We start from the raw sequence: 137,273 nt of genomic DNA, 5'->3' as shown, positions 1-137,273 counted from the left end.
AGGAGCCACGGGATGGCTGGGTTTGGGCACGTCTCCCCTCTGCCCTGGGACCGCGGTTTGCTGTAAAGCCCAGTCTGAGATCCGGACTGTAACGAATGGGTTGGTTTTGGCTGGGCCCCAGCTGGAAATCTGCCTGCACCATGAAACCAGCCTGTCTGCGGAAACGTGGTGGTCAGCCCGGCGCAGGGACCTCCGGCATGGAACCACCCCCTGCCCACGCACCTCCGGGGATGGCATGGGGTGATTTTGGCAGGATGGGGAGGCCTGGCTGGGATTAGCCCAGCTGGGACCCTTCCTTCTAACTCAAGAGGGTTTCTGGTGCTCCTGAGGGAGGTGCGAGGACTCTATGCACGGGCAACGTGTCCGCACAGGCGAAACGACCCCTCTCCATGTGCCCTGGGACATCTCTGCACATTTGAACTCCAGGTGAACGAGTTTTGGGTGTCTGCATTTCAGTGATGGGGAATATGCCCGGGCACATCCCCACAGTGGGAGAGCGCGAGGAAGAAGCGCCGTTCCCCAACCGCCCTTTGCCATGCTGCATCTCGGCGCTGCGGGACGGGATGGCAGGTGGATGCAGGGGCACCTGCGGCACTGGGACGGTCTGTCCCGGACCCATGCTGGGGAGGTGGGTGTTTGCAAAGCTCACAGCCGCTGCTCTGCAAGGGGAACTTCATCTGCTGGCTGCAGCAGCGGTGAGGAGCAATCATAATTAACGTGGCCCCGGAGGCCAAATTCCTTTCCTGGCTCTGGTGGGTGGGAGTTGGGTGGGAGTCAAGCCAGGGGGGCTGCCCAGCTCAGCAGCAGTGCCTGGAGCAGGCGGGAGTCCTTGCACAAGGCACCCCAAAATCGATCTGCTGTGCCATGGCTGGGCTTGAAGTCTGGAGTTATTTGACATCCAACAGACTGAAAGGGCCCAGGAGATGCTCTCTGTTTTTTATCTCCAGTGTAATCAGGTAATTAACAAAGCAAATGAACTTCGGTTTCTGTTTTCAGAGTTGGATCTGGCATCACATTTGCCTTCATTTCGGGGCTCTGTGAGGAGCATGGGGTGAATGAGGGTGTGCATACACTCCCAGCTGTCCCTGTCGTCCCTCTGACAACTCCCTGCACTGCAGCAGGCACTGCCTGTGGCTGGGGGTGAGCCCTGGCTGGGGTGTGCAGGGCTGCAGAGCAGCTCAGCATTCACTGAAAGGCCCTGATTTTCCATGAGGTCTTTGCTCGCAGCATGCTGGCTGCAGGAGGGACAGGTCCTTGGGACAGGGCAGGGTATCCAGCAAGCCTATGTGCCCTGGGACTCGGCGGTTTCTCAGGTCATCAAGGCTTCTAGCACAGAGCCTTTGAACCATTTGATCCTGTGCCTTGGGAGGCAGGAGCTCCTCTGGCTCTGCCGCAGTGGCGTCTGCAAAAATGCATGCCTGGAATCTTTTGCAAACTTGGCTCTGTATTCCTACAGAACAGAGTTTTTGCCTCCCTGCTCAGTCCCTCTTGCCTTGGCCTGTGTGGAAGGGGAGAGGTGGGAAGTGGAGCCTTGTGCCCTCCTGAGTCCATCACTGATGGAGATTTTGGGGAGGGACAGGATCTTTCTTGCCAAACCACTTTGCATCAACAGTCAGCCTAGACTGCTTTTGCTTCAGGGACTGGCAAAGGGAGAGGCTGCGGAACAAAGGAGGAACTTCTCCACACATACTACACACAAATATTTGCCATAGCAGCAGGAAAAAAGAGCAAATTAGCAGCAAACGAGGTGATCCTGTGCTTGGCCCAAGTTACCTGGGTAGGAAAGTCCCACTTCAACGTTGCATGGGGCAGGTGAAACGTACCGTTGGAGCAGCTCCAGCCATGCCAGCGCAGCTGACACCAGGTCAATGTATTCCTCCCTGCAGCTTCCTTCCCCAACGGCCGCTCGTCCTCCAGCTCAGAAGAAAGGCAGGAGGGGAGGGAGGCAGCCCCCAATGCGGGCAGGAGCTTGGCTGTGCTGAGCGGTGCTCAGGCGGCAGCAGGCACGGAGGGGCAGCCGCTGGCTGGTGTTGGCAGGGAGATGCCATGGTAACCTGCCGGCGTGATGCTGAGCACCTCGCGTCCTCCCCACGCTGGGGCTCGGGGAAGAAAAGGGGACAATGGGGCCGGAGAGGCAAAGCTGCCTCCCCAAGCTGTCCTACTTTGCCCCATCTGTGAGCTGTCAGGCACCCGCTCGGCTTCGCCCTCCGGCTGCTTTTCCAGCGGGGCTGGACACACACAGCCCCCCCGCCACAGGCAGCATGTTGCAGGGGGGGTGCAGCTGCCCTGGGGGTGCCCCACACAGTAAAAGGCAGAGAGTCTGCAGGGATGCTCAGGGAAGGCATCTCTGATAAGTGTGGATGGCCTTGCAGCCGTCGTATGGGCGTGCAAACAGCCTGCAACGAGCCAAGGTGTCTTCCTGGGACTGATATTTCTCTTTTATTTCTTTTTAAGCAGGGACAGGGACATGCAGCCACGTGTGTGGCCGGCTGGGTGGGTGCCAACCCAGGTGGAAAACCCCAGAAGGAAAAGGCACCTCCAACCAGCCTCCCAGACACCAGCCCTCAAGAGCCAGGAAGACAAAGATTTTCCCATCGCGGGTCCCTGCGTTGCCACGCGTGAGCAGATGTGGCGTGGCTCCCACCTGCTCCCTGCACTGCGCCACGTCTCGGTGTTTGGCGTGGGCCCGGGGACCCGCCATCTCGGTGGGGTTTCTCCGACCGCCGCCCCCAAGGTGTGTGGGTGTGGGGTGCTCCCCCGAGCAGGAGGAGGGAGCCGGGTGCTCGGGGAGGCTTGCACGCCCCGGCAGGAGCCGCTTGGGGTGCAGGAGCATGCCCAAATCAAAGGGAGAATTTAATTAAGATTTCCGACGGAGCGAGATAGTGAAATAAGCAGATCTGGGCCCTCACCGACAGAGACGGGGCGACTCCCTCTGTCTGCATAGGCATGCCAGGGATCATTTGCATTTTTAAACAGAGTGGTTTTTAATTGATATTGTGCTTGGATAACATGAGGAAGGAAAACCAAGGAGGCCTTTTCATGTCTGAGCCCCAGCTCTCCTGCAGAGCCCCGGGTCCCCGGGGAAGCCTGGATCTTGGGTGCTGCCAGGGTCGGGGTGCCGGGGTGGGCAGGGTGTGACCCCGCTGCCTGCAGGGACGGAGTGGGGCTTTGCTGTGCCTCTCCCTCTGCATGCCCAGAGCCTGGCATCGCACAAGGGGAGGATGTGGGGAGGTTTGCACAGCACATTTTTTAAGTACTTATGGCTCAGCGTGAGCCTCCGGAGCAGGTCTTAGCAGCAGTTCACTCCTTGCACACACACCCCGCCGAAGATCTTCCCTGAGTGCTGGCAAACTGTTTGCCCTTGCACTTGGCCTCTCCCCAAAAATGCTCAGGTGTCCCCTTCCCCAGCCATGCTCGGGGGGATCCCGCAGAGCTGGGTGCTCCGTCCGCTCTGGAGGGAGCCTCACCCGCTGCTGCTCCACGAGCACTCGGGCTGCGCCAGCGGTGGGAAGGGGGAGAGGTGGTATGGACACGCTTGCCGGGAAAGCCATTTGAGGAAACGACACCAAATAAATCAGGCAGATTCATTCAGATCCAATTCTGCCCTGGAGAAAGGGGCGCCTTTGTGGGAGCGAGGCGGCCGAGCCAGCCATCCACCTGCCCCGCAGCCCGCGCCGCCGGCTCCGGCGCCAGCAGCAGCAGCTGGCCCGGCCGCCCGCCCCGGCGCCTGCCAAGGGTGCCAGCACGGCCCTAAATGCTCCCTTTGACAGTGATCACCAAGGGCCAGGACGAGGCACGGGGCTCAGGGCTGCCGGCCATGCAGTGCTCCCAAGCAGGGCATGGCGGGGTTTGTGGGGTGCTGGTGAGGGTGCAGGGTGTTGCGCCCCAATCCACCTCGGCTCAGCCATCTGCTGCTGACCGACTTTGAGCCAGGCACTGCTGGTCACGGGGCAGATGCTCCCGACCCCTCCAGAGCTCTTTCTCCCCATTACTATTTTTAACTGCTCTGCTAAGGGCAGGGGGACGCAGCCCCCCACCATTTGCTCTGATTCTTGGGATGCTCCGCATGCCGCAGAGCCCTGACCCTAGTGGGTACACCCCGGGGGGGGCTGGGAGAGGGGCTCCCGGGCCTTTGATCCACCCCACATCTCCCCCAGTTGCCAGCCTGGATTACAGCCCCGGCTTGCCTGCACCCATGCACAGCTGAGCCCGCAGGCGCCACTGTGGCCCCGCCACCCCTGTGGCCGCATCCTTCCTGGGCGGCAAGTGGCTGGGGCGTAGAAGAGAGGAGCCGCTGCTCATTTTCCTTCATTGTCTGGCTGCTCCCAATGTTCTTCTCACAGTTTGGGGACCTGGAGAGGTCGGGGAGCTGGGACGTGCCGGGGAGGGAGCCTGCCCCTCCGCCCCGCCAGCTGTGACACCCGGGAGCATGCGCCGTTTCCGGAGAGGAAAATGACATAATTCATACCCAGAATAATTCCCTCCTCAGAGCAAACCCGGCCCTATCTCCTGACTGGCAGCGAGGCCCCAAGCCCCCTTCTTGTTCCCTAATCTCCAGCTCAAGCCGTGAGAGACGGCGGGAGGCAGAGGAGAGGTCCGGGACGGTGGTATTTAAGACATGGGTATTGCAAATCTGTGCTGGGCAGGGGGCAATGGCTCCAAAGACGGCAGACTCCCTGATTACATATGCTTAGCCAAGATTTTTGGCAACAGCATCAGAAAGGGGCTAAAGCTGCCTAATTCCTCCTTACCCCCAAAACAGCCCCAAACAGACATGGCTGAGGTGGGGATTTGGTCCGGAGCTGCCCCGGGGGCAGCAGCTGCGGGGGTGGCCTTGCTGGGGGGCCCTGCAGCCCTCATGCAGCCCATCTCCATGTCACACCGGCTCCGAGGCCAGTGGGATGGTGGGTTTTGGTGCCAGAGCCCCCTGCCCCCCCCTGCAGCTGCCCAGCTGCAGCGGGACATTTCCCACCGGGGCTGGGCCAGGGCTCACAGCCGTGGAGGGGCTGCGCCTGGTTATCTCCCCAACGAGGGGCCTGGAGCCATCAAGATCTGCTCCAAACAATCGCTTCCTTTCCCAGGCACCTTCTGAAAAAAAAAAAAAAAAAAGAACAAAAAACCCCAACAATAATAAAAGAAAAAAAAAAAAAAAGAGCAGACTTTTCCCAGTGCTGCCGCATTTCCCTGCCTTGTGTTTTCCTGCCCCCACACATCTTCCTTGCCCAGGGATTGTCCCCAGCTGGCTTGAGCGGGGCTCTCTGCTGCTCCAGGCTGATCCTTGGGGCTGGCGGGGATTTATCCTGCTGTAAGCCAGCACGGGAGCATCCCTGCTCAGACCTGTGGGACCGGGCGAGTAAAACCCTGATGGGCCGCTCTGGCACTGTGATAGGGATGAATCCTGGATGGTGGGGATGAATCCTGCATAGTGGGATGGGGCTGTGCCTTTCCGCTGTTGGTGTTTTGGGACCCTTTGTGCAGCTCTGTTTTCACCTCACCCCATGCCTCCCCCAAGCGGAGCCCAGCTTTTGGGTGACTTTAATAACGACATCTCTTTCACAGATGTTTTCCCGGTAAAAAGGGAAAGGCTGATGGATTTATGGGGTGGATTGCCCTTTCCTAGCTGCAGGATTCCCAGGGGCTCCGGTGGGAGCACAAGCAGCTCCGGGCTGGATCTGCAGTGCTGCACGGCCGCTGCGCTTCACCGCAGAGTGTGAAAGTGGGGCTGCCAGGGCAGAGGCAGAGGATGCAGGTCCCACCCTGGGCTGGCTGCGCTCCTCCCTCCGAAGTGGTGGTTCCCAGGACTGGCCATCCCCGGGGAGCCCTGGGGAGGCAGATGCTGGGGCTGAACCCAAGCAATGCCTTCTGCCACGGGGACCGGCCGCGTCAGCCGTGGAGAGGTGGTCATAATTCACAGCAGCCCGACCTGAGCTGCTGGCGAGTGTTCCCAGGGCTGGGTTTGTCACTGGGGACGACACCCGCACCCGGCCCCTACCCCATCCCGGCCCCTCGACTTCATGACCTGCAGAAGGCAGGGCTTGACCCGAGCGCTGGCCTCTCGCCTGCCGCGAGCGATGTCCCAAGGTGTGCACACATGCCTGCTCTTGCACGCACAACCGTGCCTGCACACGCGCACGCTCACACACCCACAACACCGCTTTTCTCTTTTCTTGGCTTGGGCAGCAGCAGGGGAGATTCAGGCATTGCTCTGCTCAGCACCCTGAGATCTTTTTGTGACTTTGGGGCCAAACTCTCTTCACAGTGGGATGCGAGGCACCTGCACCGGGTGTTTATGGTATTCTGGCAGTGATTTGCTGGCTCCCAAATCACTTGGCTTTGCAGCACACCTGAGAAGCGTGGCTATGGGTACATTTCACCATGGTTTTAAGGGAAGCTCAGAGGCTGCCCAGACTCCCAGCTATGCTGCAGTGCTGGCTCACAGGCACCTTCCGTCCAGGCCCAGCCTGGAGGAGGTTGCATGAAACCAAAATGAGATGGGGCCACCAGTGCTCCTCCTTTCTGGGGGCTAATACCAGCCTGGGAGAAACATCCCTTCACCTTGTCCATGCACACACCATGCTTTGCTCCAGCAGGCTGGGGCTCTCCTGATCTATCACTATGCTGGCGCTAATCAAGCTAATTGGTGCCAGGCAAGGAGATGAGCTATGGGCCAGAGGGGCTCTGGGGCTGGTGAACTGCAGCTTTCCCTCGCTGGTGCGGGGCGGAGGGCTATGTGCTGCCCGCAGGAAGGGAGGGCGATATCTCCCCTTGGCTACTGTCTTTCTCTCTCGCACTCACAGTTTCCCCTGCGCAGAGCAGGTGGGGTGGCTCTGTGTGACAGGGCCAGGGCAAACCAGGGGGAAAATACTCCATTTCCCAGCTTGGGGGCTTTGTGTGTGTGTGTGTGTGTGTGCATGTGTGTGCGGACCCCTCTGCACCTGGGTGCTGGGCTGGACCCTGTCCCTCTCCCCATGCTTGGAGGCATCGGGGGCTGCATGGGCTCTGTGCACCTTTGGGGGCATCCCTCTGGCTCAGGTCTGCTTCACATTCCATCCTTGGCGCTCAGGGATGAGTCCTTGGGCTGTAAAGTCCCTTCTGCCCCCCCACATTGGCTCATGACCCCCAATAAGCATCCTGGGATGTAGCAATGCCTGGCACAAGGGCTGTGCCCAGCTCCGGGGTCCCCCACTGGAGAAGATTCATCTCCCAGTGATTCATCTTGCCTCGTGTGGGAGCTGGGACTCGTTTCGGTAGCGTGTGTTCCTGTTTGGTTGTGGCTTTGGTGCTCTTCGGTTGTTTTTTCTGCAGCGGCAGAAGCTCCCTTCCCCTCGCGGGCACTGGGAGGATGTTTATTTCAGAAGATGGGCTGGGTGAGCAGCTGAGGGACCCAGCGCTGGGGCAGAACCTCCAATTATATCAGTTTCTCCACAGTAACAACTAGACCTTGGTGGGAACAGAAGAAAAGCCTTTTCTGGCACTCAGTCAGGGCAGCCCAGGCTGTCCCTGACACATGGGGAGGTGACCGAGCAGGGACAGCCACCGCTGCGCTGCATCCACCAGGAAGCGTGGGCAAGGCTTTGCGTAGGAGCTTTTTTCCCCTGTCTGCTGTGCACAGGATTGCACGAACGAATGTGTTTCCCCTTCGGGCTTTTGCCGCCAGCTAATTTAAGCAGGGTTCTCCCAGCTCCCCAAGGGTGCAGCATGGGGCAGGGTGGCTGCTGGCTCTCCCCAGGCTGGGCAGCCCCTCGCCTTCCTTGCTGCGGTGAGCCAGGCTCCCAGGGACCACAACAAGGCTTTTCCTATGTTTTTGGGGATCCTCAGGGAGTGGGACTGTGGCTGTGCCAGGGAAAAGGGCGTTTGTCCACCTGCAACAGGCTGGGATGGACCCATCGAGCTGAGCCGGGGCAAAGGGCTCACCTACATCATGAGGGGTCTGGGGATGCTCCCAGCTACCCACAGTGGCAGCTGGTGCTTTCCAAGGATATGGGGCCAGGATCGGCCTCCTCCAACCCACCACCTCATTTGTCAGTAATAAAAATCAGCATTTTGAATCTGCAGCATGGGGTGGGGAGGAAGGGTTTTTCTGAGCCCCCAGGCCAGGGCCGGGTGCCAGCGTGGGAGTGGGAGCATGGCTGGGAGTCTGCCGGGGGCAGCCCCGCGGTGCCCGCTGCTCCCCCAGTGTCTGCCCTGCTCCTCGGCAAGGGAAACTGAGGCACAGGCTGCCCTCCCTGCCAACATGGTGGTGAAATCAGAGCCAGGCGCTCACCCCCACTGCAAGCCTGATAACTTAAGAGTTTTTTTTTTTTCCCTTACAAATTGTTTTTTTTTTTGCGTGTTCCAAAACCCCCGCTGTTTTGCAAGCTGAGAGTCTTTCATAAGAGGAGGGAGGGGGAAGTTTTGCAAGTGCAGCAAACCTGCACGTGCCTTTTGAAACCAAGCCTGACCTTGGGGCCTGGTGACTGTGCCTTTCGCTGCTGCCTTCCCTTTTCTGCCTGGAAAGCTGAGGCTGAAGTGTTACTCAGGCTGGCCTGGCGGTAGCAAGGGCCACCCCTGCCATGAGTTTGCTTGGGCTTAGCTGAGCTCGGGCAGGAAGGGGAAATACAGCCACCTGGGAGCATCACAACAGGGAGCTGGGTTGTCGTGGGGTGGTGAATGCAAAATCCCAGCGCTTTGTACCATTCCCCTTTGCTCTGCGGGAGCCCCTTTGCGCTCCTGGGCTGGGCAGGGAGTGTGTGATGGATGCAATGGTGCTACTGACCCATCTGAGCCTCCCTGGCTTGCAGCCGGAGCCAAAAATCTCTTATCTCCTATGGCCATGGCTCTTGCAGAACCACCGCCTCCCCTGGGGAGGTCTCTGGAGCTGTGCTTGGATCCAGTTTGAGTCTCAGCTCAGCAGGATCTGGCCATGTCTGCTGACCTGCAGCGGTGGGAGGCAGCAAGCGTGCACCCTCGTGGGCGCTGATGTGCACCTCGCAGGCATGAGGCTGGTTCCCGCACGGAGCTCCCTGTCCCACATCCCATCCTCCTCCCACCGGGGAGATGAGGGATCTGGAAGGACTCAGTTACCTAATAGGAAGGGGTGGGAGTGGGTGTGGGTGTGATAAATACGCGCAGATAATTTTACTTGAGGGTAAGTCAATAAATTACTAAAAAGCCTTTGATTGTGCTCTCAGTGGTACATGTTGATTCAAAAACCTAAGATATTTAGCCTCAATTATGTCTATTTGTGTGTCTTTCCTGCCTCGCTTCTCCGTGGCGCAGGGGAAATAACCCTGCCTTGTCTGCGTTCCCACACCTCTCCCACCTCGGCCCCGCTCCAGATTTCGCTCCTATCCTGATAACCCTTCCAGCAGTGAGTGGGAGAGGATCAGCTCTTGGCATGAATTCTCTCTGGCTTTGGCCAGCTTTCTGTGCTCGCTTTGACCAAAAGGACAAGGAGCAAATGCTTCCTGTGCATGAGGCTGGATGCGGCCGGCCTGATGGGTGGCAGCCGGGGCAGTGGGATGTTTCAGGGCTGGCCAGGGTTGTGGTTTCCCCTGTCCCCGTTCTGGCATGGTTCTGGGATGATGGGGAGCCAGCCTTGCTCTGCAAAAACAGCTCCATGCTGCAGAGTGCAAACTGCATTTCCCCATGCCTGTGTGGGGGAGACCCTGGCCAGGCAAAGGGCTCTAGAGGCGGTTCCCTTCTGCACCTCCAGCGTGGCCAGCAATGCTCCCCATGGGCTCTGGCACGGCACCGCTCACCCCATGCAGCCTCTCAGCTGCATGTGCTGGGACCGAGCCCCCGCGGGGGTGGACTGAAGTGATGCTCAGACCACACAGGTCCCTTCAGCTGCCGAGGATTCGGCTTTAAATACAAGTTGGCACTGGCGCTGCTGCTGCGTGTGCTCGGTGGCTCGGCTGGGGACGTGTAGCCACGCGAGGGAACAGCTTGCTGTGCGTGAGGGCTGGTGCTATCAAAGGAGTGAGTGTGCCTGGGATCAGCTCTGCTCTGCTCTGGGGTGATGTTCACTGAGCTGATCCGTTTCCCAGGGCTGCCCCAGGACCATGCTCCTCCGCCCACCCCAGGACAGGACCGGCAGCTGGAGGAATTGCCTCGCAGGGGCATCGCTGCTTTTCCTAAATCAGGAACGCAAGGTCAGCCTCCAGAGTGGGAGTTCATGGTCAAAGCCCCTTTTGCAATGGATGGCGTGAGCTGTCAGGGCCGTGTCGTTAGAAACGAGCTCCTTCCATTGGAAAGACGCTTCTTTCTGGGAAATCTCAGCAGAGGGTCATTAATGACCAGGCAGGCCAGAGCTGTCTGCTCCACGATGGGGCACGGGATTAGCACACACGCTGACGGTGGATTTGCCATGCTGCTGTCACCGAGTGCTCTGGGCCAGCTTGGGAAACCAGGTGGGTGCTGCTCCATGGGTGTGCAAACCAGGTATGCAATAGGAAGCGGGGATTGCTCTGGAAACCAGAGGGCATCATTTCTGTTTCTGGACTGACTACATGCATGTTTGCACATGCAAATTTGACAGTGGCTTTTCAAGTGCAAATCTCCTGTGAAGACAAAAAGGAGTCCTGAAACTGGAGCACATGTTGCATTGAATTAAGTTGTTCTGGCAATATCTACCCAGAAGCTGTGTTGAGATCCTCCTTCCCCTGTGCCCTGTGCCTGCAGAGGTGCACCCAGCACCTTGTTTCTTTATGCTCTGCCATCTATTTTTAGTTTGCAGAGGGGAAGCACGTATTACCCTGCAGTAACTACTCACCCTCGACAGACACTTCTGCTCAGCAGAGTTGACACACAACTTGGTTGAGTGTGCCTGACTGCTCTGGGCTTTGCATCAGTGAAGGTTGTTACCTGATGGGATTAGACAGAGGAAGGGAACAGCATGGGGACGCGGCAAGGACGTGCTGCAGTGCTGCGCCGGCACGAAGCGTCTGGCCCCCCTCCAGTCCCAGCCTGTGGGCAGGGAGGGGCAGGGCTGCTGGGGTGCAGCCTTTTACATGGGAGATAAAACGTAATCCCTAAACGTTCCCAACAGCCCACCTGGCTTCTCCCAGGTGCTCGGTGCTGCGGTGCCTTCTCCCGGCAGGGTGCAAGGCTCCTTGGAAAGCAGCCCCCATCCCACGGGTGCCCCTGGACAGGCTCTGCCGGCTGCTGGGAGCTGTCAAAAGCCAAACACAGCGACGTGGCCATACTCAGGGCTGAGCAACCATTTCAGCTCCTGCAGGACAAGCAGAAACCTGCAATGGGGCATCAGCTCGAGAGAGTCGCGTTGCGGCTGGAGCACCCCATCATGCAAACTGCCCCAGCTCAGCACGGCTCGACGCCCCGGCACCTCGCCGCATGGCTGATCGGTGGGGCAGAGCAGGTTCCTGACGTGTCTGCAGGACAGGACCACACAGCACGGGTGACACAGGGCTGCGGCAGCATCACCAGCCTGCAGCGTGTCCACAGCCTCAGGGCTCTGTACACCAGAAGCCGCTGAGTCACTACGCAGGGCTATTTTTACCCCCTGGGGCAGGCTTGCTGGGTCATTCCCAGTTCCTAATTGCCTTGATCAGACCTTCATAAATCTCACCCGAAAGAGGAAGTCTGGGAAATAGAAGCTTCCCGCTGTGAGCGAGGCGGGCTGAGCTGCAGCCAGGCACCAGCGGACTGCTTTTGCCGGAGGAGGGCGAGAGGGATGGAAAGTGCCGAGCCCTGACTTGCTGCTGTCCAGACCTGGCATTTCAGAGCTCCCCACAGGGATGTTCTGGCTGACATTTTACTAAGGCCACCTCCAGGACAGCCTTCTCCCACCTCCTCCTCCATTCCCAGCCTCTGCCTCCTTGTCGTAGTGCTCCCAAGCTCCCTGGCAGAGCCAAGCCGAGCCAAGCCGAGCCAAGCCAGTGCAGGGGAGCAGTGCCGGATGGAAAAAGCCAATCCCTCATCTCTTGCCCAAAAGTCGCACCACACCCAAGCATCTGAAAAGGCTTTATTGAACAGTTTGTTGGCTATTTTTGTCATCGCCTCTGCCCTTCCTGGCCAGGGCTGAGACCAGAAACAGTAACGCCACAACAGAGAGGATGAGACTGCTGTGTCCTGGGCATGGATGGAGGTGAAACGCTGGGAGATCTTGCTAGCAGGGTGCTGGAGATGTTAGGGCATGTTAGTGTCATTGGACCTTGATGCTTTGGCCTTTCTGGTTTGGGTCCTGGTTGGACCCCATGGAGGGGTCCTGCTGGTGCTGCTGGGGTCTGGTAGCAGGCTGTTGGGCTGAAAAGGAGAGATCTGCGGAGATATGCAGAGCACAGAAACATTGCCATCTGCTGACACGTCTGGGCACGCAGCGTTGGACCCTGCCATGCCGCTGGTCACCATTTGCAGTCGGCCCGGGTCGGGGGTGCCAGCTGCCGCCCTCGCTGGGCTGTCGTCTCCTTGGCCGGCGGCAGGGCAGGAGCGCAGTGGGATGGCCCTGCCAAGGCACGGCTGCGGGAGGGCCAGGCGGTTGGCACCGATGTGCAGCACGTCAAGTCATGGCTGCAGCGGTGGAGGCCGAGCTCCCACTGCTGTGCTGCAGGGGCTTTCACTGCTCACGAGCCAGGAGACGATGGAGGTCGCCCTGTTGATCCCAAAAGATTTAATGAACCTTTACCCGGCTGCAAAGAGCGACTTCAAAGTGTCGGGGCAGCATCCAACACGGCAGCCGCGTGCAGACAGAGAGGGCAAGTCTTGGTAATTACAGCCTCTGATGCAAGAGCTGCAAAGGATTTGGGAAAATGTGCACTTGGCTGCAAAAAAGTTTTTTGATTCCCCTTGTCTTTTCTCCCCCTGAGCTCCCCCTGGCACCCTCCAGCTACAGAGCTTGGAGATGTGTGTCTCAGACTGGATTTGCTTTGTTTCAAGTTCCCTGGGAATCTGGCATTGGTGTTACCCAGAGGAAGGGTGCTTCCAGCTTCCCAAGCACCCAGGCTTTGCCACGGCGGGCAGAGACCTGGGTGCTCCCTGATGCTTTGGCCTGGGTCTGCTGCGCAGGGTGAGAGCAACCACCAGCCCTGAGAGTCGAGATGCAACCCCTCAGCCTCACTGGGGGCCAGCTGGCAGCCCTGCACCCCCCAGACTGCAAATTTATCCTTGCACAGATCAGGCACCCCCACGCAAGGCACTGGCAGGAATGCAGGAGCAAACTGCTGCTTGTGGGCAGCGGGACGTGTGCTTCACCTGTCCCCGGGGGATGCAAGCACCCAGCGCTGGCAGCAGCAGGCAGGAGTCAGGGAGGCTGGTACACCTCCCAGTTTCTTGCAGAAGGAGACACCGTCTCAGGCAGGCGTGCAGGGGCATGCCGGGGCTGCTCGCAGCCTCCCACTGGCACCTGTCTCGCAGGAGGATTCAGCCTGGGTGGGGAGATGGTGTCAGATGGGTGCCCAGTGGGCCCATCCTCCCCATGCCCTGGCACCCTGGCCCAAGGACCAAGAGATGAGTTTACCTGGTCTCTTCCCCCAGCTTGTCCTTGCTCCAGCCTCCTCCCTCCCAGTCAGAGGATGCTGCTTCCCCAGCCCGCCCCTGCCTTCCCCCCGCAGTGCAGCCGCTCACCCCCCCCCGGGGCCAGGGGCAGGTGCACGCACCTCTGCTTTCCCACCGCCCAGCGTGGGCCCCCCGGCTGGGCTGCTGCCAGCAAGGGACGGGGGGGTAGGATGGGCTGGGGATGGTGTGTCAGGGCCGTGAGCTGCCTCAAAGGCTCCCTGCAAAGAGGCTGCTGCAGAGCTGGAGGGGCAAACTGAGGCTGGGGGAGAAACTCAGTTTCCCTGCCTAATGTGCATGCATCAAAACCCCGAGCTGAGCTTTTTCACCCATGGGTCTTGCTGAGGTTGTCTGCAGATTGCCACCCTAGTCTAGGGCAGAAGTGGGTCTGGGCATGGCTCAGTGCTCGGGCTCCTCAAACCCCAGGGGTCCTGGGCTGTGCCTTCCTCATCCCCTGTCCCACAGGGAAACCCGCTTTGCAGAGGGACCTGTGCCCTGTGCCAGGCTGGGCACCGGTGGTACCTCTGGACAGGGGGACTGAGGTGGCTACAGGGGTCTCTGCAGAGCTGTGACCACCTTGGGGGTCCCTCCAAATCTGTGACCACCACGGGGATCCCTGCAAAGCCATGATGGGCCAAAGCTCCCTGATCTGAGCTCCCTGCTCAACACAGCAGCAAGGGAGGGCATGACAGCGCTGCTTTTGCTGGGTTTTCCCTTCCCTGTGAGAATGCCTGGGCTGCAGCAGCCCCCCGGGACCACGTGGGACGTGGTGCTGGTGCAGTGGGGCTGGAGCAGCCACTCCAAGCTCGGAGCAATCCTGGCCAGGTGGAGCATCCCAGGGACACATGCAAACCCGAACACGTCCCAGCCTCTCCTCCAGCAAAAGCAGCACATTTCCCATTCTGAGCTTGGCCGCTGACCTGGCAGCAAAGGCAGTGTTTCACTCCTGTGTCAACATTTGGAAGAAAAGGGGGGGAAATAGACATTTCTGTCAAACCCTGGGAATGTGGATGCCCCCAAAACAAACAGAAGCTCTGTTTCTTCAGTGAAAGGCCGTTGTAAATCTGGTTGGCTGCCAAAAAGTGATAAAAATGATTGCTGTTCCAGCACTAGAGAAGAGTTTTGTCGGAAATGTCACCCCCCCATGCAAACCCCCCCCCCAAATCTCAGTTTTATGAAAACACCATTTTTTATCAGTAGGCTGGCGGGCAGATGCTTGGCCCGGGTCCCCATCAGAGGCCAGATGCAGCCAAATTGCCATTCCCAGCTCCTTTTACGTCATCTGTTGATTGACAGCTGTCAGTCATCACTTGTAGGGGCTGAGTGTCCTCTGGAGACCAGACTTCTCCCTGCCAAAAAGCTTTCCCAGTGGCTTTAGTTACGGTATTTCCCAGGGAAGGGTCACTGTTCTGGGGTACCACTCCCCACCACGCAGCGTGCGTAGCACCCGGCACGGGGGGGTGTGGGATGGGCAATGTGGCCATGCGGGGGGGTCAGGCCACAAGTGTCACAGCTTTGCTGGGATGAGCTGTGGCCAGTCCCCAGGAAAAAGCACCGTTCCCAGCCAGTGGGGCAGCTGCCTGCCAGGGGAGATCCCTCGCCCTGCAGAGCGCAGGTGGGACGATGCTCTCCGTCCGCGCTTACAGGGCTTTTTAAAGGGCACGGGGAAGAGAGAGCGGTTGTGTCACCGGAGCTACGAGCCAGACTTGTCAGGGCTTGTCCCTATTTATTTATGAACGGTGGCAGGTTTCCAGTGAGCTGTTTGTCTGGTGTAATGTTAAACTCCCAACCTTTTGTTCCAAGGCATCGCCCTGGCTCGGGTACATCAGCCCCAGCCCCACGCTGCTCCCCATTTCAGCCAGGGTGGCACTGAGCTCTTTTCAGCAGGACAGGGCGGGAGCAGGCGATGGATTGGCGGGATGCAAGTGTGTGAGGGAAGCTCTCAGCATCCCCTCTGCTCGTCCTGGCTCGGCTGGCTGGGGCTTTCCGGGTGAACTCATGAGTCCGGTGCTGCCTGACAGGCCTCCTCGCCCCGGGCCAGTGCAGCAGTGGCAGGGACGGGGGGGGGGGGACGGACCTGCCAAGCCCTGCAGCCATGGGGCTGGGCACTGCAGGCATCACTTGCAAGGAGGATGTGGACAGGCTGTTGCAGTCATGTTACCTGCAGATCAGTTCTCTGACAACTGTGTGGTTTAAAGGCTGGGTATAAATATTTCCTCTGCTCCAGTCCCACTGTGGGTCTTTGCAGGGTCATACCCCTCATGGACAGCTTTTGGACCTGCAAGAAAACAGCCTGAGGGCTGTAGAGAGACCAGAGCAGGGTTAAACCACGGCTGTGCAGATGCATGAGGGCAGTGTAACGGGCTGGCCTGCCCTGCCTGGGCTCTGAGCCTCACGCCTGGGCAGAACCTCCCCTCCACCATCGCTGTGCATACAGCCCCCATCCCTCAAGGTCCCGCTTGAGGAGCGCAAGAGGAAAGGACTGAGTTGGGATCAGTGGTTGGGGTGAGCTCACGGCCATGGAGGTGTGTGTCCCCAGTGCCTGGGGGAGCCGAGTGCTGCCTGCTGCAGGGACATGCCTGGGCACAGCCGCTTCCCCGTGCCGCTGCTCTGAAGGATGAGAAATCCCACGGTGCAGAGCCTCCTCCCCCACAGGGAGTGGCGGAGGGGAGCTGGCAGGTGGAGCACCCGGGGGCACAATTCCCGATCAAAAAACCACACGTGTCCCGGCTCCGATAAGGAGGCGAGAGCAAACCTCCAGGACCTGAGCGGAAACACATTTGCTGGGAGCGCTAGAGGCAAGAAGTGCGTACCCTGCTTCCAAGATGCGTGGTTGTTGCTTTTGCACCCTCAGACATAAATGACGATAGGAACCACGTGCAGGTCCCCAATTAATTGATAAAGCACCCAATTACTCAGGTAGATTTACCTCCCCCTTTTCTGGAGCACCTGCATGTGATGCAGAAGGGCTGCCAGAGGCACTGCTGGAGTTGGGGCTGCCTGTCTGAAGGCTCTCCTTGCCCCTGCTCTGCAAGGACATTGATTTTGAAGCAGGCTGTACTTTTTCATTTCAATTCCTGCTGTCTGTGGCTCAGCCTCATCTTCACTTAGGAAAAACTCCCTTTCTGCAATTACAGCCTCACTTGGGGAAGGCGCATAGGTCCAGGAAGGAGCGGACCCTTCTCCAGTCGGCTACATCTGCTCCTGACCCATGTCTCAGTTACAAGCACTGGCAAGATGCTCCAGGATGTCTAAACTTTGGATCAAGCCTGCATCCTTTGGAGCATATGCCTTTTAACGTCTCTCCCTTCCTGAATTTTGGGTGGTGATCAGGCAGGCTAGTAACACAGAGCAGGAGAGTGGCTGGTTTTGGAGGGCTTGGGACCCTATAAAATCTGTGTTCACTGGGGAGCGCCAACACACGATTGCTTGGAAATGTGGCCCTTCTGCAGGCAGGATGGGCAATTTCACACGAGTCAAGGACCTCACACTGCAGCCCTGCCTGCCCCGCAGCATGCTCCTGCACCAGGCAGAGCTCCCAGCTGCAGCCCAGAGCAGGGCACAGCAGTGGGGGCAGAGCTGGACCCGGTGGGGGGACACTGGGGGAAGCTGAGAGCAGGCAAGAGAGAGTGCAGGGAGAGAGCTGTGCTCCTTTGGCCTTTATTCTAATGATAATCAGGCTGAATTCCTCTAGCCTACCTCAAGGGATGCAGCACTGAATAGCAGCCAGGGAGCTTTCCCAGAGAGCTGAGCTTGCTCTTTGTGTTTTTCCCTCTCCCAAGGGAGCGTGGAGGGGCACAGGGCCCTGCTGGGGACCTGTCCCGGAGCTCCTGCCCACACCAGATCCCCTGCATGCAGGCAGCATCTCTGGAGCACGCAGCGGCTCACCGACTGCAGCAGGGAGCTGGCTTATGCCCGGACATGTCGCACAACCTGCTGGGAGACGAGGGTTGCGCTCCCCGGGCTGGGTTCTGTCTTAGCGGTATGAAGGGAGCACTGGTGAAATTTGCTGAATGCCATGTCCTAGAGCATCTCGAGAAGAGGCTCGTCCTCCCCAGCCAGCTGGGAGACACCATCCCCTAGGATTCAATCTCTCACCTGGTGCTAGAGCTGCTGTAAATGCAGACAGCCAAAGCGAGGTGGGGGGAGTGAGGCTGCCCTGGGACCCTCTGATCCCCATGGCATCATTACCTGGAGCTGAGTGGAAAGGTTATTTCACTGCCTGTTTAAGAGGCTACAAGTTGTCTCTGCTGCTTCTTTAACCAGAGCCCGCTCCCATGGCTGGTCCCCAGAGCCGGCTGCACCATGGGCAGGGAGGTGGCAGCTCCCTGCTCCCGGCAGGCACCTGGCCCAGGGGTTCCTGGCCATGGAGATGGAGAGAAACCCATGGATGACTTGTGCTTTTGGTGCTTTGCTTGATTTACTTTCAAACTCGCTAGTTTTGAATGTCCATCCTAAGCAGCCTGTGGACTCAAGCAGGGACACTGGTGCTGAGTGGGGGAGGGGGCCCAGGGCTGTCGAGCTGTGCGTGGAGCTGTGCATGGCCTCAGCGGGCGCCTGCACCCAGCTGTGGGCGGGGGGGGAGAAGTCGGGGTGCAGCCCAGCCCCTGGCATGTCACTGAGGGCCCGTGGGCAGCACTGTGCCGAACACGTGTATGCAAGCCTGAGCCTAGGAACCTGCCACACGGAGGGATGGAGGAACCCAAAAATCCCAACTTCACCATAAAAATATCAATCATCTCTAGACATCCGTGCGACGCTGATCCTTCCCTTCATGCCTGGTATTTTCTCACGCTCTGAAGCTGGCAGGAGGCACTGGGAAGCAGTGTTGGAACTTGTCCTGCCGTCCCATCAAGGCCGTTTATCTCCACCATCGAGCCCTAGAGCTGGAAGAGCTGCAAGTAGGGGCAAGGCACGCTCCTGCTTGCTGCTTTCCATTGCGTCACTTCGACACGGGCTGAGCGAATGCCCAAGGGCCAGATCCCACACACACCACCTTGTCTGGTCCTGCAAAGCACAGCAGCGTCCTGGCAGCCCGGTGCTACGCGGCTGATTGACAGGACACAGGGACTCTGATGATACCCCTGAGCATCACTGGGTACCCTCCCTTGCCCTCCGTTCCCAACAGCCTGCAAGGAACCAGTGCCTGACTGCTCCGGGCCTCCCTCAAAAGTCATTGTGTCGAAGGGCTGCACACCAAGGGTGACCCCAGATGTGACCCTTGCTGTCTGACAGGGACAGGGAAGCTGCCTGGGAGATGCCTTCAGAGCAGAGCATGCCCCAGGCCTGGCTGGATGCTCCTGCTGGGACTGTGCAGACAGGAGGGGATGGTGACAGTGCTGGGGCACTGCCTGGATAGGGGATGATGAGGCACCTGCCCTCGACATGGATGACACAGCCCCTAACGCGGCGTGCTCAGTGTGGGAGCCTGCTCGGAGCGAGCCTGGTTAATTAACGCAATTACAAGGCAGGCTGCTCCCTTACCCCTCCCTCGCTGGCTCCTTCATGAACGAAGGGTTTTGAAAACTCGGCCAGCCTGCTCTGCACTCTCCTGCTGCCACGGCGCTCCCGGCCCCAGCTGCTGATGGCTTTGAACACAAGCAGCTGAGATTCTTCCTCCGAGCCTCGGCGAGCGCCGGCCTGCAGAGCCCCAGCCCTCCGCCTCCTTGGGGGTCCTCGCTTGCACCAGGGCTTGGCCAGCGTGGCACGGCGGGGCTTGGCCAGCGTGGCATGGCGTGGCTTGGCCACCATGGCATGGCACGGCTTGGCCACCATGGCATGGCACGGCTTGGCCACCATGGTATGGCGTGGCTTGGCCACCATGCTATGGCGTGGCTTGGCCACCATGCTATGGCGTGGCTTGGCCAGCTGTGTGGCACAGCATGACATGGCACTGCTTGATGTGTCATGGCTTGGCATGGCACAGCGTGGTACAGCATGGGATGGCACGGCATGGCATGGCAACACCCAGCTTCAGGTATGAGAAGGGACAGGGCAGCCCTGAGGATGGGGACGCCATGGGCTTGCCTGCCCCGTCCCAGTCCAGACTGAGGCATTTGGCGCCCAGAGCAGGTTTTCTGCCTGGACCATGTTGTCACCAGCATGGTAGTCGGTGCCACCAGGACAATAAATCCAATTAATCTGATCCTTCTCATCTCTTGATATTCCAAAGACAAGGATATGTCCCATCCCTCAGTTCCCAGGGAAGCTTGTGCCTCCATCCTGGGGCCTGGAGCCTTGTAGCTTCGTGGCAGGGGGTGCCTGCCAGACAGATTCCCCTTTTCATGGAGAACCTGGCCCTGGGCACTGGCCGAGAGCATGCTCTTACCCATAGGGGAAGCAAGGGTTCAGCAAAGCATTGTGTGATGCTGTGGCGATTCCTGGCGGAGCCGCACAGCCATCCATGGGCACCGCAGCGGGGGCAGCTGCTGGTGCCCCTTCGCCGGCTGCTGGTGCCCCTCGGCAGGGCAGAGCTGCCGTGAGCCCCGTGGGACTGCCAGCATGGATGGAGCTGGGGCTCACGGCATGAAGCACAGCGCCGGGGGCAGCAGAGCCGAGACAGGAAACCAGCCTGGTTTCCTACACACTTATCACTCAGAGCATTTCTTGTGTGTGGGTGCTCTGCTGTCTAATAAGAAGGCTGAGCTCCCCGTGCAGTCTCTTTCTCTGAGGTGACACTAGCAGCGACACCAATAGGGCCTCTCTGATCTCTTATTCCACCACCTACGTGCATGAAACTTGCTGGCAGCAAACAGCTTTGAGATTGTCACTCCTGGGTCAGAGGAGGCTGGCTTTAGCCACATGTGCTCCTGCGCAGATGGAGCTGCGTTGGGCACAAGGCGGGAGCAGCTCGAGGGCTGGTGGTGTGGCCAAGGAGGCTGTGCCAGCAAGCCGGGAGGGCAGGAGGAGGCTTGTTTGGCTTGTGCAAAACCCACACGGCCAGAGAAAGCTTCTCTTCACAAAGCCAAACATTAAGACGTGTTCTTTTGGGACCAATGAAACAATTTTTGGGATGATTTCAAGTTAACTTAAAAAACTAGCAACCCCACATTTAAGGAGCGTTGCAAGGTGGGAAGCTCTTGTTAAATAGAAAGGCACAGATGGCTGGTGCTGAAAGCGTTAAAAGCAAACACTCAAAATATTTGTCTTTGGCCAGCCGAGTATTTGTTTTTCTAACAGAAAAAGTAGTTTTATTTCAAAATCATCAGAATCCTCTTGCTCCCCTGGGCCTGGTTGTCCCAGCGGGTTAGCTCCGGGGCGGGCTTTCCCACCCGTGGAAACATCTGAGCCCTTTCAAAAAAAAAACCCCTCTAAGCAGTAAGAAAATAGGCAAAGCTGCAAAAGCTTGTTGACTACATTAATTTCCCGTTTTGGTCATTTCCCGGCTCGCCCGGGTGGGAGTCGGTGTGAGCGGCATCCCATCTGCGCAGGGCAGATCGCAGGGCTCTGCTCCGAAGCTGCAGCCGGCAGGGCTGGCTCAGGGCTGCCCTGACCCAGCATCCACACACTGCGTTGGCCACCTTGCCTTGGGACTGCTGGATACGGGGAGCTGGGATTTGATGGGCAGGAAGAAGGAAAAAAGAAAAACAACCTCAAACCGTGCTGTTTTGATGGCAAGAAACCAAATGTCCATCTGCACCCTGACCTTCTTTGTGTGGGGAAGGAGGGAGCTACTGAGAAAATGTGATAAGGATTGCCAGCAGCGCCCGGGGTCGACACCGACGCTGGGTTTGCGCCGTGCGTGCCAGCGCGTGTAGCGAGCTTGCCCGTGCTTGGCGGCAGGGGATCTGCGAGTGCCCGGCAGCGGGCAGCTGAGGACTCCAGCGCTGGAGCCAGCAGGACTGCGGCATGGAGAGAGGCTGGAGGAGGAAGGCTCCCGCCTGGCTGGTGCCCCAGAAGCAGATGTGGTACCCAAAGAAAACAGACCTTGCTGGAGGAGTCTGGGTGGGGGGAAGGTACTGCTTTGGGGGAAGTCTGCATCGGCTCTTCCCTGTCCCCAGACTGGGGGTGCCTGGGCAGGACAGGGTGGGTAATCACCCCCCAGGGGCTTCTCACATGGAACCCTGCCTCATCCCTGCTCATGGAGTGCGGTGCCAGCTTGGGTGGGGGGCAGACCCACTCACATCACCGGGGCCGGTAGGGAGCAGGGGGCCAGGAACCCTTGCCCCCCAGGAGGTCGGAGGGGGATGGCATGCTGTGCCACCGCCTGCTCCAGCATGACAAACGGCGCAATTAGGACTGAGGCTTAACTGAGTGCGCTAATTTGACATCTGGCGATTTGATCGGGCTAAAGAAACTGTTTACATTCACCTTCCACTATGTTTGGTTTGTGATAGGAGCAGAACAGAAGGCGATGCAGCGGGTGTCCTGTTCTCAGTGGTTTTATGGGGGTTTTCTATGAGAAAAGCAGCGATAGGGCTGAGCCCTGGCAGCCACCCATCCAGACCTTCTTTCCCTGATCTTTTTTCCCTATGTTTAGCCTTTACCTCATCTCAAATAAAAAGAGTGATTTAAAACTCTTCGCAATAAAACAATTCAAACAGAAGTCAGTCTACAGCACTGTACAAGGGGGGAGAGGGCTCACGTTATTTGCTTAATTACAGGGTTTTGTTTGTCGAGTACTTGTGGGTGAATTGTTTGCAAATAACAGGTGAGTTTATTCTCTCTCAGAACCCTGAGCCCTGAGATTAGAGCTGGGCTGGAAGATAGGAGGCTGGAGGGTGCTCAGAGCTGTGGGTGACCTCTGGAAAGTCCCTCTGGTCTGGTCCTGTGGGGCTCGAGGGACCTGGGATCAGGGTGCTGGGTCCTTGGGGGAGCTGACTGCAGAGGGCTGCAGGGATGCTGATGCTATTTTGTTGGAGCTGGGTGCCTTGGACAGTATGGTCTTAATCATTTGCAGTTTATCATTTTATGAACTGCAGATAAGGATTAACTACTTTATGGAGTCACTGTGTAAAATGTAGTCCATTAATAGGAGTGGATGGAGGCTGCCTCGTCTTTGGGAAGCCTGGATTCAGTGTGTCAGTCTGGGCCACTCACTCCCAGGTGGTTCCTGACCTCCTGTATGTCTGCAGGAGATTAACACCTCTCCTTAGGATTTCTTCCCCACTTTATGGTGCAGATAAGGGCATTTTGAGATGTTGGAAGAAATCAAGAGAAGAGGAGAGCAGAAGTCCAGGTGTTCAGATGGAAAAGTGTTCCCAAAGCTTCAACAGCAAGTGAACAGATCCCATTGTTTGCAGCCTCCACACCAGCGAAGAGGCGCACCTAAAATTGTAACCGCGTTTCTAGGGCTGTGTCAGGATTCTGAAACGGAGATTGAGGTTGAAGTGATGAAGAATACATGAAAGGGCAGCAGTCACAATGCTACCTCCTGCCCTGCTCATCTGGCATCTGCCCCGACCCTGCTTGGTCAAGCCCATGTGAGCCCCGCAGTGGCAACCGATGTGGGAGCAAAGGGGTAAGAAGCAGCCGCCTGCCTGCCTTGTGCTGGGTGCAGGTGTTGAACCGGGATCAGAGGGGAGGCTGAGCTGGCGCAGCCATGACTCAGGGCCAAGTCACGCAGCACCCACTTCACCCCGCCAACTCTCTTCAATTGCTGCTTTGCCTAAGTCTACGCTTGCACATTGTGCTGGGGGTGATACGAAGCCGGCACGGAGCCACGGGTGATTCCTAGCCATGATCTGGAGTGTGGGAAAAGCGCAATCACTGCAAACAATCAGAGGCAAAGCCGGCAGCAGCACGCAGCAAGCCAGCAAGGAATTCAGAGGCACATTCCAGTGGGGATGACAGAGGAGGGGCCGGGAGCTGGGCCGGGAGTGCAAAAAAAACATGCTCCGATTTGTTTTGGTTTTTCTCCCTCTCCGCAGAGCCGTCATGTCCCACTTGGCTTTCGAGTAAAGCTGCTGTGTGCTTCAAGCGGGTGGCACGGCAGGGAGCTAGGACATGACAAGCCGCAGCTGGGCACAGGGCTGCCCTGCTGCCAGCGGGGACCTGCCGCCAGCGGGGTCAAGGGCAGCTCTGCCTTCCCCCCCCATGCCTCAGCTGCACTTTCTGAGACCAGGACTTGGGACACTGGGACCCAGCTCCACCAGCCACATGTGGCCGTAGTCTTCTGTCACCAGCTGCTGCCCGGATGGTGCTAAGGGCCATGGCCAATAACCCATATGCCAGGAGCCACCCATGTGGCTCAGCACCCATCCACCAGCAGGCACAGCAGCACCGGCATGTTCTCCTCCTACCAAGGCCCCTGACTTTGGGCAAGCTTCTTCCCCACTCTGTGCCTCAGTTTCTCCTTCAGTGTAATGAAAAAACAAGCCTTTCAGACGACCTTGGAGACCGACAAGGCTTTGCCTTGGAAGGGGTCAGCTTTGTGTACAGGGACATGTCTGTATGCATCCCGCGCCCACTGCAGGCAGTGCAGGCAGGACTGCTGGCACACAGGAGCCGTGGTGGTCGCCAGCCTGGCATCACCACTGGCTGGGGGAGCACATCTCCTGCACGCACTGCTGAGGGGCTGCAGCACAGCCTGCGACCTTGCAGCTCCCTCCCTCTCCTCCCAGCGGCTCCTCCCAGCTCTTCCTGACCCACTTTCTACATCACACAATTAAAGCAAAGCAAAATGGAGTGGGAGGAGGGAACACTGGCCCGGCCACTGGCACACTGTGCGGTGACCAGCAGCGCAGCCCACGGGCAGCTGCTGCGTGGTGTGGGGCAGGGCATGGTCATGGGGCAGGAGAGTGGGTGGTGCTGGGTGCTGCTCAGGCTCAGAGACCTAGGGCTGTAGGGTGCTCTCTTGCCCACTGCCCTATGTGGGACATATTCGGGGCTGTGGCTGCCCCAGAAAGCCCTGCACACTGGTGGTCACCGACAGCCCCACTCATGTTGTTGGTGTCCACTCACCCTCCCGGGGAGGGAAGGTGTGGGGCAGAGCTGGAGGGGGGACAGGGTTTTGGAGGGAGCTCTCAGCCCTTCCAGCTCACAAATTCACCGCTACATCAGCATCTTCGGTGCCCGTCTTCATCCCACCCCACCAGTGTCCTCCTCCCTTGCATGGGTGCCTGGTGGGCAGAGGCTCCTTCAGAGGCACAAGTGAGGGATAATTGCTAGAGTGTGCGGGGTGCCCTGCGCCATATTTCACTCATTGCTTCAGGCAGAGCAGCCATCCGGGAGCTAAAAGCATTCAATTGTTCACTGATGCTTTTCTTTGAAGCCCTCATTCATCCTCGAAGGTCTGTATTGATTGGGGACTCCAGGAAAGCATCTGCCCTTCTCTGCCTTCATCAATGACTTTCCCACATTAATCCACCTCTTCCCTTGATAACCACACTAATTACTCTCAGCTAAGTTGACTCTGGCAGGTCACTGGAGGCTGGGAAGAGCAACCTGCTCCACGGCCTGGCTGTGCCTTAAAGCTGCAGCTCTGTCTGGTAATGGGCTCCAGTGCTGGAGGGGACTGGCCATGCTGGGATGTCTGCTGCTGAGACAGGTGTTTGCTTTCCTTTTTTGAGGCTTGTGTACCTCCTGGAGAATTGCTGATGATTTCAAATAGATGGGGACCCCAGACCCTGCCTCGGTGGGGTGCACACCCACGCTCCCCGCCTGCAACCGCCCAGGCTTGGGGGTTCAGCACTGTGAAGAGATTTCCTCTGCTGTGCTGCAGAGTCTTTTAGACCACTGTGGGAGGTTCACACCCTTCAACTCGGGGTGGTCTAGGCATGAAATGGGATCTTTTCCACTCCTCCACCTGGGTTTCCTGGTGGAAGTTTCCTGGTGGGGAACAGGACGGATGCAGTTCTCTGACCTCTCTGCTCCCAGCCATGGTGAGGCTGTGCTGTGGCTCAGAAGCAGCCTGGTAGGAAAGAGCTGTGCAAAGGGAAGCCTGATGGGCTTTGAGGGGCTGATGGCCATGGGGCATGTGCTGAATGTCCTGCTGGAGGGCTTCCCTGCTCACCCTGCTCACAGGAGGGTGAGAGCTGTCTCACTGTCACTGCTGTATTGCATAGGCAGATCCCAGAGGCTTCCAGAAGACAAGGGAGGTGCAGAGAAAAAATGCATGGAAGAGATGATCCTAGTTAAGTGATGCAGAGCCTGCTGTCATCGTGAATTAATGCAGGAGGGAATGTTTCAACCCATGAACCCAGAGCAGCAGAGGTCAGAAGAATGCCAAAGTGACCTGCTTAAAGGAATGTGAAAGCCTGAGGGCAGGAAATGGCTCAACAGCTGGTAAAATGGGAAGGACTGGGACAAACAAAACTTAGGCACCTCAAGGGAGGGACAGGTTTAGCCCTGACTCATCTGGGATCAGCTTGGCAGCTGTGGGACAACTGCATACCACTCTTCAGGGTTATGTCACATACCCACTGGCTTTCCGAGGCAGGTTGACTTCAGTTTCTACAACATTTTGCTTGTTTAAAATGTAGCGAATTAAAAAATATGTCAGTTTGGCAAGGGAAGGGAGGTGTTTTATCCTGCCAAGTGAGTCTGCTTCTGACCCAGAAGATACTGGCTTTCTGCTTTAGGGCTCCCTCAGGAAGATCATTCTTCTAACTCAAAGACTGTCTTTCTGTCTCTCTCAACTGAGTGTATTTTGCTTGCAACTTTAATGAACATCATGGGCAGCTCAGGGGCTGGCAGACGAGCATGGCCTGTGCTGGTAAGTGCAGTTATACGAATTCCCTGGGATTTCTCTAATGAATTTGTGCTGCTTCTACCTGGGAGCAAAAGTAGCCCTTCGGGCTGCAAGACACTCGACTGAAAGTAAAGTTTACAGGAGGGAAGGAGACTCTGCACATGTGAGGAGTGTGCTGGATCAGTCCTGAAAACAATGTGGCTGCTGAGGTCTTGACCAGCAGGAACAGCCCTGTAAGGTGAGGCTGCAGCGAGCAGAAAAAGAAAAGCCTCCAGCTTCAGTAGGTGTGGTATATCACGTCTTTATTTACTCACGGGTGATTGCAACGTGGGCTCCCCTTCCCCATCCCTGCGTGCCATCTGCTGTTCTGGGTGATGGCAGTAACACCCTATACCTGGGTAAATACCCATGGGTAGGGTCTCACGCAGGTGGATGAGTGGTCCCAGACCGCTGGGTCCCATGGGCACCCTGCTGACCTGCTTTGTCCCCCACAGGGCTGCAGGGGCCAGGGGACCCGTGCCAGCTCAGCATGCCCCAGCCATTCCTAGTGAGGGTAATGGTGGCCGCCAACACCCCAGCCAGTTGCAACCACCCCATTGTCTCCCCAGCAAGACGGTGTTGGCAAGACCCCCTCGCTCCTGGCTCTGTCCAGGTGGTTGCGGGGCTGCGGAGCAGCGGCAGGGCCTGGGGAGGGTGAGCGCTCTCCTCCATGCCACCACCTCCACGGCGCTGCCGGCCCACGTGCCTCCTGCCATGGCTTCGCTCGAAGCCCTCCTTCTCTGGCACCGCTTGGGCACCCAAGCTGGGCTGGTCGTCAGGGGCTGGGTGGGCAGGATGGCCCCGCATATCTTCCTCCTCCTCGGGGTGGCTGCACTCTCTGCAGAGCGCTCATCCCGGCTGTTTTACCACAGTCTTCTTTCTTCACCCATGGTGGGAGAGTGGCCTGGCCCCGCGCAGCCTCCGTGGTGGCCTCCGCTGGCACCTGTGGGACACGGGGTGCCAGGGGGGCACGGGGCCTGCACTGGGGACCCTCCAGCAGCCCTGGGGGTCCGGGGGACCCCCAGGCCACCCTGTGATTTCAGGGGGACTCCAGGCTGGGCCCTGCCAGGCCCTGGCAGCCATTCCTGAGCCAGCGCCGCCATCTAGTGACATGCAGCCTGGCTGCCCCCGCTCCCCCGGCGGGTCCCCAGGGCGGGTGGTGGCCCCGTCTCGCTGTCCCTGTCCCCACCGGCCCCTCAGGGTGGGAAAAGAAGATCTGGGGGCAAAGCCAGAGCCTGGTGCGGGCAAGCAGGACCACGCTCTCCCCCACGCCAAGTGCCTTTTGGGGTGAGGCAGTGCAGAAACACCAAAGTGCAAAACAGTGTTGGTTTATTATTTTTTTTTTACAAAAAGCTCAATTCCTCACAGGACTTTTGAGGCGAACCTGCCCCATCTGAGGGCCTGGCTGCAGAAACCAGCCACAGGGCCATTGCTCTGCCCTGGGGTAACCTGGGGCGTCTCCAGACTGTGCCTGGCTCCTGTTTCCCGGCGTGCGTGGGAACCCCATGCCCCATGTGTGTGGGCCCGGCTGGGTGCCCCGTCTCCCCTCTGAGTACCATGTGCAAGCACAACAGCACAAACCCAGAGGAAGACCCTTACAGTACAGATGCCCAAAGCGAGGGGCTCAGCCCCATCCCTGCACCCAGTTTACCCAGAGCCACCAGCAGTGACCACCAAACCTTGCCTGCCTCCAGCCTCGGTGGCCCAAAGCCTTCTCACCCCACACTGCTCCTTCACCACATTCAGGGCCATCGTTTTATCGTTAACCCCTCTGCAATGTCCTCTTTCTGCCTCCATCTCTGAAAACTGAACAAAGGCACTGGCCGTGCCGCCGGCTGCAGGAGGGGGCACGGGCTGGCCCGTCTCTTGTCCCCCCCCTCCATTTTCCTCCTGCTGGCTGCCGAGAAAAGGGATTCAGCTGTGCCCACCGCATGTGAAAAGCCCCTGCCTGCCTTGTGTTTTATGAAGGAAAATCTCCTTGGGAGAGCAGCCAAACGTTCCCAGCCTCCTGCTGGGTGTTTCAGACGGGCGCGCTGGAGGATGCGAGGGCACGGCGGTCCTGCGGGTGTGGGGGGAGAGCAGGGGGGACGGGGATGGGAGCTGCTGGGCTCTGTGAAAGCCACTGTCACACTGCACTGGGGGGCGAGACAAGGTTAGTGCCTTGCTCGGATGGCCAGAGCCTGCTCTGTCTCTTCTGCCTACAGGGAGGGAGTTTCACCATTGGGCTGGGGATGCTGAGCTCCATGTACATCTCTTGGTAAAGGACATGGAAAGATGGGGTCCAGCTCTGTCTGCTGTGACCTGGGCACTAGCTGTGCCACTGTGGGCTGAGCAGCATCCTGTGTCCATGCCATGAGACAAGCTCTGCAGTGCACTGTGCTGGGGGCAGCCCTGAGGAGGCTGGCTCTGCCCCTCCCTCTCCCAATGGGATTTTCTCCTTTATTATCCCCACACCTTTCCTCTCCTTTTACTTTCCTCCTTGTTTTCTCACCACACACCCCACCAGCACCTCTCCTGGACCACACAGTCCCATGCATTAGAGACCTTTCAGACCCAGCAACTATTTCAGAGGCAGCCAAGAGGCCCCCAGGGCTCCAACCCGCCAAATCAAACTCAAATTTGCAGCTTATATGCAAACAAAACGTATCTGGACGCTGGGGGCTCTGCTGGCACACAGAGCAAATAAACAGTAACACATGGCTGAGCCTGGAAGAGCAATAACCTCAGCTGCAGCTGAGAGCTGGGCTTTATTGAAGGCTCTTAACCAGCAGCACCCAAAGTGAATTAAATTATACCTGACTGCAGCTCCAACAGGCAGTGCCGGGCCATGAGGTCCTGGGCCCATGTCGGCAGCAGGGTTGCACTTGAGGGCTTGGGGGAGAAATGGGGGGAACGGATGTTTCTGCTCTGCAGCTGAACCGAAAAACCGCAAGGACAAAGTCAGACAGGCTCCGACCCAAATAGAGAGTCTCTGCCACGTTTCCTTTTCTGGCTCATTCTGCAAATGTTGGGCTTCACGTGAAATTAAAACCTTCCTTTCTTTCTTGGGGGCCATTTAATATCTTTTAAAGGCTTTTTCTCTTTCTTTTTAGGCTGGGACCAATTTCTCAGGGAAAATGCTGCTTCGCAAAAGCACGTTTCATATCTGAAATTGATGAAACAAAACATTTAGCAGCTCCAGAATTAAAACTCTTATTGGCAAGCCCTGCTGCAAAGTGATTCAATGCTTTTATTGCATCCATCCTCTTCTCCCTTTCTCTGTGAAGCTGCTGTCTCAATTTGACCCATGTAAGCTGACAGCTTCACTCATTTTCAAACTTTGAATCTCTTATTCGTAAAACCAAGGAAACCTCTGCTCTTAAACCGTTCAGCTCCTGCTAGCGTGGCTCTCCCACTCCACCTTCCTGTCGCCTGGAGAGGCTACTTCTTGCTTTATACATTTTCTCCTCTGATGTTCCCTGAAATGTGTTTCTGCGGTTTAAAATGATGTTGAAAAAAGCCTCTGGACCCCAGCACTTTCCCTGCTGCCTTTTGCAACCCAGATGCTGTGGTGCGTGACCCTGAGGTGGGGACCCAGCTGTGCAGCGGTGGCAGAGGCCGAGCGGCCCCGCAGCAGTTTGGGACATTCCCTGGAAAGCCATCTCCTGCCTGTACTGTCTGGAGGGGCAACGGGATACACTAATTTTTCTGTACAAAAGCACACCCCATTTCCAGACTTTTTCACCCCTCTGAAGCGGAAAGGGTGAGGGAGGGAAAGCCTCCTCTCAGCAGCTGTCTCCCTTCCTCCCTGCCGCCTGTCTGGAGAGCGGTGGCATGTGAAGGGCAGCTCCCAGCCCCTGTGCTCCCTCACTCTAGCGTTTTCCTGCTGGAAAGTCCTGCCGTCCCCTTGGTGGATGGCACAGAGAGTTGAGAAGCGTGCTTTTCAGACGGAGATCTTTGAAGCAAACAGCCCTAACAAGTGCGCGAGCAGCCACGGTGGGGTGTGCTTTTCCTTCCTAAGCGTGCTGGGAGAGAGCGGGTGCAGGCAGACGCAGGCAGCACGTACAGGCAACTCCTCTCCGCCCAAGGAACTGCATGTGTGTCTCCCCTCTTCCCGACTCTCGGTCTTGCTTCCTCCTCCTCATCACATCATGGCCTATATTTAGTCCCAGACGCTGCAAACCCTTTTGCACAACTCCCGCGGAGCGCCTGGCAGGATCAGGGCTGGGATTTCTTAGAGTGATTCTTTGGGCTGGGAACACCCCATCCAGTATTAATAACAAATAATGAGGGCAGTTCCTGGAGCACAAGATAATTATCCCTACCGTGCTGGGGGCTTCATTAAAGGTCTCCCTCTGCGCAAATAAGCAGGCTTTAGCTGGCGATTGGAGTGATCCAAGGAAAACCTCCCACGGACACCGGAGGAGGGCAGAAGGAGGCAGGGGGATGCGGGCCCCACTGAGTCGCTTGGCGTCTCCTCTGATCAGCCTGTGTGTCCCAGCTTTGTGTCTGAGCTCCCGCGTGGCCCTGGGGATGCGGCTGGCCTGGCGTGCCAGGCGGCCAGCTCTTAGCTGTCACGTAGTGCTCCTCTGTGCACAGCTTGCCAAGGGATTGGGGTAAAACCACTGCCCCCTCGTCCTGGGGCTCTTGGGGTACCCGGCCCTCTATCAGCCCCTCCTTTCCAGGGATGCCTTTTGGAAAGCACGTTTTCCCACACCACTCGTTCACACCAGGAATAGAAGAAAAGGGAGATAAGGGGTTGCCTGGGATGGCTCCCTTTTCCCTCCACATCAAAGCCCCGTGTTTATCTCCAGGTCCCGGCTGGGTGTGGGGCTGCTCGCTGGCTCCTTTTAGACAGGCTGGGAGGGGAAGGGGTCAGGGTCTGTCTCCCCTGGTGATGAGGCCAAGGTTTGTGGTTTAACCACTAAGCAGCACTGCCTGCAGCCCTGTCATAACGGCTCTGCCCCCCAGGTCCCCTAGAGTGACCGAGCCTCGCCAGGCGGATGGCCAGGGACCTGCTGCTGGGGTCCCATTGCCCTGCAGCAACGGGCCAGGGTGAGGAGGGAACTGTGGGTCCAGGAAAGGATGTGGTTGTAAGCAAAGCTCTTTCCTCCTCAATGTAAGCTGGGCTCGTGAGAGGACCTGGGGACCTCCAGCTCCAGCAGCCCCTCCAGCAGCAGGGAGATGGATGGGTTCAGTGTAGAGAGGAGGCAGCAGGGGAGAGTTCAGCACATTCAGGAGGAGGATGAAGCACAGCAGGGGGTTGAAAGTCAACCTCTTTCCCAGCTCCTCCGGGTCAGAGGGAGCTTTCCAAGGTTATCAGCTGGGGTCAGCCGCTGGGAGGAAGGCAATGAGAGTCTGGGGGGCCTGGGGCACCAGAATGGCTGTGCCCACTGGCTGTGGGGGCTCAGCCCAGCTCAGCGAGAGCCACTGCTCCGACCTGGCAGCTGCCTGCAACGGTGCACAGCAAGACAATGGGGTACAGTTATCATAACAGACATCCTTATGCTGCTCCCTGGCAGCCTTCTGGGAAAGAGCACGCATAAATTCATCGATACAGAAATACTGAGGGGGGAACCAAACCTCCCAGCTGGAGGGAGCAGGACAGCAAAGAAAACCCAGGGCTCTCTGTGCATCTGTGCTGCCAGTGTGCTCCCAGCATCGTTGGTGGGGACCTGGCCCCATTGCCCGTGATGCCATGCAAACGCCATCGAGGCAAAACTCATGCCTTGTGTCCTTTGCATCCCGCCCAAGTTTTTGCACCGCAGCCGATCAGCCCAGCTCTGGGAGAAGCTCTGCGGAGCCCTCTTGGCTCGGTGGGTGTGAGATGAGTCCCAGACTCTGCTGCAGTTACCCTGTTTTGATGTTGTTAATGTGACAAGTTGAATTAATTAAGTGTATTTGGAGAAGGCTCTGGCGTTCCACCCCCTTCAATAGTTTTTACTTCAAAGGGAGGCAAACGACGACAGTATCTCCCTCCCTGAAGTGCCTCAGCGTATCATGTCAAGGCAGCCCTTCTCTGCTGACCCCAGGCCTGGGACATGTCCTGCCCTCCCATGGCCAGAGATGAACAGCCACAGCGGAGCCACAAGCTCTCCCATCAGTGTGCGGGGGCTGGCTCGGGCACCACGCAGCCCACAGCCCAGGGAAGATGCTCCAGGTTTCTCAGGAGCATCAAAACTGTTTCTATGCAGGTGGCTACCAAACCTGAGGTCCCCAACAGCCGTGTCGGAAGTATGGCTGGAGCTCATCTGCTTTGCACATGGGAGCCCTCCTTTGCCCACTGGACCTGCTGTCCCCCCATCTCTGCTCCAACAGAGCCAGTGAAACGCAGCCCCATGCCCGCGAGCAGCTTCTGACTCACTTTCTGTGAAGAGCTTGACCTGCTCGCTGGCTGTGACTTGTGAGCCTGGAAAATTCAGGAGAACAAACTGGCTTTTTTAAAGCCCCCAAGAGGCCGAGGACGTGTTTTACACTCCTGCTGGGTTGGTCCTCACAATGTTTTGGAGTGTTTGGTGGCAAAATAAGGCTGTTACAAGGCTCCCTTTGCATCTGTTTCCTTTGCCCATATATCTTTCAGAGTCTTTTGCCCCAGTTCGCGGATTTTGTGATGATGGCCTTCAAAGCCCCTCTGGAGAGCATGGCAGTGTGAGAGGAGCACTCACTCGCATTGGCAAAGAGAAAAAGGGCTTTAGAGCTGGGGGAAGCACTACTCTTTATATCAAAATAGCACCTGGGAGCATCATCCCATGGCCACGGAGACAGCCCTGCCCCAAGGAGTCTCCAGTCTCCCCGGGGCAAAGGCGGATCGTGGCTCACCAGGACAGGCAGAGGCGTGCAGCAGGGATGAGTGCCCTCGCTGCCCCTTCATGCAGCCTCTTGCACATCGGGGCCGATGTGTTACCAACTCACTGCCCTCCTCAGTGCCCCAGAATGGACAAGAATTGGCTTATCCGTGACACTGCACAGCAGCTGGTTGATGTGTGTTGGCAAGTCACTTAAAACTGCATAAAGGCAGAGCTAGTTATCGGTGGAGGCTCCCCGGGCTGAGATGCAGCATCCCTTCCCCGGGGTATGCGCGCTGGCAGCCTTGTGTGGGAGGTTTGATATTAAAGGTACAGAAAAGTAAAAAGCAAAAGTAGGAACAGGGAGTGCACGGCTCTCCCCTCCCTTCCCCGGGGAGTTCACTCCTTATCTAGCCCTGCTCCCGTTTCCTTCTGGGATAAACCAGGAACGGGTGGATTTGGTTTCCTTCATGTTGCAATTGATGTGGCCAACCGAGACATCTCCGTAGTGCTGCCGCCACATGCAGATGGGGAAGGACCTCCAAATCTTCTACCCAGGGTTGTCTGAGAGTCAGCCCCACTCCAAGGCCACGGCTGCCATGCCGGCACAGGAATGCTCTGGAAAATTCACTTACCAGGGCCTCTTCATCTAAAGAAAAGTGGAGGCACCGGGGGTCCAATTACAATGTATTTAACATTTCTGAGCTCAGTGGGGCCTCGCTGTCTCACAACTGGGTCATGCAATCAGCCCGAAGCTGCAATGTCAAACTGGCTCAAGGATTAAGTGTGTTGTAACTGGAGCCGTGAGCCCGGCGTGCTGGGAGGGGGAGACTTTTATCTGGCTGTGATTGCAAAGTGGGAGCAGGGGTGAGCTCCACCGACCTGCGCTTTGCAAAGTGCTCAGCCGTGTGTGGTCAGATGATGCCTCGGAGGGCTGGCCGCAGCGTTTGTGTGGCACCGCGTCCTCACGTCTGCTCTGTGGGAGCTGAGCCCTTTTGCAGAGCTTTCGATGACGTCTCTGAAGGACAGCCTGGTGCTGCTGGGTGGTCCGGCCGAGCACTGTTGGGTGAAAAGGAGATCTGCGCTTGCAAAGCCGCCTTTCAGCCCCAAAATAAATGGTTGCCACAGACCCCCTTTGCAGGAATGGTCACATGCGCTCGGTCTGCTCGATACTGGCTGAAGACTGGTACCCACTGCCCTGTACATCCCTCTCTCCGGAGCCCTGCTCACATTTCTTGTCCTCTGCTTTGTCCTCATTACAGTGATGTGTGTGTGGGGAGTTTCCTGTTATGAAGCCAGCTGGGGGGAGACCTGGGTTTGATTGTCTGTGGAGGGATTTCTGACTCCTAAAACTCCGACAATACATGGAAAATGAAAAAAAAAAGAGCTAAAAACGTCATGTCAACCGAAGAAAAAGAGAGTGAAACACCCGTCATTTTGAGTTGATCAACATTCACTCTACACTTTGAAATCCTGAAAAGTTACGATAGCATCATTTCCTAGCAGGGGCAGGAGGTGGTGCCTTTCCGAAGGAGGTGAAAGGTAGCAGCCTGCCCTGGCTGGGATGCTTCCTTAGACACGTGTGTCTGTGAAGGTCTGCACAGCCCAGGGCAGCCTGTGGAGAACTGCTTTCCTCTGCTGTCACAGAAATCCCACCTTCCTCTGCTCAACATTTTGGGAAGCCGAGTGTCCTTGCCTGTGCAATGAGGGAATATGCGCTAGAAAGGGAGTTGGAGCCAGTAGTGGAGAAAGGCCTGCCGTGCATGCAGGGAAAGCAACTAGCCCTGAGCTTTGGTCAAGCTGGCTCTGTCTGCTAGAGCTAAGCAGGAGATCTAGCTGCAATTGTGGGGAATTGTAAGTGAGAAGACAACCCTGTTGTCTTGCTTGGAGAGGGAAAAAAGGGGCTTGAATCAAAGGATCAGCTTTCCTTTCCCGTGCTGGCCTCTGCTTTGTTCTGTGTCTCTGCTTTTCCCCCTCAGCTATCAGATCCTCTCCCCGGAGGAAGTTGGCAGCCTTGCCTGCTCTGGAGGCATCGGGCGGCTATTGTGTCTGCACAGATGGACAAACAAACAGGCCATGGGCTTGGGGCACACAGGGCAGCCCCCTAGCACAGCCCTGCCTGCCTCAGGCTGGGGGGTGGGGGGTTTGTCGCATCCTTTCTAGCCCTGGTCCCTGGGGTCAAGGACTGCGGGGAAGTGTGATCCGTTGTAGCAGGAAAACAGGAAACAGTGCTGGTGGTAGGAATTTGTTTCTTTTAGCGTTTCAGGTCCTGGGGAGGCGTGGGGCTGAGGCTTGTTGCATCATGCTGCTGGAGGCCGGGTCTCGAGCAGCCACACACCAGGCAGTCCTTGTCCTCCTTCATTAGCTAAGGTGTCTTTGCGGGAAGTCCTCACACCCCATGTGGGACTGGGTGCCATGGGGTCTGCCATCACCTCTGGCATGCCTGCATCCAGCTCCAGTGGGGTTGGACCACTGTGGGTGCCACCAGGGAACGGGTTAGGATCTATCCAAGGGGAGAGCAATGCCCATTGCACATACTGCTCCTCCAGCTCCAAAATAAATGTGTCCTGCTGATGCTGGTACCCCAGGGTGGGTGCACAATGTGGGCCCTTGCCCTGTGCTGTGCCCCCCATCTGCCTGGGGGGCCCTGGGCACCCCAGCTCACCACAGGGTCAGGGGGCTGCGAACCAGACCTTTGCTAGTCTGGACACCACATGCAGTGCAGAGCGGCTCCCTGCAGTGTGTGCCAAAGGATAAAAGGCCAGGGATCATTCATGTGGCCAGTGACCACAGTGCCGTGATGGGGAGCAGCGCATGGCCTGGTCCGATGGGATGCCCCGTGTTATCTGTGCTCAAACATCTGCGCTGCGCCGTTACACCAGTGTTTACTCTGTAAAGACACACTACGGCAGCTGCAGGGTTTGCTCCAGGATGCCTTCCTGCACGGCAGGCGCTTGAAATCCCCGCTGCTGCCGGGCTGCTGCAGTGGGAAGTGCCAGGGCTGGATTTCTGGTTCCCGTCTCTGAATCGCTACCTGCAGACTTGTCTGCCTGTCCTGTGGCTGCCTGGGTCCCCGCAAGCTGCATCTGGGGGGAGCGGTGCCCACTCAGAGAACTGCCTAGGCCCGTGTAGCCCCTCAGACCCGAGCACTGGCCCCGCTGCTCATGCAGAGCAGCCCTGGCCTCACTGGGGCTGCCGGGCAGCCATCGCCCCAAGGCCCGGAGAGCCCTGCTTTTGCCCACTGATAATGTGCCAAACTGCCGAGTGGCCCTTGTATAAACCGTATTTATGTTCCTGGGGAAACAATGCTGCTTGTATTGGAAAGCTCTGGCTTTCTATAAATATAGAGAGGTAGCCAGGAAGGGGGAATAGAGCTTGGAACAGTAGGAGGAAGGTTTCTGCCCATCTCCAGGTTGCATCATATGTGCTTGTGGTCCTGGGTCATCTGGACCACGGGGAGCCAGGGCCAAAGAGCCGGCTTAGCATCCTTTGCATGTGGCCAGACCCAGGCGAGCCGAGGAGGGGCTGCGCCTGCCTGGGAGGACCTTTGCGGGGCTCCTGGTTGCGACCTGTACACCTCCGCGTGCACAGACACGGGCGCGCGCACACGCACCCCGCTCCCGGCCCCGCTCGCAGCGGCTCCCGTTTCCTCCCTGAGGTAGCCGCAGCAGGCGGGATTAGTGATTTATTAATGAAGCGGAGTGACTGTGCCGCTGGGGCGTGCCAGGCGGAAATGTCTGCTCGGAGAGATTGGATAACCCTCTGGCCTGTTTCCCTTCGCAGCCTTCAAACGGCCGCAGCTCCCAAAAGCACCATATCCTTTTCCTCTTGCTACCAGCTCCCTCCCTCCCTGGGGCAGGCTGGCTGCCACTGAAGGCAGAGGGGGAATGCAGGGACAACCTCATTCAATGCAGAGGGGCAAAACCCCACGGTTGGGAGCTGCTCAGGGAAAGGACAGCTCCATGAGCTGATTCTGGAAGTGATGTGCAGGGTGATGTCAGCCCTCCCTCCTGCACGCATGGCGTGTGGGGGTCCCACCACCTTCCTTTGGATCCCGTGTCTGCGCCCAAGTCATCTGGACTTGGCTTACTTTAGGGGATGTGGGGAACAGCCTTGCTCTTTGTCTGGGCTGAGTGGCAGCTAATTCAGGCTCACCGGTAGGGTTTCAAAAGACAATGCAAACTGCAGTACTTTTGATAGAGTTTCTTGGGGGAGTAATTTAATTTAGTGTGTCCTGTGCAGTGTTCCTCTGCTTTGGGCTCATAAGTATTTGCACAAACACCCCGAAGCCGGTCAAAACCAAACTGTACAGATAGTTTTTGCAGCCTTTCAACCTGGGAGACCTGAGTTTTGCTTTGCACCTACAGGCCTCAAGCCGCAGACTCTGCACAGGAGATTCAGAAGGCGGCTAAATGTCCCCTGAAGCCCTTGTCCGAGTGTACAGCCTCAGCCCGTGCAAGGGAGGGCTCGCTTGAGTTTAGTGCCTGATCAGTGGCACCGGTTGCAGTATCATTTTTTTGTTATTCAGTTGCCACAAGATCCATAATTGGTTTATTATAATAATTGGTGATCGTAGATGTTGCCATCCCAGCTGCTCTAAGAATAAAGCTGTGTTTAACTCTGGGGAACTCTAAAAGTAAACAACCAGGAAAGAACTAGCTTGGTGAGCAATTGCTCTCAGGCTGAAATCTTGCTTGGGAAAACTGCAGCCAGGAGCAAATATTTATGACTGAACTGTAAACACCTGCAAGGAAGCCTTTTATAACGGGAGCTGCTGGCTGTCCATGCCATGCCAGCACATGCTCTGCTCCAGCACCAGGTGGGCTCTGGGCTATGTACACCAGGACCTGTCTGCAAGGTGCTTGAGCCTCCACTTTATAATAAACATAAAAAAAAAAAAAGTCTTGTTCCAACAAAGATTCATCATTTGGGGTTTCCAGGGATGGAGAGCTGGTGGCCAGCAGCAATGCAGCATGTCCCTGGCGTGGCTGTAATTCTGGGCCATTGAGTGTGGAAGGAATGTGTGTGCACCCGCATGCACGCACGTGGCCTGTGTATCCCACAGCGGCTACGCTGCGGCCCGTGGCCGGCTCCTACCCACCTCTGTCAGCACAAACTGCTTCCAGGAAACGGGCTGGGAGAGGAAACAAGCACTAATGAAGAATCCTTTGGTGAAAAATGTGTTTCTACAACACATCATTTACAGATTATTTTGTCCTTGAGAGGCAGGGGAGGGAGATAATAAAACAGCCTTGTTGCATTCCAGCCTTGGCTCTGGGGATGCCCTGTCTGCGGGTGCCCCATCACCCCCTTATTCCTATCAAGGCCCCTCTTGTCCCATGCTGCTGTGGGAGCAAAAGCATCTGCTGTGGAGCTGCTCCTCTGCACCGTGTGCTGCTCCTGCAGCCACCCTGCCCGCTCCTGGCTTTGGGGACCGGTGCTCCCATCTTGTCCCTGTCATGCAGCATCCCCGGCAGGGTCATCCCACCCGGGTCCTCGGCTCACAGCAAATGCAGCTCTGGCCCCGTGACCAGCAGCGGCTCTGGGGCCTCGGGCAGAGCTGAGCGACCAGCTGGCGGCTGTTATCCTGCACCAGGGAGGCAGGGGCATCAACTTAGGTCTTTACTGAACAAAAAGAGTGGTGGTGTAGGGTGAGCTGCCTCCAAAAAGCCAAAGCTAGAGCCCTCCATTGAGAAGGAGCCTGGGGAAAAATATAGCCTAATATAAAGGGTGGAAGTGCTCCCTGCTTTCAGATCAGAAGGGTCCCTCTGGGGTTTATGCAGGGGATGCAATCCCTGGGGCTTACCCCAGGCTGGTTCAGCGCACACCAGGCCAGGGACAGGCAAGTAGCAGGGACTGTCACAGCTGTGAAATGCCCCATGAGCCCCCTCCGGCCATGGGCTGCGGGTATTTGCTGAGGCTGGCGGGGACCAGTGCTTGTCCGGGAGCTGAAGGCATGTGTAGGACAGTGCTCTGCACCAGGGCTGCTTGCCAGGGGTCTGGGACTGCCCTGGTTTCCTAAGAGGCAGTTTCTCCTTGAGCCCTGACTGCCTTTCACCTCCTGCACTCAGGAGTGACTCAGGCCAGGAAACCGGGGGATGTGGTGGCCCATTTCCACTGTGCTGGGAAGCCTCGCACACCACCCTTGGACTCCTGTGGCAGCTCCCAGCCCGGGGCTGCCGGCTGCCCCGCACGCCGGGGTTCCTGGGGCACCCACGCCCCAGCTGAGCCGGCAGCAAGCTGTGGGCAGCCCGGCCGCTCGGTGTTTTGTGGGCGGCTGGCAGCAACGACATTCCTTCGGAGATGGGACGTTTCTGCTCAGGAAGGCCTGAGAAAAGCCAGGGACAAAGGGGGGAAGTGATGGCGGCTGTGTCTGGAGTTATCTTGCCGCTGCACTTGCGGGGGCCGCTGAGTGACAGCGCTTTTCTGTTTCACTCCTGAGAGTCAGGAAACACTCATCTCCGCCGGCTCCCTTCCTGCCCTGCCTCGCCCCACGCTGCGGTTCAGCGGGCCCCGGGCAGGGGGACAGAGCCCGGTGTCGGTGGGCACCGCTGAGGGAGCCCCGCGAGTCCCTGTGCCAGCACATCCTAAATCTCCTAAGCTGAAGTCCAGAAGTCAGGTGGGCTCCTCCTATGCGGGGCAGCTGATCAAGCAGGGTGGCAATGGAGCATAAATGCCTTTTATTCAAACCAGCTTGCTCCAGTGGGTGGGAAATTGGTCAAACGGCTCCAGTCATCTTGCAGAACCCCAAATCAGCTGCTTTCCACAGTTTTCTCACTCTCTTCATTCATTCAAATCAGATCGTTGCTCTGACTGGGCTTCTCAGCAGAGCCCCGAGTGAGAAAAGCCAGCAGCGGCACTGCTGGCAGCTTGCTGGCTCCTGGCCCTGATCCGGCCCCCTGCACCGTGGGGCGGCAGCGAGGGTAGGAAAGGGCAGGGCATTGCGCATGGTCCCCTGGCCGGCGGGCACGCAGGCACGGGGCTGGGGGATGAACCAGCCTGGCCGTGCCACGGAGCTCAGGAAGCCGGCACATCGCAGGGCTGCGGGAGAGAAATGCAGCCCTGCTCCCGCAGCTGAACCGGCCGTGGGGGGACCCGGGGACAGCAGCGCAGGGAGGGGATCCCCCCAGCACAGCGCTAGTACAGGGTGCAGGACCATTGTGTCATCCTCCCTGAAATGGGAAGTGAAACAGTGGTGGTAAAAGGATGTTTAGCTTAACCCTGTCCGCTTTGGAGTATCCTATGCTGAAATGTTGCTTTACAGCTTCTTCCAGAGCCCACTCCGCTCTGGGTGCCAGCGATGCACCTGGGACTTCAGCAGAAACAAAGGAATCTGTTTTCTCTCCCTTTAGGAGTGGAAGAATTGTAATAATATTTTCGGTTGGAAGGACTATTTTTTCCACTGTGAAAAAAAGTGTTTTCTTTTTGCTAATAATATTTAGCACTTCTCAAGCCAAAACCAGCCCCAAAGGTGTCAGCTGGACAGAGCTGTGGCTTCTCCTGCTCTCGTGCTGCCTCTGTTTCAGCAAAGCACGGTCTGCCTGGCCTGGTGTCACTAGTGGTGCCAGTGGTGGGATGGGAACGAGGATTTCTCCCACCCGTGTGCTCAGAGCCAGTGCACAAACCCCAGGTCCTGCCATGGAGACCTGAAGGAAGGAGTTTATACAGTATAACAAAACACAGTGGGAATCAGGTTTGTCACTAGAGCAGGTTTCAACACTCGCCCAGGCTGTCCTGGTGTTTAAGGTGCATTTCAGTATCTTTCAAACATATTATTTTTTATAGCTCACGTGTCAGCCATGTTCTTTGCCAGCACTGCTCTGGGGCCTGGAGCTCCCACATGGCCCCGGTGTGGTTTCAGCCCCTCTTTGGTTACTTTTAGTACCCTGTTTCGTCTCATTTGCTTTGCTGTTGCAAACAGCAGATTTGACAAGACACCATTTGCAGCAGCTTCACCCACACGTGGGATTGATAAAGAGCAGCGGCAATAGCCTCAGCCCTGCAAGAGCTGAGCTGCCAATCCTGAGCGAAGGAGAAGGGCGGCAATGAAGAAGCCAGCAGGAAAGCAAGTGATTTCTGTTGCTGCTGCTCCGTGTCTCGGCTCAGCGTGAAATTGCAGTGGCTGCAGAGGTCAGGGAGCCCTGGGAAGCCGCAGCAGCGTGGCCCCAGGCTGGGGAGGGCAGGGTGTACTACACCGTGAGGATCTGCTCTTCCTGGAGTGATTTTTAGGGGTCTTCATTTCTGGGGTGAGTTCAACTGGTGGGATGAAGCCAGGCCCTACTTCCAGGTAGTGAAAATACCATTGCTGGAGAATCCAGTTTCATTTTCAGGCTTTATAAAATTATTTGAACACAGAGGTTTCTACGATGACTTACAGATTTGGAAACGTGGGTGTTGTGTTTTCAGTGACATTACGGCCTTCAGAGGGTTGCCATGTTTCAGATCCGAAACAGAGACCGGGGTGCACAGAGCACCGCTAACCCTGCTGTGTCCAGAGATGGGGTTCGGTCTCCTCCACTACTCCCACGTCCCGGACAGGGCCACCTCGCTCTGAGCTGGCGTTGGCTCCCTGTGATGGAAATGTTGCAGCAACTGGCTGCAAACCTGCCCCAGTCTCTGGACTGAGCGGTTCTACACTAATAACAGATTTTTCTAGGGCCAAGTTCCTAAAGTCCCGCAAAAACAGGGCTTTGTCATGGAAATGCTGAGACGACATTAATGGCAGTGTCCTGAACACAACTCTAATTAAAGAGAGGAAGGAGAACTGAAGCAGGATGTCCTGTTTGGCTGCCCAGGATGGAAAGCTTGTCACAAATAAAGTGCATTCTCGTACTTTGTCTCTGTCCCTCTGCACAAGGCTTTCCCAGATTCTGCAAACATTCATTTTCTTATCTCTCCTGGATTCTTGATTCTTTTCTTTTGAAACAGCTCCTCACAAGAATGTTTTTTTCTCTGCTGTATTCCCCACTGAGCTCTCGAACACACCAATCAAACAAATGTCATCTCCTCGAACACAAAGTGAATGTGCTTTTTATTCCTTGAACAAAATCACTTGGGCACAACAGCCGGTTGGCTCCGTGCAAAGAAACTTTCCTATTAACGTTGCAGAATAAGCTCCGGCAAGCAAGCAGGGACAGGCAAATCAAAGCTGGGAGCAAGATGGTAAATGTTGTCTTTTGAAAACAGGCTTTCCACTGAATTAGCCCAGGGTATGCCACAACTGATCTCTGGGCTGCTTTCTATGATAGCAGAAAAATAAATCAAAACAAAGAAAAAAATAAAACAAACAAAAAAAAGAATCCAGAATTAACAGACCAATAATTTAGTTCACTGTGTGCCACAGGAATCCTGATCCAACCGATTTTTGTGCTCCTATAGAACCTACTGAGTGTTGGTGGCTTTGTACCTGGGACTAGTCTCAGTAAAGCTCAGATTTAAGGCTGATACTTGAGCTCAAAGCACTGCCCCAGTAGCACTCTCCCGCAAATCCAGGATGCAAAGATGCAAAATCTGGTATGTTTATGGAAAATAAGATGCACGATCCAAACAGAAGTGTTCATTTGTGCAGCAGGAAGAACTGGGCACGTGACGATGTCCTGCTCCAATGACTTGATTTCTCTGCTACCAACTGGCTGATATAGATGTTATCGCTCCCGCTGTGACATTAGCAGTGGTGCTTTTGCTGACCTGCTTGTTCGCTCGGAGCACAGACCCTCTCTGGGCTGGCGCCAGGGAGGCAGCAGCTCCAGGGCTGGTGTGCAGGGTGGATTTCTATGAATAAAGCAGCTGAAGGCTCCCTGCAGTGTGCTGGGCTGGCACAGCCTCCAGCAGCCTCACTGAGCCCCGGGTCCTCCAGAAGTAGAGGGAAAGTTCCCTTTCGCTGCTCGATGAAAGTTCGTTGGTCCCAGCATTTCTGCTAGACGAGTTGTCTCCTCTCCGTTGGGGCACTTGTGTGCCCAGAGTGGGCTGGAAATCCTGATGTCTGTGCTCAGCCCTGGTTGGGGCTGACTCCTGCTGCCTTCTGATGGGCAAAGCAAGGTGTGGAGAGGGAATGAGCTTACTCCAGCCCCACGGGGGACTTTGCAGCCCTGCAGGTGATGACGAGCTCAGGGCTGCTCTTGTTGTACCTCTAGGTCTGCCACTAACCCTGGCCCTGCACAAGCACTCACAACCCTGTCGCGACCCGCACCACCTCGGCATGCCCACGCGGTACAGCCTGCCTGGTCCCACCACAACAGCGCTTTTCCTCCCAGTCTGGTCTGGAGTCCCAAACCCGGTGCCATGACTCCGCTAAACCCATCCTTCCAGTGAGGGGAGCAAAATACCTCCTGGTACCCAGCCTTACCCATCCAACTCCACCAACACCAGCTCCCTGCTCTTCAGATGACCCGCTGCTGGCTTTTACACTGCAAATCAGTGGTGCCTCTGTGTCATCAGCCTGACTGTTCCGCAGCACTTTCTCCTGGGTGATGGGGATTGCCCCACTGGGTACGAGCAGGGCGAACTGGGGTTTGTGTTGTCCTTTCCCTGACCATGCCCTGGGGGTGCCCTCTGGGATCTCCTGGACTTTGCGCCTTTCCCTCGTCCCTCCACAGCTCTCCCTCTCCCCAGCCCCTGCTCGGAGGGTGCATTCCTGCGGAGCTGTGTACACGTTCCCTGCGTTGCTGGCACGGCTCCGGGAGCCTGCCCCTGACACACCGGCACGACTGTGAGCTGTCGCAGTGACTAGGGGAAAGTTTAGGCCTCCTTATTCTTGCAGGTTAATGAATTACATTTATGCACCAAGGTGCTGGCTGGGAGTTCAAGGGGAACAGAAATAAGAATAGAAAACCGTGGGACGGGTAAACCCCTATCCACATCTTTCACTGTAATCCTTGCCTGCTCCAGACACCATTCACACCGCTCTTCTGCTGACATCCCGGGCTAGATGTAGGGATGGGCTCGCCCAGCTTGGTTCCCTTGATGCCAACAGGCCCATATGCAGAACCCAAGTTACACTCAGGCTTCAGCTGGTGGGGCTTGGTCTGAAACTTTTGGTAGTAAAAGGTAAAAATATGTGCTGGGGCTGGCGGCAGTGGCGGAGGCGAGGGAGCTGGAGGGTGACACCATTTCCTTATGCAGTGAGTCATCGCAGCCACGGCGTTTCCAGATGCACCTTTGCCTAGCGCCAGGCTCTGCAGACGTATGACCTTAGCAGAGAAGGTGTCCCTCAGGCTCTCCATCGGCTCCGGTTTTATCCCTCTGAGTGCTGGCAGGGGCATCCCTCCAGCTGCACGCGTTGAGGCCGGACAACTTTGGAGAAGAAAAGTGGAAGTCTGCCAAGATGTATTTGGAGAACCGCAGCTTTAGTATCGAGAGGTGATTTCATCTGAGCTCAGCTGTGAGGTGTCCGTGATGCCCTGTCAGGGGGCTCCGCGCCTGGGTTGCTTCGCCCCGGGATAAGACACCGGAGCCAGGTGAGCCACTGGTCAGGCAGGCTGGCACTGGCCAAAATCAGTGAGGCTGCCTGCCTGCATAAAACCAGGATGGAGGCAACAAAAGAGCACAAAATAATCTGTTTAACCATTAGGCCACATTCATCCTTCCTGCAGTGATCGCAGAGGAGCTCCCCCCGGGAGAAATTTGGCCCATTTTGTCTAATTAGTTTCTCTCCTGCTGACACTTGCTGACATTTGCTGCTGACATTGCCCAGCCGCGGCTTCACGTTCTGAGCAAATATTTTGCTTGGATGGGAGAAAAACCGCTCTGAGGAGCTTGTGCAAGTATGTGGGAACCCAAACTGGAGCTGGATCCCCTGTTTATTACCTGTGTCCCTGGAGGAAAGCAGGCCTGGGAAAGCGATGCTCTCGCTGCAGCGTGCACAATGTGAGCTGTTAGCCTGAGCTCTGCTTTTAGGGCAGAAACCCCTCCACTGGCAAATGCAGGGTTGTGCCGGGGGTTTGGTGAAGGTCTGGCTGTGAAAAGCAGTGAGGAGGGAAGGGCAATGAGTGCCTTCAGCTGCAGCAGGTTATAAGCTAACGCTCTTCACCCAGGATTGCTCTTGCAAAGCGCTGGGTACCACGGGGAGGTCCCAGATCGTGGCACTCGCCTTGACCCACTCTGGGGCTCATTGCTTCAAACATCCTGAAGCGCTTAGTGCCCTTGGAGATAGGATGCTCAAGCACCTTTTAAGGTCTCGGCTCCTGTATTCTCCAGCTCTGGAGCTTCCTTGGGAATCCGGCTTGCATGGCTGGGAGAAAGGAATACAGAGAAAAATGTGAATATTCAGGAGCCACTAAAATGGAGACTTGTGGTGAGGACTAAAGTGGTTGGGATTCATAGACGAGACCACACAGATAATGTTTTGACACTTAGTCAAGCCCCTGCGGCTTCAGTTCACATCCTCTTCCCGGGGAAGCTGGGAGAAGGTTTTGTGGTTGACTGAAACGGGACCAAAAATGGTGGGGGCAGAGTAAAGTCTTGACCACGTAACAGGTTGAGTTGATGCCCTGCCCGCTTGTACAGACAGCTGTAAATAGGACTTTCGGGGAGAAAGGCAAGGGGATCCACTAAATCCCATCCACCAAATCTCATCTGACACATTAGACTGGCAGCGTAGGGGAGGGACAAAGAGAAAAATGGTAAATATTTTTCAAAAAAGCCCAGGGACTGTCCCTCCTAGCCAGGAACTGTTGACAGGTTTCGGTGACGCCCTTCACCTAGGATAACTGAGAGGGGAGCACGCGGTGCAGCCGTTGCAGTCGGGCCCCGCTGCTGAAGGATGGCGCGAGCGGCTGCAGGAGCCCTTTGCCAGGAAAAAGCCTTTATGACTATATTTGTGCAGGCAGCTCTAAATGCTCGGACCTTTATTCTTTCAGGCTTTTAAACTAAAGGTCATTTTCTCTTCCCTTCCAGAAAAAAAAAAAAAAAAAGAAGAAAAAAAAGAGAAAAAAAAAAGTGAATTCCTCTTGACGCAGATCCCCTTCCCCTCTGGATGGGAGTTCAATTGTTCTTGCAAGCAAACTCCAAATCTGCCCCTCGCATTCACTTCCTTTTTCCTGCCCGAAAGGAAACAGAGATTTCTGACTGTGTGAACTAGTCCTTTATTTAAGGATACAAGAAAAGAGCTAAATGCTAATTCAGTGTAGCGCTGTGCACTTTAGCATGCTGCATGGCAAAACAAAAGAAAGAGAAACATATCCCCGCCCTTCCCAGCTGAATTGTAAACTCCAGGCTGATTTGAGTATAATGGGTATTTATGAAAGTTATACTAAAACATTTACTGAAGTCCAATGCAAACCAAAACCCTTCAGTCAGGAAGCTTTTAGCTACCAAAAATAATCACCAGGCCCTGGCTAATATTTTTAACGGTCATGCGTTCTTGGGAATTTCCTCTTCCCTCCATGGCGATAAGCGATTAAACAAAATAAAGGCAGTGGCCATTTTGATACACTGCGATGTGTCAGAGGAGACATATCAACAGTTCTTTTTTTGTGTCTTTTTCCTAAGACTTGACTTCTGCATTCACTGTCTGACTTTTAGGCTGAAATCCTCTTGTCTATTATGTTGCTGAAATCGAGTGGAGTCAGCAGAAAACCCATGAGAGTTTCCTGGGTAGGACTTTTAAGCCAAGGTATTAGATCCACTAATGGGGAGACAGTTATCTATTACACGCCTTATTAATTTTATAAAAAAGACATTGAGCTCTATTCAGCTGCATGTTATCTGGCTTAATAATTTCTGTAGAACGCCATTAGTGTAACGTCCTGTCTATTCTTCAGGTCTTCTCCATGGAGACCTCCTCTGGACTTAGTCCCACACAGTGAGATCAGAACCAGCCCTTCGAGTGCATTTTTCAATACACCAAGTTATTTTTGATGTAGAAGAGGTTTTAATCAGTTGCAAGTGTTTTGTTCTGCAACTGGGCAGTTTTAAAATGTCAATTATTATCTGTAATGACCAGCAAGAGTTGCTGGGAAAGGGAGTGTCAGCTGCAGGCAGGGAGGAGGAGGGCTCTTAGCCCTCAGGACTTTGGTGGAGGATGGAGCAGCCCAGAAGAAGTTGCCTCCCCAGGATCTAACACCATTTTGTGCCGTGCAAATAGCTTTGTTGTGGTGAGGGGGAAATGTTTCCCCTTTCGGTGCCTTCACCCAGGAGCCAGCATCATGTGAGCCAGCACCAAGGCGCTGCTCAAGCCTCCAGCTTTAGGCACTGGGAGGTTGATGCCTCTGCCCCACCCGAATCGCACGACTGCTCCGGTGTGGTGCACGGCTCCTTTGTCAGACCCTGCAAAGGGACGGCTTTTATTCCTTATGCTTTATTTTCATGATATGCCTTTTCCTCCCGGTCTGTCCTCATCGTGTTGCATAACTATTTCATAGAAAAAAATGGTGAGTGAAGGTCTTCCAAACCAGGTCCTTTGGAGAGGAGGGCAGAGCACAAAGAGAAAAGCTGAACTCGCAGGTGGTGGTAGATCATCCTGGAGAAATCCAGCTCATCCTTTTCAAATTCACACGTATGTCAGGGACATTAAAGTAGGTGGCTTGTTGCAGTAAGTCACAGTTCTCACTGACTCATTAAGGCAAATGTTAATCTTGATTAGCTCTCAAGATGTTTGTATATCACCAAAGCAACCCATGAAGCTTTGAAGCAGGGAGAGGGTGTTTTCTCTTTGCATCCCCACAATAAAGGCAGGTCTGGGGTGGTTGTTACTTGCTTGATCATTTGGTGTTACATCGTGCGGAGAATTCAAAATGTATATTTTGGACGTTTGCCGAAAGAAAAGTTCTGCATTTAGGATTTGAACTCTGTTGTCAAACAACAGTGAAAATAAAAGAATGTTTGCAAATGTATCCATCTATATAGATGTTCCTGGTGCAAGAAAGGGGCAGCTGGATTAACTGCGTGAAGTTTTGGCAGTGGAAAATGTTTTCCCATCTTTCTGTACTGCTGGGAGCTGTCTCCAAGGCATGCACCAGGAACATGCGGGGACTGCATCTCCTTGCACCCCAGGGAATTTGGGGGAACATTTCCCAGCCCGGCAAGGAGCCCAGGCACTCTGGTCCCTATTCGGTCTGCAAAAATCCTCGGTAGGAACTCACAATGAAAGAGGCCCTCAGAGCCCAGGTCTACAAGCTGACGAAACCTCCTTTGTCCTCTCATAGACAAGGAGGCACTGAAACCCCCGCAGTGTAGATCTAATCCACCCTGTGTGTCTTTCCATTGCACATGGGTTGCAAAAAGATATGGTCTTGCTCAAATATTTTCTGAATGCTTGATACCTTTCTGCAGCAAGGGGGGGTATCTATGAGCGATAGAAAACTGCTCCAGCAGGTCAACACTGAAACTTTATCTCACACCAGAGGGCAGATAAAGAAGCCCTTTACCAAACTGGCTTAGCAAAAGGGAGGCTCTGGGCTTTTTCCCCTCTCTGTCCTCGATGCTATCGCAACAACAGCAGCAAGGTATGACTGTGTCCCCGAACTTGGGTACACTGGGGTCCCAGTAGTACCCCAAACCGCACCACTGCAGAGCAGGGGAGTTTGTCCCCCAGCCCAGGGTTTGCTGCCGGGGTGCAAGACACCAACTTGCCCAATATTCAGTCTCTGCTCCCTGTCTCGCTCACTTTCCCCCACTCTCTTATCAGGCTTTCCTTGAACTCTTTGTCAGGAGCGAGAGTGAGAGGGGAGACTGAGCACGCGGGGTTGCTCACATGAAGCACACCGAGGGCTGGCGTGCCACTCAGCCCGCCTGCGCAGGAGCTGCCCAGCTCCGCTCTTACAGGAATGTATTTTTCACAGGAAATCACACACAGGCTCTCTTGGTAACTAGCACACAGACCTTGGCAGCTACATGTGTGGGGGTGCTTCAGCAGTACCTTGGGGCAGCTCTGATTCAGGAAAGCACGGATGTATGAGGTGCTTTACGGTAAGGCCTGGCTGATCTTTTGCTGCCAGTCTTAATTTTGCTGGAGTTGATTTATGGGCCTGGACAAGCTGACCTTGGTGACACCAGCTCACTGGCGCTGAGGTTCCCCCGCGTCTCTGACGCAGCACAGGAGCATGTGCAGGACTTCAAGCATGCATTCAGGCGTTGCCCACAATAGAAACGCTTCCCTGGCCAGGGGCTGTGTCCCAAGCCCCAGCCTGGCTGCTCACGCACGTAGCCTTTGCTTTGGCTTATTTTCATGTTAGAGACGTCCTGGAAGAACCTGACAACCTTCTGTAGGAAGCACTGCTTGAAGTTGGCATTATAGAGGTCAACCTCCAGCTTTCTGTCATCGCAACCCCAACTCCTTGTGCAACGTGATGTTGAATATCTAATTAGCAAGTCAGTAGCAATTAGCCTTTGGTGGTAATGAGCAGCTACTAGTACCAATGGGAGGGAGAGGAGGCATTATAAGTGTCAGGTCACCTTGTAAAAGTCTTTATTGCAAAGTGGAGTCTTTCCTGAGGAACAAGAGAGCTGCACAAAAGGAGGTCTTTGCCCAAAGCAGGCCCAAGCTGCCTTCTGAGGAAAAGACCCAGCTGCTTTCCAGCGGCATCCGCGGCCTCTGGTCCTGGCAGTGCCGGCCACAGATCCAGCCATCACTGGATGATGGTGCATGGTGCTTCCCAAGTGCTGAAAATCAGGAGTCTTTCTGACTCTTACTGTCAGAGATAAAATAAGCATTTGCTATGAGATAAAAACTCTAGACACACAAAAAGCCTTGGGCAAGCTGAAGCAACAGGGAAAGACCTCGGAAGGGACAGCTATCCCAAAGCATCTTTTCTTTACCTCTCTTTATGATCTTTTTTAAAAAGGAAAAGACTGTTAATCAAAGAGCTGAGGGAACAAATATTCCCCAAACAGCTCTGCCAAAAGAGCCTTCCCCAGTACTGTTTCTCCGTTCTGGGCGGGAGGATCCCGCTGGACACAGCGCTGCACAGTGACCTGAAAACCACTCTGCAAGCAGAAGCCTGTCGGCCATCTCAGCTCATCACCCCGCAGCACGCTGCATGGCCCCATCCCAAACCAGCCACCGGGTGCCCCAGCTCACGGCCTCCCCAGATACTTCACTGGCGAGTTTTTGTTTTAACAATAAAGCTTTTTTTAACCCTTAGGGAAATCTGAGTGGGGAAAAATACAATTTCAGCTAATTGTTCAAACTTTGGGGCTCTAAAGTTCAAAACTCAAGTTTTGAACTGGGAGATTTTGATAGTTTCAAAGGAACTTTTTTCCTGAATTCCAATTTCTCTGAAAACTGCAACATTCCTTGCAAAACGTGCATAAAATTCCTTTTCATAGAAGATTTTCACAAGGAGAAGGCAGATCTGTTTTCCAGCCAGGCTGTGGTTGCCTGCCAGACTTTTGAGGCTCTCCCTGCGCTCTGAGAAGCGCTAATGAAGAATACAATCTCTGAACTTGATTAATTGCGTCTGCACTGTGCGGGTATTCCCACGGCACCCTCAAAACTCCTCAGTCCTGCCCCGGCAAGCAGGAGGCACACCGTAATCTCCGGGCTGGACTCTGCCCAGCGCTGTCGCCTGTTGTTTTCACCAGCATCCTCACCCTGAGGATGGGCTGGAGGGCAGCCAAGTAGGGTTTAGAGGTGCCACTCCTCTGCAGGAGCTCGTGAGGTCTGGGCATGCAAGACCTTGTGCCTCACAAGAAATACCAGTGAGGGGATGAGTTGACTGGGGTGCAGCTATGGAGCTCACCCAGGGAATGGTGGGTGCACAGGGCATGTAAGAAAGGTCCCCAGTGCTCGAACGTGGCTGCTGGGGGTCTTGCCCTGGCACTGGTGGCTCTGAGCACCCTGGCAATGGCATGGGCACACTGCAGAGCAGTGCTGGGGCCTGGATCCAGGTCCCCACAGGTGTCCTGTGCATCCCATGTGCAGCATCTTCAGCAGCTGGGGGAACGAAGAGGTTATTAAAGCATGAAAATGGCAACCTGGGTTCAGCAGAGAATGAGCAGCAAAAGGTTTTGCTTCTCCTCCTCTGCTCCCTGAAGAGGTTCAGGTTTGAAAAAGTATTTCCTCTCGCACTTTGAGGCTCAAGCAAGCATCTACTTCTTCTGCTGAGAAGAGAATTAAAGCCAGTGAAAGTTCACACACCTAAAATTAGGAGTTAAATTTATGTAGCAGGTTTCGTGCAGGAATCTAAAAGCAGTTCATGGGTGTTAGTTGAGTAAACAGCCCAATATCCCTGTGGTGGGACTGGCACTTTTATTATCCACTGATGAAAAAGCAGGCAAGGGGTGAAAAAATAGTTTTTCCATGGAGAATACAGGAAGCGGGTGGAAACAGGACCTGGGTGGCCTGGATCCCATGCTCCTGCCCGACAGCCAGGGACCATTCCCAGATGCAGTGTGCTCCCCCAGAAGCAGTCATTACTCAAGGATTCGGAGTGGCCCAAGCCTGGAAACATTTGGCATGGTGCTCCTAAATCTGACAAAGGTCTGGATCAGGTCTGTGGGGTGCAGCAGCGCTTTATGCTGGCTGAGGCTCTGGCCACATCCCTTGCAAGCACCCTGCGCGCCCCTGCCAGATACGGCTGGGCTGCCCTTGGCTCACTGCGCTGGCAAAAGCTGTACAAACTGAAGGGGGAGTTTTTGCCATCTGATTTTGATTGCTGCTTGGTAACTGACTTTATTATTTAAAGTATCAAATGTTGCTGCAGGACAACATTTTCCCTGATACTCACTTGTATGCTGTTTAAACCCTGACTGGCTGCAGCACCAGAGCGAACATCAGCACGTTAGCAGAGGGCCAGTAAAACAAACCAGGCAGGACAGACGTGGTTTCTCAGGAGCAGCTGAGACTCAGAGGGAAAAGACACATTTAAGAGAAAAGTTTCTGCAGCAAAACCGTGGAGGAAAACAGATCATAAACCAAACATGGCCTCAAACTTAAAGGGATCAGCGTGGGCAGGGGGTATTCAATGGCAGCCACATCAGCTGACGGGGAGCAGCATGCCACACTAATTGGCTAGTGCTAATGAGGAGCTAAAGCCCCCTCCATCCCCCTACTCAATTCACGCCTGACAGACCCTGAATGCCGCTAAGCTGGGGCAGAGCGGCGAGCGGGCTCCACAGCCTTTGGAAAAGCACATGTCCCGGCTTGGGGCTGCCTGCCCATCTGCGCGCTCTGGCTTTGGTGGGTCCCACTGCCAACTGCCACCACGGGCTACCGAAAAGGTGACCTAGTGACGGGCTGGGGAGGCTGCCAGGGAGCCTGCACCTCGGCGTGCACCGGGGAGGATGGCAGCAGGAGGTTTGGGGGTGACGGGGAGGTGCAGGCAGAGGCAGGGCTGTGGGCACGGCTGCGCAGGGCCAGGTGCGCGGTGCCAGCACCCAGCCGCTTCCTCCCTCTCGCACACCGTAACTGAGCCTTGGCTGGTGCCCAGGTTTTCCCCAACACCAGCTTCCACAAAAGGGTAGCGGCAGCTCTGCAAGACAAAGTGTCATGATTTCAATTTTAAAAATACCCGTTCCTATGGCCCCTGCTGACCGCTTCCCGCTCCAGCAGCTACTACTAAAGATACTAAAGACTGGGTAAACAGGAAGCGTTTTCCACATATCCCGTTCCACTCCTGCAGCTCTGCTGCTGAGGCCAGAGCAGTCCTGCTCCGTGCTGAGCTCTGCGTGCGTGAGGAGGTGTGTGTGTCCAGTGTCCCAGCCGTGCACCATGACCTGCGTCCATCCTGGGGCAGATGACATGGGAGAGATGGCATAGGGCCAAGTGGTGGTTGCTGCGACGGATAAAATTTGGGCCTAGAGTTTTTTCCAAAGTTTGCAGGCTTCAGTCTGGAGGAGGTGGGGCGGAGAGTGAGGATGCTGGGAGTCTTTGTCTAGGCTCTGTACATTGCAGGATTGAGCTTGCGTGTCTGTTGTTAGTGGAGAAAGTTGTCAGCTCTGGACCAGTGTCCAGCATCTCCGATCTGAAAGAAGCAGCCAGTGCTGCCTCTTCTTGCAGGTGACATGTGCCATCCATGCAAGCTGTGTAACTTTCCACAGGGACCTGTTGCTTAAAACTCGGCTCAGCGCTGAGCATAAAAACCACTGGAGATACACCCTCCCTACTGGTTAATGTAGCATGCACACACAAACACCCACAGGGTTTCACGCACAACTGGGCACAAACACATGTTTGTGCCCAGAAGAGACTCCCCTGGACAGGTGCACTCCCACGGAGTCCCTCAGCCGGCAATGCTTGTGGCAGCCAGCACACAGTATAAAATCACCTCTTGCTGGAGAGAATGATGGGCAGCAGAAAACAGCCTTTAATAACCTGTCTGCCAAGGAAAACAAGTGGGGTCTTTCTTTAGCTATGCATTTCTATAAATAAACACAGGAATATTTTGCAACTCCCAGGGGACTTGCCCAGAGTAATACTTTGCTGAATAACGGTGGGAGTAATCCTCTGCTCACCATAAGCCTGCTCACAAGCACTATATGCTGCCCAGACCAGGAGGACCCAGGCATGTGTGGTGTGAGCCGGGGACACGGCTCTGCTCCAGAGGAGCCCCAGACGACATGCATCCCCAGACCCACGCCGTGAGCTCTGCCCTGCCAGGAGGAAAGCATCGTGGGGGTCTCGCTGCCTGCATCAGCAGGGAGCGATGGTCCGGCAGCCACAGGGCTGCTTGCTTGATGGCCTGATTGTGTCCTCTGAGAGGCAAGAAACAATTGCTACTGTCACAGCCCTCATGTTCCAAAATGTCTCCTTCCCTAGCATGGAGTCTGCATCAGAGTTTCAAATTACAATTAAAAAGTATACTATCCCTCCTTTGGCCACCCAGAACCAAGGTCACGCATACAGATAGATTTAATCTGAAATCACAATCAGCTTTGCACCAGAATGGCCTTGAAAATTAGGGCACTGGGGCAGTGGTTTCTATGCTGCGCTCTGCTGCCCAGCACTGAAGATGCCATCTTTGCTGGACGATGTCCTGCAGGTTTAGTGGCCAAATTGCCCATACCTTGTTCTTTCCCAACACAGGTACAGTGTGACAAGCCATCCAACAAACTGAGTGACTGCTGAGGTGTAACCCAAATTTCAGGGCATCACGAATAACCCAGGATGTGCTCCACTGGTGCCTAATGCCAACATGGTCCCCAATGCCAACATGGTCCCTGCTTGAGAAGATGGCCACAGGCACCTCCATGCTTGGCACGGGCTGTGAGGGAGTCCCTGGCGCTGTGGGGTTCCCCACCGGTGCCCCATCCACCCTCTCTGAGGGGGAATGAGGGGCGGCTGTGGTGGGGGCTGCTGAAACGTGCCCCGTGCCAGTGAAGCGGGAGGGCGGGGGGCAGCAGCCATCTTAGGCCTGGTGTGCGGTGCAGGCGGGGAGCCCAGGCGGGCAGCCCTCTCCCTCCCCATGTCCCTGGGGACGCGTGGCTGCCCCATCTCCATTTCAGCACCCCGTGGCCATCCCCCGTGGGCACGGTGTGGGGTTGCCGCCCCGTGGCCCCTCTCCCCCTCCGGGTGTGGGGCGGCCGTGTTTGTTCTCCTCGCGGCGCCCGTTATCAGCGCACAACACACACAGGAAGTCCTGTCTGGGATTGTCCATCCCCGGCCTGATTTATACAGGAAGAAAAGCATAAAAAGCCACCCTTCCACCTCAGCAGCCACCTCCTGCTTGTGCGCGGCCGGCGGCCGGCCATGCCGGGGGCGCGAGGCGGGCGCCCAGGCCCGCCAGACCCAGGGCGGCCAGGCAGGGATGGCCACTGGGAGCCGGCGGGGAGCACGGCGGTGGGGCTGCTCCTGGTGCGGCGTGGGACGGCAGGACGCCGCAGGTACCGTAGGAGCCACGGCCATCGCCACAGCGGGGATGGGGTGGATGGGGTGGATGGGATGGAGAGCTGGCGCTGGGGGCGGTGGCAGTGTGTCCTCACCAGGGCAGACCCTGTGGGCTTCGGGTGGGTTTTTGCCCCATATGGGGCAGAGACGATAGTGTCTCAGGGGCTGGTTGAACACCTAGCGCTGGCAAAGGGATGCCGGAGCAAAAGTTTTTAAAAGCATCCTTCAGCTGCTCCCAGAGAGGCTGGCTCCACTGTCAGCCATGCACATGCTGAACTGAGTGTCTCCAGCACTGGTTTGCCCAGAGCAGAGCCCAGTCTGCAGCACTATTATTTTTAAGTCACCCCACTGGCACTCAGGCTGTTTTCCAGGAGCAGAGGACTCAGACTGTAAATTTTACCTCTTGTGCGTATAGATGAAGGCTCCAAACACTTGCACAAATACCTGCAAGATAGCTGGAAATTCTTAGCAAATCTCCTTTCTTTCCATAACTCATTCTGTTTTTCCATCTGCCTGCTCTCTGAACACCTCCGGTACAACGCCACGGGGAACGGGCAGGACACGGGGCTGGACGGGGCTGCGGTCAGGGACTGTCCCTGCTCTCACGCAGGCTTGCACTGGCTAAGAGCCGAGACTGGAGCGTGCCAGTGTTTGCATGCCAGGAGCTCAGCAAAGCCTCTCAAATTGATAACTGTGGAGCCGGATGATTTGCATGCTATCTGTTTTCAGCTACCTGTAGATCTGTGAGTCCTGCTGTCCTAATCTGTTGCATCGCACAATGCAGGCAGGAGGCTTTCAGTGACTCACCTGGGGTATTTGGGGATAAAAGGCTAGCTGTGGGTAGGAGCAGCTGGGATACCCAGGCACTGGCTGGCTGTGAGGGAATACAGAGCAGGACCATGCCAGTGAATGGCTCTCAGTAGAAATAACGCGACATACTTTTTCCCAGGGTCTGACATTCACGGAATCACTTCACTGGGCAGAGAATCAAACACAAGAAGAAATAACAAGGCTTTGTCAGTGATAAAATTAATTTAAAAGTGGATCGGGAAGCTCTGCCACTGCTTGGGAAGCTGTGCGAGACAGAAGCCCAGATGTGGTGGCTGGACCCTAAGCCTCCTTGAAAATCCGCCTCTCCTCTGGGTAGCAGCAGAAAACACTGAGTCTGCTCTGGCAGGTTTTGAATAGTATTCCCTGTGATCCAGCATTCGTTCTGCTGATTGAGTTAGTCCCCCTCTATGCTGTTAAACTACCAGCACTGCACAAGCTTCCCTAGAGGTAAAGAAGAGAAATTGAATCTGGGCTGCAGGCTCATTTGAGCCGTTTCCCAGACTCAACTGCTGCAGATGGGGCTGGCTCTGGGGAGACAGATTTACAAACTGCAACAAATTAGAGTAAACGAACCTGACTCACAGTCACACCAGCAGCAGAAGGGCATGGTGAAACACAAGGGAAGATTTAACTTGATCCTTCAGACAGAGAAAGGAAAGGAAAGGGTCTCTGCAAATAGAAGAGGATGATGAGAAATAGTATTTTCCTCTCTGTCCTCTCTTCTAAAGCGAATGCTTGGATTCCCGTCCTGCCCATAGTCTGGAAGGTGACTGCAGAGAGGAGCTCCGCTTAGTGCAGGTTTCTGGAGCTGGACACTCTCTCCTGACAGAGACAGATAATCAGAGCAAAAAACAGCCTTGTGCAAAATGCTCTCTCCTGCGCTGCTCACTGGGATGGCGTGATGAAGGGACCGAGCCGTGCACGCAACTCACAGCTCTTCCCACCGCACTTTCCATGCACTCCTCAGGGAGTGATTCATTGGGAAAAAGGAGAGGGGGACAGCGGGGTGGGCGACCATTCCCCGCTGACTAATGACACTTTTTGCCAGGGAAGTTTCACAGAAAGCCGCAAAATTCAGTTTATTCCTTGATGTGATGAATCATTTCCCAGTTTTTACGCAGCAGCCATTATTGCCTGCTCTAAATGTAAATAAGGACTCATCTGTGTGCACGTAAGAGAAAATAAACCCGGCTACAGGATGTTGCCCTGCTCACGCATCTGTTTTTGCACAGCTACAGCTGTGTGCAAAGCAGAGCTAGGCTGCTTGTATGTCTATGGTTGCCTTAAGTTATAACATGCCGGTTTGTAATGCTTGCGAAGTCCTTACTCAGGTGAAAAAAAAAATCACTTTGTGGGAATCAGATCTCGGTCATAATGTGCATAGCACTGGGCGACTGGTGACGACAGACTGGGAACTATGGGCCAAACACTTTTCTTGGTTTGACCTGCTTTGATCCCACTGACATCAGTGGACTCCGCTAGATTTCCACTGAGGTACCTGGTCTGCAGCTGGTGCAATCGAGAACAATATGGGACATAATAGAATAGTGGGAGGTCATTTTCATTACAGAGCTCTGCAGAACAGGGACTGCTCCAAAGCTTAAACTTTAGTGTAAAGTTTACAAACAGCCTTATGAAAAGCCTGAGCAGAAGAGTTTGTCCTAAAACAGGAAAAGCCATTCCTCCTCTTTTCAGAAGCACCAAAAATTCCTATTGCTTTAGCAAGCACTTCCAGTTCTGTGCGAGACCCCTGTGGAGGCCAGCGAGAGTCCATTGTACACAGCAGGTGTGGGGTCAGCCACGGCTTGTTGTAGCTGAGAAGTTTTGCATCTGTATGGGTGTCACTCTTCTGTCTGTCTCCCCACCCATCCGTCCGTCCCCCCATCCATCTATCTCCATCTGCCTCTTCAGCACCTCTGGCCCCAGTTTGGGGAAGCGCTCATGTGCTTGGGCACATCCCATTCACTCGATGGGTAGTAAGCGTTCCTCTCTAAGAGGAGTTTCCTGATGTTGGGCCTTAGTGCTGGTCTCCTATTAAGTCTCCTCTGTTAATCATTCCTTTTTCACACCTAGAGAGCCAGAGCAAAGTTGAGTCCCCCCCACCCCAGCCCCAGACACCCTCACACCCTCTGAGCTCACCTACTGCACAGGGGAACGCTGGGAGCCCAGCCCACTCCTCCGGCCCTCAGTCCACCACGGATGCTCTCAGGGTGATGTCGGATCTGGTGCTGCTGCCCGGGCGGCTGTGGTGGGCTTGGCAGGTCTGTAGGACAGGCGCTAGGAAACGGGGAGGTGGGTGAAAATCTCACCTTCGTAGCCGAGCCGGTGCTCAGCCTGAGACCTGCTCCGGGACAGCACTCAGCATGCCTCGTAGCTCACGCTGGTGGTAAAACCAGTGGGAGACGAGGAGATGTCAACATTGTTAAATCTAAGAGGGAGGTTGGGCAGAAACATTTCTTTCTTGGCCCAGAGACAAGCATTAATATTAGATGCCGTGGGAGTACCCTTCTAGTGTGCAAGGGAGAAAGCTCTGGAGGAAACATGTAAAACATCGGTCCAGGGAGGACTTCAAATTCAGACAGACTTGCAGCTGGGAGCCAAAATCCCTTACTGCCTTTGTCAGAAGCTCATCACACCGATATTAACAGATCCAACAGACTTGCTCTTCCCCCTCTCTGAACTGGCGTCATTCTACTTTCAAGGGAACTTCGCCAGGCTGTGTCCTGGGGGATTTCCTCCCAGCATAATGAATATTAGCATATAAGACACTGAACCCTCCCTATGAGCAAAGGATTAAATGCTCTTTTAACGGGTTATATGCAGTCCGTAAGCAGCTGACACGGGCACTTACTTGAGCAGAGATTTGACCCAGTAAATGGAACTGAAAGCAAACATTTTGCAATTAAAATAATGGAAGAATTTTAAAATGCTGCAGCGCACTTAGGGAATAATTGTGTAATGGCTGAGAGGGCTCTAACAGAGACCCCGGACGCCCTGCGTAGTCCTGCACTGGGTGTCGTTGTCCCGCAAGGAGCCGAAAGCTGAGTGCTGTGTGGGACACTGGGTGTCAACGAGTCCATCTCCTTTCTCACCATCACTTGGGAACCTGAGGACTCATGCAAAGGTTGCCTGGGCAGATAGGGGTCTTCAGCCTTAAATGAGTGTCTGTACGTACTGAAGACGGTAAAATATAGTGTTGGGGTACGGCAGATGGGATTTCCAATGAGCGTTAAGGGAACTTGGATACACCCTGGGGAGTGTCAGCGGGAACAGGACACCCTGTTCTCTTGGGTTCTTGGAAAATCCCAGCCTTAGGCACCAGGGAGACCACTGGAGGGGGTGGCTCGGTTCAGCGCAGCCGCAGCGCTGTGTTAGGTGGAACCAGGGCTTCTGCTCTGCGCAGCCTTTGCTTGTATCACTGCCTGCACTACCCCAAAGGGTGCAAAAGCACCACGGGTCTTCCCGGCCTTTCCCACCGGGGTCACAGCAGGGTGACCCACACAGTGCGAGCAAGGGGAGGATCAGGACCCATAGGAAGTTCCTAAAACACCCACTGTGCAATCTGCACTGCACAGGAGGGAAGGGACAGGGCTCCCTGTGCCCTACCACTGGTATCATGGTGTCTGTGCCTCTCCGGCCTGCCAGCGAGCCTTTGCGGTGTGAGCTCAGTGCCAATGCCAGACACGGGCATGCTGTGGCCATAATCCTGCTTTTGCCCTCCACCCCACCCCGCAAAGACCTTTGGGAGCGCCCAGGGAACCCCACAACTGGGCCATTATGGGCAAGGGCTGGGTCACTGATCTCTGCCTGCATGACAAAGGGAGTGTAACAGTGGGCTTTTTCTGTTCTGACAGTAAGAAACCAAGATGCTCCATAAGGAAAGGATCCCTGCCCAGGACAAATGATGGAGCACCACAGAAAAGGTGAGTGTCTTGGCTGTGACATTAGATCCTGTGCTTTCGGTATGGTCAGATGGAGAAGCTTTCCATTGGCTTCCAAATGCATTTTGCAATTATTAGACAAGTTGAGTATCAGGCTCTCTTCATCTCCCCCATGCACCAGAAAAGACAATACGCTCTCTGCATAATAAGATAATTACCGTCCCTTCAAGGCTCTTGGGAAAAGTTGCCTGTGCTTCGTGTTTATGAGATTAAGTGAGCTGAAATCATTCCCCAGAGGTAGGCTGGATCCAGACAGAGCGAGCAAACGTGTTTGTGCTACACAAGATGCTGTGTACCATGGAGCTGCGCTTCCACCAGCATCAGCTAACCTTTCCCTTGCTACTGGGAGGGATCCCGTCTCCCACGTGCTCCATCCTCCCTGGCAATGGAGCTCCATCTTCACCCACATGTCCCAGAGCTGATTCCCCTCTGCTCTGCTCCCTTCCCCAGTGAGGACCTGACCAAAGCACTTTATGCTCCTTTTACACGGGCCCACCTGAGAGCCCCGCACCAGCACCTCTAGCACCCATCAGCTTCGCCGGAGGGCACAGCATGGCCTGAGACAGCTCCAGTTCAATCAGCAGCCGCAGCGTAGGCATGAGGAAATACAGGGGATGGGCCAGTGATCTCAATTGCTCTTTTGGAGCCATTATTGTTTAACTGGTAAATATTTCCTTTAAATGGTTACATGCTTTCAAAAAAGTTGCAAAGCTTAATGGGAACAAATATTCCCAGGGGGTTGTATCCTGCCATTCATCTGCACATCAGAACCCTGCTATTTTTAAGGTTGGTTCTGTGCACGGGCAGACACCTAAGTCATCTGAAAAACAATAAGCCTCTGTGCTCTTATTTCCCAGAGAAAAATGTAGACAAAACGAGTGCGGTTTGACACAAACCAAACTGCAGAATTTTCTCTGATAAACAACCAGGCATTTAACACAAGAAACCTGCTGGCAGCTGGGGGATTGGCCTGCCCGATCTGTCCCGGGGCTGGTGCTGGCGAGCCAGCGGAGCTGCACCCTGCGTGGGTCTGCACGTTGAATTGGGGCATCTCTTGTGGTCAATCCTCATGCTGCTCCACGGCGTCAGGGGTGGTCAAGAAATCCTTTAAGCATCCTTTAGGGCTCGCTGGAAACCAGCCTCCAGGTCCTGGCAGTTCATCGCCTGCTTCTGGAGGGCTTTGCTGTTGTAATGAGCTGAGGGGGATTAACGGGGCACGGTGGGAGGCTATGGACCGGTACGGTGTGTTAGGTCACTAACCTGGGGAAAGACGATGTCTCCTCTTATAATTAAGTGTCCTCTTGGGGAGTGCAGAACCAGCTACAGTATTTTTTAGCAAAAAGAAATAAATTTGCCCTGGCCACTGCACTGGTGAGGGTCCATAACACCTGGGAGTCTGAACTCCCCCAGGCGAGGGGCTGGGGGCTATGCTGGGATGTCCCTCTCTAGCCATTAATCCCCTGCTCACCCAGGTGAGCTGGCCTGGGGGGTCAGGGACCTTGTGTCCTCATAGCGTGGGGCATGCAGAAACGGGCTTTGGGGGGCTGCGGGGCGCAGCCTGCCGCAGGGAGCCTGCAGGTAAGCCTCCAGATCAACGCCAGGGCAGGGATCCCCTTCAGTCCTGCCTCCATCGGGGTCAGTGCACCAGCGGCAACATATGGGACACAACACCGGCTTGTCCCCCACCCTGGGCTGGGCAGCTCCGGGGGACCCTGCCCCGTCCCCGCACGTCCCCCCAGGACCAGGCTTCTCCGGGGGGGACTCTGCCCCATCCCCACATGTCCCCCAAGGACCAGGCTTCTCCGGGGGGACCCTGCCCCATCCCCGCACGTCCCCCCAGGACCACGCTTCTCCGGGGGGGACTCTGCCCCATCCCCACATGTCCCCCAAGGACCAGGCTTCTCCGGGGGGACCCTGCCCCGTCCCCGCACGTCCCCCCAGGACCACGCTTCTCCGGGGGGGACTCTGCCCCATCCCCACATGTCCCCCAAGGACCAGGCTTCTCCGGGGGGACCCTGCCCCGTCCCGCACGTCCTCCGGGGTGCCGGGGCAGCCCGGCGGGGACGCGGGGGGCAGGTGGCGGCTGGCGGGGGCCGGCGGGGCGGGGGCAGGCGGAGGCTCCCCGGGCCCCGGCGCTTCCCCCCGGCCGGGAGGCTCCGCTTTCCTCCCCGCCGGGAGCTCATTGGGCCGGGGCGGAGGGACCGGCTCGGGCCGGGGGAGGAAATGCGCGGGGGGCCGCGGCGCGGCGGCGATTCCGCGGCTCCGGCACCGGTGAGTCCCGGCGGGGGGGGGCTCGGCACGCCCGGGGGGGGCCGCGGCCGCATCCTCCGGCGGGGAGGGACGGGGCGGGGGGGGACCGGCGGGACTGGGAGCCGCAGCGGGGGTCCCGGCGCGGCCGGGGGAGGGGGCGGCCCGGAGGCGGCGGCAGGGCTGGGGGCAGCGGCCGGGCCGGCGGGGAGGGCTCCGCCTGTCCCCCCCCTCCGCCCCGCCGGGGTTGCAGCGCCCGGGGGAGCGGGGCTCGGCCTGCTGCGGACCGGGGTGAGCATCCCTGCAGCCCCCGCTCCACCGTCCCCGCGTCCCCGCACCCTGCCGCGGGGTGCCGTACCCCCGCAGCCCGCCCCGCAGCCCCCACCGCGGTGTTCCCCCTCCCCGCATCCCTCCGCGGTGCCCGCATCCCAGCCTGAGCGGAGAACAGCTGGAGCTGTTTGTAAGGGAAAAACCCATCTCCCTGCCGCTGGTAGCTGACCCTCTGCAGGAGGGTTTGGCTCCAAGGGCACGGACCGGGTCCAGCGCGCAGCTGGGAGCAGCGGTTTCACCTGCAGAACCAGGCCAGGCTGTTTGAAAAAGTGCAGCCGGTTGCGTTCCCGTGAGGGTAATCGCGTCCTCCCGAGGCGCTGCCTCCCCTTGCGCCGCTGCGCAGGCAGACCCCCAGTCCTGCCGCTGCCATCAGCTGGAGTTTTAGCCTTGGTTTCATGGGCAGAGCTGGACAAAGCGCTGCTCAACCACACGGTGGGTTGTGTTTTCCCGTTAGCTGCTGCAGCAGGTTAGGCAAGAGCAGAGTTAGGAGAGTTACAGGGACGTTTCTGGGACCCCCAGACTCCCAGGAGCGCATGGCCAGCCCAGGAGACTTTGCTGCCCCCTGAAACAGCAGAAGCTCAAATGCACCCATGGTTTCACTTGCCAGACCGTGGGGCTTCACCTCTTCATTTGAGACACTAGAAAGGCAGTGACAAAAATCCCTATTTTTTTTTCTTACTCATGAAAACATTTTCCTTAATTTATATGCTTTAAAAAAGGAGGATTACTTTTCATACTTTTCATTCAAAGTCAGTAGTGGCAACATGTTGAAGGATCTTCAGTGGCTTAAAGAGGCTGATTTTCATAAACTCATAAAAAGGCAAGTATAGACTATCATATTTTCCACTTCTGAAACTTTTTCTGGTACGAAGCAACCATAATTTCATGCCCCAGAGGGATAATCTGACCACTTGAGGTAGGGCAATGCTGTTCCATTTCAAAGTGAAAAAACAAACTGCCTATATTTTAGGCTTGTGCCCTGCATTTCTTGCCTTCCCCACAGGGAAAGCTCCCACACCAGTCACGGGAATCTTGTGGGAGGCTGGAGATGGTTGGCAGACTTCTGGAGAAGCACTGCTAGTCTGGGGATCTGTGACTGTAAGGAACATATGTGTCCCAGTATAGCCCTGGGAAAAGCCGGCTGGCTGAGCAGTGGGGAGTCAGTACGTCTCTGTACACTAGTGTCCCTGGGATGTCTCCAGAAGGACTGGGGAAGGTTTCTTCACTGTTTTTTTTTAAAAAAACTTTCCTGCAGGTCACCCAAGATTTGATTTCCTTCTGATGGAGATACCACATATTAATCATTAGAAGACAAATTTTTTCTCTATGTTTGGAGGAGAATGGAGGACTAAAGGCTTTAGATCACCAAAATCCTCCTTACATCCTCAAAGCTGGGCTTGGACAGAGGTTACGATGGGCTTGGGTATCTGCAGTTCCCTGCTGGGCTGCGGCTCCATGGGAATTGCTTGCACTGCTGTAGGAGTAGGGTGGGCACGTTGCCACCCCTCCCTGTCCTGGAGCCAGACCCTCAGCTTCTGCAGTACCGCTGAGTTCAGGGACTGAGTGGGGTCCCGGCTGCGTTTTATAGCAATACAGTCGATTTGCTGTGACACAAAACCTCCCTATTGCTCAGTCAGGCATCTGCCTTGCCCAGTGCCATCACTGCATGGAAACACACACAAGACATTTGATATTAATGGGCAGGAAGGCACCAGGCTGGTTTCTTTCCAGGTGCAGGTCTTCACTGCTCCATGCCTCAGTTTTTTCACCTGCACAAAGGAAAAAATGATACTGAGTGCCTTGGTGAAGGGCTTTGAGACCTGCAGGGCCTATAGATTTGTGAGGATTATGCCAGTTATCCCCAACAACCTGGCTCGGAGTTAGGAATTGTCCCGAAGGAGTTTGGGGATGAATCTGTGATCTCCAATCCCACATCACCTCAGGATTTTAGAAAGTTTATTTGCAGCTCACCATATTTGTGGTTTCAGAAGGATGTTTCATTTTGTGTTGCCTCCCCATAAAGCTTTCTCAAGGTTTAATCGGAAAGACCAATTCTTTCTTTAATTGGCATGTATTTAAGGTGGGTTTCTTTATTTCTTACTCCTTTAACTGCTGCCATCCGGAGGCCAAATGTTTTCTTTAAATTAGATATTAAATTAGATATTTTTATTGTCCATCTTCAGCCTTGTTTCATATTTGTCCTCTGCTAGAAAATCAAAGCCTCTTTATTCGCGACTCGGTTAGTACTGACTCTGTGGATGGTACATATGGCTCTTACAGCACTTTTCTCTGGCAAGAACTTGTATTTTAAAGAGAAGATCAGATTTCTGTGTCTTATGTGGTGGGAAAAGGCAGCTTTACAACCGTGTATGGATTAAGAAATTACGGGCCATTGTTTTGCCCTTGCTGTCTGGAACCAGTAGTGTATTTCATGCAACACAGGTCCCTTGCCACTTGACAAGTGACTGTGTGGCCCCCGGTGCCGTGAGAGCATCTCTTGCGCGCCGGGCCAGGTGTCCTCCCGGGGTAAATCACTGCTGCATCAGTGACTTGAATAGGGCAAAGCTCCTGCCTTGCCAGGGGTTCACGGGTCCCTCCGGTCCCCTCTTCCCCCATGCTTTGGCTTGTCACCCTGCACTGTTGCCAGCAAGCGTGCTCCTGCCCCAGCCCCCTGCGCTGCCCTCGGGGGTCTGTGCACACCCGACGCTGTCCCTCTGACCCCGGGGAGTGGGGGCTGGCCCCATCCCCATGGCTCTGTCCGAAGTCACCGGCTGGGGACGGATGCCACATATTCACACCGCTCTCCTCTTGGTTGCAGGGTTCCCCGCTGAAGGGTGAGACATGCGGTAGGAGCCAGTGCTTCCCACCAAAGAGCAAGACTCGGTCGTGCCGCACAGCCCAGGGCACCGCGGAAGGGACAGGACATGCGCCACGTCGGCTGCCTCCTCTCAGGACTCCTCTTAATCCTCAGCGTGACCACCACAGACGGCTTTGCCCGGGCAGGGTAAGCCCCCTTTTTGTCTGCATCTCCCAGGTGTGCACTGTCGCATGTCACAGCGAGTCACATCCCCTCCCAGTGACAGAGCCCTGTTCAGCTTGCACATGCATACAAGGAGGTGGGAAAAGGCTCAGCTGAGTCCTCCCGGGGCAGCAGGGGCTTGGCAGCTCTTCGCTGGTGTTTGTTTGCTTTGTCACTGAAGCAAAAAAGCCTCTCAGAGAAAATGCCCCGACACTGTTTATCTCCATGCAGGGGACACAAAAACACTGGGCGTTTTCTCCAGGAGAGTCAAAAGCTAATCAGGCCCTGCACTGTTCATGAATTATTACTGTCTCCTTGCACAAAAATACGTGTGCAGTCTTGCTATCACGCCAGTCAAGCCTTGCAAATGAGCCATCAAAGGAGGATGCAGCCTCCCAGCTCTGAGTGGATGCACCATCCAGGGGATGCAGGTGCGGAAAACCCCGGCGGGTTGTTGCCTGCAGTGCGCCCTGCCCTCCCTGGGATGCTGCGGCGGCTGCGGTCGTGGTCCCGCAAGCCCAGGAGTGGCAGCTCCAGCAATTCCCTTTCCCTTTCCGGGAAATGGGCCCGACGCAGTGCCCTGGATCCCAGCACGGCCCAGGCAGGCACAACTCGGCTCCCACTGGATCATAAGAAGCCCAGAGCTTGGTGCCCCAGTTTCTTCTCCAGCCAAAACGAGCTCGAGCTCAACGCCCACCCCCCCAGACACAGCTCACATTTTCTACAAAGTTTATTTTTACATTGAAATACTCTCCTCTAGCATTAAATCTTTTGCACTCTGGTCGTGACTAAAACCACAGGCTGGATTACTCGCTCGCACGCACAGGCTGCAGCTATAGCTTTATTCTAAATTTTGCAAAGCAAACAATTGCCATTTAAAAATTCCATCTTCTATAGCATTAATCAGTGAGGCTGAAACGAGTTTACTGGAGTTAATGGAAGCCATCTGATGTCCATGCTAATTCCCAGGCTTTTTATTCTAGTTTCTAATTGGGCTGAGAGGGTGAGACAAGTAGGCAAGTTCCTCAGTGGGACTGACCTGCTTGGGCTGGAAAATGTGGAAAAAAAGAACTTTTAACCAAGACCACTTTGGCTGTTAGCCTTGGGAAAGTTTTTGACTGGATCTCAGTTATCTTAGGAAGGCTGGAGGGTGACTTTCCTCTGGCCTCTACCTTTTTGCGGTAAGCCTGAGTCTTCCCGTGAAATCATTAATTTCTTGGTGACCACAGAGGCATCCATTTTAGGAGTGCAGCAGTCTCAGAAAGGAAAAATCCACCCAGATAGTGAGTGATTTTAAGGGAAAGGAGGTGATGAATGGAAGGAGAACTGCTTTGAGTAAATCCCCCCTAAATCTGTGCCCCGACTGCTCTCCCAAGATGGAGGGTCTGTGCCGGGGTGAGTGTATGAGGAGGCATCGGTGCCTTTGCACAGGGGCTGGGGAGGAAGAGCCCATGCAGCCCGCAATGCTCAAGCTTTGTGTCACTGCCCCGAAACAGCCTGAAGTAACCTCCTGGGTCACTCAGGCAATTAGCCGCTGCCACTTAAATAGTCCTCTGTAGAGAGTGACTGTCAGGCCACCTCCTGGGCTGGTGTAAATCGGTGGTGCCCCTTTGTCCCGAGGGGAGAAGTGGTGGGTTGGTTTATTAGCCAGCGTCTGACCTGCTCCCCTTTATGCAGCCGCAGAGTCTGTGCCGCAGCACCGCCGAGCCGAGCGGTCACCTACGCCGAGTCCCACGTCCAGCCCGTCTACCAGCCCTACCTCACCACCTGCCAGGGCCACCGCCTCTGCAGCACCTACAGGTGAGGGCAGCTGCCTGCAACGCAGACCTGGACCCTGAAAGAGAGCCGGATCTATCCCAGCAAGGCAGCGACCAGTGGGGGCTGCAGAAAGGAGGAATCCTTGATCCGTGGGGAAGGGTCTCCTGGGCAGGGGTGCCAGCGCAAGGGGTCTGACCCACCAGCGTGGGAACGGGATGGGGGCCTTGGGGCGGATTCTCAGTCACCCAGCTCAGCCCCGTCCTTGTGTTGCAGGACCATCTACAGGGTTGCCTACCGGCAGGCGTACAGGCAGCTGCCCCAGCCCACGGCCTCATGCTGTCCTGGCTGGAGCAGAGCTAACAGCCACGCGCTCAGCTGTAACAGAGGTAAGAGGCTGCTGTGCCACCCCGGTGCCAGCGCTCTCCCTTCCCACAGACCCCATGGGCTGAGTAGCTCAGATCCCTGGCAGCCAGCTCTCTCATTTACCCGCACTCTGCCTGTCAGGCAGATTCTCCCTGTAGGAAAGCATTTAAATTTTTGGCGTCACAACTAAATATGGTTCAATTTCTGATTAATTCCCAGCCTCCTTCTGCAGCCTTGCAGGCCTTTTCCCTTTGGGATCGCTTATTAACTTTATAGTTACCAGAGAATAAATAAAACAAGTAAGTCCTTTCCATATAAATCAGCAGTAATGGAAAATAAATGTTTTCAGGAGGCAATCATGATGTACAGCACAAAACAAATGCAAAACACATCAGCAACTACTCTGTCCCCAGATGAGCTCGGGGTGCAGCACCAGGGGCTTCCCAGGGCCTGCTGCTGCCTGTCAGCCCTCCTCCCTCCCGGCTGTGCTGGCTGCAGGCACCTTGGCCTCTTTCCAGGCTGCCAAACCAAGGTCCTGTTCATCCCACCCATCCTGTGCCCTGTGCACCCCGGTCAGCTCAGCCTCACTGCTCTGGGGCTGGTGCAGAGCATCCCGAAACCAGGCTGGTGCTGGTGTGCGTTTTGGTGTGCGTTTTAGTGTGTGAACACGCATCCACTGTGGCAGGGGAGGGAGCTTGGGACCCCCAGAGCTGCCCGGTGACACTGTGCTCTTGGTCCCGCAGCTCTCTGCTGGGTGCCGTGCCAGAATGGCGGGAGCTGCACCTTCCCTGGCAGATGTGCCTGCCCACCCGGCTGGACGGGTCGAGCCTGCCAGACAGGTACGGGCTGTGCTGCTCCCCTCTGGGCTTCCTGCGTGGGGCCTGCCCTGCCACTGCTGGGAGAGCTTCTCCAGGGAGCAGCGGGGCTGCCATGGGCCTCTGGAGGTCCTGTGCCCACAGACAGACCCCTTGGTGGGGGACGGACCAGCACTGTGCTCCTTACCAAGCCATGGCACATGCCTGGTGCTACCCAAACCACAGAGAAGAACCAGCGTGTCACCCATCCACACACCCCCCCACTTACACGTGTTGCTCCAGGGCAGTGACGCCTGATGGTCTGGCCAGGAAAGGATGGGAAACTTAGCTCCCGGGGATCTCTGACCTCCCTTTGGCTGGGTTGGTGCTCTCAGTCCTCAAGTACAGCCCTGGCATCCACGTTTTCTCTCTGCTGCTACTCCGTGCTGTGTCAGTGCGAGCAGAGGCTGTACTCCGCCGTGACTGTGCAGCCGGCAAAAGGCTTTCTTGCAGAGCAGCCGTTAACACTTGTGCGGTTGGCTGGAGATTGTGTATCTCCCAAGCTTTGTAAACTAAGACGCCCATTTACTGCAGAGACTAAATCTGTAAACTGAAAATATTTGGGGGTGGAGGGAAAGCCTGGTGCTCTCCAGGCACCGAGCTCCTCTCCAGCGTGGGAGCAGCCCAATTCTCCTCACTAGGGTGCAGGGAAAGCAGGCAGCGTGGAGGGCAGCAGTGCTCTGCAGACCCCAGCACACCAGTGCGGTGCAAAACCCTGCCACGGTGTTTCCCAGCTTTCTGCCCTCCTGTAAAGCAGAGGAGGAGCATGTGGCATTGACCCATGCTGGGCCAGGCAGGGCTGAGCACATCGCTGACAGCTCCGGCTCCAGTGCAGAGGGGAAAGGATTTTTCCCACTGCTTAAAACAGATTTGCCTGGGCGTGGGAAGCGGTTCAGCTCATTTTGCTTTGTGGGAACAGCTTTAATAACTCCCCCGTGTGAGGAGAGGTTACTGGGTTTTGTACACACTTGAAAGGCTGATAGCTCCTCGCCACGGCTGGCTGGAACCAAAACCCCGGCCATAAATCCAGGATGAGAGCTGAGCCCTGCCTGTGCCCGCCTGGTCAGAGGTGGGACATTTCTGACCACAGCTTTTGTTTCTGGCTCTTTTGTGGGGGGAGCAGGCGGACGGAAGGAGGCCAGAACCCCCTCAGGATTAGCCCAGGTTTACTCCAGCCAGGTGCAAGAGGAAAGGCTGTCTCAGGTGCTGGCAGGTCTGGTGCTCACACCCTGCAGTGCTGAGAGCACTCAGAGCTGTGCCCAGCACAAACGCCAGCTCGGTCTGGGGTCCCATCGCATCCCCACCCTGTGTGAGTCCGTGCGGCTCTAGGGAGGGGAGCAGGACCCCTGCTAGTGGGGCTGAGCCATCTGTGGCCCTCGCCCTGGTAAATGCCTCCTCTCCAGCCCTGTTCTCACTGAGCTGTACCTGTGGTTTCAGATGTGGATGAGTGTGCCGGCCAGAGCCACGGGTGCGGTCAGCTCTGCATCAACACAGCCGGGAGCTACCACTGTGCCTGCCGGGACGGCTTCAGCCTCGCTGCTGACAACAAGGCGTGCCAGCCCCTGGTGCCAGCCCCCGAGCCAGAAACCTTCAGCCAAGCAGGTAACCTGTCATCTCTTGGAGGACTGCCCCAGCTCCTCGGGGCCTTCAGTGGAAGCTGGGATTAACACTCAGCATCACAGGATGGCTGGAGCAGGACTGGCAAAAGACAAGAGAGGGGATGGCAGCTGGAACCCCTCAGCTTTATTCCCAGTGACCTGGAGGTCCCTCTACCACCCAAACAACCTCCCCTGTGCACAAATCCAGCCAGTGCTCCATCTGCCAGGGTGGCAGAGCTTATCTGTGGTGTGCGGTGGCCAGGATGCAGCTGTTCTCTCCATCATCATCATCGTCCTTCCCGCAGGGCAAGTCTGGAGCCACGAGGAGCAGCGGGCGCTGCTGGTAATGGCCCATTATTACTTTTGGTACGCGCTGTGACACTTCAAACTCGTACCGTGAGTAATAATGCGCTGTGGCCAGCACGGGCATCACGCAGGAAACGCCTGGGAAAGCAGGGCACCGTCTGCACATACCCCGCAAGCCACCTGCCCTTATCCTGTGTCCAGGTCCCTCAGCAGGGACGATCCTTTGTGCCCACTTGGGACAGGGCGGACCCGGGTGCTGACTAATCTGACAGCACAGGCATGAGAGGCCAGGCTTCGCTAGACATCTTATCTGTTAAGCATCACCCCACTGCCTGAAAAATTCCCCACTTCGTTGCAGGTACTCCAGCAGCAAGGAGAGGCTTGTGTGCGTTAGCAGCAGGACTAGATGCCAGTGCTTGCAGCAGGCGTTGGAATTGGTTGATGCTCCAGGGGCTGGTCCCAGTGGGGCAGATGCCAGGGGCTCACTAGGAGGGGAGTGGAGAGCAGCAGAGCTTGGCCTGAGCCCTGCAGCAATGTCTCTCCCCAGCACTTTCCACTTTACTTTTACTCACTGGCCTGTTCTTGGTCACTTTTTCAGGTTCCCCCAGTGAAATGAAGGAAGAAATGAAAGACCTGAAGAGCAGAGTGGAAGCGCTGGAGCAGGTGAGCTCTCTAGCACACTCCTCTGCCCTGCCCTCACTGCCCCGCAGCAGCTCGAGGCCACGCTCAGCCAGCTCCCTCCCTGAGCTGTTCGCAGCCAGGGTTTCCCTCCGTCCCAGCTCTATTTTTAACATCATGCTGGCCTCATGCCGCAGCGATCCCAGCTGTGTTCCACGCTGCCGACAGGACCCACGCAGCAGCTCTTGCAGCCCGGCAGCCTTTTGAACACAACCAAAGCCCCAATAGCTGGCTGGCGTGCCGCCCCGGTGGGGTGCACCGCAGCAGGCGACGTGCTACATCCCACCGGGTGGTCCTTGTGGCCGGGGAGGACGTGCTCATGGCTCCCCTTCTCCCTGCAGAAACTCCAGTTGGTGCTGGCGCCCTTCCACAACCTCATGCCATCTGCGCCAGAGGACGTCGGCACAGACCCCATCAGCCGCTTGTCCCACTCCCTCCAGCAACTGGACAGAATCGACTCCTTGAGCGAGCAGATCTCCTTCCTTGAGGAGCGGCTGGAGACATGTAAGTGCCTGGAAAAAGCAGGGTTGAAGTGTTTCGCTCCACCCATACTGGCCACGGTGAGCAGATGCAGGCCAGTGAGATCAGTAACATATATGCCACGCCTGATCTATATCTCCCTCAAGCTCAGCAGCCTGTAATTAATAAAAGATGAACACAAACAGCCCATTAGCTTCATTTCAAAGCTGTTTCTATGGCTGCATCATCTGACTGTCCTTGGAGCAGCCAAAAATCATAAGATCAGCAATGGAAATGTGGCTCTGGGGCAGAAGCAGAGGGAACCTACTATGAGCAGTGTGTCATGGCTCACAATCAGCACCCTCTCCGGCTGTGTTCCCTTCTTATACTGTTATAGCTCAGTCCTTAGAAAAGAAAACCTTGCTCTTAGGAAATTAACAATCCAAAAAGTCAATCAGGAGAGTTTAGGGAGCGTGCAGAAGTTGGCAGATTTATGAGCCTGGGAAGTTTTAGGCATTTCTTTTTGAAGTCTACAGCCCAGTCCTTTGCCAAGCAGTGGACCAGAGAGGGGCGCCTAAGTAGCAAACTCTGAAGACAGACACTGGTGAGAGCTCTCATGTGCGAAATGGCTGGATGCAGGGGGTCCTGCCCGGCGTGCTCCCCTGCGGCACTGCAGAGTGGGGCAGCATCCCCTCGGGGCCCTGAGGTGTGTGCAATGCTCTCCCCGGAGCGCTGCAGCTTGACTCTCAAACCGTAGAGCACAATCCATATGAATACTGTTTTGATAGGTAGCTCTTTGCAGCTCGTTTTCTCATGAAATAATTCCAGTCAAACACATCCAGAAATTAGGCATGGCTGGGCCAGCTCAGGAGCTGCTGTACAGCAGCCGCCTGGCGCTCATGGCAGAGGGGTGAGTGTGCTCGGAAAGACCTGAGGGGAAACTGTTTCAGGGTATACCCAGTCCCAGTTCACTGCTTGCAGTAATGGCTTAGATATAAAAGACTTCAAAGAACTTGTTTGAAGACTAAGTAGCTGCAAATAGACACTTGAAAAACATCTCAGAAAGGGGTAATCATCAGAACCACTCAGCGTTCCAGCAGACCAAGTTTCCTAGTATTGCCCTGTACATATTATTAGTGACAGCACTGAGGAATGTGAGCGGTATCACAAGGTGACATGGATTTATTCCAAGGGGTGACTCCAAAGTCCTGAAATTAACTTCTACCAAACCTGTTCCAGCAAGCAAAACTTGGTTTTGTCCCTCTCATGGTCTTGAAAGTCCCTGAAGGACATAAGACTGTCCTTTCGTACTCCAGCAAGCACTGGGGCTTGCAGGGCATCCCATGGAGAGTTAAGTAGCCATCCATTTTCTGTGCCTTGCGAAGCATTTCACAACTGAATGCTAAGATACAACTGCACTCTCCAATTATCTGCCCAGCAGGGATGCATGTAAGGACTAAAAACCATTTTCCTCTTTAAACCACCACTGAAGGCACAAGGTCAGACCTCTTTAAGCCCCTCTCAGCCTGAATTACCCCCAGCTCAGCACAGACGGTCGGTGCTCAGCTGTGACGCAGCCAGTTAGCAGCACGACAGACTCCCAGCTGCATGCGGCTGGGCAGCGGCCGTGCCGTGCGGTCCCTTCCCAGCCCGCAGAGCTCCCTGGGTGCTGGGGACTTCAGTGACCAGCAGCGCCTGTTTCCCATTAGTGTCACGCAGAGCCACCGGCTGCGGCGGGGACAGGCTGGCCCCAGCCTCCCGTCCTCGGGCAGCCAGCTTCCTTGTCACTGGCTTCCCCCCCCACCTTGGGACGCTTTGCACAGGACTTCCCAGGCCCAGGCGAGGCTGGCAAGGACTGCGGCATGCCAGGGAGGCCAGAGTGATGCTCCCAAATGTGGCAGGACGGAGGCAGCCTGGGGTTGTTCGGCAAAGGGAAAGCAGCAAGTGTGGGTGACGTCCAGAGGTTGAGGTCAACCTCAGCTGTCTTGGGGAAAGAGACAAACCAAACCCAGGCTAAAAAACATTGCTGCATTGTTGGTTTTTTTTTTTCCCCCCATCTTCCCAGGTTCCTGCAAGAATGAACTCTAGCCAAGCACCTAAGGATCTGGAGCAAGCAGAGTGCATCTGCAGCTCTTACCTCACTCTCCAGCCCCAGGCTGGGGATGAAGCCACATCATCTACAGGAAGGCACAGGGTAGCAGGAGAAGGCTGGTTTCCCATCAGCATCTCCATCATTTTCTCTTCCAACTCACCTTATCAAAGGTCACACAGTTACTTCCAAACTGGACTCTGAGCCCTCTGCATCTCACCCCCTTCCTGCTGGAGCAGCAGCAAATAAATGCCTTACCTCGTGCCATTAGTGCCTGCCTGGCTGTGCCAGAGAGACTGGCTGTGCGTGAAGCTGTGCGGTGCTTAGCTTTGCCTGGCTTTTGCTTAGCGGTACCCTGGGACGTCACCTCCCGGAGGAGCACGGACCTGGCCCGGGAAGGACAGCTGCCCCCCACGCTCCCCCATCTGCTCCCACCCACAGGAGGTGGGGGCAAGTCCTGAGTTTGGAGAACTACGGCCAAAAGTGCCTCGTGGCAGAGGGGGCAGCCCCAAGCCAGGCACCACGGCAGTGGATGGGCACAACTAGTCCTTGTAAAGGTACGGCGCTGGCTGGGTATGGGGTGCGGGTGCCCTTCCCTGCAGCTTCTGCTCTGCTCTCTGGGAGCAGCCTCCCTCCGTGAGCGCTGGAGGTGGGCTGGCGCCTTGATGCTTCTTAGCACAGCAGCTGCAGCAGCTTGCTCTGAGATTACCTGCTCCTGCTCACAGTCCTCTGCACCATCCCTGTGCCTGACAGAGCAGTAACAAGGATGAAGTTCTTCCATGGGTCTGAAGGCGCAGAGTCTGTTTTTACTTGCTTTAATAGAAAACCTTTCCCTGTGCCACTCCCAACAGCACACAGCAGACAGGGACAAGCCTGTGCCACTCAGTAGTGCCAACAGGGTGAGGCCAAGGAGGGAGGGACAGTCCTCTGCGTGCCTGGTTTGGGGACCGAGGGCTGGCACACCCACGTTTACACTGGCACAAGCACCAGCTGTTGGTGTAGCCGGTCTCTCCCAGATCCGACAGCCGCTGTGCATGCACCCACCTCCCCCCAGCGCTGTTTGCTCAAGCCCAAGGACACCGGTACAGCAGAGCAGGCGTGACTGACCTGGTACAATACTTTCCTACTTGCCCAGAGCAGAGCTGCAGGAGGAGCCGTGTGCCATGGGGGCAACGGGTTGCTGCAGGGGTTGTACCAAAATAAAGCCTCCTGCTGTGCACACTGAGGCTGTGGAATCGTTACTGATGGGAAGGGGCTTGCTGCAGGGCCCTGCTTCAAGGTAGGCTCCCGTCTGCACAGGTACCACCTTCCTCTTCCCCTGCAAAAGTTCCCTGCAGGCATTTGTCCTCATAGTTCAGGCCAGGCTGTGGCTCAGCAGCATGGCCCTTCTGCCTGCGGGACACAGGGTGGGGACAAGGACCTGCCCTTCCCTCTCAGTCACCAAACCCGCCCCTGCAAGAGCTGAAGGGGCAGAAAACCTCCTGCAGCTGCCCTCCTCCCTCAGCTCCCACACAAGACCAGGAGTCTCCTTTATTTAAATAACCAAAGGTATACTTTTTTTTTTAAAGCACATAACATTAGTCTCAATCCAATTAAAAGTGAACAGCAGATAACCGCACACAGAGGCACCGCTTCCTCCTCCCAGGGAAGGATGTTGCAGGAGTCACGCCGTGGATGTGGTTATCTCCCTCCCAAGACCCTCCTGGGTTTAACCTCCACGACAGCCCTTTATCTGCTGCTCCTACAAAGTGCTGGTTTGGTTCCCATCCTCCCACCCCGACCTGTCCCACAGCAGGTCTGACCCCTGAGTCTGTACTGTAAGGCCCCTCTGATAAAGCCCCTGGCCCCCGCCAGCACCAGCTCTTGGGGACCACTGGCTCTGTGGGAACTCCCTGCCTTTCCCAGTTGAGGCTTTAACCCCAAAATGCCACGGTTCCACCAGTGCAGCCCCAGACAGGCTGCAAAAGCTGGCTGTGTTGGTTACCTGAGTAGCCCCAGGCAGTTTCTCTCAAGGTTATACAGCCTGTGCCATGAACAGGGGAGCTAAAGCCTCTCTGAACCCGAGTTAGAGGTGAAGGTTACCCTCTGGAACCATGGACCTGACCCAGCCTTGCTCTTCACAGAAGCCATTGACATTTCTGCAGCTCCCAGCGAGGGATCCAGGAGCCCCGCTGGTCCGTAACCCCAAAGCACAGTGAAAACCCCTTCATCCCAACAGGGGAAGGAGCCCATTTGCCCCAGAGGGAGAGCTGAAGCTTCCAAGCCCTGTTAAGAGTCACAGCTCACCCATCCTGCAGCTCCGCAGGTGTTTTACAAGCCTTGCAGAGCAGCAGCTCCACTGAGATCTGCACAAAGACATGTGGGACAGGCACCATCTTTCGGCCACTGCTGACCATGACAAGTGGCAAAACAAGCACTACAGAGCCCTTTGCATCTGCAACAAGTACTGCCGTCACTACTGCGGGTCAAGCCACGGCAGGGAGCTGGCAGCACGGTTTCCCAACACCAGGGAAGCTGGGAGCCAACACAGGTGCATGCCACACACGGCATCCAGAGGTGTACCACCACCAAGTCACACCTGAGGACAGGTTTGCCCAGGACTCCGATAGACCTGTGCAGTTTTTAAAAAAATCAAGCTGGTGGCTCTGAATGGTAAAAAAAAAAAAGCATGGGGTTTCAATTCAGAAGATGACTAATCTGGCAAGACTGGACAGCATTCAGCCAAACTCTGCCCAGACCATACACACTGGCTTGGTCAGACCACAGCTTCCCTCTCCACTGCTGCACCCCTCAGTGAGCGCGGGCACTTGTTCAGACAAGGCGATCAAGCCCAAAGAGACACAGTAAGGCTGACTGGCCCCGCACATTCCCCTCTGCAGCCCAGCTGAGGTTACTGACCCTAGGTGCTTTCTGAAGAAGTGAGACTTGGCTCAGGAGTGCCTGGGCAGCACAAGGCCCCAGCACAAGATGCTGCTGTGACACAAAGGCATCTCTCAAGGAGACAGACCCTGCCCCAGAGACCGCCCGTGAGCTCCACCATGCTGGATGGCAGTGCTCCGGGCTGCCCGGGCAGGATGCCACACTACCAGTGCTGCCCAAGAGCCATAGCCTGGATTTTCACCTGATTCTCGGCCCTCTTTGAGCAGCATCAACGTTGTGCAGATACAAATTGCTGCCTGGTGTTTTTTCTCTGAGACAGCACGGAGCCAGGCCAGCACTAGCTGAGCCTGCAGGAACACAGGTGCAGGGACACTCACGTGAGGCAGAGCCCAGTCTCCAGCCAGGTTTTTGCTGTCGCTCCACACCAGCTGCCTGAGCTGGGGGAACTCACCTCTCTGGTCATTGAGCCCTTTGGTACCACAAGTTTGATGCCTGAGAAATTCAGAAAAAGGAGACGTTTCATTGCAAGATAATGAACCCATAAGAGAAATCCACTCAACAGGGAACCTCAGCGCTGGCTTGACACCCCGTATGTGCCAGTCCGTGGTGTTTCCAGAGATACTGCAGAGGAAGAGAAGTTCTGTCGGTATTTGGCAACAGACAGGTTCCTTCAGCCACCACCACACGGTGACGCCACTGGAGAAGCATCTAGGAAGAGTCCTTTGCCTTGCTTGGATTGCCCGACAGCATGAACAGGGTCTCCCTCATGGTGCGGAAGCATCTCTCAGTGAGGTCGGAGACATCGTCTGATGTCAGGCCTTTGGTGTCTATTGGAGGCAGGACCTTAACCTTGATTTTGCCTGGGGACAAGAGAAGAGCCTATGAGAAACCCACACACCACAGGTGCAACTTTCTCTGTCCTTCTGGGACTCCTGTTCCCCCCCACCCCAGCCAGCCCCAGCACAGCCCTCATCCCTCGGTGGGCTTCAGTCATCCATCCCTGGAGCACAGGCAGAGGCTGCACTGGTCTCAGGGGTCAGGGGTAGGGGGATTGCTCTGGGGATCAGACCCTGCCCTCCAACAACTACACCAAGCACAGTATTTCCCTTGTGCCCCAAAATGACACCGCAGCCAGAGCTTGCCCCTTTCCAAGGCTGGTGTCCCCCGCTCTGCCCCCACCTGCTGGCCGAGACCAGGGCCACAGACCCACTCGGCTCCAGGGCCACAGACCCACTCGGCTCCAGGGCCATGCCAGGCACAGCCTGCACTGGGTGCTCCCTTCCCTCCATCTACCTTTGGCTGGCTCCAGCCATCCATGCAGGGAACATGGCTTCCTCCCAGAAATGAGAGGTACTGCTCCAAGTTGACTGAAAGCCAACTTTCTGCCCAGAACTTGTACTGACAGACTTCAGAGCTTTGATACAACCAGGTTCCTTGGTTTGCTTGCAGAGGGGTCCCTGCTTTGAGAGCATGCTTGCTTCCTTCCCCAAGCCCTCACCAAAGGATTTGGGCTGTGCCAGTTATGGGAGGGAGAGACAGTGTCCAATTTTTAATGAAAACATCCCTTACCACATTTATTTACATTCTTTCCTGAGTTAACCCAGCCCAGGCTCTGGTGCCAAGTGCTTTGAACTGACTCTGCACACATACCATACAGACAACTCCTGTTCACCCCAGCTCCGCTTCCCTCCCACACCCGTGTGAACCACATCTCCACATGGGTATGGCATCAACCATGTCTCCAAGTGACTGTAAAGGCCCTCAGGCTCTTTGGTACCTGATGTAAATAGGTTCGTCTTTGGGTTATAGAAGGTGGTGAAGGAGGAATACACCACAGGGATCACTGGGACCTTGGGGAGGAAGAGGAAAAAGAGGAGTTAGTTACACTGCAGCAACTCAGGGCAGGCCAAAGATAAGCAGCAAAGCCCAGGCAGCAGGGCTGACCTGGCCTGGCTCTCAGCCATACAGGGCACATGCAGCCCCACAAGCAAGACCCACTTCCAAAGGCTGGGACAGTCAGGAGTCAAATGGGATTGAAACCACGTTCCAGCAACTCAAGGCACAGGGACATTGAAGGCACTTCAGCCTCAGGACAGCCTGGCTCTCAGGGCTCCTTCTCCCACACCTGGCTTCAAAACCTCAGGTGTTTTCTGACCTGCACACATTGGAGGCTGCCTGTTTTGACAGGCCTTGCCATGCTGCACAAGCACACATTTCAGGCAGGCCAGTTGCTGTGCCTTCAGCTTCTAAGAAAAGGAGTCACCAGTTGCAATCAATTACTTCCAGAGAAGCTTCAGACAGGCAAGAGGGCAGGCACAGGATCATTATTTCAGTGGTGGTAACAGAGACAATCTACAGTCAGTGACTCAGGGGGAGTGTTAGCAGAGGTGTGTACCATTTCCACTGACATCCTTTCCTTCTGGCAGGTGCCAGCCCCTGCCTTCATTGCATCACCCCGGCAGGAACAGGGATGGTACAACACAGGCTACACCCTGGGCTTGGCCAATTGAACCCAGCAGAAGATTTGGCACCTACTCCCTTCTCCAGGATCCCTGCTATAACACCTCTTTTAGGGAAAGCATTTTTCCCTCAGGCCTTGAGTCATCCCAGTCCTGAGAGGCGAGGCAGAGCATGCATGGGAAGGCAAGGCACCCACCTCCTCCCAGCCGCCTCTCGGGCGCCTAACCCCCAGCAGCCAGGAGCCGAGCAGGGTGGCTCAGCTTCCAGCAACCACCTGGGCGCTGGCAGCACAGCCAGGCCTTCAGTGTCCCCAGCACACTGCCCCAGAGCTCTGCCCAGGCCAGCACCGCTGCTCCTCCAGGAGCACTGACAGCTCTAGCTGTCCAAATCCAAGGAGCTGTTTGTCTGCTCCCCCATTCATGGATCTTGTCACTTTGGAGAGAGAAGGCATTTAAGACATACCAAGAAGCACCATATGGCTGTCTGGGAGGGAGCAGCTATTTTCACACAGAACAAGCCCAGGTGTTGCTCTAAAGCACTAGCATTAACAATCCTGAATCAATGCTACACTATCGCAACCTGGGGGACTGAGAAACGCATCAACAGCTTTGGGATTCCCCAGGCAAGCTCACAAAGTGCAGCACCCATGGGGCTCCCTGTCAGAAGCAAGCTCTGGGCTACAGCCGCACTCCCAGGAGCAAGGCACAGACGCTGCACCGCCACGCTGCCAGGCAGCAAAGCCTAGAGCTAGGGGGTCAGGTGTGCCTGCCCACCATGCTCTGCCCTCCAGATGGGACACCAGGAATGCAGTGCTGGGGCAGTCAGGAGAGAGGACAAGGTAGCTCCTCCACTGCCTGCAGCCACCAGTCCACATGGGGTCAAGTCACTCCTAGAGGAGATGGAGAAGGCTCTCAGCTCCTGCTGGGCAGTACTTAGGACACCTAATGGTGGTTTAGCTGAGGAGCTCAGCTGTGACCTGGGAACACAGCTCACTTGAGAGCAAATAAACCCTACCACTGCACGACCAGCCTGCAATGCCACTGCAAAAGCATTTGGGGTCCCCATACAGGAGCAAAGCGCCATTACCTGTGCCTGGACAGCAAGGTGAAATGCTCCTTTCTTGAATGGCAGCAAATCTCCCGTGCAGTTCCTCGTGCCCTCTGGGTACACCCACACCTTCACCTGCACATGGGGAGATAAAGCTCAGCTCCAGCAATCCACTTGCAGTGCTCCATTCCTGCTGGCCAAGCCACCAGCCAGCCTCACTAAGAGCTGGAGGTGGCTGTAACTCCAGGTGAGCCAGCACCAGGAGTTCCACATCCCCCCACGCCACCCCAGGATGCCCAGACACATGCCACTCTGCCAAGCACCACAGTCACACTCACATTGTCAGTTGCCATAGTCTTCGCCACCTCTGCCATCACCATCTTGGCGCTGGTGGTGCTCTTCCTGTTGATGAAGATGACGCCGCCAAGGTAGATGACGAGCCCCACAGTGCCAGCGTACATCAGCTCTTTCTTGCCCACCTGGACACAGTCGTCAGGCAGGACCTCCATCAGCCCTAATGTGATGGCAGAGGGTGAGAAGCAGCCCCCAACCCCCCATCCTGCACTCCGATGGGACAAGAGACACAAGGTGGGGAGGGGAGTATCAGGGACAGGCCAATGTCTCGTTTCTCTGCTGGTTTCTGCTGCCATCAACAGAGCAGATGGAGGCTCGGTACACAGCAGAATTACAGGGGCAGGGTGGCCCTCAGAGGCAGCTTACTCCTCAGCCTCACAGTGCCCAGTAGGGCCACCACAGGTGCTAGGCCAGCCAGGTTATCAGCAAGGCAGGAATGTAAAAGGGAGCTGAGAAGCACCTGAAGCTGAGCAGTACCTGGGGTGCTGCATGGGGGTGTGATTGTTCAGGGAGAGGGGAGACCGTTCCTGCAGCCAGCAGTGCTAGAGAAAGCTGGATCAGTTGGCTCGGTAGCCCAGACCAGCCAGGGCAGGGGTTGCTTGGCCAGGTGATGACAGCAGGATTTCTGTGACAGTGAGCAAAAGAACTGCTCCCTCCCTCCCATCAGCTCCTCACCCATCATGTCAAGGGTGCTCTGGTGGTTGGACACAATGATAGCAGGGCCCTCCACCTTGAAGTGCTCCAGTCCCTCCACCTCAAACCTCAGGCCGAAGAAATACTTGAAGGTCCTGACCACAGTTCTGATGATTCTGCAGAAGAGAAGAGCAGTCAGCAGCAGGGCAGGGAGGTGACAGGGTCTGCTATACCCAGGGTGCATGGAAGGAGACAAGAGCAGCTCTGTGACAGAGAGCCTCCAGTCTCATTTGCTCCATGGTCCATCCAGGAGTCTGTCCTGCATGGTCCCATGTGCTTGAAGTGCTTCAGTTGCATGCTGAGCCCTGCACACTCCCAGTGTGGGAATTTTACTGGAAGCCTGGGGGAAACCAATTGTAAAGGAGTACGGCCAGCAGGTCTAAGGGAGGTTATCCCTCCCCTCTACTCCGCCCTAGTGAGACCACATTTGGAGTGCTGTGTCCAGCTCTGGCCCCCCAGTTCAAGAAAGACAGGGAACTACTCGAGCAAGTCCAGCGGAGAGCTACCAAGACGATCAGGGGGCTGGAGCCTCTGCCTTATGAGGAGAGGCTGAGAGACCTGGGTCTGTTCAGCCTGGAGAAAAGACTGAGGGGGGATCTCATCAATGCTTATCAATATCTGAAGGGTGGGTGTCAAGAGGATGGGGCCGGGCCCTTTTCAGTTGTGCCCAACGACAGGGCAAGGGGCAACGGGCACAAGTTGGAACACAGGGAGTTCCACCTGAATGAGAGAAAAAAACCCTTCCCTGTGCGGGTGCCAGAGCCGGGGCACAGGCTGCCCAGAGAGGCTGGGGAGTCCCTTTCCTGGAGACATTCACACCCCGCCTGGACACGGTCCTGTGCCCCTGCTCTGGGTGTGCCTGCTCAAGCTGGGGTATTGGACAAGGGGGTCTCCAGAGGTCCCTTCCAGCCCCCACCATTCTGTGATTCTGTAACTTTGAGGTCAGTACAGCTGGACGTGATGGTCCACGCTTCCTTCAAGCTGATGGCGTCAGCTCACAACCAGGCTCACTACAGGCTCTTCAGAAGAGGCAAGTCCACCCTAGCACATCTGCAAGTGCCCTGCAAACAGAGGGCAAACTGGAAGCCCCCCAGAATCCAGGAGGGAGAGATGACGGTTTCAATGCTGGATCAAGGACCACTCCTCCTGCTGCCAGTCCTGCTCATTTAGTGCTGTTTGTTGCCCCCTGTGCCATGGCTGTAGTCTACTCCGATGCTACGAATGTTTTCCTTCTGCAATCAGCAGAGCCCCACAAGGTGTTCAGACGGTTCTACCAGGAGCTGCTGCTCCCCAGCACGTGGGTATTAGCCTGCACACCCGCCACCCAAGGAAGGTTCTGCCAATTCTCCTCCTTGCAGTGCTGGAAGAGGCTGCTTAGCAATACAAACACAGGGTGTTGTTATCCCAGGGGAGTCCATGAAAGGAGGAAAATGAAGGTGAGAAACACTTTCCTGTACAGCACCAGGATGCAAGCAGCAAATGGGATGCTCCCCATGCAGCCTGGCAGAGGCTAGGTGCCCCTGGCAAAGTCATCTTCAAGCAAATAGCTTTTGCCTGTCAGTTCACTTCCCCAGTGGATCTACAGGTTTGTCCACAAAGCTCCCAAGCTTTCTTCTCCTGTGCCCCAGGGCTGGAGGCCCAGCTGGCAGGAGATACCAGCAGCTCCACTCAGCCCGGCCAACCCATCAAACAGGCTGCCATGCCCTTGCTGAGCACACTCAGCCCAGGCTCGCCAGCTGAGACACTGCCAGCCCATGGGAGCAGGGCCCATCTATGCCACCCCCAGACAGGTGGGAGCTGGGGACCCTCCAACTGGGCCAAAGGACGCAGCCTGGCAGCACGCAGGGACTATTTTGGGCAGCCATTTGCCAGGACAGGAGGCAGAGGAGCTTGCATGTGAACAAAGTCCCCAGGAGCAGCCACCAGCTCTGCTCTTATCCCCCCTAGAGCAGATTCAGGAGCCCACCTACCCTCCAACAAGCACCTGGAAACCCTGCCTCAGGGTCTACCTTCTCCCTGGCAGACAGAGAACAAAGCTTTCTTCCCTGCAGGAAGAAACTGAGTGACAGTGTCAGCTTTTCCCCCACCACAGGGTCCAGCTGGAGGGCTGCACAGCACCATCAGCCTGGGAAGCACCCCTGTCACCCAGGGTGGGAGGTGAGCAGCCAGCTGACATCTCATCGTGGCTTGGAAGCAGCTCCCAGCATCCATTCTCCAGAATTATCCCCACCCCTGCCACCAGCTCTTCAACCACACACCTTTGTCAAGGTGCCTTTCCCAGGCTTGCTCCTACCCACAGTGGGGTTCATTTCTCTGTGGGGTGCCCCACCACACAGACCACCCAGGCACTGACTTGGACACTGGAGTTCAGGCCAGGCTAATGGCCACAGGAGACACGGCTGAGTAACACCACTGCTGTTAGTCCGCCAGTATTCAAACTTGCTGCAAAGGTTGGAGCTGCTCCCAGGGAAAGGACACAGGGAGGTGCCCAGGCTGCAGAGCTCCCGAGCACCATGGGCCTGCACTCCAGATGAAGAGACAAAGTGGGCAGGTGAGGGGAGTCAGGGTGACACAAATCAGTGTGGTCATGGTAGGTGTCACACCACCAGACTGACCTAAATCCCACTTCTCCTCCCTTCTGACTGCCAACCAAAAAAGAGGTCACTGCTCTGGAAGTCACACTCTTTGGTAGCTGCTGGGAGGGGCTGGTTACACATTACTCAAGAGCAACCATCCAACTTCCTCCTGCCAGTGAGAAGCCAGCATTTCCTTGCACAAGATGTGGCCTCAGCCACTGAAAGAGGCAAAGGGGCAGAGCTCAGAGCAAGTAAAGAACCAGGTGACCAGCACCCCTGCTGAGCTGGCCATGTCACCCACAGGGTTAAGGAGATGGGTCCTGCTCCCCTTCAGCCCTGCAAGCCACCTCTCTGCTGGCACAAATGATCCTGAGTTAGTGCAGTCACAGCTGCAAAGAGCTGTAAATCTGATGCACTTACTGCCAGACGCAAGGAGAAAATAGAAAAATGAGAGGGAATGTGCTTTTTTAGTGCATTTGTAACAGCCTGAGTTTGAAATCCAGCATGCCCAGCTTCATGTGCTCTGCTCTGCAGCCTGTGACAGAGGCCTTTTTAAGATCCTCTGATTTTCAAGGATTAATGAAGCGTGCTTACCAGGTTGGAAACTCTTGCAAGAGGTTTCGCCGCTAGATAAACAGCTCTATCTCTACCAGACACAGAGGGGAACCTCTTCCAAGTCACACCAGCTTGGCACTGGAGTCAGGAGCACAGCAAGGACGGGGTGTTCTGCACCGGGCAGCAATGCTATTAATGTTGTCTCTCCACCAGCACGTGCTCTGCTCCAACCCCCTTCCCCAAGCTGGAATAAGCAGACTGAGATGCCGCAGAAATAAGGAGCTCACTGGATCACCTCAGCCACAGACCTCTCAGGGGCTGGGATACATGACCAGGATCATCAGCCAGTGCCAGCACATGGAAATAACAGGCTTAAGTTACAGGAAAAGGGCAGTTCTGGCCAAAATACAGCTCTGAGTTTCAACACGAGGCATTGTCCAATGCAAAGAGTTCTTGTTCCCAAACAGTTCCTTTAGTTTACAGGAGATTCACAAAGTTTTAGGGGCGGGGAAGGAAAAGAGAGTGTCTCCATACCTAACATCATAAATTCTCCCAGCTGCAAAACTGGTTGTGCACAGGAAAGCTGCTCCTGGGCGAGCCAAGGCAACCAAAGCTGGAGACAGAGCCAGGCTGGAGATCCCAGAGCAGACTGCTCTTTCCAGTGTCTGGGGCAACAGCACGAGAGCGGATCGCAGACCGTCAGCTTGGGCGTGCAGGGCAGAGCCCATAAGGCAGGACATCAGTGGCTGGCATCTGCTCGCTCCACCCTGAGCCCAGCCTGCGAGAGCCCCACCGCAAAGCAAAGTCCAGCTCCGCCAGCTGAGACGCTGCCCAACCTTTGATCCAAAAGGGTGTATTAAGGCAACGGGGCTCCCCTTTCCCCTGCACCCCTATAACTTGGCCTGGATGTGGATGGTTAGAGTAGGTAAAAAGCTGCCTATGGGAGAGCGAAGCAAGGAACCCAAGTCTTCCTGTGCTGCCAGAAGTGCCAGCTCTGCCCTTAAAATGTGCCTTTGCAGGTAGAAGAGCTGCTTTTCTCCAGCAGCAGCTCTGCCACTGCCCTGGGCGCCCCGTCAGAGGACGCACGCAGCGAGACCTGACAGCAACAAGCGTGCCCCCGCAGCTGCATGGCCACCACGCTCCCTGCGCCAGGCTGAGAGCAGCATATTAAACACCGTCTGCCAGCAGACGGCCCTCCTGGCACAGCCTCCACTTCTGGAGGGGGAAAAAAAACCCACCCCAGACAAACACTGTTGTGACACAGCCTTCCCCAAAAACCTGTGCGGTCCTTGGAGCGCAGCCGCTTGCTGCCATCCTCACACCTTCCAGGCGCCTCCGAAGGGTGCTCATCTCCACATGGGGCTCTCCAAAAGCGAGGGCACAGCCATGGGCAGGAGCAGCCCCTCACCACAGCCCCCAGCACCCTCGAGGAGCCAAGAAGGAGCCCCGCCGCCACCAGAGCGCCCACCCGAGGGTCCACTGTCACACACCTGAGGTAAAGGAGGCCACCATCACCCCCCGCCCCGAGGCTCCCACGCAGAGGCCGGGCCTGAAACCGATCTCCCCGGTTTGTGTTTCACCCACCCGCGCCTCGGCCCTGCCGTTACAGCCGTGCCCGCAGGGCTGGCTCGCCCCCGCCTCGCCTCGGGCGTCCCCCCACACCCACCTCATGTTCTTGACGGTGCGGCCGCCGTTGACGAGGAGGCAGACGGGCACCGTCAGCGCCGACACGACGATGCACAGCAGGTAATAGAAACCGATGCGCAGCACGAAGTTGACGGCGGGGCTGAGCTCCATCAGGACGTGGAGGAGCAGCAGCACCGCCGTACCCCACAGCAGCCACCCCAGCTCCATCCCGCCTCACCCCGCAGCCCGACCGAGGCACTGCTCCCGCCGCCGCCGCCGCCGCGCCGAGCGGCCCGGCCTGCCCCCGCCTTATGTGGGCGGTGCGGAGGGCCCGGCCCGGCCCGGCCCGCCCCGCCGCTCCCCTCCGCCGGGCGGGACGCTGCGCTCGGGGCGCGGCGGCCGGGCCGCGGGGTGCGGCCTGGGGAGCGCTGCGGGCGGGGGGGCCCCTCATGGTGCTGTGCGGGGTCTTTGGGTCCCCTCATGGCGTATTGTGGGGGTCTGGGGTCCCCTCATGGTGCCATGCGGGGTCTTTGGGTTCCCTTATGGCGTTATGTAGGGGCTCGGGGTGCCCTCTTGGCATTATGTGGGGGTTTAGAGTCCCCTCGTGGTGCCATGCGGGGTCTTTGGGTTCCCTCATGACATTATGTAGGGGTTTGGGGTGCCCCCTTGGCATTATGTGGGGGTTTAGAGTCCCCTCATGGTGCCATGCGGGGTCTTTGGGTCCCCTCATGGCATTATGTAGGGGTTTGGGGTGCCCTCTTGGCATTAAATGGGGGTTTAGAGTCCCCTCATGGCGTTATGTAGGGGTTTGGGGTGCCCCCTTGGCATTATGTGGGGGTTTAGAGTCCCCTCATGGTGCCATGCGGGGTCTTTGGGTCCCCTCATGGCATTATGTAGGGGTTTGGGGTGCCCTCTTGGCATTAAATGGGGGTTTAGAGTCCCCTCATGGCGTTATGTAGGGGTTTGGGGTGCCCCCTTGGCATTATGTGGGGGTTTAGAGTCCCCTCATGGTGCCATGCGGGGTCTTTGGGTCCCCTCATGGCATTATGTAGGGGTTTGGGGTGCCCTCTTGGCATTAAATGGGGGTTTAGAGTCCCCTCATGGCGTTATGTAGGGGTTTGGGGTGCCCCCTTGGCATTATGTGGGGGTTTAGAGTCCCCTCATGGTGCCATGCGGGGTCTTTGGGTCCCCTCATGGCATTATGTAGGGGTTTGGGGTACCCTCTTGGCATTAAATGGGGGTTTAGAGTCCCCTCATGGCGTTATGTAGGGGTTTGGGGTGCCCCCTTGGCATTATGTGGGGGTTTAGAGTCCCCTCATGGTGCCATGCGGGGTCTTTGGGTCCCCTCATGATGTTATGTAGGGACTCAGGGTGCCCTCTTGGCATTATGTGGGGGTTTAGGGTCCCCTCATGGTGCTATACAGGGGTTTTGGGTCCCCTCATGGTGCTATACAGGGTTTTTGGGTCCCCTCATGGTGTTATGTGGGGTCTGTGGGTCCCCTCATGGCGTTATGTAGGGGCTTGGGGTCCCCTCTTGGTGCCATGTGGGGTCTTTGAATCCCCTCATGCCATTACACTGGGGTTTTTCGATCCCTCGTGGTGCCATGTGGGGTCTTTGGGTCCCTCCTGCATGGTGTGGGGTCTTCGGGTCTGTCATGAAAATTTGCAGCTGAGTGAGGTCAGCATGGGTCAGCTAGCTAATGTTCGTGACAGGTTCCTGCTTGCCATATCTCCCTGCCCCTTGTCCCACCCATGTTCTCCACTGGTGCTTGATGCTGGTTTTCCACCGGCGCAAACGTGCTGAGCAGGGTGGAGCTTTCCTCGCTGGTGCTGGGGTTAGGTCAGGATCAGGCCCAAAAGCTTTGTGGGTGTGAAGCTGGCAAGAGAGATGAAAGCATGTCTGCTGGAACTGGCACAAACTGTTTCCCTGGCCTCAGCAGGTTTTGCAACTGTTTTTATAGCAAACCCCCTGTCCCACGGGGGGCAGCAACTTCACGGGGATAAGATATGCCCCTGGCGCTGCAGTCCTGAGCATCCTCTTGGTATCCACAGCTCTGCAGCTCCTGGAAAACTCAAGGAAAAGCGATTGTCCCTCTCCAAATAACCCTTGTTCCCTCGATTCTCCCTAGGCTCAACAACAGAGGTAGCAGGCTGTTCGCAAATGAGCTGTCACCGAAACAGAGCGGTGGTCACTGCATTTTCACTGCCCCTCAGCAGCTTTAATGCTTGAAGCAGGAGACAAGCTCCTTCTCTGTGCTGGAGAGCTCAAGGCCAGCACTCCCTACAGCTGCCAGGCAATGACATCTCAGAGCTGGTCTCATGATTCCTGCTAATGCCACAAAGAACCCTTATTGTATTAGCATCTCGACGCAGCGTTAGATTAATCCCTCCAGCCTGTGTCATACAGGCTGTTCAGAGAGCCTTGCTCCAGCGCCGCGCCAGCCAGCACATGCCTGGGAAGTCACCGAGATCTTTTCAGCTGAACATATGCTGGCCTGGAGCAATTCTGCATTATCCTCGTGACTTTCGCTTTTGTTGACACGGGAAGAAAGTCACTGGTGATCCATCACTGGGACACGGTGTGAGGCAATCGGCTCAACCCGCAAACGCCGGCTGACATTAGGGAACTGAAATGCGAATTCCAGCACGGCCACAGAGCTGATGGCAAACAGCATTAGCAGATACGGAGTGGTGGGGATGGCAGGTGCGTGTTTGCTTCACCCGTGGGCTCCTAAACAAGGTCGGCAGTAATTCCCTTCTTCCCACGCTCTGCAACAGATTATCTGGAATAATGCAAATGAAACGTTTAATATTCGTCTGTAGCTCAAGGAAGGGGAGTGATTTCTGATGCCAGATTAGAAGCCAGACATGGGCCTGCCTGCTAGCAAGCAGAGCTGTCACGCTGAGTTATTTCATAAGGCAAGCGGTTACGCTGCCAGATGACGACAGCCTGTGCATTAGAATTATCATAACAAACTGCCTGATGGAAGAGGGCCTGTGACCCTCAGTGCGCTGCGTAACGCAACAGGGATCGCGTCATCCCCCCTGAAACGCGGCCGTTTTGGGGCAGAGGCAAAGGCAAACCCCTCCTTGCCCTCCCAAGCTTCAGCAGCCAGAAAGAAGCAGTTCCAAATTCTTTTTAAAAAACCCAGCTTACTAGATTGCGCCGCGTGTTTTGCATATTTAAACTACTGACTGAATTATTTAGACACGTTGCAAGGGTACCCTGCAGATAGTCCAGCTGAGCAGGGTCCAGAAACGCTGGCAGGAACAAGCACCTGGCCAGTGCCGGGCAGGCAGTAAACTCTCCGTGGCAGGCACTGCCTGTTGAGGGTGTCTGTGGCACCCAGTGCCTTCCAGCACCCTCAGCAGGGACCTTGGAAACCTGCCTTGAAAAACTACCTTGAAAAGGTAAGAGAGTGCTAACGGCAAAGCGTGGTGAGCAGAAGGGTCTGCACAGCATCGCTGATAGTGGGATTTCTGTGGCTGGGTCTGTGAAAAGCCATAAAGCTGAGAGCATTACCCTTGGCCTTAGTTTTCTGATGTCTTAAAATAACCTGGCTGTGCTTTTTATCTTTTATTTGTCTGAATTTATTGCTTCCTTGGAAACAACATGTGACCTCACTTCTGATGACTTGCTTCTGACTGGGAAAGCAATGGAGCCAGGGTGAAGGACTCCCATGCGTGTGGGGAGAAGGTGAGTGGAGAAGGGAAGGGAGGGAAAGCACTCAGCAGCATAGGAAGGAAGGAGAGACGTGTCCATCGCCTGGCATCGCTCTGCAGGGCTGAGCAGGTTGTAGAGCAGCGGGAGGCGCGAGGCTGGGCAGGCGGGTGCTCGGCGAGGACCCCCCGAGGGGCGCAGGCTGTGGCGAAGGAGGGCTGGGTCTGTCTGCAGAGCGGCGTCTCGCTCCCCGCTGCCTCACCGTGCGTCTGCCCTTGACTTCCTGCAGTGTCTTTGGCAGCTCTGCGCAGCAGCCTGCTTCTCTTCGCTTCCTGCCAAGGGACATGTGTTGAAAACAGCAGCTGGGTTTGGTGATATTAAAAGCAGGGGGAGGAGGAAGCGACCAGCCTGGTTTTGGCCATGTCAAGGCACGTATGTGCGTGGCTTGTGAGCCCTCCCAGGAAGGGCTGATAGTGCAGGCAGCATGAAGCCGCAGGTTGCTCAAGCTCCTAGACAGCAGCCTGGGTGATACAAGGCAGCTTTGACTGTCACAGACTTGGGGATGGTAAGGTGATCCATGCATCTGATTTAAACTTCTTCCAGACCTTGATCAGTCCATCCATCCATCTGCTGATCCAGCCTCTTCCCTCTTTACCTGTCTCAACTAGCAGCTGGCTTTGCGAGATGTCTTGGAGCCTGGTGTCGCTGTCACCTCTGTGCAGCTCAGGGCACATAAACCAGCCCAGCATCACAACGCAGATGTCGTTGCGCTGCGATAGCTTGCTCCCACATAGGCAGAGGTATAGACCGGTAACCTGGACCATCCTTGCCCTAAGGGCTGACATCAGTAGGATGGCAGCGCTGAAATCTTCACCTGAAAGTGTTGCTCTGGCAAAGACAGTGAAGAGGCCTGGCCTGGGCTGGGCTGTATCTACTGCTGCGCACAGCGGGCCCCGCTGCAGGCTGCTCGGCAAGGATGGTGGACAAGAGCAGTTTGTGCAAAGGATGTGGGTGAATCCTGTTTCGATCTCACTTGTTTCAGCCTAAAAGGGCATCAGTGCATGGGAGGTGAAGCCCTTCTGTCACTCCTCGTACGAGTGTTGTGAAAGCCCACAGCTGAGCCCACGTGTGAACAGGCAGAGCTTCAGACTGAGCCCCAGCTGCTGCGTTGGCTCCTGCTGCCCCACGGTCACACTCCCTTTAGTTGCTGTGCTTGTAAGTAATAACATGTCAGCGCTCTTGTGACAACAGAGTAAACACCTGGGGAGGAACTGGGCTGTTGACTCACCATGGTTTGAATGTGAGCGCTGCAGTTAGCCACAGGACTACATAGCAACAGGGTTACACAAAAACCAGAAGCATGGGATTGCTAAACTGCCCTGGTGCTGGCATTCTGCATGCACAGCCTCCACTGGTCGCTAGAGGAGAAAGAGCCTTCGGAAGTTTGACTCTGGGAACACGCAATTAAGAGACAAACATATTGCAAAAGTATATGAGATAATTAGAGCCTCCCTTCCTGTAACCTTCACCCACCTACAAATAGTTCTATTGAGAAAGTAAGTGCATTATCTGCTTGGATGTTTGCTCCAGCCAGCTGTGGTTTTATGGTCCCATTCATCAGGGTTCGTCAGGGACCCGAGCACTTTGGAGGTTTCAGGCGCAAACCCCGCGCAGCCCCTGCCAGCCCTGCAGGGAACGCCCCTGTGCTCCTCAGGTGCCTTGGGACACCCGGCCCTGCTGCTCCTAACACACCGAAACCATTTTCTCAGCTGTGCTTTTTAAAGATCTGCTTTCTCCGAGCTTGTCTTACCTCTGTCTTGAAAAACTCAACCAACTATTGAAATCCACGTAAGATACAAGGCTGATTTGGCACGATGCTTGTCTGCCACATGAGCAGCCCCAATGAGTGCCAGGGCACTGCTCCTCTGGCTGTCAGTGAGTCTGGAGACTGGTGTTTGCAGAGTCAATGCACCATCAGTCAAGGATTACTGCTAGGCCTTATGGCCCACCATGCCCTCCAACACTGGCTTTTATTTTTGGTGAACTCACCAAAAATGTGAGTCTGTGAGATCTTACTGTTGCATTTGCATTTGTACACCCAGGCTGGAAATCCCCCTGCACCTGATGGTCTCGGCAAGACATTGCACTATCCGCCCCAGGCGAGGCTCTGAGTGAAATGAGAGTGCACCAAGCACAGGACACAGCCCTGGAAACAGCATCTCGTCCAGCTGCAGCACTCGAGCTCCACCAGGCCCAAGGCTGTAAAACTGGAATTACTTTTTATTTTTTTTCCCCAGTTGCAATAGAATTAGGCTTTTTTCCCAAATGTCATGTGTAAATAAAGGAAATCAGATTGTTTCCAATGGATTTTGTGCTGGTGGAAGGGGCTGGGTGGTTGACCTGGAGACTGATGGACTGAACAGGGAAGGCAAAGCCGTTAGCCAAGGGCTTCTGTCGGGCACCGTGGGGCTGAAGGGGGGTTTGCTGTATCTCCCACGCCAGACACTCATCTTGGAGCCACCAGCCAGCAGCGGTATAACTTGCCCCCTCCTGGGCTAGATTCAAGTGATGGTGCTGAGCTCTGCGTGTGTGGTTTTTTTCAGTGCTGTGACTGTCAAGTGTTTATGGCCAGCATGTGCCTGAGCATGCCTGCTGCGTGCAACGCCGGTGCAACCTGCTTCTGAGATGGCAATCTCCTCATCCCCTCCTCTCCTGCTCCCTTTGATCGCTTTGCTGTGGATGTGTAGCTGTAATTACAGCAAAGATGAAGATCCCATTTCCCCAGAGAGCTGCAGTAATTACCACTGCGCAGTGGCCCATGAGAGCTGGAGCAGCGGGAGACTGGGGCTTTGGGAGCCGACGTGAGATGTGCCCCAGAGAGGAGGAAAAGGATGATGATCTCCATTGGGATCTCCATCCCCACCTCCAAAAGGGCATTTCCCTTACTCTGGAGCATCACTTGCTGCCTGCTCGGTGCTGGCCCTGGTAGCAGGAGCCGTGCTCTCTCCCCGCGCTCCCTCGGGTGCACGGGCAGCAAGCAGCTTGCTGAGCGTGGCATTCCCATGCTGCCAGACCCGCCGGCACGGTGCCACAGGGTGTGCCCGCACCCCACGACTCAGCAGCACTAAAGAGCCTTTGGGCTAAGTCCACAAGTGCAATTAAAATCAGCTGAGCTTCTGCATCACAGGCTATTCCCCAAGCTGGGCTCAGCCCACGAGGGAGCCCGAGGCACCTCCACAGCCTGAGCTTGCCCTGGGGCCCCTGGTTGCTCTGCCTGCAACAGCACACATGGCTTACAGCAGGCAGCTGGTACCACCGCCTCTCTTTGCAGTCACCTTTGAAGGTGATCCCATCCTCCTGCTCCTGAGCATGTCTCCAGCTCTCTTCTGCAGCTCTCCAGGGAAAATGGGCTCCAGCACCTGCACAGCCATTTGCTGGGGCTGAGCGTAGGAGCTGCTTGGAGAAGAAAAATGGGTGTTGCTGCCACAGAGCAATGGAAATGTACTGACGCTGTTGGGGCAGGGCAGGAGGGAGCGGTGCAGCCTGGGGTGCTTTCAGCACAAAGACCATTTCTCTTGCAATCAACTCCAGTCTTGCCACAGGAATGAACTCTGGTCCTGCCTACAGCAGCAGCACCCTGGGCTGAGCCCCTGGGCAGGGCCTGAGCTCGAATGCCAGGACCCATTGCACCACTGCAAGGTGGCAAATGGATTTGGCAGAAGCATGATGTGAAACCAATACGCAGCACTTTGGGTGTACGAAATTAGTACGCAGCTCTTCCCAGGGTACTTGTGTGAGAACAGAGGGTCTGCGTGATTTGGGGTAGTGGGTAGGATGCTGCGGTACCTGCAAACGGATGCCACAAACTTCCCAGCTGGACCCCTCTCATCGCACAGCCTGGCCGGAGCTGCCAGCATATCGCAATCAGCTCAGGATCTCCTCCAAGTGCCAGAGTCCAGCACAAGGTGAATTCTTTTCCTGGCAGGCCTCCCTGCCCACTGGAAGTAAAACACGCGCACCTCAGTGGGCTAAAATCCACACAGGGAATATGTCTCCATGAAACAAACAGTTCCTCTCTCTCTGTTTCCCCTGTTATTGATTAATGCCTCTTAATGACTCCAGCTAAAAAAATCTTGTAGCTGCTGCCTGTCACGGAAGATCAATGGAGCAGCATTAGCGAGAGATACAGAGGCAAACTGTCCCGGGCGAGTTCTCTGCAAAAGCCATCTCTGGGAGCAGCACCGCCGCCTGCTCAATCAATAGTTCATCATGACCTCTCCCTCTTGCTTGCTTTTTTTCCCCTTGAGCTAGCTGGGCAGCAAAGGCTGCTCCAAGCTTTCACAAGGACTAGATTATAACTATCCCGATTGATCTGATATGTAAAGAATAAAGGGGCTTCTTAAGCCGGCTGTCTGCATTGGAAAAACTCAAGCGGCTGCACAGACAGGGTCAGACCCTCATTAAATCCTGGAAGCTCGGGCCCCCGCTCATATGACGCGTGAAACCTGTACTGCAGCACTGGAGGGAGTCAATTAGTCATGACAAATCCAATCCAGCTTGTCCCTGGAGGTTTCCCAGTCAGCTGCCCGTGCTGCCGGGCCCTTTTCATGAGTCCATCACCATCGAAGCCACCATGCTCATTCCCTCCCAGCACCTTTTCTGTGATACCTCCGTGTTTCTCCTGTTTTTCTTTCTCCAGAAATCGCGGTGCTGGGTGCGTGGGGAGGAGGGGGAAGCCTTTTGCTGCTTCCCGCATGCCCACCGCCAGCCCGTGCCGTAGGATGCTGCAGCGAGCAGGTGTGTGACCCAGGTGAGGCGTGGCCATGCGTGGGGGTCCTGGGCAGAGGAGGTGAGGGGGGATCTTTCTCAGGCAGCCGCTGCCTTCCTGAAAACCCTTGCCCTTTTGCACATGGGGCCTCCAGATGAGAGATTCTCTCCTGCAGCCACCTGAGAGTAATAAACAGGGAGCACCTGGAAGATGAAAGCTGCTTAAAAACCCAAGAGCTGCGCATGTTTTCCCCTAGCACAGCCCAACTTAGAGACGCTGTGATGTTTCACAGCTCAGGCGGGCAAGTCTAGGCTGTGGCTCCAGATCAGATCTGTTTCCTGCTCCATGCTGGTGCAGCTGCGTTGTACCAATGCTGTGGGTTACTCCATACGGTTCTGACACGAACTGGGAGACCCCGACCCCTTGTTAACACATCAGCGCCCTGGGCACGACCCCAGGAGGCTGCAGGGGTGTCTGTGAGCATCTGAATGGCACTTGTGGGGCGAGGGACCACCAGCCTTTGCCTGGCCTGTGCCGCAGTGGCTCGTTTGCCAGGGCGAGGCGCCAGCATGCGTTTGGATGCCGTCCCTCTCCGAGCACAGTGGGCTCTGTGTGTGTCTGCACACTGTGGCCAGGGTGCTTGTCCTACCTGCCCACCTCTGTCTCCTCCCTGGCCGGCTGAGCCCCATGCCTGCTTCCAAGGAACGGCCTCCCGGCCAAGCCTGACTTTGGGAGCCAAATGCCCAGGGAGGAAGCCAAGTCCTGGCCCCCACAGCGACACGAGTGCTCCGGCTCACGGTGGGGAGCCGTGTGGAGGGGCTGGGCCCCGGCAGGGGTTGTCTGTGAGCACCAGCAAGGGAGGAATCCCCTGGGTTCTGTCTTCTAGTGCAAGCCACGATGATGAATAACTCCATAACCAGCTAAGCTTGTGCAGGGATCTGCTTGCTCAGCCTCCTTGTCCACGCTCCTTTACAAGCTCCTTTTCCTCCTCAGCTGGGAAAAGCCCACGGTTGGCACATGACAGAAATCCTAATGAGAGCGTTTCCCCATCCAGAGCTGCTGGGCTGGCAGAGCCCCATGCTCCAGCCACAGCCGCCACCCTTTGCCTTTAACTCCGGCGCTGCCTGCAGCAGAGCCCTTGGGCTGCCCCTCTTCCACCCTATCGTTCAGTGCTGGGGCTCTTGGTGAGGGGCAGGGGTGTCCCTCGGGTGTCTCCAGCCCAGGGCGCTGGTGGTGAATGGCGGGTGAGACCCCCAAACCATCCCCAGCAAGCCAGGAGCTCTGCGGGGGCTGCATGCCTGGCCCAAAGCATGCAAGGAGCCCCAGCAGCCCCAGCTTTCAACCCCCACCCCCCAATTCTGTAATGCTTAGTTACCAGTAGCAGGATTTGGAGAGGAAGCAGAGGGGGCGAGCATAGGACAGATTGGAGGGAAGATTGTGCTGGGGGTGGCAGGGCTGACAAGCCAGAAACACAAGAGCTGATTAGCATTTCTAATTATAACCGCTATGCTCAGCCCCATCAGGGCCCGTCAGGCAGGCAGAGGCAGCTGACGGCGTTGTTCGGAGCCAGCTGTGGATGCCATGAAGGAAGCGCTGGCGATCAGCCTCAGATCCTTAAAGGATGCACAGAAAAGAACATTAGAGCCCGGATCCGTCATCTCCTGAGCCGCCTTAGCACCGGGAATGCCGGGTGCCATCACAGACCCTGGGGCAGAAATCCCTCTGGTTCGTGGCCACAGGGCCGATCCTGACGGCACTGCTTGGAGAGGGGAGAGCGAGGGCAGGGGGAGAGCACGTGCCCTTTTGGTTCTGGGTCCTGCACCCCCCTGCCAAGCAGCGGCTCTGGGCACTGCAGGCGATGGCAGCGGGCCGTGCTGCCACTCACCGCTGACATCCCACCCAGAGGAAGGCGGGTGGCAGAGGGTGCTCGGAAGGGGACGGGTGCGTGGCGGTCCTTGCTCTGTACTTTGCTGTTAGCACTAGCTGGCAAGATAATTCATTCAGGATCGAATAACATTATCATGTAATCAGGCAAATATTATGGGCCAGCAAATGACTGTTACAGGGCTGTGGGTGTCCTGAGAGCTCCCATGTCCCGAGGGCGCAGTGCTCTTGGGGATGTGTCTGCAGAGCCACCACATGGCTGGGAAGTGACCAGAGGCGGGTTTAGTGCTCCGGGTTTAGTGGGGATTAGCAGGGCTTTCCCGGGCTGAGTGACCTGGGAGAAACCGAAGGAGCTTAATCAAGGGAGCAAGGGAAAGATTCCCCGGGAGGAGATCAGCATCGACTGCTTTCGGCATCTTCTGGATGCTGACAGCTCCTGGGGACCACCTTCCCCTCCTCCATGCCACATGGAGCAGCTCTGGATGGCTGGAGCCCTGCCTGGCAGTGCCGGGGGATTTTTGGGGAGGGGACAGACCCCTTGCACAGGGGCAGCCCAGGCTGTGGGAGCGGGGTGGCTAAACAGGCATCTCCAGTGCCAGTTCCTCCGTGTGCCTGGGTTATAAATGGGAGACAGGCACCGTGGGGAGAGATCCTGCTGCCCTTGCGCTCTGGCTATAAGATATAATCACACCTGCCGAATTTTTATTACTCTTTTGATTGGATTAATTAATCATTCAGTGATAACTGCTCATTAGGCATTCCAACGATCAATACTAATCACTTAATTACTTGGCATATTACAGCTCGGGAAGGTCTGCTCGTTCCTAATTAGATTCTTCGGACAATCCACCCCTGAACGTTGCAGAGCCCCGCAGCAGAGATCCATGGCATTTCAAGCCTCTCTCAGCTTTGTCCCAGGCATATCGTTTCCCATATCCAATGAGGGTTTCATTCTACCTTCAGGCACTTTGCTTGGCCCCCGAAGTCAGGGCTCGAGGTGCAGGGAGCTGCAGCAGGAGGGTGAGCCGGGCAGTGCTCGTGGGCAGCGTGGGATGCTGCTGAGCCCAGGCAGCGGGAGTGACTTCGTGCCACGGACACAGAGGGGACCCCGCTGCAGGTGGCCGCCCTGGCAGGACAAATACCAAAAGGCATCTCTGTGCTTAATCCAGCTGAGCCTAGGCAGGCAGGAGTCAGGGCGGAGGTGAGGGCAGGGCAGGGGAGCTGCCTGCTGCTGTTCAGCCTCCCGAGACGGCTCTGAGGGGGGTGGGAGACAAATCCCGCTGGGGAAGGCTCAGGCGAGCATGAAAAAAGACATCTTCAGGCTGGGAGGGAAATAATGAATTTATTGGTGCTTGAGTAGAAGAGCTGTTTCCCTGTAGCTGCAAAGGAAAGCAGCGTGTTGCAGTACGGGGACCCTGGGACCCTCCTCATCCTCACAGCTGGCTCAGCTGCCAGGCACCCAGCAACGCATCTTCCTGTCCGCGCTGTTTTCCAAATTACCAACTCCACCATAAAAAGAAAAAAAAAAAATAATCACAGAGGCTCTTTCTTCTACTGGGCTAATTAAAACTCAAGATAAGCTGCGTAAGCTCCAGAGAACCATCCTGGCTTCATCAGGACGTAAAAACCTGCACGAGAACAAGAGCTGCAGGCAGACGAGGCAACGTTAACCCGGCCCCGTTACTGAAGCAACGCCGCGGGCAATGTCTGCTCGTTCGGAGGCGAGCGTGGAGGTCAGCGCTGCGCTGGCTTTGCCCAGCGTGAGAGCAGCAGGGATCTCCTCGGTGTTAAAAGAAGGCAGCAAACAAGCCACAGGATTTGGGGTGTTTTAGTTCGCTTTTGTTGTGATGGTCATTATTTATCACCGCTGATCAGATTAGGCCAGCTCAGGCTTTTGCTAGTTAGTCCGTGAGCACCCGGTGCTTGACGTCAAGTAGGCACCACTGGGTACAAGGCGACCAGCTTGTTTTCAAAGGTCATTTTGAGCCAAATTCGAATGGAAGGAAGCAATATGAACCAATATGAACCATGAAAAGGGGACAAATGGATGATCTGAAGAGTTATTAAAAGCGAGCAAGGAATTATCTTAACAATGGCCTCATGACTGACCCCCTCAGATCATCTTCCATCATATGTTTGCCTCTCTTTCCCCCTTGCTCTAGCTTGCCTGTGTACGCTGCAGCCCCCCTGGATGAGAGGCTGTCCCTGGCCTGTCTGCTCGCTGCCTGACACAAAGCAGCCCCTGTCTTGCCTTGAGGTTTCCCTGCCCAGACGCAATGCAAACAGGGAGGACAGGCACTGCCGCCGCTGCTCGGCTTTAAGATTTGCATGGGAGACAGCGAGGAGGCGAAGGGCGATGGCTGGGCTCAGCCCTCGGGGAGACGCGGGCCCTGGGCTCTGCCTGCAGGTTACCTGCTGCAAACGGGGGCTCTTCCAGGCTGCCTCCTGGAATAGCTTTAATTAACACCTGAGCTGGGGGGATCAGCATCTCCATGAACCCCCCTCTGCCAGGGTGACTGACCAGCCCTGGGGTTGGGGGACCCTGCGCGGGACCCCCGGGCGGTGGGGTGAACCTGGGGGTGGGATCCAAGGGTGGGAGAGTGGGACTGCCAGGCGGTGGGGTGGGACCCCCAGGTGGGATCCCCATATGGGGGACCCCTGGACTTGGGTTAACCCGGGGTGGGTGGGTGGCATTCCCCGCGGGATCGGTTGGCTGGCCGAGGCGTGCCGAGCTGCAGCCCCCCTCCTCCCTGGACTGCAGCCCCCTCCTCCGCCCCCCTCCTCCCGGCCTGCAGCCCCCCGCCTCCCCGAAGTGCATCCCCCTCCTCCCGGCCTGCAGCCCCCCGCCTCCCCGAGGTGCATCCCCCTCCTCCCCGGCCTGCAGCCCCCCGCCTCCCGGAGGTGCATCCCCCTCCTCCCCGGCCTGCAGCCCCCCGCCTCCCCGAGGTGCATCCCCCTCCTCCCCGGCCTGCAGCCCCCCGCCTCCCGGAGGTGCATCCCCCTCCTCCCCGGCCTGCAGCCCCCCCGCCTCCCCGAGGTGCATCCCCCTCCTCCCCGGCCTGCAGCCCCCCGCCTCCCCGAGGTGCATCCCCCTCCTCCCCGGCCTGCAGCCCCCCGCCTCCCGGAGGTGCATCCCCCTCCTCCCCGGCCTGCAGCCCCCCGCCTCCCGGAGGTGCATCCCCCTCCTCCCGGCCTGCAGCCCCCCGCCTCCCGGAGGTGCATCCCCCTCCTCCCGGCCTGCAGCCCCCCGCCTCCCCGAAGTGCATCCCCCTCCTCCCGGCCTGCAGCCCCCCGCCTCCCCGAGGTGCATCCCCCCCCTCCTCCCGGCCTGCAGCCCCCCGCCTCCCCGAGGTGCATCCCCCCCCTCCTCCCGGCCTGCAGCCCCCCGCCTCCCCGAGGTGCATCCCCCTCCTCCCGGCCTGCAGCCCCCCGCCTCCCGGAGGTGCATCCCCCCCCTCCTCCCGGCCTGCAGCCCCCCGCCTCCCCGAGGTGCATCCCCCTCCTCCCCGGCCTGCAGCCCCCCGCCTCCCCGAGCCCCGGCGAGCGCCGCCCCTCGCCGAGCCGGGCGGAGCCGAGCCGAGCCCCGCCGGGCCGGGCCGGGCGCGTTGCGGCGGTGCGAGCGGGCGGCGGCGCTCGGCGCCCCCCACCCGGTATCCCCGGGTCCCCCCCCCCGGGTCCCCCCCCGTCCCCCCCCGGCGGCGAGGGGCCCCGGCCATGCCCCCCGGAGCCTGAAGCCCGCGGCCGCGGGGCGCCCGCAGCATGCGGAGGATCCGGCGGCTGGTGCATCTGGTGCTCTTCTGCCCCCTCTCCAAGGGCCTGCAGGTACCGGGGGCTGGAGGGGGGGGTTGCACCGGGCCGGTGCGGGGTGGGGGTGGGGGCTCGGTGATGCCCATCTCCGCATCCCGGTGCGGTCGTGCACAAAGGGATGCTCCGCTGCGGTTCCCCCCGTCGGCCGATGCGAGGGGCTGGGGGTCGGGGACAGGTATCGGGGAGACCTGGACCAGCACCGGGGGGACCCGGACAAGCACCGGGGGGATCTGGACCGGCTCTGGGAGCCGCAGGCGGTTGCATAACCCGTGATGCTGGGGGAGCCGTGAAGCACCAGGGCAGCCCAGCCGGCAGCCCGCATCGCTGAATGAAGCAGCCGCTGCAGCAGCGCAGGGCAGGCGTGACTCCTTCCCTCTCTTTCTTTCTTTCTTTTATTCCCCCCCCCCCCCCCTCCCCATCCCTGAGCTGCCGGGGTGAGGGGCTGGGGACCCATCTCATCGCTCCGGGGACCCAGCGTTGACGGGGCCAGGGATGCTGGCTTCTGTGTTTTCTCTGCAGCCATGGAATGAGAGTCTGGCAAAGGTCCTGGACCAAAGAGGTTATCCTGCTGGAGGGGAGAAGGGAGAGACATGGCAGGGGGTATCTGGTAGGCAGAGGATGCTGGCAGGAGGGGGGTGCAGAGCTGGGGTGAGCCCTGGCCTCACCGGCCATGGGAAGGGCTGCATGGCTGCGGGGAACGGGCAGAGGGGGTGGCTCTGAGGGTCCCCAGGACAACTGAGAGCTGGATGGGTGCTGTGGCTCTGCTCCCAGGAGAGATGGGCCTTTGGTGGCTGAGCAGCCCCCACAGGCTGTTTTCTTCTAGGACAAAAGGCCCGAGGAGCTGTGGTGTGGGGCCGCGGCAGTGGGCAGGGGCTGGGGCCTGGGTCTGGCAGGGAGGGCGAAGCTGGGTGCAGAGAGAGTGTGGGTGGGAGCTGGGGTAGCCCTGCGCAGGTACCACATGGGAGAGGGGGGTGACAGCCACGCCACACTGCCCCTGGGAGCGCGCCAGCCCTGGTGTGGTCCCCACCGCTGGGACCCACCATGGAACAGCCCCCCATTCCCAGTGCGCTGCAGGGGAGTAGCAGGGATGGAGCAGGGTTTTGTGATGCTGCATCCATTTTGCCTTTGAAGTCAGCTCTGGCCCGAAGTCACTACCAGGTCCTGGAGTCACCCTAAAACTAACACAAGCGAAGGAGAACACCCTTGGGCGCAGGCTGCCAGCCAAGGCGGCGGGCAGAGCAGCTCCTTTGCCTTGAGGCTGAGCCCCTGGAGGAAACCTTTGCACCAGCCATGAACCCAAAATATTACCAGCAGAACCTCTCATTGCAATGCATCCCCCAACCCCATGTTTCTTTCCACCATTTAGGGGATGATGAAGCCAGCACTCTCCATGCTGTGCTCAGGTCACAGTCCTGATGCCCCTTTCTGCCCCAGGAGCATGATGGGTTCTAGGTCTGAATAAGCAAAAAGAGGCAGTTCGGCCATTCCAGGGCTTTGCCACCCCAAGACGTGTCTCTATCAGGAAGTGCATGGAAAGGGCCCCTTTGCTGCTGGTCATGTACCCACCACTGGGCAGTTTTCGGGGGGCTGCTGTGCTGGGGAGGATCTCACGGGTCGCAGTGGTGTATGTCTGACTTCAGGCACTCGAGCTGGTTTTCAGCTCGGGGGAGCAGCCGCCCATCCTTCGTCTTTGCCAAGTTGTCACCGTGGTCAGGTTCCCTTTAACAGGCGTTAATTGGCGGTACCATTGCTCGACAGGCAAACTGGGCATCGTGGCCCGCTTCACACTTTGGTATTTTCAATTAACGTGCAAGATGTCGCGATCTCAGGGCAGACCTGCTGCTTTCACCTGTGAAGCCTGTTCGTCAGGGCTGGGGCGAGCCGAGCTGCTGCCTGCAGCCAGTGCGGCAGGAGGGCAGGAGGCTACACCACCTCTGGTTACTGCCGCGGGGCAGAGCCTTTAGGGCACTCGTCGAGGGGCCAGGGAGGGGGCATTTTGGAGGCGGGAGTGGTTTTGGGCTACAAGACCCAAGCGAGGATCCCTGGCAGATTGTAACGGTGCTGCATGCGCTTGGATCCAGCCCTATCCCAGCAGCAGGTCATGGTCTCTCACCAGCTGATGCACTGCAAGGAGAGAGGAAGGTTTGGAGGGGGCCGCTGGCCAAGGTCTCTCGTGGTGAAACCGGTAGGAATGGAGTGTTTGACGCAAGGATTATTTCCCTGCCCTTAGGAACTGCTGGGGATCTGCGCTGTGTTACAGGGGTCAGGTAAACAACCTATATTGCGGGGAGGCCAGATGGCAGCAGTGCTGCTGTTACAGGGGCAGAGGGGAAGAAATAAAGCCAGGAAAAGAAAATCATGCTGCAAGCCTCTGAGATGTTTGCATGGAGTATTATCCATGCGCTTCCAGGTTTGTTACTCGCCCGCTCCCACGCAGGAGCTGGTGGCGGCAGCTTCCCGTGTCCATGGAGCTTTGCAAGGTGGGGGTTCTGCTGAGAAGGGTCCCCCCAGGCAGGAGTAAAGCCTCTTGCAGCCCTGACAGTGAACCCCGGGGTTGCAGAGGGCAGCGGGCTCTGCCGTCGCACTGGTAGGAGAGCGGGTGTACGTGGCTGCGGCTCCTGGGCATGGGGATGCCTGGCAGCCAGCTCTTTACAGCCCAGCTCTGTAATCTCCCTGATTTTGGGGAATTTTAAGTGACCTACTTGCAGCAGGAGTTGCATAATAGACTTGTGAATATATATAAAAAAGGCTGAAGGTTTCACCAATGCTCAGGTTGGTTTGTATAGAAGAAGTCGTCCTTGTCCAGCCACTGCCGACCCATGCAGAGCCCTTGGCCTTCACCAGCATTTTCTTTTCCTTCCAGAGTCGCCTCCCAGGCATCAAGGTGAAATACCTGCTGGTGGTGTGGCTGGGCATCTTCGTAGGCAGCTGGGTGGCGTACATGCATTACTCGTCCTACTCTGAGCTCTGCCGCGGCCACGTCTGCCGGATGATAATCGTGAGTGGTGGCCAGCGGCCCCTGCAGCCACGCTGGTCCCGGTTTGGGGTATCGGGGTGAGCAGGGCTGCGGGAGCCCCATTTCCAGCCCCCCAAGGGCTGTGCGGTGCTTTGCAGCCGGGCAGGCAGCGCTGGGGCAGCATCCTGCGCAAGAGCTGGGCGGAGGAGCCCTCCTGGCAGCTGCTTCCCTGGCACCGTCCCTGGCGTCGGAGCGGGAGAGGTGACCTTATCCTTCCAGGGCGATGGCAAAACAATTTAATGAGATGTCAGAGGGAAGTAGGGCAGGGCAGGCCAGGCAGTCATGGGCAGATTAACGTCTGTGGAGATGAAGTTGCATTGTCAGAGCAGGATCTGCGGGCAGGGAGAGCATCACGCCAGCCTCCCTGAGCTCCGCAGAGCTGGAGAAAAAAGGGGAGTAGCCAGGCTGCAGGTACCTCTCTAACTGCTGATGTGCCCTAAGGAAAGCATCAGCCAGCACGAAGAGCAGACCCCTTGCGGGAGCTTGGCTTGGTGTGTTTTTCCCCTGCCTGGGGTTTGCAGTGGGGTGCAGCCTGCTCCCCACAGCATCCCTGGGGCCGGTGACCAAGTGTGGCCCCCCGGGACTGCTGTTTGTGTCCCATGGCAGGGGAGCAGGTCGCCTGCCCGGCCCAAGTGAGGAGGGGGATGCCAGGCTCTGGCTGAAAACGCCTCGTTCATCAATCCTTCAGCAGAGAAGGGAGGCAGGAATTGCCATAACAACAGTGACGATCGTTTAATTTGATTTTCTGCATGACTCTGACCACGGGGTCTTGGGCGCTAATTCCTGCTCTGAGCTCAGGGTTTAAGCCACTGTGTCTGGTCGTGTCACCTGTGAGCTGGTCTAAGGGTTAATTCCCACCGTGTTGGGGAGAAAAGAGGGAAAAGATGCAGTGAATTTCTGCAGCTCCTGTTTGTTTCCAGCCCTGAGGCTGTTGTGCCCTCGCTGAGACGCTGCAGAGCTGCAGCCTCCTGCCCAGGGACGCCTCCAGCTCCCGACCCAGCTGCCCCACTTGCGGATCAGAGCCACTGCTTGTCCCTGTCCCCACCACCTCCTGAACTGGGACCAGCCCATTTCACAGCAGAGGCTGCTGCTCTGCTGAGCAGCCTGAGCCCGTGCGTCCCCATCCTCACCCAGCTCCATGCTTCCCTCTCCTCCAGTCCTGGAAGCTCTCCTAAACCCCTGGACTTGCAGCTGGAGCACCCGGGTGCAAATCCCCTGCGGTGCCTCCCACAGCATGGGGGTCTCTGCCAGCCCAGCCCACCTTGCCCAAGGCACAGAGCCACCCCAAAGGGCCCCGGCTGCAGCCAGGAGCTCTGCCCTCAGCTGCTGCCTGTTTGGCTGGGGCTCAGCCCCATGTGTGCCTACACGCTCCTCTCTCCCTATGTCTCCCCATTAAAGTCCTTCCTCTAGGACCAGTAGAAATCTTTGGGTCTTAGAGCAGGGATTTTGGGCTGGGATTTCTTTGGAAGACAGAGTGAGGAGTTTGGGGTCCCGGAAGGGGCTGTACTCTGAGCAACTGGCACTGCATCTCCCTGATGAAAGTCTGAGCACAAGGCGCTCTCCTCCCTCCCAGAAACCCTGAACTGGCTGAAACGGCTGCCAAGATGCAGACATCGCCCAAAGCCACATACATGCCGTGCCGGCACAGCCGGCATCCCCTGCGGCAGGCGGCAGCTCGTGGGCTGCCAAACCCAAAGTGATATTGGGGTGGTGACCCTGAGCAGCCCCTCTGTGCTCGAGAACCTCAAAATCCCAGGAAAGAAAGAAATTGTTGGCAATTGGAGATACCGTTCTTGCCTCCAGACAGCCTGCGTGACTTTGCAATCAGATGTGCCTCTTCTAAGGGGTGTTTTTCTCTTGTATAAGAGACTCACATGAACTCAGAGGAAACGGGCTCACTGGGGACGCGCTGGCATTGACGATGCTGTCAGGTACACGTGGTAAATAGAAAAACCAAAGGGCTGGCCCCAGCCCTGCTGCAGGAACGGGGGGTGAGGAGTTTGGGCATGGCAGGTGACGGGCGCAGGGCTGGCAGCAGCACCGGAGCCCCCAACTCATGTGCTTGGGGTGCCCCAGATCACAAGCTGTTGGACTGAGCCTGGATCCGTCGGAATTTTTCGGGTGACCAGGGAGCAGCCCCCGCTGAGCTTCTCTCTCTGCCTTCCCCTCCCCAGTGTGACCAGTACAAGAAAGGAATTATTTCTGGCTCCACTTGCAAAGACCTGTGCGAGGAGCGCAGCCTCCTCTTCCAGCACTGCCTCTCCTCCTCTCCCACCCAGCAGGTAGGTCCCATCCCCGCTGCAGAAACCACGGCGCGGCAGGGGATGGGCGCGAGCATCGAACCCGGGCCATGTCCTCCTCCATCCACCTGCACGTCAGCTCCTCCCCCCATCCCCCGTACCCGTCCCGAACCGAACCGAACCAGAAACCAGTTCTCTGCCCTTGCTGTTGTTTTCCTCCTGTCTCCACCGTGTCCCCTCTCCTTTGCTGTAGGTTTACAGTGGGCTCTGGAGGGAGACGGAGGTGATCATCAAATGCGGCATCGAAGAAGCCTTGAAGGCAGACAGCCACCCGGACTCTGTGCCCAGGAGGGACGTGGTCCTCTTTGACAAACCGACACGAGGGACGTCGATGGATGAGTTCAAAGAAATGCTCCTGAACTTCCTGAAGGTCAGTGAGGAGGGTCCCTCCGGGATCTTGTGGGCATGGGCTGCCACTTGCAAGTCAGAAAGACTAAACGCGTCTTTCCTTCCCCTTAAACGAGAGCTCCTCCAGCCCAGGCTCTCCCATCAGCTGCTGGGTGCAGGGCAGGGCTCCTTACCCTTACTGCAGAGCAAGTACTGGACTAGTTGAGAAAAACCTCCGTTCTCACACAGGAATCCTTATTTGCAAGATTTTAGTAGCAGCAACCCTGGAGGCCCCTGTACCGCAGCTGTGGGTGGCATCTGTGCTGGGCAGAGCTTATTCACGAGCCCACGGGTGGCCCTCACAGCGCCGGCACCGCTGCAGCAGCTACCCCTGTGCAGGGCCCCGGGACGGCAGCGCTGCCCAGCCTTTGCTCGCAAAACCTTGCTCCCATCGGGTCTAGAGCAGCCCCGAGGCTGGTAAAATTCTGCTGGAGCTGAATCCGTCCATCGGTGCGCTATGGCAAGGCACCAAATTTGCTCGAGCGTGGTGGCTGTTTCCCCCTCTCCCAAGCTCAGTTCTTTGGTTCCCCAGGTCAGGTTTTGCGCTACGATGCCCGAACAGAGAGAGCTGCAAGGGTCTGACGCCGCTTCTTGTTCTGTTCGCAGTCCAACCTGGGAGATCAGCCTTCTCTTGCAGCCCTGGTGAGCCGGATCATCGCCATGGCAGATGTGAACCGGGATGGGAAAGTGTCTTTAGCAGAGGCCAAGTCCATCTGGGCGCTACTTCAGCTCAATGAGTTTCTTCTCATGCTCTCCTTGCATGAGAAAGAGCACACCTCCAAACTGCTGGGGCACTGCGGGGACCTCTATGTCACCGAGAAGATCCCCCACACCTCCCTCTACGGAGTGGATGTCCCCCCCTTCCTCCAGTCGCTGCTGCCTTCAGTCGTCCACCAAATTATCCACCAGTGGTTCGCGCCAGCGTGGCCCCGGCGGGCAAAGATCGCCATCGGCCTTCTGGAGTTCGTAGAGGAGATATTCCACGGGACCTATGGGAACTTCTACATCTGCGAGACCGGCTTTAAGAACGTGGGCTACAATGATAAATACGACTTCAAAATGGTCAACCTGAGGAAGGTGGCAACGGAGATGACAATCAGAGGTTTCCTCAAGGGACGTCACTGTGAGCAGAACGTGGACTGCACCTACGGGAAGGACTGTATGGCGACGTGCGACAAACTCATGAAGCAGTGCAAAAGCGACATGGTGCAGCCCAACCTGGCGAAGGTCTGCGGGTTGCTGCAGGACTACTTGCTGTACAGAGCACCACCGGAGCTGAAAGAAGAGCTGCAGAAACAGCTCCGAACTTGCATGACCCTCAGCGGCCTGGCCAGCCAGATGGAAGTGCACCACTCCCTCGTGCTGAACAACCTCAAGACCTTGCTCTGGAAGAAGATTTCAAACACCAAATATTCCTAACGGGGGAAGCGCAGCCCTGGAGTTTAGAATCTGCAATCTTGGAGTAAAATCCAAGGGTTGAAGGCCTGTTTCTCCATCGTCTCCCCCACAGGAAATATACACTCTACACAGGGAGTTCAGCGTAGCTGCAGCCCCTTCTCCTTCATGGAAAACCAAGCATCATGACCTCCACCGCCCAGCGGGATCATCGATACAGTCGGCAGGAGCGTGCTGCGGAGCTGGGACACCGGGAGCCGGGCTGACCAGGCTTGGGGGAAGAAGATGACACGGAAAGCGATAAAGAAGCGGAGCCCAGCTGGACGCATCTACCTGTTTCTTGATTAACAGGAAAGCAGTGCAGAGATGAGAATGAATCATTCATGCTGTACTTGTCACATCTTCTTTTGATGAACGTCTCTGATGTAAATAAATAGCTTTTATGTGAATCACACCAGTACATCAATAGCAAAACAGCAGCCTTTTAAGTACCAGCTTGCTTGTGATCTAAAAAGGAGAAAAAGGTAGATTTCCCTATTCAAAAGTCTCTCCTTAAGTGTCTGAGTCATCCAGCTCCAGATCCAGCTGTAACTTAGGAAGCAGATAAGCAGTCTTTTCCACAGCGGAGAACCCTGGCAATTCTTTCATTCCTTTTTTAAGTGCCTGACCCCAGACAGCGATGTGATGGCTGGTGTGAGGCTCCCACCCGGCTGCTCCTGCCTGCAGCCTGAAACTGGCAGCACAGGCCGTTCCCTCTCACGCGGCGGCTTTGGAAGCAGCTAAAGCCAAGAATAGCTTAAAGGGAAAGGGCTACAACATGAACAATCCTGACCAGTTAACGTACATGTGTCATGTGTTACTTCCTACAATACTCAGTGCAGGGATAAGCCAACCTCTCAGTTTAAATCTCCTAAAACTAAGCTGGGCTTGCACTGCAGAGGTTAAAGATTAACACCAGCATAATCCAGTGCTTCTCCCATTATTAAAATGAATTTCCAGGCAAGCTTTCAGCAGGTTTCAAGACATTTGTTTGGCTGTGTAAATACTACCAGGTCTCTAACTACAGTCTGTTTCCTTTATTGAATTATAGCAACCGTTTAAAACTACGGGTAGAGAGGAAGAGTTTATGTAAACTACCCCGAGCTTGCTCTGTTCCCAGCACAATCCTAGTCCTGCTGATGGACCGTATGCCAGTGCTTTTGCCAACAATTGCTTAGTGAAGTGGAGCGTGTATCTAAAATATAATCACCGAGAAAAAAATATGCCTGACAGCATACACAGCCTGCGAAGGCAATCAGTAGTGCCACGGCTGCAAATTTATGAGCCCTTTGGAGGAAAGATATCAGTATTTCCTTCTATTAGTTCTATAGGATCATCATTACCTCTCACTATTATTTATGGAGGAAATGTTTCAGTGTCAACAGCGCTCTAAATCTAGCATGGAGCCAGCGCAGCTCGCTTCCCGCAGAGGAGTTGCCTTCTTGACATATTTCACCTGTAGGAAGGTTGAGCACTTGTAAGGTTTCTGTCTGAAAGGCAGCAAGTTCCTCAGCCCCTCAGAGTCACCCTTAATTCAGTACGAACCCTGCAAAGACGGTCGAGGCCGCGCGGGCAGGCGCTGGGCTGCCTGGGCAGGTGCAGGTCTGCTGGAAGGCGAAGGGCTGGAATCCTGTAATGAGGCTCCCTGCAGCCACCCCAGCTCCCTCCCCATCGTCCTGCATTCCTATGGCAACCAGCTCCACTGAATAATTTTCTTCTGCTATTAGAAAAAGGAGCCTAACAACCCTGCCAAATCCTCTCCTCAGATTTTCAGGAAAGCCATTTTTCACCCTCCCCCCCCACGTTTGAAACCTACTAATAAATTTTGTCCATATAATCAGCATTTCCACCACACGTCATCCCCACTGCTCCCTTCCCCAAAAGCAGTATTAGATGAAGCAGTGGGTAAGCACCTAGCAGAGTGGAGGACAACCACGTTCCTTGCTTATCCCCATAATCATATCAGAATCTCTTTAAGCATTTATGCTTTCATTTATGATAAAAGATGAAGTTCAAGGAGGAAGGCGGCCCATGTACTTCAAAGAACTAGCCAAGACAGCTTTACTCAAAGACGCTTCCGACAAGGCCGTCACCTTCCCACGCCACCGATCGGCACACCCCAGTAAGAGCAGAGGACACTGCAGGCATCACTTGACTCACGGCCCAGGAGCACCAAGTTTTGTTCATCACTAATAAAAAGCACAAGTGTTTTCAGACACATGCTTACGATTTACGAGCTACGCTACATGACGGGAGAAAAATGTCTAAAGGCAAAGCTATTGAATGCTCCTAATGCCTTCTCCAGATTTCCCACATTAGCTGGAAAGAGCCAGAATACTGCGAGACCGATGATCTGATCGCACCAGATGCCGCTGCTTTAGCGGCACAGTAGATCTGTACTACAAGGGGATGGAGGTAAGCAGCAAGACTTCTATCTTTCATTGTTTGAAGTAAAACTATCCCAGTTCTCATGTCCACAAATAAAAGTCTTAAATCCCAGAACGGTTAAAAATTAATATTCCTTGGGGAGCTACAAATACACAAGCATAATCATTTCAGACTTATTTGAGGTGGCATCTTTATTTAGTTTTGGGGTTTTTTTTTTTTTAAATCCTTCTCAACCAGGCAGAGAAAGTATGGATTGCAACAGCAGTGCTTCAGAATATTGGCTGTGAAAACAGTGTATGAGCCGAGACGACCGGGAGAAGGGCAAGATTACAACTCTGGCGGCTCAGCCCAGCCAAAGCGGAAAGGACACTTGGAGCACAACTAACGTTTTTTTTTAAACTGACATTTGCGTACACAGGTTGCAGCAAACATTCAGCGCCACGAGCAGCATCGCACGCACGTTCACTGGCTGTAGCGCGCTCGAACCCACATGTGAGGAAAGATGAACTCGTAGGAATCTTCCACTGCGGGCACTGCTCACCGTTTCTTTTGCTACAAATTCTTAAACTCGAGGCATGATCTGCAAGTAAGAAAAAGGCCCAGGATGTTAGACAACTTCAAATACAGCCAGCACAAGTTAGCAATAAATGTCCATACTAAGAAGCTAATTAATCCATACCATCCAGACTCCTGCTGTTCCCTATAGCAGTTTGAGCTATGGCACCGCAGTTGGTCAGGACAGAGAATTGCTTTTTATTTCAAAGGCAACACTTTCAGCTAATTGATGAATTACATCATGCTTGTCTTGGGACCGTCCAAAGATTTTTCACATCCCAGACGAAATAAAAAGCCTTCCTAAAATGAAACCAAGTTTTAGGGGAAGTCATTAGCTGGGCTCAGTTATCATGACTCACAGGGAAACTTCAGAAAGCAATTTACTTCAGAGCAGAACCACAGGCACACCTTAACTCGCCCTAGCTATATTCACTGCAGTCAGTGGAAACCTTGTGCCTGCAAACTTGTATGAATCAGGACCTAAAGCAGTGACCGAAGGCAGATGGGACTAATGAATTAAGACTAATTTCAGAGAGGTTCTTTGTCACTAGAGCAGAAAGGTTTTGAAAAAGAAAAGTCTCCCAGCTAGGCACAGTGCATGCTGGTGAGTCTGGGAAAGGGATAATTTAACAGCACGATAGCTGGAGCCTGCTCGTGGTTACTCTCTCACTCTTGGGCTCCCTGAAAAACATCAAAGGTCAGTTTGCCAACCTCAATGCAGCGGCAAGCTATTAATAGTGCCAAGAAAGAAAAGCTGGGCTTATTCCAGCATTCAAAGCCGCAACATAAACCAGTTCTAAATGGTGATGGGCTAAGTTAATGTGCAGAAAGATTTTTAATTTCTCTCAAAACCACTTTAATACAAAATATTAAGCTTTTCCACAGCTGAGAGCCAGGCAACCCTTTCAGTAAAGCAATACTCATAGCCTGGGCTTGCTGCTCAGTCTTGGGAAGGGGGTTAGCAGCAAATGCTATTAGGATAATTTTAATAGCTATCCTGTGCCTCACACAGTGAAGTTCTAAAGAGACTTATTAGGCACTCACTACCCCTACAGGACCCTTGATGTGAGTAAAGGCTGATGAAAAAACTCAAAAATATGTATTTCAGGGTTAAAAGAAGTCAGGAAATTGAAATAGAAGAGTCACACCTTAAGGCATGCGTCTCTGCATAACCATATCCCCAACAACCTTATTAGCATTCTTTTCCAAATCCACTGCTGGTAGGCAGTGACTTTTCCCAATTAAATGGCTCATTTTGCAGTCAGCAGTTACCCGCTTCGTTAATGGCACCTTTGGCCCTCATAATGCCCATTTAATGAGAACATTTTCCACCATTTAGCACTGCCAGATTTTGTCAAGCTATTAGTCACTGCAAAGCCTCTCAGAGTTCCACAATACTACCTACGTGTGAGCTTCTCTCACCCCGTTAAACACTGGGGCAGCAGAGGCTCATGAGCACCACATGGCCCAAGAAAGGGCAGTGACACACACAGCTGTTAGGGTATAAGGACTTGGAAAAAACTTCAGATTTCAGCATGAATTTTTTTGCTTGGATTACTGAAATCTTTTTCTTTCTTTTTTTCATTATGCCTAAGAAACAATCTCATTATCTTGCACATTTGTGACAAACTTTCCAGTAGCGTTTTGCAGCACAAAACTGCAGTAGTATAAGCCTGCTTTGATGATCTCAGGCACTCTAATATATGTAAAAGCATTAAGCTCTCAAAAGTCTCTTGTTCTGACCGACAGCCCCCCTTAAAAGGTTGCAGTCTGGGAGCTGAGAAAAGTAGCCTGAGGAAATGAAAAACGAATGAGAAGATTGCTCGCTGAGGTTTAGTACGTTTCCAAGAAACGACACGATACCTACCTTCAACGTTTGAAGCAAGTTCCAGAGCCCAGCCCTGTTTTCAAAAGTAACTGTAGGAAAGAAAAACAAAATCTTTAGTTTGGGTTTTTTGGGGGAAGGAGTGTTGGGTTGGGTTGTTTTTTTGTTTTGTTCAACCCCCCCCGCCCCAACCAAGCAGGATTATCACAAAGCTGCGTTCCAGAAGACTGCTCACTGCACCTTCTGGTCAAGCTTACTCAGCACCCTTGGAAGTCAAGATGTTGTTGACTGAGTGTTTTAGTAATGTTGGGAACAGGCTGAAGTTTTCTCCATATGCTAAATCCACCCCCAACTGTTTCTAGATCATGCCAATACTTTGGAAACAAACTTAAGTGCCTGTTTCCCCCAGCTCCTCCCCTCCCAGGGGCAATTCTTGATATCTCCATAATGCTAAACCCTGCAAAACTCAGAACGCGCAGCAAGCAAGGATGCCTTGCAGGCCACAAAGGATTGTTGAAGGCAAAAATAGAATTCAAGAGTAGAGCTGTCACTTCTATTTGTCCTTGCAAAAAGAAAAAAATAAAAAAGGACGGACCTTCCCTTGATGCAGTTAAAATTGGCATAATTTTAACTGCTTTTCAAAGAAGTTTTGCTCTGTCTTCCGTTAATTCTCTGGAGAAAAAGGTACATATGGAAACAATGTCAAGCTACTACTAATCTCTGAGCAGTTACAAGTTTCAGGCACAGGAAGCCCCTTCATCTCTGCCCCCTAATTATATTAACATGTCAGGAAAGCAAATCTCCAAGGACTCACGACTATTAGAATAAAGAATACTGGAGTTTGCCATTCCTCCACAACAACAAAAGATCCGATATACAAGAAACCTGAATTAGCTTTTAACATAGCGTGTTAGTAAAACCTAAGTTTTGCTTCTAAAACTTAGAAAGTGATGGCAGAAACATCAGTTGTATCTCTTACCTGTCACATAAACGAGACATTCACTAAGAGAATGACTGTCTGCCACACTTCTCTACCCTGTCCCCCCACAGCTGCCCGTCCTTCACAATTTAACAAAGAAAAGGGGGAATCAAGAAATAATTGTCAGGTTGCTCATCGTTCCTGAGTGCTCACAGGTCTCAGAGCACCAGCAAAGACACAGCCTTTTCCTCTCTGCCACCTAATGACACAAACATGGCACTACAGCCACATCTGCAACACGAGCTGGGGCAGGGAGCTATTCAACAGGGGAACTCGCATCTGCTGCTGCTCACCTCAGGTCTTTGAGAGGGGCTCCTGGGTCTGCCATGTCACACGGCTCTCTCTGAAAGAGTGGAAAATATATACAGCATTTATTTTACATATTTATACATGCTTCAAAGCCTGGTTATACAGTTACTGGTTCACTGATAACAGAAATTTGAAAGGCCCAGTAAGAGGGAAGCTAATGAAATAAATTCATAGTGCAGGCATATTTCTACTTTCAGATAGGAACAGGGTCAGGGCTGCCAGCATCCGACGCCCGGCAATGTCACCAACTCGCCACGTGGCTTCAGACAGATCACTTCAACTCGTTTTTCTGTAATACAAGTCTACGTACCAGCAGGATCCTACCCTTTTCAAGGCTAAATCATCGGAAAGCCACGCACAGCCTTTCTGCTGCACACCCAGTACAGGTCAAACAGAATGCCTTTTTACTGTTATGTACAGATCTCACTTTTAAGGCAATTAAAAAAAATAGGAAAGGCTTAGTTTCTCAAGAGTCTCCTAACAACCAGCCCGTTTATAAATAATGTCAGGCTATCAATCACTCTGAGTGCTCACGGGTTTCAGAACAAACGAGCGTAGAACATAGCCTGTCTCTCTCTGCCACCTAATGACACAAAGATGCCACAGCAGCCACCTTTGCAACGCCTGTGGCAGGCTGAAAACAAACCCGCACAAACACTGGAAAAGGTGATGGTTACAGGTTATTGGTAAGAACAAGATTACATCGCCTACTCGGAAGGCAGTGTTACAAAGGTATTCGGTGCACATGTCGACACTAAATGTAAAACGCCACTCAGAGTTAGCAAGACAGCCAAAGCTTGCCTGGACAGCCTTTGTGTTAAGCACCACTTACCCTCGATTTTTCAAGACATTATACAATCTTTTCCACTTCACCCTGTCTCCTGCCGGTCTGAAGAAAGACAAATAAAAAGAACGGGAGAAGAATGCCGTTAATAACGAGCAAGTGCTTAGCTGACTGCATAACCACCTTCTTTGTGAACTGCACTACTTAACATAAAACGAGATTAAAACGCAATTTAAAAAATGAATTGATTCACTTTAGTTACTCAAATCTTTACAAGCATTTCGCTCAAAACCTGAAAAGGTTGCGGTCCTCAGTTTTCTCCCCTCCTTCGACGGAAGAACAGCCGTATTCACCTCAATCCTGACACCTTCCTACACATCGCTTTATGATCTACACGAGCACAGCAGCGCCTGGAGCAAAGCGCGGAGCCCCCGCGCTGTGCCCGGCCGTGGGGCGCTTACCGGGCCCACCCGGGGCGCAGGGGAGCACGCAAGGCTGGGGTCTAAGAGCCCGATTTCCCCGGGGGTCACCCAGACCAGCAAGACCAGCACCAGAGGCAGGCAGCCCGCTGAGCTGGACACAGGAACCGCCCGCACCTCCAGTCACGCCTTCCTCTTCCTCCTCCTCCCCCCACAGAGTGGGGCCTGACGGTCCGCAGCCATGTCCCCTCACGCCGCAGCCTTCCCTTGCTCAGCGACGGGGCCGAGGCACGGAAACCGAAGCGGCCGCCCAAAAGCCGCCATCGGGGCCAGCCCTGAAGCAGCTTCGCTGCAACATGGCGGGGGAAGGAGCAGCTGGGGAACGCAGCCGGCGGCCAGCGCCGCACGGGGGCCCTCCTCGGCCGGCACCAGGGGACCAGAGACCCTCCCTTCACCCGCCGGAACGGAGCGGCACGGAGGCAGAGGCCGCCCCCGCTCGCCCCGCCGAAAAGAAGGCCGCGCTCCCGCCTTCCGCTTATATAGGGCGGGCGGGCGGGCGGAAGCGCTGCGGGGACACTCCGCGCAGCGCCTTCGCTTCCCGCGGGCTCCCCCTGCCGGGCGGGAGGACGCAGAGCAGGAGCGGCCGGGGCCCCCAGGAATGGGGACCTCAGGGTCGGGGACCCCAAGGACGGGGTCCCCAGGGACAGTGACGACGGGGCCGGGGACCTCAGGGACAGGGTCCCCAGGAACAGGGTCCCAGGAACAGGGACCTCAAGGACAGGGACCCCAGGGATGGGGATTTCTGGCCCACACTCCCTTCCTACACTGGGCCTGAACCCCAAGGCTGCAGGACTGCCCTAAGCCCCTCTCACAGAGACACAAGGCACGTTAGGAATTGTATTTCCCTTTCCTCAGATGCACCCCAGAGTCCCCCACTCACCACGGCAGTGGCAGAGGGTGAACCCTGGGACAAAGTGGGGAGCTGCCAACCCTGTGACACTCCGGCCACACTCGCACCCCTCCTGCTCCCAGCCTGCAACACCCTGCGGGTCCCTGGGCTGGGAACACTCTTCCCACCCCATTCTGTGACCATAAATGCTTGCCAGAGACTTCCCCGTATCTTCACAAGGAAAGAAAGGCAGAGGATCACAGTGCCCTTTATTTGTCACATCAGGAAGAGGCGTGAGATACTAGTGGTTTCGGGCGAGATCACAAGCTCAGGATGGCGAAGGCCACAGGACAGAAGCACCTTGCGACAAGCACAGGAGCTGGGCCTGGCCACGTTTTCCCTTGCGTCGCTCTGGGCAATTTTATCTTGAGCTAGAGACCCAGCGCAGCTGTGACCGCCACGGGATCTCTGCGCAGCAGCAGAGCTGCCGCGTCCCTTCCACAACCAGCCCAGCTCTGCCGAAAGCCGGCGCCCTGGGTGCGGGATCAGTCCTGCAGCGCCCATGGGAGCGGAGCGGGACGCCCGTCACCAAGCTGCCAGGCACGGCCGAGCCTATCCCTAGGGCTCTAATTGCCCTCTGCTTTGCTCCGCAGCTCGCTGAAGACATCACTCTGCCGCCTCTTGTCCTTGGCGCGGATGATGGTCATCCTGAAGAGCTTGCAGTAGAGCTCCATGGCGGTGGGGCTGTCGTCGTTCCCGGGAATGGGGTAGGTGATCAAGCAGGGATTGCAGTTTGTGTCCACGACCCCCACCGTGGGGATGTTCATCTTGGCAGCATCCCGGATGGCCACGTGGGGCTCAAAGACATTGTTGAGGCTGCTGAGGAAGATGAGGAGGTCGGGCAGGCGGACGCCGGACCCGAACTGGATGTGGGCGTTGGTGAGCAGGCCGCCCTGCCAGTAGCGGGTGTGGGCATACTCCCCGCACTCCTGTGCCGTGCGCTCAACCAGGTGGCAGAACTGGCGCTTGCGGCTGACGAAGAGGATGATGCCCTTGCGGTAGGCGATGTGGGCGGTGAAGTTGAGGGCCAGCTGGAGGTGCTGCATTGTCTGATCCAAGTCGATGATGTCCTGATCCAGGCGGCAGCCGAAGATGTAGGGCTCCATGAACCTGCAGGGACGACAGGGTGACACAAGGGGACGCGGGGACGGGGAGCTACAGGCACCGAGCAGCGTTTCTGAATGTGGCGTGGCCCCACAGAAACCTCCTCACACGCCAACTCCCAGATGGTACCAGAGCTCTCTGCAGAGAGCCCTTACACACAGCGCCTGTCCCAGCTGGGCTCAGGGGGGCTGCAGGTCTGAGACCCCGCTTGGTGCCCACGCGGAGCGGGTTCCCTGTACTTCTGCAGAGCAGTAACCGTGCCCAGGCAGAACCGTGGGTCAGTGTGGGCAGTTCCAGCCCCACACGGACCCGGCACAGCCCACAAAGGCCGATGTGGTCTAGGGAAACACTCCCGATTGTCGACAAGCTCTGGATCACGAACCGGGGTCACTAACCTATGCCGACATCCCTTTTTGTGCCCCAAGTGCACTCGGGCATCAAAAAGATCTTTCAGGGAGAAGAGCTCCTTCACGTTGAAGAAGTCGGGGTGGCTGAGAGGCTCGGAGAGCAGCTTGTCATCCTCGGCTGAGAGAAGGGGAAAAAAAACCCATCACTCCTCCCTCTTGCTGGGTTTGCCGGGGATGAGCCGGGTCGGGACAAAGGGCCCTGATGCACCCACAGCCACTTGGGTGCACCGAGGGCCCGGCGACAGCAGCAAGGCCATCGCTCACCGCCCGGCCCCAGGGGTGCGGGGGGCCGGCTCGGGGGACCCCCCTTTCCCGGGGGAAGGGGCCGGTGCGCGGCAGGACTCACCGCGGGGCCGGGCCGAGGCCGGGGCCGGGGCCGGGACCGGGAGGCTGCTGTAGAGCCGCGGGGCTGCTGCGGGGAGAGAAACACGGGGGGTCACAGGGGAGGCCGGGGTGGGGTGCGGTGCGGTGCGGTGGGCACGGCACGACCCGCTCACCTGCCCGCAGGAGCCGCGGCACCGCCATGCTCCGTGCCCGGCGGCCGCAGGGCGAGCAGGAGGAGGAGGAGGAGCAGGAGCAGGAGCAGGAGCAGGAGCAGGAGCAGGAGGAGGAGGAGGAAGGTCAAGCGGCGCCTTCCGCTTCCTGCGGGGTGGGGCGGGGCGGGGCCGGTCCCGGTGCGCGGAGCGATCGTTGCCCGCCCGCGGCGTCACGTCGCCGGGCAACGCGCGGTCCCGCGGCCCGGTGTCCCCCCCACCCCCCCCGCCCCGGTTCCCTCCCGGTCCCCCTCCGGTCCCGTCCCCCCCATGTCCCGCCCCGCGGCGGCGGCGGGAGGCAGCCCCGGCCCCCGAACCAGCGACTGGTACCGCACCAGCCCCGGCCTGCCCGGCCGGTTCCAGCAGCCCGCCTGTTTCCGCGGCTACGGGTGAGCGCGGCCCCCGGCCCCGGCCCCCGCGGAGCCCCCCGGCACCCCCTCTTCCACCTGTGCTCTCCTCCCCCCCCGCAGGGAGCCGGAGCCTCACCCCCGGTACCGGACCACCAACCAGGCCTACGGCAGCAAAGCCCCCACGGTGCACGAGGTGCCGGTAGGTGGGGGTGAGGGGGGCCGGAGGCACCCCCCGGGCTGTAGCCGGGGGTTTCCGAGCGAGCGCTGGCCTCTGCAACATCCCTTGGCAATGAACTCCCTGAGCGCGTGAGGATAAAGTGCCCTTATTGCATCCAAGCTCCTGCGTGTTGCCGGTGCTGTTGAACATAGAATCACTCAGGTTGGAAAGGACCTCTAAGATCATTGAGTCCAACCGTCACCCCAACACCCCCAGGGCTCCTAAACCATGTCCTGATGGTGGCATTGTAAGAGAACAACCCGCGCTTGGGAAAAAAAAGGGGTGTCGTATATGTTTAGTTAGCGGGAATCTGGACTCCCTTCTTTGTGATTAAGCATTGTTGAAATTTAATCTAAGCCTAGTGATGGGATGTCTTGGCCATCAGCTCACTCATTTAATCCGTGACAAGCGTTCCTTTTTAGGAGAAAAATGAAGGAGAGCTGATAGGAGAAAATAGCTTTAGGTTATTCTTGTGTAACAAGGGTTAGGATACCTCATCCATCAAGATCACCAAAGACCCCTGTAGAGAGGAAGGCACGCGTGGAAGAATCTAAAGCGGAGCCAGGAAGAATGACTTAATGCCATTATACAACCTGTGTAGGTTAGAATGAATATGGATTAGATAGCTAGAATACATATGGACTTGGATAAATATAATAAGGTAGCGGCTTTGGTGTGCTTGATTCGTGGAAAACTACCAAGCACCTGGGCTTGCTCAACCCTGAAATAAATTTGCAGTGTCTCTCCTGAGCATGTGACTATTGGCTCGTAGCACGCCAGGCGATGGATCCACTTTTCTGACCGCAGCATTTAAGACATCTCCTTCCTCCCCTTCTTCTTCTCGCAGACCTCCTTCCACGTCACCTCGCACACGTTTTCGAATGCGCTGGCACAGGGCGGCATGTACAGGGAGAACGGGCTCAACACCTCCCTGGACAAGAGCCACGTCACCGGCCCGGACAACTTCATCACTGCCTACAACCACCTCGACTTCCATCCCAGCTACAACCCAAGCGGCCCGTCGTTCTGTTAGATCTCCAGCAGTAATGACAATAGGAAGCTGCTTCAGTTTACTGCTGGCTGCCTAGATTAAAAAAAACTAAACCCCCCAAAAACCCCACGAGCAAGCAAACAGCACTGACCTTATCCTAAACTTGTTGCTAAGCCTCATCTGAAAGCACGACAGGAGGCCCTACGCCCTTGCAGTGTAGCTGCTAAAGGGGGTGACAGGCTATTTCATCAAGAATACGGCAGGTTTCTGTTACAGTCACGCCATCGGGCTGGGAGCACGCGCTCCTGTTAGAGCACTCGGCTTCAGGTTACCTCTCCTGCACGCAGACCTGGGATCTCGCAGTTGTTATCGCTGAGGAGAGTAAAACTGCATAGACCGTCAGGAAAATAATTTATACGGCACACTGAGCAGCAGCAGATTAACGCACATGCTGCACGCTATTCACCACCTAAGTCAGGGTTTAATGAGCATTTTTCTTCTGAACACAGGAAAAAATAATACCAAACCTTTCAGCTCGGTAATGTGAGACCTGCTGTTACAATGTGATGAATAGCTACAAAATTAGCAGGTTAAAGGTAGCAGGACATTTCCAAAAATAACCAGCCCCAGCCCAGACTGTGGTGGGTTTTTTGTTTTTAACAGGACTCCTATCTAGTTAAGGTAACAAATTTAGCTTTGGGGGAAAAGGAGTTTAAATCTGTGTTATCAAAACTGAGTTCAATAATTTGTTAGGAAAACCATATACGGCCACTTTGGTACTAGATGAAAACCACTAATTTACATAATGACTGTTATTAGGAGTAATATCTTAATTTATAAGGATTTAATGTGATTAAATGTCAGTTAAATAGCTCATACGAACCATTTTACTTAATTTATAGGCAGCATATAGTTATAAATACTAGAACAATATACATGACATAAATAGATATTCCCTTAACCTTTTCTCTGTCACTAATGATCCTTTAAACTCTTGGCTCATGTACCACATATCATTAAAAATTAAGATTTTTAAACTGTTTCCGTACTATTTAATGAATAACCAAACCGCACGTTTCCCAGAGGTATTCATTAAGCCTTTTGATTTCATGTAGAGAGCACGTTCATCTTTCTTACTTCTCAAAAGTACAATGTTTTAAGAAACTATTCAAATAAAGACAACCACTCCCAGAATGTTTTCTTAAGTTTTATTGTAACAACCGGAGTTACACAGCTGGTGAAACCACATCATTTAGACAGTAACTGCACTAAAAGGAACACCTTTGCATGTTTGGCTTAAAAACTGGTCTTGAAGAGAAACTAGTCTGCTGTTACGGATGAGAAAGGGCCCTACCTTACAGGTATAGCATACTGATAGTCTGCATTAAAAATGAGCATAATGCTATTCTAGCTGTTCACTAAAAAAAAATTAGTGTAATTCTATGTCCAAGTACCACTGCAAATTATATTCTTCTGTTAGAAATATTCCCTATTTGTGTCATTTTTATATAGTCTTATCAACTGCGCAGGAAGCAGGACGACAACAGATTTGAACACACTTGCACGGTAGAGGTGTTCAGTTTATAATATCACTAAGCAAAAACCTGAAGTTCACAGCTGAACAGTGTCAGGCCTGTACCTGCGCTTTCTTTAACCACTCAAACGCCAGCGTAGCCACATGCTCCTGCACCCACCAGCAAGATTTCGGCCACGCCGGCCAAACAATCCCAGCGTTCGCTCCAAGGCATTTGGTTATTTCAAACAGAACAGCCGGCTAAACTCACCTTTGCCAAAACCACACCAATACGCTGGAACAAATAAATAGACTAAGCAGTAACGGGCCTGAAAAGTTAACCTTTAAAATATTCAACATACAAAAATAAATGAGCAACCCTCTGTCATTCACTGCTACTCTTCTATTAGACTCTAGATAATACCTTGAGCTTCTCGTAACTTCCCTTTCTTCCCCTGAAATGAAAAATAACATAAAGCACTGTATTAATACAAACAGTTGTGACAATTTTACATATATTTTTATCCACAGATTTTTCTGCAGGCGGAATAATTTACGGATAAGACTGCTTCTTAAAAATATAAAATTAGTGGCTTTTGTCACGTATTTTCCACCTGTTTTTATACTTGATCTAAAAACACCCACTAATTTTCTTCCTTGCCTTAATTTCTTCCCTTTTTGTTTTATTCCTGAACCAAACCCAGTTCCTTTGACCGGTTTTGCATGCAGCATACCTCCCATTACCCTCACACAGACTGTACCCCGAGATACTTTGGGGTAGGGTTATCCAATTCACATCCACTGAGGTCCAGGGAGAAGGGAGCAACACGCAAGCTTTGGTTGCAGCCAGCCCCAAGAGACACGCCTCTACATGATGATTTGCTCAAGACTACAGAGGCCCGCAGTTCCTCCCCATCTCTTCTGCACACTCGGTTTCTCTGAAATGTCCCGTGTCCTCGTTTCAGGTTACTTAGGTCAAAGGAATCTTTTCCTCAGGCTTAATTTCCCACATTTCCCTACTTTAGCAGGCTTATGCAATACTGACCTGTCTATTCAGGTGCTGGGAGACCCAATATGCTTTTTTTTAATTTTTAAGAAATACCCGTACAAATTCGAAGTGTCACATTTTACTGCAGAGAATCTACCCGAAACACTTTCTAATCTGTATTTGGAAAGCAAGATTTTCACATTTGCAGACAAAATTATCAAAGGCTGCACCAAGACAAACCAAGTCAAACAGCAGTTCTTAAAGGTTTGAAAAATTAAAAGCATATACATTAATAAAAGAAATGGTGGCAGAGATGGTGCGTCCCTTCCTTGTATAAAAAGCAGCTGCACAGCAGAACACGTGTTCCTAAAATAGCAGCAAAGAACTGTTTATAAAAAGTTAAGGTAGTCCTTGTGGTCTGCTGAGGATCCTTGAGGATTGCCCTTCCTGAAGCACAGAGAAATAGTCACTGTGATAAAAATAAAACAATATACTTATTTTCAAAGTCCCGAGCGAGCGCTGATTTATCTGAGAACTCTGGTATTACAGTCAGGATGCTCTAACTTACCAGTGGCCGTAATAAAATATACTGAGTACTTTAATAACTTAATGTCCAAATTAGAAAGTTTTGTGCTCCAAAAAAAAATAATATCATTGTGCATTTTTTAAAAATATAAACTACCACTAATGAAAGAAAAACGTAACTTCTTTACATGCTCAAGTAAACCTGAGTTCATGGTTCCATGAATGCATCTACTGCAGTAAAGGATCAAATGAATGCTTCAGGTGGGATGAAATAATGGGAAAAGGAGCTGCTTCCAGGCACTCACCAGAGCTATCACTGGCGTGCTGAAAAGGGCCAGGGGGGATGTACGGTCTGTGCCTACTCTACGGTTGGCTGCCTGTTATGATCAGTATCAATAGGAAGAAAAAAATGCTTTTGGTACCACATCTATCAAGATTCAACCTCAAGAGATTTGTACTGCAGTTCCAAACGTGGTACCACACGCGTGGGACTCTTGTTCATGAATTCATTCTCACTCAGTATAATCTTTCTACTCCTCAGCTGTTCAACCTTTCATCTGTAACATGTAAGAGTGATTTCTCACTGCTCCAAGACACCAGACTTCTCTTTTTTGAATGAGTGATGAGAACTGTACCCAGCATGGTGACACTGCCAGCGGAGCCATGGCACACCCCTGATGGCTGCAGCACCAATCCCAGAGCTGTCCGCTGACCCACATCCCCTGTGGGTGCTTGCTCCTCCTTGGCAAGTCAGCAATGCTCATGGGACAAAGTCTGGAAAAATCACTTGCCGAGATCAAAGATGACTGGGAGGACTTGGAGGTAGAAAGCAATACCCATAGCATTTGGTACAGAAACACCAAGGGTGACAGGATGGTTTTAGTATAAACAGCAGTCTTCCCTCCCTCCCACCCTGGAGACTAGCTCAGAGTCTCCCCGCCTTCTGGAACCTCAGTGCTGGCTGTCGCAACGTTACCCGTGAGCAAGAAACCGTGTTTGTCCCACCTCCGCGCCACCAAGGGCTCCTAGACTCACTACCGCCAGTTTTGACAGTGGGGCAGCGGGGACCACGTGCTAATCCTGGATGCTGCAGGAGCTGTCCTACAGAGGATGCCATTTAGAGGTACACCGTGTGCGTTCCGACTGAATGACAGATGTCACCTGCTGAGCTCTGCCTCAAAAGCAAGGCTCCCCTTTCGCTAACCCTTGTGCTACTAACAGAGAGGGGCAAGCACAAGGAAAGACTCCACTTCTTGACCACAGACACCAGGAAAGAAAACTACTATTAGGGTTTTGCTAAAACTGCAAACACCCTTCTCACCTCCCAGAATACCTGCAACTTTTTTTGCCTATGCACTTTGTAGCTTCTCCTTAATTTTTTGTTATTAAGAACAATGTTCCCTTAAATGGACGCATCTTTAAAGGTCTGGATTCTGTTTCAGTCACAAGGAAACCATGTGCTATTCTCACACAGGGGATTATGGTCTCTGAAAGCGGGTGGCTGAAGACAATAGGAGGCAAGAAGCAAGTGCAGCAGATGAGACGAGATGCTGTTCCCAGCTTCGGCTAACGCAAACGCTGTGACCGCCTTGGAGGGTGACATCCTTTACTCACAAACATGACGGCCACAAGCTAATTACCTCTTCCGACTACAGTCAGGAGAGGGGAAAAAAAAAGGTAACACAAAAATACCACTCACTGAGGACAATGACACAAATCATAGCAGCACTCTGGTTTCACGGTCCATGGTCAGAACCCCATTTATTAAACATTATAAACTTATCAATGTACACCATTTCCTATATACAAATCAAGTTTATCAATTTTAAAAAAGTGCTGTTTGAAATTAGGTTTTATTTAAAGCACAAGGTAATCGGAATTGCATCTTAACTGAAAGTGAATCAGTTCACAAGTAGTATTGAGAACACAGACACATCGACAGGGGCACGAGACACCTTTTAAGTCTTAATGTGGATTTACTGAAAACTTTGAGGAGAAACATTCAGCTTATTTTATACAAACAGTACATAGTGCTTTCACCATCTCTATTAAAATTAAGTATACAGTTTAATCCTTTTAAAGCAAGGTACTCTGAAAACTTCTATTTTAAAATACCAGCTTATTTACCTATTCCAAACAAAAGGCCCAAATCCTGCAACTGACTCAAGGCAGACAAAAATATCTGCCTTTGTAGACAGACTGCAGGCACGTGAGCTAAGTAAAAACCACTTTTCCAAGGTATCCTACCACAAAAATGAGATGATCTAGCATACGGATCTCTAAAACAAACCAACCGACCCAAGGACTATAAAAAGGTGGCTGGACAGTAAGAAATGTCAAGTGACCACTATAAACATGTTTAAAATGTAACTGCACGACAGTATAAACACACAAAGGATGTTGTTCATTTCTCTACATGCCACAGTTACTTGTTCTACTCTATGCTACACTGTAGTTTTGCCAATATTCTGCAAATGCGATCATACCAGGGAATACTACGCGATACCGCATCTGTTCTTGACGGCTTTTGCTCCATTTTGCCACATTAAAGCCAGCCTCCCGGAAGACTGCTGAAGTGACTGAGAAACAAACTGATACCGAGTGCTAGTTTGGCTGAGAGAAGTTCTGTAGAAGACTAGATAAAGAGAATATCGGATCAATTCACAGGGACAAGATGTAAGAACAAACTACTCGAAGGACTTCACTGCACACAAATGAAAAGGAAAGAACCAGCCGACAGCTTAAATTCACACCTTTTGGATTTTTTCAGTGAAACCAGTGCAGGGGCACTTTTTTGTGATACGAACTCGCTACTTCAACCCCATTTAAAGTTAGTACAAATAAAAAGATAGTTGTGAAAAATCACTTTATTCTGGCTGCTGAAGTGGAGGCAGAGAAAGCACTACCAGTATGAAAGAACAGTGCTGAAAATATCCTTGGCGTTTACATTAGGGACTTCCTACAGCAAATCTAGCTTTGTTCTATTGCACAAAAATTGTAAATGAAAATAAAAGTTCACAGAAATGTAACATTTTAGAAACCACTTTTGAAAAGGGAAAGTAAGGGCACTCAATTCAAGAAAGTTCTTTCAGGAAACCAAAAGCCATCTCTGGGTAACTGCAGGGCATCAAATGTAGACTTGAGAATAACGAGCTGTTTCAGCCTCGCAGGCTCAACAGTAGGTAAATCCAGAGAAACCACGTTGTCTGAACAGACACGCTCCTTCGCTTTTCCTCAAACTCCAGTTGTGCTTTGCATCATCTGCGAGCGGGAGGTTTCCGATATTCAACAGGTACTTTCAGCAGCTGCTGAGATCGCTTTACGCGGGGCGTGCAGACGGACCGATCCGCTTTATCTACCTGAATTCCCACGTCTGTCTCCAAGATGGGTCTCCACACCTACAGCTGTGCCGACTTCGCTGAAGTTCTGCTTAGCGAACTCGCCTGACAGTCCTCGGGGTGGGAGAACTGAGACCTCAGTGTAAAACCACTACATAGGATTGTCCTAAGGCAGCTCGAATACGAGCAGATGTCAGATAATCTGTTTCAAAAGCACAGCGTTGCTATTTCCTAGCGTTGTGTTTTCCTAGGATCACTTAACAGATTGCCAAATATATTCTGCGCGCAAACAGGTTTCCTTCTGATATATGATTAGAGGCCTCAATTTAAAGCATGATTAGCCAGCATCCTCTTATCTACAGTCACTACAGCACCCTGTAGTAATGCAAGCCCTAAAAATCATTATAAAAAATATTTCCTTAGAGTACTTTAATAATTTACAAAATCTACAAAAACTATCTAAGTTTATCCATGATATCCCTGTTAAATAAAAGCATTTTTCACATTAGTGTGTATATGATATACAGATATCAGCATCTCCCACTGTCTCTCCTTTCATGTCTCAAGTTTTATCAAGGTAATTACAACGATAGTTATTTTCTAAAAAGACTGTTACTGTAAAAAGAAGTGTACTTACAGATTTGAAACCTTTTTTTTCAAGAGGGAATCTGGGCAGTCCCCTGCAGGTAGGTCAGTATATTTTGCACAGGTTTTGTCTAAAACTTCCTGCCCTTGGTCCACTTCACAAGCAGTTTCCCTATTCTGCAGGACAGGTACTTTTCCTTCCAAATTGGAGCTGGATACCTGAATTTCTTCCTGCCTGTCACTGTCCTGGCAAATAACTTTTTCTTTCTTAATGCACGTCTGTGTACTGTTATTTGTACACGCTCCTCCACTAGGTTTATCCGCTGCCACATTTAGTTCCTGCAGTGGGCAACCTAAACCTGGATCTGGCGTCTTGACCTGCTGGTTATCTTCTCCCTTACTGCACGCATGCACACTCTGCTGAGATGTGTCTCTGCTAACTTTATCTGCTTTTGCCACTGCCATACTGTGTTCAGGGTGTGTGGGATCTACATTTGAATTCGTGCAGCTGCCTTTGTGGATATCTCCTTCCTCAGTCCACATCTGTGTGCTCTCAGCTTTGGATGCCTCCCTGCAAACCTTATCTGCTTTTACTGCTGCCACACTCCGCTCCTGCAAGGGGAGGCTCGAGCGTGAATCCGACAGGTCTCCTGAAGCATTAGCCTTTCTGCAGCCCTCTGCTTCCTCTTTGATATACAAAGGAGCAGCCTCCAGTCTTTCACAGGTTTCTACTACGTGGGGACTTGACACTTCCACAGCGAGCTTCTGAGAACTGGATTCTTTTATTGCTGTCGTACTCTCCCCACTAAATTCACCTTCTGGCAAGGGGGCTCCTCTTCCCTGGTTAAGTACGTCTGTACCCCGGGAAGCTGCCTCCGTTCCTAACGCACTGCTCTGGGCGAGCAAACGCTCTGCTTTCTGCCTTTTGTTCAGAAGCATGGATTTCTTCCTGTCCCGAGCATATTTTAGACCTGCAATAAATTTACTCGAAATTTTTAGGTGAAACGTATTTTTTCTTTTAGATCTAGACTTCGCATTAATGACTTTTTGTACTTTACAACCTTCATTTTTGCTGGTTTTAGGTGGAAGCATTTTCTGCATGGGCACTGTATTAGGGACATCCTTTTTACCCGTTGTGTTTCCAGGTAACTCACCACCAGCAACACCTTTAACCCCCACCAATCCTTGCTTAGCTTTTGGCTGACCAGTAGTATGAAGATTAACATTCTCTGCAGAGGAAGCAGATTTCCCACTGCCATGTAACATTGCACTTTTCCCTTCTGTTTTCTGAGAGTTCTTCAACTCATCAGTTTGCTGGGATACCTCAGCCTTTTTACTCTGACCCAGCATGAGGTCAGTCTCACTTTCAACCGGCTGTTGCTTTGCTTTTCCTTTATTAGCAGTTTGTTTGGTCACTCTCAATAGGTCCAGAGTTGCATCGTCTTTCTGTATCTCTGAACTGCTTGCAGAGTCTTTAGCCTTTTCTGCCAAAAACTTCCTAATTTCTTGTTCGATGCTGTCATCGCTGTCCACTGAACTGCTGTCATCAGCATCTGATGCAGCTGTGAAAGTACATTTTTTATTTTTAGCTACCTGCAGGTTATTCTGGTTTGAAACTGGTTTAGGTTTATATCCTTTTTTAAGCTGTAAGTTAAACTCTAAGCTCTTCATGCTTTCTGGTTTTTCATTGGTAAGCTTGACATTTATGTTGTCTGGAGGATTTCTGATTGCATTCTCTTTCAGAGACTTTCTAGATTTTGAGAGGCAGCTTTTCAGTAGCATGGGATTTTTACATTTCCACTCGTTTTGTTGGAGGCTACTAAATTCATCTAGCAGCTGAGTTTCTGTCTCGCTAAATCTGACTCTCTTCTTGCACTGAGATTTCTGGTCCTTGGACTTCTTCTTTAATTTTCTTTTAGACCGTAAAAGGTCCTTGATAGCACTATCAAGGTCCTCATCACTATCGAGAGAGCTGCTGTCATCATCTGAACCATCCCGCTCTTGAGTTTGGATGGTATTTTTCATAAACTTTCTTGTGCTACTCTGAACCTGCATGAAGGGGTTTACAGAGTCCAAGGCCATGTATCTGCCAACAGATCCGGATAATTCAGAAGACGTCAGCTGCTGCTGCCTAGTCTCTTTGCTACTGAGCCTTTGAGCATCACAAAGTTCTGTGGGGCTGCTCAGGGCACACCCTTCTTGGAGCACGGGGAATTTTGAATAGCTACCTGGCTGAAAAAGTCCTGTCTCCAGCTGTTCAGGTGATTTTGATGCACCTTGTTTTGCTATTCTGCCTTCCCTTTTAAGCCTCCTTTTACGACTCAGCGATAGCTTCAGTGTTTTGGGAAGAGAAGTCTCTAGGGTACCGGTGAGGCTGTTTTGATCAGAAGGCAAAGGCATCTGGATTGAGTGTGACAGGCTGGGAGGCTTTGATCCAAGGCTTTCTGACTGTGCTTTCAGAGCCAAAAAAGCCCTGATTTCTTGCTCTATACTATCATCGCTGTCCACAAGGCTGCTGTCACTTTCACAACGAGAGGATGAGAGAAGCTGGGGAGAAAAGAAGGAGTCTGCAGCGAGTGATTTGCCGTCGCTTCCCATTTGGGATGGCATGATTGTTTTGGAAATATCAAGGATAGCTTCCGCACACATGAGTTCTGCAGAAGTGTCTGCTCTGCAAGAGGCCTGCAACGTGAGCTCACAAGCAGCAATCTTGTTTTCTGGAGGTGCAAAATGTCTGGCTTTTTTCACTGGTTTAAACAGCTCGTTAAATTCATTGCTGGTGCTTTCTAATTCTGGTGACTTTGAATTAATTTCTTTTCTCTTGTTGCTTATAGGGCTTTTATGGATTTCTGGTGAGGCACTTTTTGTTGAGCTAATCGTCAGGCTTGCAGAAATATCCGCCATACCCTTCGTATCAAATTGCTCCCCCTGCAAAGGGACACAGTCTGTTGCATGACCTGCCTCTTTCCTGATTTTCTCCAGCTGATAAAGCTGAATGGCTTCTTCAATGCCATCATCGCTACTTGAGTCAGATGCATGCACGCTCTCGTTGATAAGCACTCCCCCTGCCTCCCAGTAATTAGCTCCACTTTCTTCATTTTGCTCTGCTAACCAGGGCTGGCTGGCAGTGGCCATTTCTAGATACGCTTGATTCACTTGGCTGAAATCACCAGGCTGTTCTTGGATTTTGGACTGCAAACACTTGGACTGTGTGCTGGTTTTTTGTAGCTTGGGATGGTGTCTCAAGAGGAGCGCATTACAACCTTGCTTTATAGCACCACAGTTTGTTTTGTTAGTTGTTTCTTTGTTGCATTTGAGGACAGATCTCACATGGGAATCTTTTTTATCCTCCCCGATTACGCACTTACTAATTTCTTGCTGCTTCTTCTCGTTCAAGAACTGCACTATTTCAGCTTGTATGCTCTGTTCAAAAGAGTCATCGCTACTGATGCTCTGAGGGGAAGCAGGCTGTAGCCTTTTACTAATTCCAAGATGGTCAGACAGGTACTCTTCAGAGAGCATCTCAGCTTTAAATTTCACAGGGAGAAGGTTACTAGCCATTTTGTTCTGGGAGAATTCTCTCTTAAACCGTTTGTCTCTGCTTATGTTCTCAGAACACTCTGCATTCCTCTGCAAGGACTGGTCACTTTTGCTTTTTGCTTTCAAGTACTCTTGAATGGCTTCCTCTATACCTCGGTCAACAGAATCGTCGCTATCAGAATCGAGCAAGAGAGTCCCAAACCCCACGCTCTCTTCCACTTCAGCGTCGTCTGAATCAGCAGGGCAACCGCACTTGGTATATTGCGGACGCTTCCGCAGCAGCGTGGTGCTAGATGTGACTCTGTTACTGGTGCCCTTTTCTCCCTTTTGTTTCTTCTGCATAATACAATCATACTCATTGTTCATACCCAGGGGAGACTCTTGACTTTGCAGGTTGTTTATGATCATCTGAACTTTTGCACTTACAGAGGTTCTTGTCACGTCCCCTTCAGATTCAGAGAAGCAAACAGGATATCTACAATTCCTTGCTGGTCCAAAGGACTCCCATTTTGTCTGAAGAGCTACCAAAGGAGAAGCATTCATAAGGAACATTCTAGCAGACAACAGCAAAGTCCACAACGGAACGGTTCTTCAGACTGGTCTCTCTTCCATCCTACAATAAAGAAAGAGAAAAATATTTTATATTATGCACCTACCCTCCAGAAGTTCCATGTAATAATACTGGTGACATAAATTGTAAATTACTAACACTCAGACTTACTGTGCTAGATAATCACAAGAGCGACTCCTCAACATCACTTTAACGGGTAAATCAGTCACTACTACCATTAAGGGTAAGACAGAGCACTCATTTGTGGTTTTCAGCATTTTCTGGCACAGCCATAATCCAATCTGAGTAATTACTGTCACTTCCGAAACTCTTCCTGCACTCTCTTTTGTGCACGCTCCTAAATAACCACATATTGTCAAGACTCACAAAGAATCACTCTGATGGTGCTTCAGTGCACAGGCATGCGCGATCCCCTTCTGCACTAACATTGGCTTCATATTTTCACAGTTTACTTTGTGGCAAGAGGGAAAGAACAATTTTAAGGGAATCTTTCATAAAGAAGTAGAATTGGTGGGAGTGGAGAACCCTGCAAAATATTCTGCTCCCCGTGTTTCCTTTGGCATAACTGCCCTTTTTAAAGAACTCCCGCCATGCATAGCTCAGCTTTTCAGTTTTACAACAAAACCAACGTTGGCTATGTCCACATGGTGTACAACAGGCAGATGTGAAGCAAGTGTGCCCATGACCTCAGATGGTGGAAGGCAAACCAACTCATATTCAAAGAGCAGAGTAACTGCGTTAGCATGACGCCTGAACTCACACCCTAGCCCAAGACAGATTTTACTAGTTCTGGCTTGGCATTAAGCACACACAACTGAGGGACTTGGGGCAGCTCAAAGAGAAGGAAGCTTATTTCTTCCTGAAACATACTATGCAGCAATAATCCTGAGACATCAATCATTCTGGCCTCGCTGCAGGGTAAAAGCTCTTGGCAAACACACATCTTTAGGAGTTTGCAAAAGCAGGATGAAGGTGGTGAACTATTCTTTGTATTATAGTTGAAACCCCAAACACAGTGAAGCCCTGATTCACTGAAAAGGGAACAAAGCCACCCAGAAAATGCCAGATAGCACGCCAAAGAGTGCACAACTTCCACGTGGTCCCATGAGGGCCGAAGGTTTCACCTGCAGAACCATTTGGTGGGATCAAACCAGTACCTGGCTGACACAAGGCATACAGCAACCCCAATAAAAAGCTACCGCAGCAGAGCGGTTCTTCAAGCCCAGTTCACAGTCTCCCACGCAAACCCTCGACTGCGGCGTGGCACCGGACTCTACTGACCTACAGAGACGTGCTTCTGCCTCCGAATCCTCTCTGACCTTGCCCTTGCCAATTACTCACTAGTTCTGGTTTCAAATTAATCAGCGGCAATAAATATTTTAAAGAATTAATGACTCTAAACTCTTTAAAACTTGTAAGTATATTCATTTGCTACTGAGAATAAGATAACAGACAACCAGGGAAGACAATTCTTTATTGCTTTTAAAAAGCGCACAGTGCTCCAATGAAGACCGTTATATTTAACATGACAAAAGCTTTTGTCAAAATTATTCTGGGACCTGTGCTCAGGGAGCAGTTTTATTGACACCTTGTTAGCAGACTAGAATATTCTTGATATCTTACTGACCAAGGCAGAGTCACCCTGACATAACGTCTGCAGAGCGGTTAGCTCTGGACAGACCATTAATAATGCTTTTGCTGCTTCTTTTGCTAGTTCTCTGCCGCAGAACATCTTAGCAGACTACATTTTAACTCAAGCTCTGGACGTCCATTTCCGATTTTCTTTTCCTCAGTCGTAATTACTTTCAAAATATTGTTCCTGCAGAATTAAAGTTTTAAGCGTAGCAATCAAGAACATCCCTCTTGGGGTGGAACCTGGAGCCACCCAGCACAGGCTGTTTTAACGTCCACCTTTTAGTCAAAGGAAGACAGTTTAGACTGACTTCTGCTCCACGCGTGCCAATAAAGCACAGTGCTCCCGACGGCTCATGCATTCGGCCACGAACTAACGAGGGACGCATCCCACCACAGCCCGCCATGACACGGGTCACAACCCAAGCTGTCAGAAAACACGCAAACCAACACACAATTTCTAAAGCAGCCTACAACACACTCGCTAGGGCAAACATAAATTAAAAATATTTTTCCTTGTAATAAGCAGCTAAGGATCAAAAAGGAAGAATTAGAATACCTAATTATCTTGAAGAAATGCAATTAACACACTTAAGCTCCCAGCTTCATTAAAAAAAAAGCTCCAACTTATTTCCTATTAACCTATTTCCACAGTTTCTAGGAAAGGGGCAGCTGCCTTCACTGCCCTGTGCCGGGATCGCAGTCGCACTGCAAGAATTACACGGGACTGGGATGAACGTTCCCGTCCCAGCACCGCTTCGGGCCAGGGCACCCACCCAGGGCTGCGGGCTTTTAGGGACACCCACGGAGGGCATGAGGGGACACCCACGGACACCTGGAAGCTGTCTGAGAGGGGACGTGAGGGAACATGAGCCAGGGGACACCCACAGGGGGTGCGAGGGGACACGGGGGGACACCCACAGGGGAGCATCCATAGGGTCTGCAGGAGGGGACGCGATGAGACACTGGCTGGGGGGCACCTGCAGGGGCTGTGTGAGGGGACAACCTACCCAGGGGCACAGAGGGTGTGAGGGGCTACAAAGGGACACCCACCTGGGGGGCACCCCCAAAAATGGGCTGTGAGGGAACACCCATCCAGGGGGGCAGCCACAGAGGGGCTGTGTGAGGAGACATGAGGTAACACCCACAGAGGGACTGTGAGGGGACACCCGAATGGGACACCCTCAGAGGGGCTGCGTGAGGAGACATACGAGGGGACACCCTCAGAGGGGCTGTGCAGGGGGACATACGAGGGGACACCAACAGAGGGGCTGTGCGAAGGGACACCCACCCGGGGGGCCGCCCGGAGGCGGCATACACAGGGCCACCGCCGCGGGGCGCCCCGCCCGCCGCCCGCGGCCAGCCGGGCCCTGCCCGCGCCGCCATGGCTCCCCCTTCCCGCCTTCCGCCGCCCTCAGCCGGCCGCGCCGGGCCCGGACCTGGGCCTCGGCCTCAGCCTCGGCGGGTCCCGCCGCGCCGCCCCGCCCGCCCCCCGGCGCTCACCTGCCGCCGCCGCCGGGGGAGGCCGAGAGGGGCCGGGGGGAAGGTGGTGGTGGCGGCGGCGCCCGGCCCGGGCTCCCCGCTCCGCCGCCGCTCCGCCGGGCTCCACCGCTCCGCTCCGCCGCTGCCCGCCGCGCTGGTGCAGGGGCGGGCGGCGCTTCCTTCCCTGCCCCCGGGGAGCGGGAGGCATGCGCCGCAGGGCTCCGCCGGGGAGGCGGGGGCGACCGCCCGGCCCTCGGCGGCCGCCGGCTCTGCCCGAGGGAGCGGCGGGGCGGGGGGGGGGGCCGGGCCGGGCGGCCCCGCCGCCGCCGGGGCACAAAGGCAGGCGCGGGCGCCCCGGGGGCCGGCGCGGAGCGAGGCTGGAGCCCCCGGAACGATGGACAGCGGAAGGTCCGCCGGGGAGGAGGGCGAGTCCCCGCCGGCCCTGCGGAGCTGGGGCCTTTGGCAGACTCGGGGCAAGATTGGGGCCCCAAACCCCGATCTTGCGAAGGCTGACCAGCTCTGTCCCGGCAGGGACTTTGAAAACACACGAACCGAGCTTTTGCACCATTTACTTTTGAGACAAGAGCTGTGTAGGATGCACAGGAGGAGAGTAATTCCTCACGCTCCCTTTGGGGTGCGATGGGGGCTGCCAAAGGTGGGGAAAACTCAAAACATCTGGAAAATGCACCAGTGACTGTCCAAACCCTAAGTCTGGGGGATGCAAAACTAGGACCAGGGTTAAGAGAGCTGAGAACTGCTTTTTTTCAGAAGCTGAAGTGGTTGGTGCTTTGGCTCCTGGTGTTACTGGGGCATTGTTGCTTTCATGTAAAGAAACAGCAAAGTTTTAGTGCTCTATTTCTTCTCTGTTTTGCTGGCAAGCAGGCTTTCCCTGAGGACGTGCTGCCAGCCGTGTCCTACCAGCCCCGTGCTCTCCGAGCGGAGCCAAGCTGCGGAATTCTTTCTTTCAGGACACCCGTTTCAACCTGCTCATTCACTAAAAAAAACAGAGAGTGAGTCATAACTCTCGGTAAACCTTCACAAGCATTTCCATTCCTACTTTCTGGCAAATGAAAACCTGGTGCCTTAACCCAAAGTGCTGCCTATTTTGATTTTGATGCAAACCAGCATCTTTTGGCTGGGTGTTGCCAAAATCACCAAGGAAAATGCTCAAGCTGGGAAACATCGAGTGAACAGCAGCAGGGAACAGCAGGTACGAAGGGTCCCAGGCTGGAAATTGGGTGACAACTTGTGCCAGTGCAGGTGAGGCACAGTGCTTACACCCCACTAGGCTCCTCTGCCTTAAGGGGAATTATTCCCTGTGCACAAGAATGTGCTGGATGTTAGAATCAGGCCCGTTATCTTTAATAAGTATATCGTGTACAATTAATAATTTTCTCTGTCACTCTTCATTCAAAGCTCCAGACGCTTTGCTTGGCTGATGCTGCCGTTTCTGCCGCAGCTTTGACAGCACGTCACAGCACCGCTGCGCAGCTCAGAAGTTGTTTAACTCAGAGGACAGTTTTCCGATGCAGCGCTGAACACCAGAGCCAGGCTCCAAGGTGAATCCATTCTGCCCTTGCAGAAAGAGAAGGCGGAGCTGGCAATGCGGCTGGACTGAACCTGCCCTGTCGCTGGTGTTGGTGCAGGGTAGGTGCTGGATGCTGCGGCTCTGAGCTGCAAGGCTCTTCAGATGATTTTGTGCTCACTCTGTGGCAATGCTGACATATGTGGGGCTGACATATGCTGAGTGCTGTGGAATAGATTTCCATCTTTCAGCCCAGAGATGCTTCTTTTGGAGAGCACGTGTATTTTCATGCCCTGAGGAATTGTGCCCTTTCCTGGACTCCAATCTCACATTCTAATTTTTCCTTTCCCAGGGGTCCGCTACCTACCAAACCAGGTCTGACCCTGGGGGTGTGGGATGGGACCATGTTTCAAACCATCAGACACAGTTATAGACTCATATTCATTTCTCTCCTGCTCTTACAATAGATAAAACAGAGCCGATATGACATTTGCCTGTGTGTTCTTGTCCCTGGGATATGTAATATGCTTTTATATTCTGAAATGGCTTGCTTGAACAAGACTGCTGAAAACAGCACAGCCAGCATCTGCGTGCAGAAGGAAACAATGAACTTGCTTTTCCTCAGCTGCAGAATTGCAGCCCGGAGGTGAGGAAACTTTGCTCCTTTCACCATATTCCCCCTAATGCCACTCCAGAGGAAAGAAAGGGCTCTTGTATTCATGTATCCTCTCGGGCCAAGTCAATTTACATGTGAATGCACTTTAAAAATAAAATGAAAGTCAAAGCTATGGCCAGAAGAGTGATAAGTGTTCTTGTTCACATGCAGTTGCTTGGAAGGGGAAGGCTGGCTGCTGCTGGAGAGCTCTGCTGTTACCAGCGGAGGTGGCATTTCATGGCTCTGCAGAGCAAGGTGCCTCCATGTGCAGCCTTTGACTTGAAAGAAGAGCAGAGCCTCTCCCCGAGATCCCATTAGGGATGATCTGTCTTCCTGATCCATGATCTTTGCAGAAATGAGGGCAGTGGTCCCTGTCCCTCTGTCCGCGCTGGATGGATGACAAAGTCATGAGCACTAACTGGAGCCCTTGTTAGGATGGCTGGAATGGCAGGGAAACATTCATGTTTTCAAAATGAAACACCTTCCCCGACCTCAGGATCTGCTCATCCTATTTGCGGCTTATTGCAGGGGGTAGGAACTGGTGCTCGTTATGGGTGGCTCTGGATACATTAGAGGCAAAAGCTGCTGTGGCTTGTCAGAAGCTGAAACTGGAGCTCAGGTGATGGCTTCCCCCCCCCCCCAAGCAAGAAAAAGGACAAGATTAAAAACAAAATAGTAAGAATAAAGGGACTTACCACACAGATCTTCCTGTTGTCAGGTAACCTGTGGCTTCGTGGCCAATTACAGTTCTCACATGGAGCTGTGTTAAAACACCAGGCATTTCTGCCGTGCTGCTGTTCCGTTGGGAACGTGAGTCACACCCGATGCCGGCCGAGGGCACAGCCATGTCTAGGACGCGAGGGAGGTCGGTAGCCTCAGGTTCTGCAAACCCTTTTCTCTGCTAGTGGCACTTTTGCATTCCCCAAGCCCATCTTTGGGTTTTGGGGCAAAACCAATCCACAGAAGTGAAATCCCACTGTGACCATTGAGTTTTTGGTGGAAGAAGCAGCAGGGAAAGGAGGTGGATGGACTCCAGTCCAAACCTAGAGCTCAGTCAGTATTTGAGGTCTGTATATCATGTGGCTCCACCGAGTTTCAGAAGGCTCAAAACTGTTCTGGAAAAAGTAGTGCCAGCATTGGCTTTAAAATAAATCAAGCAGATTTCTCACCTCAAAACAGGTTTAAAACAGGGCTCAGGTGTGGCTTGAGCACTTGTTTCCCTCCTGCACGACTTCGCCCATGCTACGAGCTGCAGTGAGCACTGGGCACATCCTGGGCGGCAGCAGGTCATGGTGGTCACCCTGCTCCTACATCCTCCTGCCCCGTTCAGCCCCTTCAATCTGATTGCAGGTGACGTATTAGATGGAGTACAACTGGATCATGCGGTAACATGGTAAATTGAGGAGTTTAGTTGTTATTTAATAAATGCCAAGGAGACTCATGAGGCCTTGAAGTTATAATAGAAAGATCTAATTTAGAAAAAAGGAACAGAGATGCCTGTGAAAGCTGCCAGTAAACAGTGCTGGATATCGAACGCTTCTGTTTACCCTCTGAATGGAGCAGAGATGGTGTGAGCTTCCTTACAGCAGGGCTGGATGCTGCCCGGGGAAGCAGCATCCAGGGCAGGAGGAGGTTTGAGGGCAGTTCTTGGTGGAACTCGGTCCCGGCAAGTTCTGCTGTGTCTTGCCTCAGAAGACAGTGTTGCCGTAAATCGCCTCTGGATGCCAGCTTTTTTTTAAGGAAACAGACCTACTGGCTCCATGAAACACGTCAAGTGGGAATTATAGCACAGAGACGTGGTTGCAGAACACATTTAATTGAGTCAAATCTGATGAACTTCCCATTCATTACTGACCATTATACGAAACGTCTCTGTGGGGCACAATGGTTGCTTTTGAAGATGTCCCTTTTGAGTAGTAACTCCCAGTGTATCTGGCATAAGAACACAACCCGAGAAATACAATTTAGTGCAAAGAGGTTTGATTGCAACCCTGCCCTTTCCTTGCTATGATATGGCAGAGACCTCCAAAATTTCAGAGGAAATGATGGCACCTCTCATATTCTGTACCTAGAACCTTTTAATAGTTTTTGTAAAACTCATTCCTATCTAGGTTAAATTATAAATTTTTCATGTTTACAATCATGGAAATGTGCTGTACAGGCACTTAAGAGTTTTCCTTATACAACTCTTCTCATCCAGCTCGATGGGCTTTGCTCTGAGGCAGTACGCTCTGTATTCCCGTGAGGATGTTTCCAGCTGGATCCTGTTCTTGTCACAGTTCTGCTTGTGCCCATTAGGTGTCAGACTGTTATCGGCACAGACTCCTCCAGTTTCTGGGCTCTGCAGAGTATGAGACGCCAGGAGCCGCCACAGCTTGTCTAGGGTGCTGGCTGCACGCTCGCCTATGGGTCCTACCCAGAAAGGGCAGACTGGGTGGTGTGGTGCTCACTGGGCCAAACGGGGACTTTCTGCTGGCTTTGGCTCAGGCTTTATCGGCTG

General features: G+C 54.7%; 6 protein-coding genes, 2 long non-coding RNA genes and 2 other non-coding genes across 16 annotated transcripts; 4 read left to right on the top strand and 6 right to left on the bottom strand.

Moving 5' to 3' along the window:
- Positions 1–54,541: 54,541 nt before the first annotated feature.
- On the top strand, positions 54,542–74,380 carry EGFL7 (EGF like domain multiple 7). 5 transcript variants are annotated; one of them, XM_075112229.1, is made up of 10 exons: positions 54,542–54,684; positions 59,374–59,442; positions 64,856–65,041; positions 66,734–66,856; positions 67,088–67,200; positions 67,921–68,016; positions 69,469–69,633; positions 70,534–70,598; positions 70,955–71,117; positions 73,138–74,380. In XM_075112229.1, exons 3-10 carry the CDS (start codon positions 64,962–64,964, stop codon positions 73,158–73,160), a joined length of 828 nt encoding a protein of 275 aa, XP_074968330.1. In that variant the 5' UTR covers positions 54,542–54,684; positions 59,374–59,442; positions 64,856–64,961; the 3' UTR covers positions 73,161–74,380. The 5 variants fall into 5 exon arrangements, with proteins under 5 accessions (XP_074968330.1, XP_074968333.1, XP_074968331.1 ...); XM_075112230.1 differs by lacking the exon at positions 54,542–54,684 and adding an exon at positions 59,183–59,206; XM_075112232.1 differs by lacking the exon at positions 67,921–68,016.
- A 2,161-nt stretch (positions 74,381–76,541) lies between these two features.
- On the bottom strand, positions 76,542–85,662 carry AGPAT2 (1-acylglycerol-3-phosphate O-acyltransferase 2). Of its 2 annotated transcripts, none has more exons than XM_075112234.1 (6): positions 85,393–85,662; positions 80,578–80,711; positions 79,887–80,062; positions 79,588–79,683; positions 77,819–77,891; positions 76,542–76,901 (listed from the first exon to the last, which is right to left on the bottom strand). In XM_075112234.1, the coding sequence occupies exons 1-6, from the start codon at positions 85,578–85,580 to the stop codon at positions 76,750–76,752; spliced, it is 819 nt and encodes a 272-aa protein (XP_074968335.1). In that variant the 5' UTR covers positions 85,581–85,662; the 3' UTR covers positions 76,542–76,749. The 2 variants fall into 2 exon arrangements, with proteins under 2 accessions (XP_074968335.1, XP_074968336.1); XM_075112235.1 differs by lacking the exon at positions 85,393–85,662 and adding an exon at positions 84,261–84,560.
- Positions 85,663–87,481: 1,819 nt separating this feature from the next.
- On the top strand, positions 87,482–91,376 carry LOC142065727 (uncharacterized). The gene is made up of 2 exons (XR_012663509.1): positions 87,482–89,049; positions 91,116–91,376. It is a non-coding gene; the product is annotated as an uncharacterized LOC142065727 (long non-coding RNA).
- A 7,964-nt stretch (positions 91,377–99,340) lies between these two features.
- On the top strand, positions 99,341–107,019 carry DIPK1B (divergent protein kinase domain 1B). Its single transcript, XM_075111781.1, has 5 exons — positions 99,341–99,487; positions 102,336–102,470; positions 104,663–104,770; positions 104,982–105,158; positions 105,782–107,019. The coding sequence occupies exons 1-5, from the start codon at positions 99,425–99,427 to the stop codon at positions 106,592–106,594; spliced, it is 1,296 nt and encodes a 431-aa protein (XP_074967882.1). The 5' UTR covers positions 99,341–99,424; the 3' UTR covers positions 106,595–107,019.
- Positions 107,020–109,162: 2,143 nt separating this feature from the next.
- On the bottom strand, positions 109,163–114,426 carry LOC142065556 (uncharacterized). 2 transcript variants are annotated; one of them, XR_012663447.1, is made up of 6 exons: positions 114,046–114,380; positions 113,498–113,554; positions 112,650–112,699; positions 111,420–111,469; positions 109,677–109,852; positions 109,163–109,577 (listed from the first exon to the last, which is right to left on the bottom strand). It is a non-coding gene; the product is annotated as an uncharacterized LOC142065556 (long non-coding RNA). The 2 variants fall into 2 exon arrangements; XR_012663446.1 differs by lacking the exon at positions 109,677–109,852 and having other exon boundaries at positions 114,046–114,426.
- On the bottom strand, positions 112,476–112,609 carry LOC142065909 (small nucleolar RNA SNORA17). Its single transcript, XR_012663556.1, has one exon. It is a non-coding gene; the product is annotated as a small nucleolar RNA SNORA17 (small nucleolar RNA).
- LOC142065908 (small nucleolar RNA SNORA17) lies at positions 113,167–113,299 on the bottom strand. The gene has a single exon (XR_012663555.1). It is a non-coding gene; the product is annotated as a small nucleolar RNA SNORA17 (small nucleolar RNA).
- A 583-nt stretch (positions 114,427–115,009) lies between the features above and the next one.
- MRPS2 (mitochondrial ribosomal protein S2) lies at positions 115,010–116,986 on the bottom strand. Its single transcript, XM_075112500.1, has 4 exons — positions 116,826–116,986; positions 116,675–116,740; positions 116,317–116,446; positions 115,010–115,927 (listed from the first exon to the last, which is right to left on the bottom strand). Exons 1-4 carry the CDS (start codon positions 116,851–116,853, stop codon positions 115,384–115,386), a joined length of 768 nt encoding a protein of 255 aa, XP_074968601.1. The 5' UTR covers positions 116,854–116,986; the 3' UTR covers positions 115,010–115,383.
- PIERCE1 (piercer of microtubule wall 1) lies at positions 116,959–119,607 on the top strand. The gene is made up of 3 exons (XM_075112501.1): positions 116,959–117,250; positions 117,332–117,410; positions 118,276–119,607. The coding sequence occupies exons 1-3, from the start codon at positions 117,132–117,134 to the stop codon at positions 118,459–118,461; spliced, it is 384 nt and encodes a 127-aa protein (XP_074968602.1). The 5' UTR covers positions 116,959–117,131; the 3' UTR covers positions 118,462–119,607.
- Positions 119,608–119,892: 285 nt separating this feature from the next.
- On the bottom strand, positions 119,893–132,778 carry PPP1R26 (protein phosphatase 1 regulatory subunit 26). The gene is made up of 3 exons (XM_075112499.1): positions 132,615–132,778; positions 125,421–129,521; positions 119,893–120,387 (listed from the first exon to the last, which is right to left on the bottom strand). Exons 2-3 carry the CDS (start codon positions 129,458–129,460, stop codon positions 120,339–120,341), a joined length of 4,089 nt encoding a protein of 1,362 aa, XP_074968600.1. The 5' UTR covers positions 129,461–129,521; positions 132,615–132,778; the 3' UTR covers positions 119,893–120,338.
- Positions 132,779–137,273: the final 4,495 nt, after the last annotated feature.

Source organism: Phalacrocorax aristotelis, chromosome 17 (genome assembly GCF_949628215.1).
Source record: "Phalacrocorax aristotelis chromosome 17, bGulAri2.1, whole genome shotgun sequence".
Lineage (NCBI taxonomy): Eukaryota > Metazoa > Chordata > Aves > Suliformes > Phalacrocoracidae > Phalacrocorax > Phalacrocorax aristotelis.
The sequence above is the reverse complement of the archived record's forward strand: the minus strand, read 5'-3'. Positions and strand labels throughout refer to the sequence as shown.

Coding starts and splice junctions, on each gene's coding strand:
- EGFL7 (XM_075112229.1), top strand. CDS start 64,962: ATGCGCCACGTCGGCTGCCTCCTCTCAGGACTCCTCTTAATCCTCAGC. Junction 65,042..66,733: donor GACGGCTTTGCCCGGGCAGG/GTAAGCCCCCTT, acceptor CCCTTTATGCAG/CCGCAGAGTCTGTGCCGCAG. Junction 70,599..70,954: donor GAGTGGAAGCGCTGGAGCAG/GTGAGCTCTCTA, acceptor TTCTCCCTGCAG/AAACTCCAGTTGGTGCTGGC.
- MRPS2 (XM_075112500.1), bottom strand. CDS start 116,853: ATGGCGGTGCCGCGGCTCCTGCGGGCAG. Junction 116,741..116,825: donor GCCGCGGCTCCTGCGGGCAG/GTGAGCGGGTCG, acceptor CTCTCCCCGCAG/CAGCCCCGCGGCTCTACAGC. Junction 115,928..116,316: donor AAAAAGGGATGTCGGCATAG/GTTAGTGACCCC, acceptor TCGTCCCTGCAG/GTTCATGGAGCCCTACATCT.
- PIERCE1 (XM_075112501.1), top strand. CDS start 117,132: ATGTCCCGCCCCGCGGCGGCGGCGGGAGGCAGCCCCGGCCCCCGAACC. Junction 117,251..117,331: donor GCCTGTTTCCGCGGCTACGG/GTGAGCGCGGCC, acceptor CCCCCCCCGCAG/GGAGCCGGAGCCTCACCCCC. Junction 117,411..118,275: donor CCACGGTGCACGAGGTGCCG/GTAGGTGGGGGT, acceptor TTCTTCTCGCAG/ACCTCCTTCCACGTCACCTC.
- PPP1R26 (XM_075112499.1), bottom strand. CDS start 129,460: ATGTTCCTTATGAATGCTTCTCCTTTGGTAGCTCTTCAGACAAAATGG. Junction 120,388..125,420: donor AAAAAAAAGGTTTCAAATCT/GTAAGTACACTT, acceptor TTTTCATTTCAG/GGGAAGAAAGGGAAGTTACG.
- DIPK1B (XM_075111781.1), top strand. CDS start 99,425: ATGCGGAGGATCCGGCGGCTGGTGCATCTGGTGCTCTTCTGCCCCCTC. Junction 99,488..102,335: donor CCCTCTCCAAGGGCCTGCAG/GTACCGGGGGCT, acceptor TTTTCCTTCCAG/AGTCGCCTCCCAGGCATCAA. Junction 104,771..104,981: donor CCTCCTCTCCCACCCAGCAG/GTAGGTCCCATC, acceptor CCTTTGCTGTAG/GTTTACAGTGGGCTCTGGAG.
- AGPAT2 (XM_075112235.1), bottom strand. CDS start 84,466: ATGTCCTGCCTTATGGGCTCTGCCCTGCACGCCCAAGCTGACGGTCTG. Junction 79,684..79,886: donor AGACTATGGCAACTGACAAT/GTGAGTGTGACT, acceptor CCCCATGTGCAG/GTGAAGGTGTGGGTGTACCC. Junction 77,892..79,587: donor ACCTTGCTGTCCAGGCACAG/GTAATGGCGCTT, acceptor TTCCTCCCCAAG/GTCCCAGTGATCCCTGTGGT.